This window comes from Somniosus microcephalus, chromosome 25 (assembly GCF_052327205.1).
Source record: "Somniosus microcephalus isolate GS21.2 chromosome 25, FLI_Smic_1.0, whole genome shotgun sequence".
Lineage (NCBI taxonomy): Eukaryota > Metazoa > Chordata > Chondrichthyes > Squaliformes > Somniosidae > Somniosus > Somniosus microcephalus.
In genome coordinates, this window is record NC_141011.1 from 36,929,270 (window position 1) to 37,071,803 (window position 142,534).

A 142,534-nucleotide genomic window follows, 5' to 3' on the forward strand; every position below is an offset into this window, starting at 1 on the left:
AAAAAAACAATTAGGAAGGCAAAGAGGAACTAAGAAATTAAATTATCATGGAACATAAAACAAATTGGAAAATATTTTACAGGCACATCAATAAAAAAAAGGAAGGTTGGGATGGGAATAGGGCCATTAAGGGATAATACCACAGGTAACGATAGAGAGATGGCAGAAATATTAAATAATTATTTTGCTTCAGTATTTACCAGGGAGATAAAACAGGTGGACATGACACTGGATGATGAGATTAGTAATGAGATAAGTGCATTTAAAATAAAAAAGAGGGGATATATTAAATAAACTAATCAAACTCAAAGGATAAAACCCCTGGTCTGGATGGATTGCATCCACACATTTTTAAAGAATCTAGGGAAGAGATAGCAGAGGCATTGCTACACATATTTAATAATTTGTTAGAAAAAGGTGTAGTGCCAGAGGACTAGTGGATAGCTAATGTAATACCTATATTTAAGAAGGGGAATAGAACATGTCCAGGGAATTATAGACCAGTCAGCTTAACATCGGTGGTAGGAAAAATAATGGAATCCCTACTACGTGCGTGGATTCTTTAGCGCAGTCAAGACCATCTATGGCCCAAGCACCCAAGGCCCTTCCCCACTGCGGGCCAAGAACGGAGAGGTACTCATCAAGGACAGGGAAGCAGTCAGTGCCCGCTGGAAGGAGCACTTCGAAGATCTCCTTAACCACGACTCTGTCTTCGACACGAGTGTCCTCAACGCCATCCCACAGCATAGCATACTACCCGCCACCATCTCAGCACAACCCCAGCCCGGCATGAGGTTGAAAAGGCCATCCAACAACTGAAGAACAACAAGGCCTCAGGAGCAGATGGAATCCCCGCCGAGGCACTAAAGCATGGCGGAGAAGCACTACTGGCGCGAATTCATGAAATCGTTTCTCTTATCTGGAAGGAGAGCATGCCAGGGGATCTCAGAGAAGCCATAATTGTGACCATCTTCAAGAAAGGTGACAAGTCCGATTGCGGTAATTACAGAGGAGTTTCCCTGCTATCTGCCACAGGAAAAGTCATCGCAAGAATCCTCCTCAATTGCCTTCTCCCAGTGGCCGAAGAGCTCCTCCCAGAGTCGCAATGCGGATTCCACCCACTAAGGGGCACAATGGACATGATCTTCACCGCACGTCAATTACAAGAGAAATGCAGGGAACAGCACCAACCGCTGTACATGGCCTTCTTTGATCTCACAAAGGCCTTCGACACTGTCAACCGTGAGGGATTATGGAGTGTCCTCCTCAAATTCGGCTGCCCTCAAAAGTTTGTCACTATCCTCCGCCTGCTTCACGACGATATGCAAGCCGTGATCCTGACCAACGGTTCCACCACAGACCCAATTCACGTACGAACCGGGGTCAAGCAAGGCTGTGTCATCGCACCAACGCTCTTCTCAATCTTCCTTGCTGCAATGCTCCATCTCACCCTCAGTAAGCTCCCCACTGGAGTGGAGCTAATTTACAGAACAAACGGGAAACCGTTCAACCTCCGTCGCCTCCAGTCCAGATCCAAGGTCGTCCCATCCTCTGTCGTCGAATTACAGTATGCAGACGATGCTTGCGTCTGCACTCACTCGGAGGTCCAACTCCAAACCATCATAAATACCTTCACCGAAGCATACGAGAGCATGGGCCTTACACTAAACATCCGTAAGACAAAGGTCCTCTACCAACCTGCCCCCGCCACACAGTGCTGCCCCCCGATTATCAAAATCCACGACAAGGCCTTGGACAACGTGGACCACTTTCCATACCTTGGGAGCCTACTGTCAACAAGGGCAGACGTCAACGACGAAGACAAAGTCCAACAGCGCCTTGTGTGCCAGTGCAGCCTTCGGTCGCCTGAGGAAGAGAGTGTTTGAAGACCAGGACCTCAAACCCGGCACTAAGCTCATGGTCTACAGGGCAGCAGTGATACCTGCCCTGCTGTATGCCTCAGAGACATGGACCATGTACAGCAGGCACCTCAAAGCACTGGGGAGGTACCACCAACACTGCCTCCGCAAGATCCTGCAAAACCATTGGCAGGATAGGCGCACCAACGTCAGTGTTCTTGCTCAGGCCAGCATCCGCAGCATCGAAGCTCTGACCACGCTCAATCAGCTCTGATGGACGGGTCACATTGTCCGCATGCCCGATACGAGACTCCCAAAACAAGCGCTCTATTCGGTGCTCCGGCACGGCAAGAGAGCCCCAGGTGGGCAGAGGAAACGCTTCAAGGACACCCTCAAAGACTCCTTGAAAAAGTGCAACATCCCCACCGACACCTAGGAATCCCTGGCCTAAGACCACACAAAGTGGAGGAGAAGCATCCAGGAAGGCGCCGAACACCTCGAGTCTCTTCGCCGGGAGCAAGCGGAAACCAAGCGCAGGCAGCACATGTCAACCCAAGCACCCCACCCAACCGCTCCTTCAACCACCATCTGCCCCACCTGTGACAGAGACTGTAGGTCCCGCATTGGACTCATCAGTCACCTGCGAACTCATTTTTAATGTGGAAGCAAGTCATCCTCGGTTCCGAGGGACTGCCTGAGAGTGAAGAGGTAGCTAACGTAATACCTATATCTAAGAAGGAGAATAGAACATGTCCAGGGAATTATAGACCAGTCAGCTTAACATCAGTGGTAGGAAAAATAATGGAATCCCTACTATAGTCGAAAATAGGAGAACATCTAGAAAACAAAAACGTGTGTGTTTGAATAGTCAGCATGGAATTCAAAAGGGAAAGTCTTGCTTGACCAACCTCCTTAAATTTTTTGAAGAGGTAACAGAGTAGACAAGGGTAATGCAGTAGATGTAATTTTTCTAGATTTTCAAAAGGCCTTCGATAAGGTATCCCATAATAGACTGATGAACAAGGTCAGAGAATGTGGTGTCAGGGGACAAGTAGCAGAATGGATAGCTAGCTGGCTTCAGGACAGAAAGCAGAGAGTGGGAGTAAAGGGTAGTTATTCACAGTGGCAGAAGGTGGGTAGTGATGTTCCACAAGGATCAGTGCTGGGACCACTGCTGTTCACAACTTACATTAACGATTTAGACTTTGGAATCAAAAATACAATTTCTAAATTTGCGGACGACACCAAACTTCAAAATTTCTGCAACAAATTATAGGAGGACATTAATAAACTTGCAGAATAGGCATATACAGTAATTGGCAAATGAAGTTCAACACAGATAAGAGAGTATTACATTTTGGTAGGTCATTTATTACTTGGAGGGTGCGAGTCTAGGTGGGGTAGAGGAACAAAGGGATCTAGGAGTACAAATACACAAATCACAAAGTTGTGACACAGGTTAGCAAGGCCATAAAAAAAGCAAACCAAGCACTGGGGTTTATTTCTAGAGGGATAGAATTGAAAAGTAGGGAAGTTATGCTAAACCTGTATCGAACCTTGGTTAGACCACACTTGGAGTACTGCATACAGTCTGGTCGCCATATTATAAAAAGGATATAGAGGCACTGGAGAGGGTGCAGAGAAGATTTACAAGGATGATACCAGAAATGCAAGGGTATACATATCAGAAAAAGATGAACAGGCTGGGTCTCTCTTCTCTTGAAAACAGGCCGAGGGGTGACCTAATAGAGGTCTAAAAAATTATGAAAGGTTTTGATCGAGTGGACACAGCGAATGTTTCCACTTGTGATGAAGAGCATAACTAGAGGCCATCAATATAAGATAGTCACCAAGAAATCCAATAGGGAATTCAGAGGAAACTTCTTTACCCAAAGAGTGGTGAGAATGTGGAACTCGCTACCACAGGGAGTGGTTGAAGCGAATAGTATAGATCCATTTAAGGGGAGGCTAGACAAGCACATGAGGGAGAAGGGAATAGAGGGTTATGCTGATAGAGTTAGATGAGGAAAGACAGGAGGAGGCTGGAGTGGAGCATAAACGCCGGCATGGACTGGTTGGGCCAAATGGCCTGTTTGTGCCGTATATCCGATGTAATGGCAGCCCAGAAGGTGCTCACTCATCTGCTCTCACAGCTATCAAAATAAAACTTTTAAATCAGGCCTGTATAAGTATTAACACACACTAGGTTCATTTACTCTGCAAAGAAGCAATAACATTCTGATGCACATTTACCCACTGCGATGTTGTCACTGGGTTTTCAGCGAAGCGTACAGTGGGTGTGCAAAACTTTTGTTTAGTGTCCACTCGAACTGAGAAAAATACCTGAAGTACAATTTCAGATTTTTGTCCATCTACGTAAAGCATTTTGAGCAACATAAAGGGTGAAGTTATAGGTCGATGTCTATTGCTAGTGATTGTAGAGGTGGGAGCAATGAGGTGATGAGTGAATAATTTCACAGAAATAGGTCTCACGTTAAGCTGCATTGACTCGAGTACAATTTTTTCGCTAAATTATAGCAATTACTTCTGTTGGAGCAATTTGCTAAATGCATTCAGTGACGTTACCCCGCAGCAATTAGATGTTTCGAATTCTGCTTTTCATTCATCTCCGCTGTCTTGACATGCTCAATTACGGATAGCAGCCATTGTCTGAATTAGCGGTCATGTTGCACAGTACAATAACACAATTACTGCAAGCTAATCACAAAATCCCTGGCATTAGCGAGTAAGTAACTCGATCCAGTCCTACAACCTTCCCCGCGAACACTCCCACAGACTCGGATCTTTTATGCATGTTCCCCTCCCCTCACCCCACCTTTGGCAGCTATGCCTTCGCTCCCTAAACCCCTCCAACCTCCTCCTTAAAATTCACAAAATCTTACAGCACAGGAGGAGGCCATTCACCCCATCATGTCTGTGCTGGCTCTTCGGTAGAGCTGTCCAATTAGTCCCACTCCCCTGTTCTTTCCCCATAGCCCTGCAAATTTTTCCCACTTCTTTGCCCAAGCTATTGGTCACCCCTCCGAAAATCAGCATCTTTGGCTGGGCATCCATTTTGTCTGATTATGAAGCACCAAGGCATTTTTCTTCATTAAAGGCACTAAAAAGCAAGTTGTTGATGATGGCCCAAAATGGGAGTACCAATACACACGATATTGGGATAGTGATCAATATTCATTGGGTAGCTACTTTCACATTGATTGGCCCAGGGAAAGGGGAGTCGTGAAAGAGACAAGAAAAATTGAGATGAGAATCAGACAACTTCAAGATGACAGATGGTACTTTGATGCAGAATTTCTCTTTAATTTAAAAGATATGGACTGGTAAATTCCAAAAGGAAACCTTAATATGCAAATTTCGATGAAATCTCCACACACATGGATATGCACTGACCCTGCTCATGGTAGCTCAGGGCCGGGCTTAGATTCAGGATCAAAAAACATATCTATGTTGCTACAAAAACTAGAAAATGCTGGAAAGCACAGTGAGGCAGTCAGCATGTGAAAGAGGAAAAAAAAAAAAGACAGCTTAGTATTTCAGGTAAGCCCCTGTTTTATTTCAGATTTCCAGCATTTGCAGTTTTTCTTTTCATATTTAAGTAGGTAATGTTTTCCCCTTCTCTCTCCCTCAACGGTGCAGAGGTAATCAAATTGTACTCAATAGAATGTGGTCACTTTTTTGTGTACATTTTTCAAGGTGAGAGATGTCAGTGCTGGGTAATGGGACACTTTCAGGCACCCAGCGTTAGCATTAGGTAGTCCCAAGTCAGGTACAGCACGGGTTAGATAGAGTAAAGCTCCCTCTACACTGTCCCAACAATGTGCCTCAGCTCCAACCTCAGAAGGGCACCATCTTTTGCACCAATATGACCACTCCCCGGCTCACTTCTCTTGTGAGAATGCCAATTCATCCAAAATTAGAGACAGATTGCAGAATGGGCCCATGCCCAGTAGGAATTGGGTTGAGACGGCACCCGTAGAGGAAACTTCCATCCCGTCAGCCTGGCTGGATGTGTAACCAGGACCCAGAGGGGAATTTTTTTAAACAGAGAGCAATGTAAAATATCACTAATGTTAGCATCTTCCTGAATAAAATGTAACAAGTTTTTGGCCCAGATAAAATAAAAAGCAGTTCTATAGACCATGATTATCCCGTGTTTACAGTAAGAGACTGATAATTATGGAATTTACCTTTCCTGATACAGTATGTTGGTATATTGCAATACTGCGGCATCCCTACACAGTATAAAGCAGCCCTCCATGTACTTTCTTTTTGGTCAAAAACGGACAGTCTTTACGTGAAGTACCAAGTCTATAACGAATGGCTTTGTCAAAGTAATAGCTGGAGCGAGTGGCCTCTACAATTCGCACTGCGTTTCCAGTTCCCGCTATCCACAACACAACGCCCCTGTGCAGCACCGCACTCTTGCTCTAACAGACTGAAGCTAGCTAACCTATTCAACAGCAACAGCCGTGGAATTCTTTTCAAGGCTGAAATCAAACAATATTCAGGTGCTAAGGATTAAACGGCAGCCCGTGTATTCGAGGCCCGTTTTGATTGTGCATTTCTCTCTTCCCGTCTCTTCCCACTTCACGGCTCTATTTTGGCGCCTTGGATGAAGGGAAGCCGCGTTGGAATACGTTTCTTGTACTGCTGATAGTCTTCGCCGAAAAACTGGATCAAAGTCAACTCTTCTTCCTCGATGCGTTCACGGAAGAAACGCCATGAAGCCAGCGTGTATCCTACGATGCAAATGGGGTTACACAAAATTACCTGAAAGAAAAAAAGAGGCAACGATTAGCTCATTACCTGGGTGATGGCTGTTAACAGTTTCATCTACCAGTGCACTTGGATTGTGTAGCAGGGGAAAGAAAAAAAAGATACAACTGCATTCCAATTGTACCACACTGCAATAGTTTGTGCTGGAACCAGTACCAGTCACAGCCCCGGTGGAAGTGGAGTTTAGAGAGCAGGATGTCCTGGGAGCTTGTCCGAACCCCACCCCCACACTTCGTTTAATGTGCTAATCAGCCTTGAGGAAACCAATCCTGTGAATCCAGACCACAGCTCCCCCCCACCCCCCTCCAATTTTCATTGGGTGGGAGAACCCTTTCAGATCCTGGAACCCAATCACCTTTTATGGCACTTACAGATTGGTACCAGGGCTCCAGGAGTGTAGCACTGATACGCGTGACCTTCCAACGCTGCTCTCCCTTTTCACTCTACGTGTTGGAGGCCAATGGAAAGAGGCTTGTTTTCCTGTGCCTCAAACTTCAGCTCTCTGTCCCCATGAAAAGTGGGTCTAGATTTCAGAAGCATGGACCCACCTTGTCTGTATTACATAGTGCGACATCGGCATCACGAGTAGGAGACCGCCTATTTCCACCTCCGTAACATCGCCCATCTCTGCCCTTGCCTCAGCTCATCCGCTTCTGAAACGCTCATCCATGCCTTTGTTACCTCTAGACTTGACTATTCCAACGCACGCCTGGCTGGCCTCCCACATTCTACCCTACGTAAACTTGAGGTCATCCAAAACTCGGCTGCCCGTGTCCTAACTCGCACCAAGTCCCATTCGCCCATCACACCTGCACTCGCTGACTTACATTGGCTGCCGGTTAAGGAATGCCTCGATTTCAAAATTCTCATCCTTGTTTTCAAATCCCTCCATGGCCTCGCCCCTCCCTATCTCTGTAATTTCCTTCAGCCCCACAACCCCCCTCCACCCAGAGATATCTGCGCTCCTCTAATTCTGCCCTCTTGAGCATCCCTGATTATAAATCGCTCAACCATTGGTGGCTGTGCCTTCTGTTGCCTAGGCCCTAAGCTCTGGAATTCCCTGCCTAAACCTCTCCGTCTCTCTACCTCTCTTTCCTCCTTTAAAACGCTCCTTAAAATCTACCTCTTTGACCAAGCTTTTGGCCACCTGCCCCAATTTCTCCTTGTGTGGCTCGGTGTCAAATTTTTTGTCTTTTAATACTCCTGTGCAGCGCCTTTGGACGTTTTACTACATTAAAGATGCTATATAAATACAAGTTGTAGTTGTAGTAGATAACCTGTTTTAGTGATGTTGATTGAGGGATAAATATTGGCCAGGACACCGGGGAGAACTTCCCCTGCTCTTCTTCGAAATAGTGACCGCGGGATCTTTTACGTCCACCCGAGGGGGCAGACGGGGCCTCGGTTTAACGTTTCATCCGAAAGATGGCACCTTCCGACAGCACTCCCTCAGTACTGCACTAGAGTGTCAGCCTAGATTTTTTTTTTCTGCTCACGCCTCTGGAGTGGGACTTGAACCCACAACCTTCTGTCTCAGAGGCGAGGGTGCAGAAGCCAATGATGAACCTACCTGAGTGCCGATACTCCAGTAAAACCAGCCCACGTAGGAGGGGTGCCTGGACCAGGAGTAGACTCCAGAGGTGACAAGCCTGTGTGTCTCGGCCTTCTCGTTCTGTACGATATGATTGAAGTTTGACCCGGCGGTCAGCATGGCCGCCTTGCGCAGCGACTCCCCGACCAGGACCATCAACAAACCGAAGAAACTGAGCCACGTGATTTGCTTCATGTCTGCAAGTGAACAGCAAAGCGATTTATTTTTCTCCATTATTGAAACAGAAAAAATGCTGGAAAACACTCAGCAGGTCAGGCAGCCTCTGTAGAGAGAAGAACAGAAGTTAACGTTTCAGGTTGATGACCTTTCATCAGAACTGGAAGAGAATAACAGTTTTTAAGCAAGTACAGAGCCAGTGAAAAAGTGAGGGGGCATGGTGGGTAGTGAAGGGAAGAACAAAAGGGAAGGTCTGTGATAGGGCAGAGGGCAGGAGTGATTAAATGACAAAAGGGATGTAACATGTTCCCCAGCAGATCCAGTATCTTCAGTTCTGATGAAAGGTCATCGACCTGAAAAGTTAACTCTCTCTTTCTCTCTCTCCACTGCCTGACCTGCTGAGTATTTCCAGCATTTTCTGCTTTTATTTCAGATTTCCAGCATCCGCAGTATTTTGCTTTTACTTTTTTCAATTTCCAATTTGTGCTGATTTAGTCGATGTCAGCCATCAGGATTTGGGGAGTGGGTGGGGGGAAAGAGACGAGCCAGGACTCCCATTCCTGATCAATATCCAGTGGCTCTTGCTGGAAAATGCACGTGTATGGATGTCAGACTGGGCTTAGCTGTGATCTCCACCCCTACCCAGTGCATCGTCTATCGACACTAGGCTTACAGATTCACAGATGAAGAAAGGCTACACAGGCGAGGTCTCAGTTTGCCGTGAAACTGTACCCAGCAAAAGTCAACACCCCTCTGGAGAAAAGGGGGAGGAAATGGAGGCGAAGAAAGCAATTTGGGAAAAAACACAAGCAGCTGGGCGACAGTGTGCCTCATGCTGTCCTTGCGGCTGCAGAAGTCGGTGGTGGGCGAGACTGTGGTCTACAGCAAAAGGGTTTCACGTCTGCTGTACTCTGCCCAACTTTCCAAAGACAGACAATAAGGCTCCCGTCAGATGTTGTGGTCAAGTGAGGGGACATCCCCACAGCCATCTCCCATTTTACTCAGACAACTCAACTGAGATGAACAAGCGCGCCACTCCCCCCTCCCCGATGTGAATGCTTTATTCAGGCCCGAGTCCAAACCAACTACTCAAAATTTGGAGTCCAGCTCTTAAATGTCACAGCTACTGAGCTATGCTGGCCATTCCTTTCAGCGAGGGGTGACTTCATTCAGCACCACTTATTATTCAGGTCTTCGTTGATGAACATACATTAGTGAGGTATCAAGACAGTCAGGAGATCCAACAAGGAATGTGCCAAGAGTGGAGATTCTGGGCGCTCACTGGCTATGATTTTACAAACTGAATACTCAGGGGGCATGCTGGGATCTACAGGGTAAAAATAAATATTCCGAAAACCTGTAACAGCAACAAAATTTAGAAGTTCCTCAAATTGCTTTGAATGAGAAACCAGGGGGCAATCGAACCAGTTACCTAATCATGTGCCCCTTTTGCTGGAGTGGATGAAGAGTCCGACTGAGTTGCAGGATTGCTCTATCTTGACCAACTCTCCAAAGATGCACTCAATGGCATGGAACAGAGCTATACAAAGCAGGAAGGTCCCAGGTTGGGTTCATGCTCCAGGAGTTAGCTGATCTCAGTCGCGGCAACAGTTGGAGCATTACAAATAAGCCACATTGCCCTGGGCTAGAGAGGCAAAAATAAAAATTACCAATGTCCGATCACTACCATGAAGTGAATGTTACACAAGGACAAGATTGGGCTTTGGTCTGCACGGTCAAATCATTAACACTCAGTCAAATTGCAATGATTTTGGGATGTAGCAATTTTGTCTCAATGCATCACACCAGCAGAGTGTAAATCTGGGCGTATACTACAAACCACACCAGGTTTAGAATGGGCAGGGAGAGTTCAGTACTGATCTTTGTGCCACTCCTCAAACATGCCACCACACCCTGTAAATCCGAAAACAAAACAATGCCACAACTCGCTCACTCACCTGGAAAGAGAAGCTTCTCGATCGTAAATTCCACCCAGGATGACATGGCTGCTAGCTTGTACTCCACACTATGGTTTAACAGGAAGGAGTCCAGAGAGAGGGACCTGGGATTGATAACCGCAGTCACCAGGTATTCCGAATAATGGAAAAAACTCAGAGAGCACAAGTACCTATGGAAGAAGAAACAGAAACTTGCAGTATTGCTCTGAAATGCAAGAGCACTTTGTGCCAACTACAAAACAGAAGAGTCATCACAGGGAGTCGAGTCACTGCCTGCGGCTAGCAGTCAGAGGGGGAAAGTACTGGGATGAGAATTACTCTTCAAATGTTACATTTCTATAATCTGCATTCACTGGGTGCCAGGAAATCAATCGCAATGTCTGAGTGTATTGCTCCCTTTTTTATTTTTTGCAGCTTGTGGCAGATGGTTGTTGAAAAAAAATATATAACACAAGAGTATTTTGGGAGAGTCGCCCTAAAGTCACTGGTCACAAATGTGTATCTCTTTAAAGTATATATTAGTGAATCTTCCAGGACATTGCTCACAGAACAAAATGACAGGTGGACCCGGGAGGGCTGAACAGCAGGCATTGAGAGAATCGACTTTTGAACCAGTGAACAAAATCTTTGAACATGAGGTAGCAATCAACAAGGAAAGTTTATTCTGCCCATCAAGCCTTTCTCCTGCACACCACCTGCAATCTACCAACAGTTAGCTTACCAGCCAAAATGTTGCCATGACGATCCTCCAAAGCTCAGTATTAAACCACAGCCACAAACGAAGCCGAGGAAACAGGCCCTCACAGCAACCTAGGGGCATAGATTAAAAGTCGGGAAATACATTTGAGAAACGGCCTTAACAAGTGGTTCAAGAGCAGCTGCACATAACTAGAACAGTTTAACAAAAATGCCATGGCTGAGAAAAGGGACGTGATCCACTGAGTTGATCCCACGAGTACTCCAGCTCGCCCAACACGTGCACTCGCATTTTTGAACTCCCAGAATATCTGACTACTTGCCTTACCTGCTGCATTACTCCAAACAGCTTGAGCAGAGAGCACACCGGGGAGGGGGCCAGAACATGCTTTGTTGCCTCCCAGGGGCCAAGGTAAGAGATAATCTCGGAAAGACTAGAAAAGATTATGGAAGGGGAGGGGCAGCAGCCAGTGGGAGCCAACGACACAGGAAAGGAAAAGCCTGCAATTCTGCAAAAGGAGTTTAGGAGATTAGAAAGCAGTTTAAGAGCAGGACTTCAAGGGTGGTAATCTCCAGGTTATGTTCCCCGCCACGTGCTGGAATAGGGAAGGATCGGAAGATTAGGGAGCTCAACACGGGGGTAAAGGGTGGTGTCAGGAGGAGGGTTTCCAATTTATGGGATATTGGCATCAGTTCTGGGGAAGATGGGAGCAATTCCATAGGATGGGCTACATTTGAACAGGAATGCAGCTGAACTGGGAAATGGATAAACAGAGAAACCAAAAGTCATTTAAACTAGGAAGGAAGTGAAAGGGGGAAAACATATCAGGTTATACTATTTTTAGGAGGGACAGAATAGATACAAAAGGAGGAGAGAGAATATTGGTGAAGGAGGGACAGGCTGTAGAACGGTGGCATAGTGGTAATGTCACTGGGCTAGTAATCCAGGGGCCTGGACTAATGATCCAGAGACACGAGTTCAAATCCCACCACGGCAGCTGGGGAATTTAAATTCAGTTAATTAAATAAATCTGGAATAAAAAGTTAGTATCAGAATGATGACCATGATTGTCGTAAAAACCCATCTGGTTCAATAATGTCCTTTAGGGAAGGAAATCTGCCGTCCTTACCCAGTCTGGGCTATGTGTGACTCCAGACCCACTGCAATGTGGTTAACTCTTAACTGCCCTCTGAAATGGCCTCTCAGTTGGACACGACAACAGCACTCCCAGCCCAATCAACCCTGCAAAGTCCTCCTCACCAACATCTGGGGACTTGTGCCAAAATTGGCAGAGCTGTCCCACAGACTAGTCAAGCAACAGCCTGACTTAGTCATACTCAGAATCGTACCTTTCAGCCAATGCCCCAAACTCCTCCATCACCATCCCTGGGTATGTCCTCTCCCACCAGCAGGACAGACCCACCAGGGGTGGCAGCACAGTGGTATACAGTCGGGAAGGAGTGGCCCTGGGAGTCCTCAACATTGACTCCGGGACCCCATGAAGTCTCATGGTTTCAGGTCAAGCATGGGCAAGGAAACCTCCTGCTGATTACCACCGACCACCCTCAGCTGATGAGAGTAGCAAGGGCACAGAATGTACTCTGGGTGGGGGACTTCAATGTCCATCATAAAGAGTGGCTCGGTAGCACCACTACTGACCCAGCTGGCCGAGTCCTGAAGGACACAGCTGCCAGACTGGGCCTGCGACAGGTGGCGAGGGAACCAACACGAGGGGAAAAACCTACTTGATCTCGTCCTCACCAATCTACCTGTCGCAGATGCATCTGTCCATGACAGTATTGGTAGCAGTGGCCATCGCACAGTCATTGTGGAGACGAAATCCCGTCTTCACACTGAGGACACCCTTTATCGTGTTGTGTGGCACTATCACCATGCTAAATGAGACAGATTCAAAACAGATCAAAATAGCTCAAAACTGGGCATTCTTGAGGCACTGTGGGCCATCAGCAGCAGCAGAATTGTATTCCACCACAATGTGTAACCTCATGGCCCGGCATATCTCTCACTACCATTACCATCAAGCCTGGGGACCAACCCTGGTTCAATAGGAGTGTAGAAGAGCATGCCAGGAGCAGCACCAGGCGTACCTAAAAATGCGGTGACAACCTGGGGAAGCTGCAACACAGGACTACATGCATGCTAAAAAGCAGAAGCAGCATGCTATAGACAGGGCTAAGCGATCCCACAATCAACAGATCAAATCAAAGCTCTGCAGTCCTGCCACATCCAGTCATGAATGGTGGTGGACCATTAAACAACTAACGGGAGGAGGCGGCTCCATGAATATCCCCATCCTCAATGATGTTGGAGCCCAGCACGTGAGTGCAAAAGACAAGGCTGAAGTGTTTGCTACCATCTTCAGCCGGAAGTGCCGAGTGGATGATCCATATCGGCCTACTTCTGAGGTCCCCACCATCACAGAAGCCAGTCTTCAGCCAATTCGATTCACTCCACGTGATATCAAGAAATGGCTGAGCACACTGGATACAGCAAAGGCTATAGGTCCGACAACATCCCGGCTATCGTGCTTAAGACTTGCACTCCAGAACTAGCCGCGTCGCTAGCCAAGCTGTTCCAGTACAGCTACAACACTGGCATCTATCCGACAATGTGGAAAACTGCCCAGGTATGTTCTGTCCACTAAAAGCAGGACAAATCCAATCCGGCCAATTACCGCCCCATCAGTCTACTCTCAATCATCAGCAAAGCGATGGAAGGTGTCGTCGACAGTGCTATCAAGCGGCACTTACTCACCAATAACCTGCTCACTGATGCCCAGTTTGGGTTCCGCCAAGACCACTTGGCTCCCGACCTCATTACAGCCTTGGTCCAAACATGGACAAATGAGCTGAATTCTAGAGGTGAAGTGAGAGCGACTGCCCATGACATCAAGGCAGCATTTCACCGAGTATGGTATCAAGGAGCCCTAGTAAAACTGGTCAATGGGAATCTGGGGGAAAACGTTCCACTGGCTGGAGTCATACCTAGCACAAACGAAGATGGTTCTGGTGGTTGAAGGTCAATCATCACAGCCCCAGGACATCGCTGCAGGAGTTCCTCAGGGCAGTGTCCTAGGCCCAACCATCTTCAGCTCCTTCATTAATGACCTTCCCTCCAACATAAGGTCAGAAATGGGGATGTTCGCTGATGACGGCAGTGTTCAGTGCCATTCACAACTCCTCAGATAATGAAGCAGTCCATGCCCACATGCAACAAGACCTGGACAACATTCAGGCTTGCGCTGATAAGTGGCAGGTAACATTCGCGCCACAGAAGAGCCAGGCAATGACTAGCTCCAACAAGCGAGAGTCTAACCACTGCCCCATGACATTCAACGGCATTACCATCGCCGAACCCCCCACTATCAACATCCTGGGGGTTACCATTGACCAGAAACTTAACTGGACCAACCACATAAATACTGTGGCAACAAGAGCAGGTCAGAGGCTACGTATTCGGCAGTGCATGTCTCACCTTCTGACTCCCCAAAGCCTTTCCACAATCGACAAGGCACAAGTAAGGAGTGTGATGGAATACTCTCCACTTGCCTGGATGAGTGCAGCTCCAACAACACTCAGGAAGCTTGATACCACCCAGGACAGAGCAGCCCGAAAGAGATAAGGAAAGCAAGGAGGGAAAATTAGGAGAATCTTAAAAAAAAAATTAAACAGTAAAGTATTCTACAAATATATCAGTGAAAAGAGAAGTGTTAAATCTGAGGTGGGGCCCCCCCAGAGAGGAGAGTGAGTTAGTAGAGGATAAACTGAAATTGGCAGCAAGACTTAACAAGTACCGACATAGGCCAGTTGGGTCAAATGGTCTGTTTCCGTTCTGTAATTTCTATGTACTTCTGTGTAAAAATAGGAAGACATGAAAAATTGGGACGGTTTTGTTAGAACAAATGATATTACAGGGTGATTTGATAAAGGTGTTTAAAATATTGAAAGGATGTGACAGAGTTGATAGAAACAGACTGTTCCAGTGATTGAGGGGTCTAGAATCAGATTATACGCAAGAAATTTAGGACAAGAAGCAGGAGAAGCTTATTTCTTTAAAAACACATGGTTGTCAGGCTTTGGAATGCACTCAGAGTTAATGACTGAAGCAGAGACCAGGTCAACATTTAAAAACAAGTTGATAAGTAATTGATGATAAAGAGGATAAAGGAATGTGGAAATAAGGCAGACACATAGGATTAAGACAACCATGGAACAGTTGAGCTGAATGGTGTGTTTCTGTGTTGTAATGTGTTTGTAATTTATCACTTTTAAGTAGGTAGTTTTTTTTCAAAGATCTATTTTAAATTTACATTTCATAAATTTAAACTTATTTTATTCTATTGACCTGATTTACCTTGCAGTAGTATATTCTAGATTAACTTTATACTATTCAGTATTTTACATGCCTCTGAGAGATCCCCTTAACCACCTTTAACTAGATAAACCTCTGCTGAGCTAATCCCAACATCAGGAGCAGAGTAAATCTCACTGGGGTACGATTCTACAGACACCATTTACCCTCTAGTACCTCACTCAAGTGAGCAAGTTTGCCAGGGGAAGAATATTGGCCATGACACCTGCTGCTCTTCTGAGTAGTGCCATGGGATTTTATGATCCATGGCAGTCAGTACCCTCAGTTTAATGTCTCACCCCAAAGGGCAACACCTCTGTCAATGCAACAACAACTTGCATTTATTTAGCACCTTTAATGTAGTAAAACATCCAAAGGCACTTCACAGGAGTTCTATCAAACAAAATTTGACATTAAGTCACATAAGGAGATATTTGGGATAGTGACCAAAAACTTGGTCAAAGAGGTAGGTTTTAAGGAGTGTCTTAAAGGAGGACAGAGAAGTAGATAGGCTTAGGGAGCAGCACTCCCTTCAGTACTAGACTGGTACAAAGAGGATAGGGATAATGTTATCCTGGGAGGAAAGAGAAATTACCCGCACCAGATAACTGAGCAGTTTGAGCGTGCTATTCAACTGTAAGAGGCAGCACGCCCAGCCTCCCCCACCCCTGTCCTTACTCGCACCATTCACCAAGGGGCGCTGCATAGCAACTGGGGCGAGAACAGCAGCCGATTTTCCCTCTTCTCGCCCCGCCCCGACCCGCCCCCTGGGCCTGAGGCCAACTAACTCAGCAAAGACCGGGGATCCCCCCTCAACCGTCAGCTCCTCCCTTCCGCTGGCCTCACCTGGTAATGGAGGCCGCGGTACAGCAGCAGTAACAGCACGTTAATCACGGCCAGGTAGGTGGCGATCAGTGCGCGGCTGATGAAGCCGGACTGGGACCCACCGAGCCCCGGCACCAAGGTGACCGACACCCCGAGCGCGAAACAGCCGGCGCTGAGGCGGCCCTCAGCAACCAGCCGGCCGCCCGCCATCTCCGCGCCAACCTATCGCGAGAAGGGTGCTAGAACTCGCGAGAGTTCCCGGAACTCCCCAAACACCGCGAGACTTATTGGCCCAAGAGCTGGTCGCCCCGCGCAGCCGCAGAGCACTGGCAGTGAGTGCTCGGTATTGGCAGCACCATAATGCACACAGATTTATTCTTTTCTTATTATTGTGGTCAATGGATTTACTTTGTAATTGATGAGTTGTATAAGTACTGTTGTACTTGAATAAAGAATTAAAAAAACAGTAAATGTGAAAAAAAAATAATGCACACTGCGGTTGCAGCCCCTGTTCCATTACTTAAAGGGACTGCTCCTTGATTTTTGGTTGCACTTCAGTCCCATGCTCCTGATCTTCAGTCACCCAGTGCAGAGAGCAGGTCACAGAAATCACAGAAACCCCACAGTGCAGATAGAGGCCATTTCAGCCCATCGAGCCTGCACTGACATATCCCACCCGATCCCCGTAACCCCTACATATCCCACTCTATCCCCATAACCCCACGTATTTAATCCCCCTAACACTAAGGGTCAATTTTATCATAGCCAATCAACCTAACCTTCACATCTTTGGACTGTGGGAGAAAACCAGAGCACCCGGAGGAAACCCATGGAGAATGTGCAAACTCCACACAGACAGTCACCCGAGGCCAGATTTGAACCCAGGTCCCTGGCACTGTGAGGCAACAGTGCTAACCACTATGCCACCATGTCTCCCTTTTATCATAGCCAATTTCGGAGGACCTCCTTGTGGGACTGCTCCTGGGCTTTGCCAAAGTGGCCATTAACAGGTCCAGGCAGCGGGCGGTCGAAGGGGTCATCTGGCCCGATTGCCTGCCTCTCTTCCGCGGCTATGTTCACGCCCGGGTGGCCCTGGAGATGGAGCACGCGGTGTCTGCCGGCACACTTGAGGCCTTCCGAGACCGGTGGGTGCCGCGGGGACTGGAGTGCATTGTCACCCTGGCAAACCGAATTTTAGTTTAATTTATCAAGGTTTATTTAAAGTTTTAAGTTACAGTTAATTTACAGGTAATTTGGTTCAATAAAAAGAGGACCATAATGCACACTGGACCCCATTGGGGAGCACTGGGCACTGTTAAAAGAGGTGGCTACAGAGAGCATGAGAAAGATGTGATTGCACTAGAGAGGATACAGAGGGGATTTACGAGGATGTTGTCAGGACTGGAGAATTTTTAGTTATTGGAAAAGAATGGATCGGCTGGGGTTTTCTTAAAACAGAGGAGGCTGAGGGGAGATTTAATTGAGGTGTATAAAATTATGAGGGGCCTAGATAGAGTGGATAAGAAGGACCTACTTCCCTTAGCAGAAAGGTCAATAACCAGGGGGGATAGATTTAAAGTAATTGGTAGAAGGATTAGAGGGGAGTTGAGGAGAACCTTTTCACCCAGAGGGTGGTGGGGGTCTGGAATTCACTGCCTGAAAGGGTGGTAAAGGCAGAAACCCTCGTCGCATTTAAAAAGTACTTGGATATGCACTTGAAGTGTCGTAACCTACAAGCTACGGACCAAGAGCTGGAAAGTGGGATTAGGCTGGATAGCTCTTTTTTGACCGGCGCAGACACGATGGGCCGCATGGCCTCCTTCTGTGCCGTAATGATTCTATAGCGGATGCATTGGTTTTGATCTTCCAGAATTCCCTAGATTCTAGAATGGTCCCCGTGGATTGGAAAGTAGCAAACGTAACCCCGCTATTCAAGAACGGAGGGAGAGAGAAAACAGGGATTTACAGTCCAGTTAGCCTGACATCAGTAGTAGGGAAAATGCTATTATTAGGGATGTGGTAACAGGGCACTTAGAAAATCATATGATTGGGCAGAGTCAACACAGATTTATGAAAGGGAAATGGAGTTTGACAAATCCATTAGCGTTTTTTGAGGTTGTAATTAGCAGAATAGATAAAGGAGAACCAGTGGATGTGGTGTATTTGGACTTTCAAAAAGCATTCGATAAGGTGCCACACAAGAGGTTATTACACAAAATTGGGGCTCATGGGATTGTGGGTAATTAGCATGGATTGAGGATTGGTTATCGGACAGAGTAGGAATAAATAGGTCATTTTTGGATTGGCAGGTTGTAACTAGTGGGGTATCGCAAGGATCAGTGCTTGGGCCTCAGCTAATTACAATTTATATCAATGACTTAGATGAGGGGACTGAGTGTACTCTTTTGTTTGGGTACGTAAACAAATTATCTGTAAATTAACAAAACTTTAAATGAAACTTAACAAATCAAATTAAAATTATGTTGTCCGGGTTGATGATGCACTCCAGTCCCCCGCGGCACCCACCGGTCGCGGAAGTACTCAAGCGTGCCGGTGGACACTGCGTGCTCCATCTCCAGGGCCACCCGGGCGCGAACGTGGCCGCGGAAGAGAGGCAGGCAATCGGGCCGACCGACCCCCTCGACCGCCCGCCTGAGTGTACTCTTTTGTTTGGGTACGTAAACAAATTATCTGTAAATTAACAAAACTTTAAATGAAACTTAACAAATCAAATTAAAATTATGTTGTCCGGGTTGATGATGCACTCCAGTCCCCCCGGCACCCACCGGTCGCGGAAGTACTCAAGCGTGCCGGCGGACACCGCGTGCTCCATCTCCAGGGCCACCCGGGTGCGAACATGGCCGCGGAAGAGAGGCAGGCAATCGGGCCGACCGACCCCCTCGACCGCCCGCCTGAGTATAATGTATCCAAGTTTGCTGATGATACAAGGATGCAAATAGGTTACAAAGGGATATTGACAGGTTAAGTGAATGGGCAAGAACATGGCAGATGGAATATAATGTGGAGAATGTGAAGTTATCCATTTTGGTAGGAAAAATATAAAAGAATATTTTTTAAATGGTGAGAGACTGAGAAATGTTGGTATTTAGAGGGACCTGGGTGTCCTTGTGCACGAATCACAGAAAGTTAACATGCAAGTACAGAAAGCAATTAGGAAAGCAAATGGTATGTTAGCCTTTATTACAAAGGGATTGGAGTATAACAGTAAAGAAGTCTTACTGCAATTATATAGGGCCTTGGTGAGACCACACCTGGAGTATTGTGTACAGTTTTGGTTTCCATACCCAAGGAAGGATATACTTGCCTTAGAGGGAGAGCAACAAAGGTTCACTAGACTGATTCCTGGGATGAGGGGATTGTCCTATGAGAAGAGATTGAGTAGACTAGGCCTATATTCCCTAGAGTTTAGAAGAATGAAAGGTGATCTCATTGAAACATATAAAATTCTGAGAGGGCTCGATAGGGTAGATGCTGGGAGGATGTTTCCCCTAGCTGGGGAGCCTAGAACCAAGGGTCACAGTCTCAGAATAAGAGGTCGGCCATTTAGGTCTGAGATGAGGAGAAATTTCTTCACTCAGTGAATCTTTGGAATTATCTACCCCAGAGGGTTGTGAATGCTCAGCTGTTGAGTATATTCAAGACAGAGCTTGATAGATATTTGGATACTAAGGGATTTGGGGATAGTGCAGGGATGTGGAGTTCAGGTAGAAGATCAGCCATAATCTTATTGAATGGTGGAGTAGGCTTGAAGGGCTGAATGGCCTACTCCTGCTCCTATTTCTTATGTTCTTATGGCCACATCAACTTGTGCTGCAACTTTTAGTTGTTTATGTATCAGTATTCCTAGATATCTTTGCTCCTCTGCCCCATTTAGTTTCTTACCTTCCAAAGAATAAGGGGCTTCTTTATTCCTTCTACCAAGATGAACAACCTCACACTTCGCTATACTGAATTTGCCTTTTATCTGTCCACTCTGCAAGCCTGTATTTTGGTGCAGTCCTCCACATTATTAGCTATACCCCACCATTTGGTATCATCTGCAAATTCTGACACCAAACCTGCAATTTCTGAGTCCAAATCATTTATGTTTATGGTGAACAATAGTTGTCCCAGCACAGATCGTTGCGGGATATCACTTACCACTTTCTGCCAGTCTGAGAAACGTCTCTTAAATCCTACCCTTGTGCAGGAAAACATCAAAAGTGTTCAACATTAAGCAGGAAACGAAACAGTGGGCGCAGAGCATAAGGGAAAAGTTGAAAGGGTTAGGGTTAGGGTAGCAGTTTCAAAGCACAAGTGAAAAGAAGCATTATGAGTGAGTTCTTATAGTAAGAGAAAAGTGGAAGGAACTGGTAAGGGAGCTCCAGAGGCAGTTGAATCCTCTAAGGGCTGAATGAGTTACCGCCAGTAGTGGAAGGGAGTCAGTGCAAAACAAGAAGCCCAATGTTAGACAGCTCTAGGTGTCAGCTGTGGCTCAGTGGGTAGCACTCTTGCATCTAAGTCAGGAGGTCGGGAGCTAAAGTCCCACTCCAGGACTTAAGCACATAATCTAGGCTTTAAAAAAAAATTGTTTATTGGATCTGGGCATCGCTGGCAAGGCCAGCATTTATTGCCCATCCCTAATTGCCCTTGAGAAGGTGGTGGTGAGCCGCCTTCTTGAACCGCTGCAGTCCGTTGGTGAAGGTGCACCCACAGTGCTGTTAAGGTGGAAGTTCCAGGATTTTGACCCAGCGACGATGAAGGATCGGCGATATACTTCTAAGTCCGGATGGTGTGTGAATTGGAGGGGAACTTGGAGGTGGTGGTGTTCCCATGCGCCTGCTGCCCTTGTCTTTCTAGGTGGAAGAGGTCGCGGGTTTCAGAGGTGCTGCCGAAGAAGCCTTGGCGAGTTGCTGCAGTACATCTTGTAGATAGTACACACTGCAGCCACAGTACGCCGATGGTGGAGAGAGTGAATGTTTAAGGTGGTGGATGAGGTGCCAATCAAGCGGGCTGCTTTGTCCTGGGTGGTGTCGGGCTTCTTGAGTGTTGTTGGAGCTGCACTCATCCAGGCAAGTGTAGAGTATTCCATCACACTCCTTACTTGTGCCTTGTAGATGGTGGAAAGGCTTTGGGGAGTCAGGAGGTGAGACACTCATCGCAGAATACCTAGCCTCTGACATGCTCTTGTTGCCACAGTATTTATGTGGCTGGTCCTGTTAAGTTTCTGGTTGATGGTGACTCCCAGGATGTTGATGGTGGGGGATTCGGCGATGGTAATGTTGTTGAATGTCAATGGGAGGTGGTTAGACTCTCACTAGTTGGAGATAGTCATTGCCTGGCACTTCTGTGGCGTGAATGTTACCTGCTTCATTATCTGAGGAGTTGTGAATGGTGCTGAACACTGTGCAGTCATCAGCGAACATCCCCATTTCTGACCTTATGTTGGAGGGAAGGTCATTGATGAAGCAGCTGAAGATGGTTCGGCCTAGGACACTGCCCTGAGGAACTCCTGCAGCGATGTCCTGGGGCTGTGATGATTGACCTTCAATCACCACAACCATCTTCCTTTGTGCTAGGTATGACTCCAGCCAGTGGAACGTTTTCCCCCGGATTTCCATTGACTTCAGTTTTACTAGGGTTCCTTGATGCCATACTTGGTGATATGCTGCCTTGATGTCATGGGCAGTTGAAGAGCAAAAAGGGTATGATCACTCTATTGGGGGTATTCTACAGACCTCCAAATAGTGAGAGGGAGGTAGAGGAGCAAATCTGCAGGGAAATCGCAGAGATAAGCAAGAGTTTAGAGTGGTGATATTGGGGGACTTTAATTACCCAAATATCGATTGGGACAATGCTAGGGTAAAGGGAAAGGAGGGGGAGGAATTTCTGAAATGTGTTCAGGAGAATTTCCTTGACCAGTATGTTCTTGGCCCAACTAGGAAGGAGGCATTGCTGGATCTGGTGCTGGGAAATGAGGTGGGCCAGGTCGACCAAGTGTCTGTGGGAGAACACTTGGGTATAAGTGATCAACGTATCATAAGATTTAGATTAGCAATGGGGAGGAGCAAGGAACAATCTAGAGTGGAACTTCTAAACTGGAATAGGGCTAACTTCAATGGGATGTGAAAGGAACTAGCCAGAGTAAAATGGAACCAAAGACTGACAGGAAACACTGTAATGGTACAATAGGAGATCTTTAAGGAGGAGGTGTTCCAAGTACAGGCTAGGTACATTCCAACAAGAGGGAAGGGTAAGGGAACCAAACCAAGGGCTCCTTGGATGACGAGGGAGATAGAGAAGGTGATGAAACAAAAAAAGAGGATGTATGATGAATGTCAGGTGAATTCTTCAAGGGAGAACCAGACCAAATACAATAAGTTGAGAGGGGAAGTGAAGAGGAAAATAAGATTGGCAAAGAGAGAATATGAGAGTAGAATGGCGGTTAACAAAAAAAGGAACCCAAAAATCTTCTACCGGCATGTAAACAGTAAGTGGATAGTAAGGCGGGGTGGGGCCTATTGAGGACAAAGAAGGTGATATATGCTTAGAGGCGCAAGGCAAGGCTAGAATACTCAATGAGTACTTTGTATTGGTGTTTACTAAGGAGGTGGATGCTGAAAAAATATCAGTAGAAGTGGAAAATGTAGAAGGAATGGAAGGTGTGAAAATTGATCGACAGGATGTACTAGAAAGGCTGGGTATGCTTAGAGTGGATAAGTCGCCTGGTCCAGATGGCTTGCATCCCAGGTTGCTAAGGGAATTGGGGGAGGAGATAGCAGAAGTGCTTGCCATAATTTTCCAATCATCCCTAGATGCGGGGGAGGTGCCTGATGATTGGAAAGTGACAAATGTGACACCATTGTTCAAGAAAGGGTGTACTCTTTTTGTTGGGTGATTAACCAATTAGTCTGTGAATTAATAAAACTTTAAATAAACGGTAACAAATTAAATTAAAATTTGATTGGCCATGGTGATGGTGCACTCCAGTCTCTGCGGCGCCCACCGGTCGCGGAAGGCCTCCAGTGTGCCGGCGGACACCGCATGCTCCATCTCCAGGGCCACCCGGGCACGAACATGGCCGTAGAAGAGAGGCAGGCAATCGGGCCAAACGCCCCCTTGACCGCCCGCTGCCTGGACCAGTTAATGGCCTTTTTGGCCAGGCCCAGGAGCAGTCCTACGAGGAGGTCCTCCGATCTGCCCGCTCTCCTCCACACCGGGTGACCAAAGATCAGGAGCGTGGGATTGAAGTGCAGCCAAAAATTGAGGAGTAGCCCCTTCAAATAATGAAAGAGGGGCTGCAACCTCTCACATTCAGTGTATACATGGAACACGGACTCCTCCAGGTCGCAGAAAAGGCAGGCAAGAAAGGGTGTAAGGACAATCCTAGTAACTACAGGCCGGTCAGTTTAACATCAGTGGTGGGTAAAGTTTTAGAAACAATAATCAAGGAAAAAATTAACGGACACTTGGAGAGGTTTAAGCTAATTAAGGAGAGCCAACACGGTTTTGTAAAAGGCAGATCATGTTTGACTAATCTAATTGAATTTTTTGATAAAGTAACAGGGAGGATTGATGAAGGGAATGCAAGGGATGTTGTCTACATGGATTTTCGGAAGGCGTTTGACAAAGTACCACATAGAAGGCTGGTTAACAAAATTGAGGCTCATAGAATAGGTGGATCAGTGGCAGCTTGGATAAGGAATTGGCTTAAGGACAGAAAACAGCGAGTTGTGGTAAATGGCTGTTTTTCAGACTGGAGGATGGTAGACAGTGGTGTTCCCCAAGGGTCAGTGCTGGGGCCACTGCTTTTTTTTGATTTGATATATATATAAAAATGACCTGGATATTGGAATACAGAGTAGAATATCTAAATTTGCCAATGACATGATGGGATTTGAACTCGCATCGATCCAGATCATTAGCCCAGGCCTCTATATTACTAGCCCAGTGACATTACCACTATGCTACCGTTCCCACACCAATGCAGTATTGAGGAAGTGCTGCCTTTTGGATGAGACATTAAACAAAGGCCCCATCTGCTCTCTCGAGTGGACGTAAATGATCCCATGGCACTGTGGCGTTCTCCCTGGTGTCCTGGCCAATATTTATCCATTAACCAACATCACCAAAAAAGATTATCTGGTTATTATCACATTGCTGTTTGTGGGACCTTGGTGTGCACAAATTGGCTGCACATTACAACAATGAGTACACTTTAAAAGTACTTCATTGGCTGAAAAGCACTTTGGGATGTCCTGCGGCTGTAAAGGTGCCGTATAAATGCAAATTATTTCTTCCTTTACTGTACTGGAGAATAATGTTTGCTAATTCACATAAAGTGCTGGGTTTGCAATGTCTGGGGAGAATATTGAGGAGCGAGATGGTTTTTTTACCTTTATGTGTTAGCATAATTATGGTGGCTCTAAAGGGTATTGAGGAAGACCATCTCTCTCTAGTAGTTGATTGAAGAGCCGTGGGCTTGTTAGCTCTTTCATTGTGTGAGATGATCATCTTCATGGGGAGAAATAAGGACTTTTCTGAATTGCCATATTACTGCTCAGAAGCCTAGTAATATTGCTTTGGTGTGTAAACCCCAGTTTGGTGTGAGTTGAGCCCCAGTCAATTCCGGTTTTCACTCCCCAATTTAACCAGCTGACTATTGCATGGAGCCACAAAAATGGTTACCTAGAGGCAAACCCATTGCTAACGCATCCAAGTATTGTGTTGAATTTCTGATGGAGAAGCATCAGTGCGCTGCATTTGCACACCAAAAGAAGAGATTAGCACTTCCTTGGTAAAGTTGTGATAACCTGGCCCATGTCCATCGTCTCCATGGTTACAAACTGAATCAAGATGGCGGCCGAGAGTCTCGGGGAGACGGCACGTGACCAGCGTGCAAATCTCGGCCGCCATTTTGAGATGCTGCCGCGCACCGTGACCGCCGGAGGCCGCGCTTCAGCAGACCGGTGGAGAAAGCGCGAAAGGCAGGCAGCTAGCCGGAGGCGGGGAAACCTTGGAAGGAGGCAGGGGAACGTACAGAGGAAGCGGGAGTCAGACGGTGGAGGAGGAGGGCGAACCCGCCCTAGCAGCGGTCAGAGGACTACAACTCCCGGCGCGGCGCTCTGGCACATGCGCAGTGTGCGGCGGACCGTACGCCGCGCATGCTCAGTTTCAAAGTTTCTCTTGACAGCTGCTTAGAAGGTTTAAAGCAATTTTACTGAAGACTTAAATCTGAGAACATCATTCACATCACATTCATCTCCTGTGGCAGTCAGGAAACAGTTGCCTCCAGGTAAGAAAGCCTAAAATGCATCGTCTAAAAGATAAATGCATCCTTTTTACCATCAGTCAGCAGCCCTCCTGCTTGTAACCTCTGCTGCTTTGGGAAGGTTTATTCAGTAATGGAGGGAAATGGGTCTTTAACACCCCCCCCCCCCTTTCTTCAAAAGGGTCTGTCACTGACTGTATACATGTTGTGCTATGCTGAGCGTCCTAACTGCTCACTGACATGTTTTGTACAGATTTCTGATTAAAATTATTTTGGCCTAAATAGGCCTTTTTTTTAAAACAGTGGGACTTGGTGAGTTACGGAAAAAACAAGTACTAAGTGGCACAGGATGTAAAGTGGCACAGGATGTAAAGTATGTGTGCCTGAATAACAAGTGAATTACACAGAGCCAAATTGTAATTCATGTATACATGTCTTCACCCCACAATGCCCTGATTTTCTATCCGTGTAGCTAAATTGAGACAGTATAATAGTTTATTCTGTAGGTTACTTAAAGGGGAAGGTTGCCGAATCCTCTGTGATATCGAACTCCAGTGCAGTCATATTGTTGGTTATTCTCAGATGCCTGTATCCTATTTCCCCACCTCTCCTGCCCTTGATCAACTACACTGGCTTTGTGTCCCCCAATACATTGAAATTAAAATCTTTGCCCTCATCTTCAAATCTCTCCAGGGCCTTGCCACGCCCTATCCCTGCAGTCTTATTCACCCTTGTATCTCCTCCTGAGCCCTTATGTTCTCCTTTTGTACTTCACGGTGTACTTCAGGGCAGCACGGTGGCATAGTGGTTAGCACTGTTGCCTCACAGCACCAGAGACCCGGGTTCGAATCCGGCCTCGGGCGACTGTCTGTGTGGAGTTTGCACATTTTCCCTGTGTTTGCGTGGGTTTTCTCCGGGTGCTCCGGTTTCCTCCCACAGTCCAAAGATGTGCGGGTTAGGTTGATTGGCTATGATAAATTGACCCTTAGTGTTAGGGGGATTAAATACGTGGGGTTACAGGGATCGGGTGGGACATGTGTTGGTGTAGGGGTTACGGGGATCGGGTGGGATATGTGTCAGTGCAGGCTCGATGGGCCGAAATGGCCTCTATCTGCACTGTGGGGTTTCTGTGATTCTGCCCAGCCACATTTGTCCTGCTCTCTGGAACTCCATCCCTAAACCTTTTTGCTTCTTCTCTTCTCTCTCCATTAAAAACCATTTGATCACCTCTCCTAACTCTCCCTCCTCAGCTCAGAGTCTGATCCTTTATATATTTTGTTCTTCCTTTTCTGTGAAGCACTTTAGGAGGTTTTCTACATTAAAGACTATATAAATGTTGTAGTTTAATGCAAGACAAAAGAAAAAATACCAGTGATATTAATTCTGGCTAAAAATGGTTGTGGAGCTAGTCTCTCAAATCAGTTGGTAAAAACAACATTGATGCACTATACAGACCAAAAGCTGCCAGGATCGAGCCCCTTGACTGTGATGAGTCAGCAGATCGCAGCCAGCATGCAGTAAGGATGCTAGAATTGGGCTCTGTGCTAGGGAGTGGGAAAATCAGTCAGCAATTCCCGCTGGTGATAACTGCTGCTGGAAAGCCCATGTTTATCGAGTCATACAGCACAGAAAGAGGCCCTTCGGCCCATCGTGTCCACGCCAGCCATCAAGCCCTGTCTATTCTAATCCCATTTTCCAGCACTTGGTCCGTAGCATTGTATGCTATGGCGTTTCAAGTGCTCGTCTAAATGCTTCCTGAATGTTGTGAGGGTTCCTGCCTCTACCACCCTTTCAGGCAGTGAGTTCTAGATTCCAACCACCCTCTGGGTGAAAAAGTTTTTCCTCAAATCCCCTCTAAACCTCCTGCCCCTTATCTTGAAACTATGCCCCCTGGTTATTGACCCCTCTACTAAGGGGAAAAATTCCTTTCTATCTATGCTCCTCATAATTTTGTACACCTCAATCAGGTACCCCTTCTGCCTTCTCTGCTCTAAGGAAAACAACCCCAGCCTGTCCAGTCTCTCTTCATAGCTGAAGCGCTCCAGCCCAGGTAACATCCTGGTGAATCTCCTCTGCACCCTCTCCAATGCAACCTTTCTATAGTGTGGCGACCAGAACTGCACACAGTATTCCAGCTGTGACCTAACTAACGTTTTGTACAGCTCCATCATAACCTCCCTGCTCTTATATTCTATGCCTCGGCTAATGAAGTTTGTGGATGTCGGGTGAGAATTGGACTGGGCTCGGTTGTGACAACTCCCATAGCAAAATAGCCGCCGGACACTTCCTGTCTAGGGTCACACATTAAGAATTGGCAATTGGACGAGGTACTGGAAGTCAGCTGGAATTGTACTGAAGCACGAGTTAGCACCGTTAGTGGAGGAACAGGAAAGAAGGGTTGTGGTTTGCTTATATTAGAGCTGCAGTTCAGGTTTAAAGTTGCCATACAAAATGTTATTGAGTAAGAACTCTCTGGCAGTGAAGTAGTGATAACCCCAGGAATCAGAAGGATGTCGGTTTGACTCCCTCTCTTCATCCATTCTGGTATCAGTCATTGGGAGGGGGATTACACATGGGCACATGGTGGGCTAGTTTCGTAGTAGCATTGACACAGCTTGGGAGGGATCACTCATCTTCCCCCTTGGCTCAATTCCCAGCACCCAGACCTTTTTACAGTCCAAGTACTGTTTGAAGGGGGGCTTGGAGTTCTCCAAGTGCTCTGGCCAATGTTCCTCCCTCAACCAACACCACCAAAAACAAGACTAACTGGTTATTCATTGGATATTGCTGGCACAGAACGGGCACCACATTTGCCTACGTAACACTCGCTGTAGTCTGCAAAGTAATTTGATGCGTGAAGCACTTAGAGATGTTTTGATGGAACAGGGTGCTGTATGGAAATATAAGCAAGAGCAAGCCTCGAGAGATACTTAAAAATAGTTCTGGTTCTAGCGTACGATTCTGACCTGTTCCTTTATGTCCACTGTGCTAAATAGGCAAATCCTGGAAATTTAATTATAAGCTGTTGAGGACAGAAGTAATTACTCGTAAGTTTTAGGCTCCTGGTCGATACCCGTTTTCTTTGTCATATTTAAAAAGATTATAACATTCTAGAATTTTACAGCCCCAGAGAGGTCTATTGGGCCTGTGCTGCCTCTCTGAAAGAGCTATCCACCTAGTCCCATTCAAATATTTTTCTTTTTCAAATAATTAGCCACTGCCCTTTTAAAAGCTATAATGGATTCTGCTTCCAGCACTGCTTCTGGTCGGGCATTCCAGATCCTAAATTCTCCTGACTACTCCTTGTTGTTTTGGTGATGATTTTAACATTTTTGCTCTCTAGATTTTGTGTATCTGTACACCACATTTTTTTATAGATAGAGAAATGCAAGTGGTAGGAATAACTCTTAGCACCTGAATTTTGTGCAGTTGCTAGATCAGTATGTTATACTTTGTCAACCCATTTTGTTTTTAAAGTTAAACCCTGTGTGGGAAAATATGCATGTACACCCACAGAAACTTTGAACAGACAGAATTGAATCCTGTAATAACCTATGGTGTTTTTAATCCTGAATTCATTGCGTCACTATCAGTAATTACAGTTCATGGACTGCTGAGTCATGATATCACGCAGCAATGTGTGGGAGAGCGGGGAATCTAGACTCTTGGGATTTTAGCAGCTAAGTACTTGGTGTGGCACATTGGAATCTGTAGAGATGAGACTAAAAGAAACTGTTATAAATTATGTCTTGTGCATAACTGCAGTAACCAGTGCTACTGGTTTGAGTGCAACTAACAATGCATTATGGAGTTCTCAAGAAAGAAAGACTTGCATTTATATAGCACCTTTCAAGACCTCAGGACGTCCCAAAGCACTTTACAGCCAATGAAGTACTTTTGAAGTGTTGTCTCTGTTGTAATGTAGGAAACATGGCAGCTAACTTGCGCACAGCAAGGTCCCACAAACAGCAATGTGATCATGATCAGATAATCTGTTTTATTGTGGTTGAGGGATAAATATTGGCCAGGGAGAAATCCCCCCTGCTCTTCGCGGGATCTTTTACGCCCACCCGAGAGGGCAGATGGGGCCTCAGAAAGACGGCACATCCGACAGTACTGCACTGGAGTTTCAGCGGACTTGAACCCACAACCTTCTGACTCAAAGGTAAGGGTGCTACCCACTGAGCCACAGCAGACACCAAGGGAGTAAAACCAAAGGCAGTGCCGAGGAAAGCTGCGTTTGTTATAGTCAGCTCCATTTAAGTTCATAGCTGATCCAAGCAGAGAATCTCATTGGATCAGACCTCTTCCCATTCACTCCCACAACGCAGAATCCCAATGGACTAAACCCTTTTCCATTCACTCCAATTGCATATAGTCCCAATGGACCAAACCCATTGTATAGAACCCAATGGACCAAAGTCATTCCCATTCACTCCTACCCTTTCCCAATTACTGAGTTCTGAGCTAATCATAAACTGTTCTCCAGTTATCTGGAGCTTAACGTTCAGCTTCTGAATTTTGGAAGTCTATTGCTATATTGCCCTCAGTTGTACAGTGTGGTAATTGGTGTAAAGTAGCTTTGTGCACAGGGTTGTCTGTTCTTGTTTAGGGCGTGTCACTGATCAAATGATTCAATGATTGTGGGACAAAGAATTACATTTATCTGCAATTAATTGAAATCCTTACTTTTGTGTTTATCGGTATCCTTTGGTGTATAATATCTCGTCTTTTTAAAAAAAACACAGTAAAAGGAATTTTTCCTGTTTGAAACTGAAGATGGGCATTATGACATTGCTGAAATGAACTACCACTGTAATTTAACCATGTTAGAAATAGAAAACAGTAAAATCTCTCACTTACTTAAAGTGGGCACAGGATGGGTGGACTAGGAAATGGCTTAAAGGACATGCTGTGGCATTATGGCTGTGGTTCTGAGCCTAGAGCCATGACGTACTGATGGGACAGTGTAGAGGGAGCTTTACTCTGTATCGAACTCGTGCTGTACCTGTCCTGGGAGTGTTTGATGGGACAGTGTAGAGGGAGCTTTACTCTGTATCTAACCCATGCTGTATCTGCCCTGGGAGTGTTTGATGGGACAGTGTAGAGGGAGCTTTACTCTGTATCTAACCCCTGCTGTACCTGCCCTGGGAGTGTTTGATGGGACAGTGTAGAGGGAGCTTTACTCTGTATCTAACCCATGCTGTATCTGCCCTGGGAGTGTTTGATGGGACAGTGTAGAGGGAGCTTTACTCTGTATCTAACCCCTGCTGTACCTGCCCTGGGAGTGTTTGATGGGACAGTGTAGAGGGAGCTTTACTCTGTATCTAACCCATGCTGTATCTGCCCTGGGAGTGTTTGATGGGACAGTGTAGAGGGAGCTTTACTCTGTATCTAACCCCTGCTGTATCTGCCCTGGGAGTGTTGGATGGGACAGTGTAGGGGGAGCTTTAGTCTGTATCTAACCCGTGCTGTACCTGCCCTGGGAGTGTTTGATGGGACAGTGTTAAGCAGATTACTTGTTGCGGAATAATGCCTCCGTTAATGTTTTTTAGATATGGAAGATCATTTTTCCGAACACAGCAAGAAAATTCTTCACGCTTTGAACAAACAACGGGAAGATGGTAAATTTTGTGATGTTACTCTGAACCTGGGCGGCCATTGTTTAAATGCGCACCGCAGTATCCTGGCGTGTTGTAGTAATTTCTTCCACAATATCTATGGAGCTGGCACATCCGCTGAAGTCAACCTTCCTGATGGTTGCACTAGTGTCTTGGGCCTTCTGTTTGACTTTATATACACCGGTGAGCTTCAGTTGACCCAAACTAATGTCTCCAAGGTGCTGAGCGCAGCGGAGGAACTTTCAATCCCTGACGCTATTCAGGCTTGTCGACATTACCAGCAGAAATTCGTAGACAATGCAAGAAGGAGTAAGGGAACCCTGTGCAGCCAACCAGCAGCTGAAGATGGACCTGCGAAGGTACCAACAGACACTGTAACACAGGCAGGAGAAGTTGGAGCTCTCGAGAGACAAATCACAAAGTATGAGTTCAGACATCTTGGCAGAAGGAGCAACAGACACACCCAGAAACAAAAACTCAACTTGCTGACTGAGAAACAAAAAGATAAAATAAGATCCATTGCTATTCAGAAAAGGTCTAGAGAATCCTTGACGTCCCACGGAAGCCAAAGTTCCAAACAAGCTGAGAAAGCCAAGGAAGGTGACCCAGGAGACAGCAGTGAGGAGAACAGTCACGGGAGCACCAATGGGAACAGCAACCCTGCATTGGACATGGGCATCATCAAAGTGGAGGAGGAAGAGGATGAGGAAGATATGAACGACCGAGGCGAAACGGATCATGACTACATTCCATCCAGGCACATTTGTAAGAAACGGAGAAAGGCTGGCATGCTGGGCGACGCCACACCGGGGCTGGATAGACAGAAGCTCAAGGCCTCAGACCCGGCAAACCGACAGAGCGAACCCGTAGAGTGTCTGACTTGTCATAAGAAGTTTCTCAGCAAGTATTACCTCAAAGTTCACAACAGGTAAACCCGGTGCTTCCAGATACACCGTTTAATTGCTGAAGTCAATGGAGATGTTGTTGTGTCCTGTCAGTGTGATGTGGAGAATGATGGAAACCCAGCAGCAATTGCAGCCAGTCACCTCATCACACTGACTTCATTATTCATGAGAGCAAAGGGTGAGTGATTTATCAGCATCAAGGATGAGATTGCTGGCCTGAAATCCCCCCCCCCCCCCCCCCCCCCCAAGTATCCATTAAAATAAAATGAATACTGTGGTGGTGGGAACACTTTTTGTTCTGTTTGTGTCTGGGGGGAATGTTGGCCAGGGCACTCCATACAACTGGTACGGGGGACATCCTGACTGATTAACAGTTTGGGGGGGGGGGGGGTAATCAGTCCTGTTTGGTTTGAGCAGCAATCTGCACTTAATCACCAGGAAGTTTGTTATATATTTAAAATTGGTCAAATTGTGCGGTACCAGTAGAACTGGGGTTACTGCACCTTGATCTCCCCCCTCCCACCACCTCCCAGGAATTAAGTGGCAAAACTGCATTTTTTTTTCCATACTCTGGCCAATATTCCAATTTTCTTAGTAGAATATTTGTACCAAATCTTGTGATTTACTCCTGAAAGTAGTGATATTTGGGGCAAGGGCAGCTCGTGAGTTTTGACACCTCAACACTGTTCAGGGGAGTTTCAAGACGTCCACAGCAGAGAACATTTAAACAGCCTCTGCGCTTCTTGTACCCCCTGGACTTGCAACACCCTCTCTTCATATTCATGGTGAATAAAAATCAATAGCAGTTCAAATGAAAATATGATAATTGTGGGAGGGGGGAGGGAGTAGTTTAAATCTAAAGTGTTTTGCAGGGTCTGAGAAAATATGCAAAAGAATATGTGGTCACCGACAGCCTCTTGGACCCGCTCACTCGGATGATGTATCCCACAGGTCCATCTATTAGACTCGTTCATCATCCCCCCTGTGACTGGACGCTGATCCCAGTACACACAGGTTTTGTCATTCAGAGCTCATCGAAACGGCATCTCACAGAAGTCCCAACACGGCGGTTTCCTGCTGAGTCTGCAGTTTGCCTTTAGGAACAAAACATTCTGTAACTTTGTAGAATCATAAGAGCTCAGAAGGAGGCCATTCGGCCCATCATGCCTGTGCCAGCTCTTTGAAATCGCTCTCCAATTAGTCCCACTCCCTCTTTTTTCCCCATAGTCCTGCAAATCTTTCCTTTTCAAGTATTTATCCAATTCCATTTTGAAAGTTACTATTGAATCTGCCTCCACCGCCCTTTCAGGCAGCGCATTCCCGATCATCATAACTCGCTGCGTAAATTTATTTCCCCCTCGTGTCGCCTCTGGTTCTTTTGCCAATCACCTTAAATCTGTGTCCTCTGGTTACCACTAGAAACAGTTTCTCCTTATTCACTCTACAAAACCCTTCAAGATTTTGAACACCTCTAACAAATTTCCTCTTAACCTTTTCTGCTCTAAGGAAGGTTTTCTGGGGAAAGTACTTTAAATTTAAAAGCTGTTTCTGCTTGCTGTTGTTAGTAACATTTCTCCTTTAATCACTTAATGAAAGTTCAAATTCTATCTGCCTGTTGTATAAACACAGCATCCAGTGGGGCAAGCAGTGCAATACATTGCTATACTCACTCATGAACTGATTTATTTTGTCACATATTTCTGACTTGAGAATGAACCCCGATTATTTCACAGTTCCCTCTGTTCCCAAGACGATCACACGACCATCACTTCTCCAGTAGCACCTCCCAAACCCGTGACCTCCACCAACCAGAAGGACAAGGGCAGCCGGTGCATGGGAACACCACCACCTCCAAGTTTCCCCCCCCCCCCAAAATTCACACACCAATCGGACTTGGACATATATCGCCGTTACTTCATGGTGGCTGGGTCAAAGTCCTGGAACTCCCTCCCTAACAGCACTGTGGGAGTACCTTCACCACACGGACTAGAGCGGTTCAAGAAGGCAGCTCACCACCACCTTCTCGAGGGCAACTTGGGATGGGCAATAAATGCTGGCCTTGCCAGCGACACCCACATCCCATGAATGAATAAAAAATAAAAAAATAGAATAGAATAGTACAGCACGGAAGGAGGCCATTCGGCCCATCGAGTCAGGGTCGGCTCTTTCGAAGAGCAATCCAGTTAGCCCCGCTCTTTCCCATATCCCTGCAATTTTTTCTCCTTCAAGTATATATGGCAATGGTAGGTTGTTTGACCCATCTTAGCTAATCCACCCAGAAAGACCCTAAAATCTCCCCCCTCCCACCTCCCAACTGTTCCTTAAATTCTTCCAAGGTTTTGCCTCCAGTCTATTTCATGTGTTGATTGCTGTGTGTGAAGAACTTCATGTTGTCAGTCCCAAGTTTGCCTTTCACCAGTTTAAACCTGTGTCCACTCGTCCTACTCTCGCGGTTTAGTTTGAAGTATAATTCTGGATCAATCTTTTCTGCCTTGTTTACTATCTTATCTACTTCTCGATCTCAACTGAAGAGCTCAAGTATCTTTCCTCACAACTCGGACCTCTGATGCTGGGAATCAGTCTCGCGGTTCTCTACACTATTTCCTGGGCTTAAATGTGACCAGAACTGCACATAGTTCTTAAACTGTTCCTCCCTTTCCCCTCTTCCCCCCAACCCCCCCCCCCCCCCCCCCTCCATAAATGCTGAATATCTAAAATAAAAACAGAACTTGCTGGAAATACGGAGCAGATCAGTTGGCAAATGAAAGAGGAAAAAAAGTTAATGGTTCGGAGGGAGAGCTTTTATTGGAACACCCAAAACATTAATCTGTCTTTAAGTTGCTGACTAACCTGCTTGTGCATTTTCTGTTTGTGCCTCTGATGCTGAGACATCCTTTATTTAATGTCGAGGTAAAGCTTGTACAAACGAACGTGTTCCTAACGTGATTGTTTTGCCTTCAGGAGACACACGGGAGAGAAACCGTTTAAATGCAGCAAGTGTGGAAAGTGTTACTTCAGGAAAGAAAACCTGCTTAAACACGAGGCCAGGAACTGCATGACCAGGACGGGCGTGGTACGGAAACTAGCTTTCTAAACACCTTTTTTAAAAATTTGTGTTTTTTTTGGGTGAACTTGTGTTAATCAAATTAAGGGTGTCAGTGCTGGCAAGTTTCAACATTAACCTATTCCTGGCACCAATTTCACCTTGAAGTTCTGCTTCTATTTCCTGTTTTGCTAGTTTGCTTGAATTATGTGGGCCTGGAAAGTGCTGTACTTAGTGCTGTTGCCTCAATGGTGGATGAATCCTAAATCAGAACACACAGATCTGTTATTATTATAGGAACAGGATTCAGCCCCTCGAGCCTGCTCTGCCATTCAGTGAGATCATGGCTGATCTGCGACCTAACTCCATATACCCGCCTTTGGCCCATATCCCTTAATAGCTTTGGTTAACAGAAAGCTATCAATCTCAGATTTAAAATTAACAATTGATCTAGCATTGCCATTTGCAGAAGAGCGTTCCAAACTTCTACCACCCTTTGTGTGTAGAAGTGTTTCCTAATTTCACTCCTGAAAGGTCTGGCTCTAATTTTCAGATTATGCCCCCTAGTCCTAGAATCCCCAACCAGCAAAAATAGTTTCTCTCTATCTACCCTATCTGTTTCCCCTTAATATCTTGAAAACTTTGATCAGATCACACCTTAACCTTCTAAATTCCAGGGAATACAATCCTAATTTGTGTAATCTCTCGTAACTTAACCCTTGGAGACTGGGTATCATTCTGGTAAATCTACGCTGCACTCCCTCCAAGGTGTTATCCTTCCTAAGGTGTGGTGCCCAGAACTGCTCACAGGACTCCAGGTGTGGTCTAACCAGGGGTTTGTATAGTTGCAGCATAACTTCTACCCCCTTGTATTCTAGCCCTCTAGATATAAAGGCCAGCAACCCATTAGACTTTTTGATTATTTTCTGTACCTGTTCATGACATTTTAATGATCTATGTACTTGGACCCCCAGGATCTTTGGACCTCCACTGTTTTTAGCCGTCCGCCATTTAGAAAGTACCCTGTTCTATCCTTTTTTGGTCCAAAGTGGATGACCTCACATTTGTCTACATTGAAATCCATTTGCTACAGTTTTGCCCATTCACTTAATCTATCGATATCCCTTTGTAATTTTGTGCTTTCATCTACACTGCCTATAATGCCGCCTATCTTTGTGTCATTGGCAAATTTGGATATATGACTTTCGATGCCATCAACTAAGTCGTTAATAAATACTGTGAATAGTTGAGGCCCCAGCACAGATCCCTGCAGGACACCACTAGTCACCACCTGCCAACTTGAGTACCTACCCATTATCCCTACTGCCTGTCTCCTGTCACTCAGCCAATTTCCTAACCAGGTCAATAATTTGCTCTCAATTCCGTGGGCTTCTACCTTAATTAACAATCCCTTATGTGGGACTTTATCAAATGCCTTCTGGAAGTCCATATAAATAACATGCAAAGACATTCCCCTGTCCATTACTTTAGTCACCGCCTCAAAAAATTTAAATCATGTTTGTCAGGCATGACCTACCTTTCACAAATCCATGCTGGCTCTCTCTGATCAACTGAAAATGTTTAAGGTCTTCAGTTACCCTATCCTTAATTATAGACTCTAGCAATTTCCCGACAGCAGATTGGCTAATTCAATTCCCTGGTTTCCCCCTCACCATTTTTAAATAGTGGAGTGACAGGTGCAATTTTCCAATCTAAAGGAACGGTTCCTGAATCGAGAGAACTTTGGAAGATTATAGTTAGGGCATCTGCAATGTGCTCAGCTACTTCCTTTAAAACCCTGGGATGGGAACCATCTGGTCCTGGGGATTTATCACTCTTTAGTGCCATTATTTTCTTCATTACTGTTATTTTACTTGCATTAATTTTATTGAGTCCCTGTCCCTGATTCAGTATTAGTTTCCTTGGGATTTCTCGCATGCTATCCTCTTCCTCTATTGTAAATACTAATGCAAAGTAATTATTCAACATGTCCGCCATTTCCTTATTATCATTGATCATATCACCACTTTCAGTTTTTGAGGGGCTAACATTGCTCCTGACTACCCTCTTTTTCTTGATATAATTGTAAAAAAAATGTTGATTTTCATACTCCCTTTTGTAGCTCTTACTGTCTGTTTTGTGACCCTTTGCTGTTCTTTGTATCTTTCCCATTCACCAGGATCTGTGCTATTTTTTGCATTTTTGTATGCTTTTTCTTTTAGTTTGATGCTGTCCCTTACCGCTTTAGTCGTCCATGGCTGGTTTTTTCGGCAAGTAGAGTATAAACTAGTTCTGTATCACCTTAAATTCTTTTTTGAACATCTCCCACTGATCTTCTGTCGTTTTACCCATTAACAGATTTGCCCAGTTTACTGTGGACAGTCTCTGTCTCATCCCTTTGAAGTCGGCTGTACCCAAATCTAGAATCCCAGTAGCTGTTTCGCGTTTCTCCCTTTCAAACGCTACGTTCAACTCAATCATGTTATGATCGCTATTGGATAAATGTTCACGCACAGTTAGGCTGTTAACTAAATCTGGCTTATTACTCATTACTAAATTTAATATGGCATGCCCCGTTGTTGCCTCTAGGACATAATGTTGTAGAAAACTATCTGGACACGCTCAAGAAATTCACTACCTATCTGACAGGTGTTAGTCTGCTTTTCCCAATCTATATGAAAGTTAAAATCCCCCATTAAAACCACTCTGCTTTTGCTACATGCTTGTCTAATCTCTGCATTTATACAATCTAGCATTTCACAGCTGCTACCAGGGGGCCTATACACAACTCCCATTACAGTCTTAAATCTTTTCCTATTTCTTAATTGTACCCATAAAGTCTCCACTGCCTGCTTACCTCTCGTTATATCTTCTCTTGTCATTGAAGTGATTTCATCCTTAATCATGAAGGCTACTCCTCCCCCTCTGCCATTTTCCCTATCTTTCCCATAGACCTTATAACCTGGTATATTTAGTTCCCAGTCCTGACCGTCTCAGTAATGGCTACCATGTCATGCCCTCCGGTTTGAATTTGCGCCTGCAGTTCATTCAGTTTATTCCTTATCTCCGTGGGTTTGTATAAAGAACGTTTATTTGGGCCACACACCCGAGCCTGTCCTGCGGCTCTAATGTTTTCCTCACTTGTTTCCTATTTCTCTCACCTGGTTTAATCACTTTACATCTTTTAGTTTTCCCTCTACATATAGTGCCTAAAGCACAATTTCTGATTGTTACTTGAGATACGGGCAAATTAATGGGAACAGGATTTAAGAAAAAGAAAGCTTGCATTTATAGAGTGCCTTTTACAATCTCAGGACGTCCCAAAACGCTTTACAATGAAGTACTTTTTGAAGTGTAGTCACTGTTGTAATATAAGAAATGTGGCAGCCAATTTCAGCACAGCAAGATCCCAGAAACAGGAATGAGATAGTGACCAGATGATCGTTGGTTGAGGAATAAATATTGGCCTGGACACCGGGGAGATATCCCCTGCTCTTGGGATCTTTTATGTCCACCTGAGAGGGCAGACGGGACCTTGGTTTAAAGTTTGATTTGAAAAACCAGTGCAGCACTGGAGTGTAAGCCTAGATTCTGAGCTCCAGTCTCTGGAGTGGGGGTTGAACCCACGATGTTCTTACTCGGAGGCGAGATTGCTACCCACTGAGCCACGGCTGACGCCTGCTTAAACTTTAAAAAATGGCCGCTGAGGCACCATTGTATGTGTCTGTGCAGCAGGTCTTGGCTGGGCCGTAATAGCTGTGATATCTTAGTGTGCCTAGGAAATCAGCTTGCTCATTTGTTCTGTCGTCACTGACACCACTAGCCCTCTTTCCCCATACGTACTGATTTCAAAATCCTTATCCTTGTTTGCTACATTACAACAGTGACTACACTTCAAAAAGTACTACTTTAGCTTAAAAAGTGCTTTGGGACGTTCTGAGGTTGTAAAAGGTGCTACTGTAAATAAATGCAAGCCTTTTTTTTTCCATAAAGCTATTTATGACCTTGTCTCTCCCTCCTCCAGCCCTACATCCCAGCTCATTCTCAAGTCTTCAGACGGTGGCAGCCTGTGTAGTACCTCCCTGCTCCAGCCTGTGTAGTACCTCCCTGCTCCAGCCTGTGTAGTACCTCCCTGCTCCAGCCTGTGTAGTACCTCCCTGCTCGTCCATCAGTAGTGGAGTCATCACTGCCTGGGCCTCTCTCTCTCGGAACTTTCTCCCCGAGCCCCTCTTGCATTGCTACTGTCCTCCCACCTTCAAAAAGCTCCTCAAAACCTGGTGCTTTGGACTGTACCTCCCATCATCTCTCCCAACTCTTCACTGTTGCTTGATGTCCATGCTGTCCTGTGTGAAGAGGGGGCATTTTATTCTGTTAAGAGGTGCTGCAAATAAATGCATGTTGTCAGCACAATGAGAATCGGCCTTTTGTCCTACTAAGCCGCTTCCCTCTGAAGACTGGTGTAATTCTGACCGTAGTTTTAAATGCTTTTTTTCCACAGATTTACACTTGTCCTGAGTGTAACGAGACGTTTAAAGGACGGATCGAGCTGAGGAACCACCTGGTATCTCACACCGGCGAGATGCCCTTCAAGGTAGGTCCGGTGGCACTGTCCGATTTGCACTGAGTAAACTGATCTCAGCTGGGGTTAGCATTTTGTAGCTACAATTGGCCTCCGCACCCATGGGCTAGGGAGGGGTGGGATGGAAATGAGCTGGGGCTCCCATTGCTAGTGGCTATCCAGCGTTCTTTGTGGAGGCATTGACTGTGAACTGGGTGTCAAGGCTCAGTAAGAAGGTGTGGCTGGTGCCTGTTGAACCAGAGAGCAGCAAAAGCCAACACCCTGAGAATGAAGGAGGCGAGAAAATGGGAAATTGAATTATAGAACACAGGCGGAGACCATTCAGCCCATCGTGCCTGTGCCGGCTCTTTGAAAGAGCGATCCAGTTAGTCTCACGCCCCCCGCTCTTTCCCCACAGCCCTGCAATTTTTACTTTTCAAGAATTTATCCAATTCCCTTTTGAAAATTATTATTGAATCTGCTTCCACCGCCCTTTCAGACAGTGCATTCCAGATCATCATAACTCGCTGCGTAAAAAAATGTTTTCTCATATCGCCTCTGATTCTTTTGTCAATCACCTTAAATCTGTGTCCTCTGGTTACCGACCCTTCTGCCACTGGAAACAGTTTCCCCTGATTTACTCTATCAAAACCCTTCAAGATTTTGAACATCTCTATCAAATCTCCTGTTGACTATCTCTGCTCTAAGGAGAACAAACCCGGCTTCTCCAGTTTCTCCACGTAACTGAAGTCCCTCATCTCTGGTACCATTCTAGTAAATCTCCTCTGCACCCTCTCCAAGGTCTGGACATCCTTCCTAAAGTGTGGTTCCCAGAATTGGCCATAATACTCCAGCTGGGGCCTAACCATAGTTTTATAAAGGTTTTGGCATACTGAAAGATGATGCAAAGTCCAAAAAATAATGGGGTAAAATGTTGAATAAGTGCAGACAATCGATGTAGGTGTAATCCATGAGCAGTACACCATACGTACAGGAGGTGTACAGTGTGTATATCTGAGGTGCCAGATGTGGTAAAAGCATCTGCTTTAATGCCAACAAAACTCGCTGTGCCGCAAATATCAATGTGTCATCGAACAGCAACAAGCACAGAGAGAGCACTGACCTCGCATTGTCTTACCTGCAGAAATTGTGCTTTTGTTCCCGCTCGCCCCTTCCCAATTCTGTTGATTCTCTGTTTTAATCCTTTCAGTGCCCCTCATGTCCTCAGCAGTTCATGCAGAAGAAAGACCTGCAGACTCACATGATCAAATCGCATGGAGCCCCAAAACCCCACCCGGTGAGTAACTAACGCAAGTCGTAATATAATATGCTCCCATCTGAAAACCCTACAGACAGGAGTCCAGTGATGGATATGTAGCCAAACCTGTAACCGCTACATCCCATAGATACCCAGCGTGAGTCACCGTCTCCTGCTCGGTGTCTGAAACCGTAACCCAGTGAGAGTCAGTGTCTGAAACCGTAACCCAGTGAGTCACCGTCTCCCGCTCGGTGTCTGAAACCGTAACCCAGTGAGAGTCACCGTCTCCTGCTCGGTGTCTGAAACCGTAACCCAGTGAGAGTCAGTGTCTCCCGCTCGGTGTCTGAAACCGTAACCGAGAGTCACCGTCTCCCGCTCGGTGTCTGAAACCGTAACCCAGTGAGAGTCACCGTCTCCTGCTCGGTGTCTGAAACCGTAACCCAGTGAGAGTCACCGTCTCCTGCTCGGTGTCTGAAACCGTAACCCTGAGAGTCACCGTCTCCCGCTCGGTGTCTGAAACCGTAACCCTGAGAGTCACCGTCTCCCGCTCGGTGTCTGAAACCGTAACCCAGTGAGAGTCAGTGTCTGAAACCGTAACCCTGAGAGTCACCGTCTCCCGCTCGGTGTCTGAAACCGTAACCCAGTGAGAGTCACCGTCTCCCGCTCGGTGTCTGAAACCGTAACCCAGTGAGAGTCACCGTCTCCCGCTCGGTGTCTGAAACCGTAACCCAGTGAGAGTCACCGTCTCCCGCTCGGTGTCTGAAACCATAACCCAGTGAGAGTCACCGTCTCCCGCTCGGTGTCTGAAACCGTAACCCAGTGAGAGTCACCGTCTCCTGCTCGGTGTCTGAAACCGTAACCCAGTGAGAGTCACCGTCTCCTGCTCGGTGTCTGAAACCGTAACCCTGAGAGTCACCGTCTCCCGCTCGGTGTCTGAAACTGTAACCGAGAGTCACCGTCTCCCGCTCGGTGTCTGAAACCGTAACCCAGTGAGAGTCACCGTCTCCCGCTCGGTGTCTGAAACCATAACCCTGAGAGTCACCGTCTCCCGCTCGGTGTCTGAAACCGTAACCCTGAGAGTCACTGTCGCCTGCTCGGTGTCTGAAACCATAACCCTGAGAGTCACCGTCTCCTGCTCGGTGTCTAAAACCGTAACCGAGAGTCACCGTCTCCCGCTCGGTGTCTGAAACCATAACCCAGTGAGAGTCACCGTCTCCCGCTCGGTGTCTGAAACCGTAACCCTGAGAGTCACTGTCGCCTGCTCGGTGTCTGAAACCATAACCCTGAGAGTCACCGTCTCCCGCTCGGTGTCTAAAACCGTAACCCAGTGAGAGTCACCGTCTCCCGCTCGGTGTCTGAAACCATAACCCAGTGAGAGTCACCGTCTCCTGCTCGGTGTCTGAAACCATAACCCTGAGAGTCACCGTCTCCTGCTCGGTGTCTGAAACCGTAACCGAGAGTCACCGCCTCCCGCTCGGTGTCTGAAACCGTAACCTAGTGAGAGTCACCGTCTCCTGCTCAGTGTCTGAAACCGTAACCCTGAGAGTCACCGCCTCCCGCTCGGTGTCTGAAACCGTAACCCTGAGAGTCACCGTCTCCTGCTCGGTGTCTGAAACCGTAACCGAGAGTCACCGCCTCCCGCTCGGTGTCTGAAACCGTAACCGAGAGTCACCGCCTCCTGCTCGGTGTCTGAAACCGTAACCCAGTGAGAGTCACCAGCTTCCAGGACAAGCGACAAGGCAAAAAGATGGATTAGAAAACCATTAACATGTAGCGTGTCTCTTGTTTGTAGTGTTCTGCTTGCTCCAAATGTTTCCTCTCCCGCAACGACCTGCACCTGCACGAGTTGTCCAAACACCAGGGGGAGAAGCTCTTTGTGTGCGAGGAGTGCGGTCACAGGGCTTCCACTCGCCATGGCCTGCAGATGCATATAAAATCCAAGCACAGGTACAGTACAAACGCAAACATTCTCCTTTATGTATTGAGGCAGTAACAAAAGGGGAGGGTGTTTGTAGGTGAGGTTAGCACAGCTCTTTGTTTTGGCAACAGTTAAAATGGAATGGGGGGAAATCGAGTTCTGTAATCTACATATGTCGAAATGAATGATTTGCCTTTAACTGTAGGTTCAATCTGAACTGTCGCCCAGAATAAACTACCGGAAAAAATTACTTCATTAATTCTAGATCATTTGATTCCTTTACAATCAATAGCTGCGAGAAGGAGGATGAGGGTTATAGAGATTCATGTGGCAGTTATGAAGAGAGTACAGAGATCTTAGATGGGGCTGGGGATGTCCAGGATTGGATTAGTTGTGGATGGATTGTGGCAGGAGAGAGTTTGATGGACAGAATGGCCTTTTCCCATTGCAAGCTTTCTTACACTGAATTGATATTGGTTGCTGGGTGTTCATCAAATAGGCTTAGGCAAGTTGTGACGGAATTGAATTGTGTTTTTAAATCAAAAGATGCACCAGTGTACACCTAATTCGCTCGCCCACCCACTCGCCCGCTCAGCTGCCAACTCACCCGGCCGCCCACTAACTCGTTCACTCACCCGGCCCGCCCACAATGTTCGTTCGCTCGCCTGCTCACCCGCCTGCCCGCTCGCTTGCCTGACCGCTTGTTCACTTCCCCCGCCCACTTGTTCTCCCATCAACTCACTCACTCACTCACCCCCAGATCGGGTAGCTGACTGAGCCTATCAATTTCGCACACACGGCCTGGGAAGCACATGCTGTCTGCTCCGCTGCACCCACATTGTTGGGACCTCTGCTGCATGTGACGGAGAATAATGGATAAGAAGAAGCAAGCACCAAAACCCACTGGTCAGCAGGTTCAGGCCATGTCTCAGCTCCTCAATTAGATATTTTCAACAGTATTCCTTTTTTATTAAATGATATTTGGGAATTTCCAGGGACTGTTATTTTCAGTTCCTGTTTGGCCAATTGGTGCCATGGTGAAGGGCAGTGTCAGGGACACTATCGCTGACATGACATCGCAATCATTAAATTCTGACAGTTACTGCAGAATTGACAGAATGTAGTTTAAAAAAATGTAATTAAAAATAGTTTATATATTGCAATATGTAACATGATGATTTAAGATAATTGGCAAAAGAACCAGAAGGGAGATGAGGAGAAATCTTTTTACGCAGCGAGTTGATGTGATCCGGAATGCGCTGCCTGAAAGGGCGGTGGAAGCAGATTCAATAGTAACTTTCAAAAGGGAGTTGGATAAATACCTGCAAAGGTAAAATTTGCTGGGCTATGGGGAAATTGGATCGCTCTTTTAAAGAGCTGGCACCGACGCGATGGGCCGAATGGCCACCTTCTGTGCTGTATCATTCTATGAATTGTCAGTGGTGGAATTGAAGTGCACTGCTCCTTCATTTCATCTTCCCAAACAGAGGATCATTCCCCCCTTGCCTTCTCCTAGGCTTCTCCCATTCCCTGCCCTTCCCTATGCTGTTGTACAGCTTGTGTATATCTCCGTGTTTGCTGCTATGTGACTAAGTACTGCAACAGATATTTGAGAGATGGATGAGTGTCCAGGACCCCAGACTGCGTACAGTAACTATTTAGATAGTGTATCTCGCCAGTAACAAGCCTTGCGATACTTATTTGGTGTTGGGCACAATATACCTTAAAAAAAAACTTGCATTTTAATAGCGCTTTTCACAAGCTCAGGATGTTCCAAAGTGCTTTACAGCCAATGAAGTACTTATTGAAGTGTAGTCACTGTTGTATTGTAGGAAACGCAGCAGCCAATTTGCACACAGCAAGCTCCCACAAACAGCAATGTGATGATGATCAGATAATCTGCTTTAGTGATGTTGGTTCAGATTGGAGAGAAAATGGTATTGAAATGTAATGGGAGGAAAGGAAGTGACATTCACTTTGTTTTTGCACCCCGCTGTTGTAGGAACGAGCGGCCATATATTTGTGAATTCTGCGACCGTGGGTTCACTCAGAAGGGGAATCTGAACGTCCATCGGCGGACACACACGGGCGAGAAACCATTCCAGTGCCATTTGTGTGGGAAAACTTTCAGGATCCAAGGTGAGCATCTGCCTCCATGGGTCAGGGGGAGCTTGGCTCGGACTTGCGCGCAGCTCCTGTTCCCTGAGTGTTTACAGTTCCCTCTCTAACGGAGGAACCCGCACAAAGTGCTTCCTGTGATGGTTCAATTGGCACATATATCACCCGGTGCTGCACTAAGGCCATACAGACCAGCCGGTCCCAGGCCTGTGCTCAGTTGGATGGTGTCTCAGCCTAGCCTTGGGGTGCTGCAGTTGACTAATGCTCCTGGATTGAGGGAGGAGGAACATCAGCCAGGGCTTCTGCTCCCAATAGTTATACAGTGACCCACTGCTGATGCAGATTAGGCTGGGCTATGATGCCCTCCGTAGTAAAATAACCTACATTAGCCGGGATCAGTAAAAGTGACCATGAAGCTGTCGGAATGTCCTTAAAAACCCAACGGGTTCACTAATGTCCTTTTTGGGAAGGAAAATTGCCGTCCTTACCCGGTCTGGGCCTATACGTGACTCCAGTCCCACACCAACGTAGTTGACTCTTGACTGCCCTCTGAAGTGGCTCAAACTGCTACATACAGTGGTTCAAGGTGAAGCCCCACCACCACCTTCTCGGGGCAACTAGGAATGGGCAATAATTGCCAGCCTTGCCAACGATGCCCACATCCTGAGAACGGAGGAGAAAATAAATTAGCAGCTTAATTATGGTGCGGCAGGATGGAGGGGGGAATTTACTAATCTTGTCAGGCGGTTGTCAGAAGGTGAGGGTTTTGCCAAAAGAGAGAAGAGAAGCTCGAGGGGTTTGATCTGATTGTCCAGGTACAGAGCAGCATCAATGGAAGCCCGGGTGAAGTAGGAAACACTTGGCCAAGGAACAGTGGGTAACGTTGGGGGTGGAAGGGCTGCTGGTGGGGGCGAAGCATGAAATAACATTACATCTTCAGCCGCGTTCTGTAACTTACTAAGATTCGGGTTTCGTAACGCCACGTCTGATCTTTGCACCAGCGAGTCTGGACAAACACAACAGGACTCACACGGGTGAGCGGCCATTCAGCTGTGAGATCTGCAGCCAGAGGTTTACAGAGAGGGGTCCCCTCCATCGTCACATGGCCAGCAAGCACCAGGAGGGGCGGCCGCACTACTGCAACATCTGTAGCAAGACCTTTAAAGGTAATGTCTGGTGCGTAGCACGTGAAGACACTGTTTTCCTTCCACCATCCTTTCCTAATAAGCTCTAGTCTTGCCCTGATGACTTACTCCATGAGTGGGAACACAGACTGGCTGGCATTAATACTGCCACACTAAGGTTAAATTTGCAAAACTGGGCGTCTAGTTGTTTTCCTACCTTTTCCTCCCTGTGGTTCCGCCACCTTGTTGAATTCCCCTCTTTACTAATTCTGCTGAAACATGTCTCTACAGAGTGTCAGCCTTTGGTGCCCTGCACTTGGTGTCAGTGGCCATGGGTTAGGGATAGAAGGGGAAGGAGAGCAGCAGCAGGGCTAGAGCTCCTGGTGGCTGCCCCAGTGATTCTTGCTGGAACCTGCTGGTGTGGATGTTGTATGAGGACACTACTGGGGATCAGCTATGGAAGCCCCTCCCTGGCCACCCTGTAACTGAACAGCCTCTCACTCAGGACGATAGCAAAATACTGCGGATGCTGGAAATCCGAAATAACAACAGAAAATGCTGGAAAAACTCAGCAGGCCAGGCAACATCCGTGGAGAGAGAAACAGAGTCAATGTTTCAGGCCGAAACCCTTCGTCAGGACTGAAAAAACACAGGAAATGAAACTGATTAAAAGGCCAGTTTGGAGGCTGGGAAATGGGGATGAAAGAACAAAGAGAAGTGAAGAGACATTAAGAGGTATTCAAAACCAGATGAGATGGTGATAGGACTCGTAAAGAGACAAAAGACGGCTCTCGATGAGGTGTGAAATGCGCTGGCAGAGTGAGAGACAGCTGCCACGTGGGAGAGAGGAAAAAAAGGGGGGGGGGGGGGGAGAGGACGGACCAAAACAAAGGTGTGGATAAAAAATATATAAAAATGTAATGGGGGCCGAGGTTATGATCTGAAGTTGTTGAACTCGATATCGAGTCCGGAAGGCAAAGAATAGCCTCTCGCTTCCAAAAATGGCTGAGGTACAGAAGGGTTGCCTGTACCAGCCAGAGTCAACCCATTCAGGAAAGGAGGGGAGACAGTTTGCGGAACGTGGAGAGAGATGGTGGGAAGGTTGATCTTAATGCGGAAAGAGAGAAACGCAGTGGGTGGGTCAGCGTTGTTGCTCCGTTTATCTAATAAATGTTCTTTTTCTTCGTTCCAGCCATTGATCAGTTGCGTGTTCATGTCGGGAGGCACAAAGGGGTGCGGAAATTCGAGTGCAGTGAATGTGGCTATAAATTCACTCGACAGGTGAGACCCTCCGTCTACTGATGTAGGAATTTCATGTGTTTTGTAAAATCCAGTGTCGTTCAAATAATCCTGCTGGTTTCTCCCAATGTTAAAATAACCTGGCGAGGTTGTTGAGGTAATGAGGGGAGGAGCCAAACACCACCAATCAAAGGAAGCCACCAACAGCAATAATAATGAGTTGCCACAAGGAGTGGTTGAGGCGAATAGCTTAGATGCATTTAAAGGGAAGCTCGATAAGCACATTAGGGAGAAACAAATAGAAGGATATGTTGATCGGGTGGGATGAAAAGGGGTGGGAGGAGGCTCCCGTGGAGCACAAACACCAGCATGGACCAGTTGGTATGTTTCTGTGCTGTACATTCTATGTAGTGAGCCCACATTTGACCTCGGGACCTTCCCAACGGGGAGTAGCTGAGCAGTGACCTTAAAAGGACAGGCCATTAAAAGTATTGCAGATCCCAGACCACCCGTAGGGAATGCCACAGGAGAATGTCTGCTCTGAAATCAAAAATAGAAAATGCAAGAGCCACACAGGAGTACAGGCAGCATCACCGAGAAAAGAGGGTCATTTCAGTTGAGTCCATTTGTCTGAACTCTTCTGGTTTTTATCACTGGTTCTGGGATTTCCTTGTTGAGAAGACTGAAGCCATTGTCTCCGGTCCCCACCACAAACGCCGTTCCCTGGCCACAGATTCATCCCTCGCCCTGGCCACCCATCGTTCGCAACCTTTTGTTCAAATCCCTCCACCACCCCGCCCGAGATCTCTGCGCCTCCAATTCTGGCCTCTTGTTCACCCCGATTTCCTTCGTCTCAGCATTGGTGCCCGTGTCTTCAGCTGCCTAGTCCCTAAGCTCTGAATTCTCTCCCTAAACCTTTCTGCCTTTAAGGCGATCCTTAAAACCTACATTACCCGTCCAAATATCTCCTTATGTTAGGATGACCATACGTTCCTGTTTTCCGGGGACAATCCCCAGATGAGGGTCTGTATTCCCGGGCAAGTCCCCGGTTCAGGAAACTCGTCCCCGAAGACGAGCGGGTTCAAATCAGAAGCCATGTGACCCCGAGCTGCCCTGTGACAGGTCAGTAAAGTGGGCGGGGTGGGTTCTGATTGGTGGGAGGGTTGTCAATTTCCTGTTTTCAATCAGGGAAGGGGGGGGGGGACGCAAAGGGACTTTAATTTATGCAGAGATTGCGCTCTGCAGTACGCACGCTCCACCCCCCTCCAAGAATCCCTGGAGAGTCCTGCGAAATTCAGTTGAAGAGAAATCGGCCCCAGAGCCAAAATGTCCAAGTAACGGGGGTCGCTGATAACCGGACGAATGAGCAGTGGCTGGAGCCGGGCTGTGTGGATGGCCCGGGAGCCGGATCGGAGCATGCTAAGTGACCTCGGATTGTGTAGGTGAGTGTCGTGCTGGGAGGAGAGGGAGGAGCCGGTCGGTGATTGCAGCCGGCAGATGCTGCAATCAGGCAGATTTCTGGTGCTGCTTTTTACAGATTCAGTTTGCATCAAAATAACTTTTGTCTTGCAACCTACATTTTCCATCCTGGCTACTTTGCTGTGCTCCCACCCTCTCTCCCCAGATTCGGTTTAGAAAATGTCACCCTACCGTGTGTGGCTGTGTCAAGTTTTGTTTGATAACACTCCTGTGAACCAGCTTGGGATGTTTTACTACGTTAAAGGCACTATATAAATACAAGTTGCAGTTGGCGCTCTGCTCAGTACCGACGTGTTTTGCTCCAATGCAGGCTCACCTCAGGCGACACATGGACATCCACGGGCGAGTAGAAAACTACAGTCCCCGCCAGCGAAGACTCCGCAACCTGGTCATCACCGACGAGAAAGAGGGAGACGCTGATGCAGCTCCACAGATGGCTGACCCGCCAGACAAGGCCCCTCCCCCTGCGGCCGCAAATGAACTGACCAATCAGAGTACAGAAACCCCAGAAGACTCCGCTCATAGGCTCATAGACAATGGGAACTATCAATCGGAAGAGAGCATGGAGCAGTCAGTTGGTGTGACGGACATGTTTGTCGAAGAGATCACCATCGTCAAGATATAAAAGAGCCAATTTGCTTGACCGTGGGAGCGGAGGGGGCAGAATCTTATTAAACAAATAATTGACTGTTAAAAAATGTAAAATAAAATTGATGAGTTTCTAAACATTCGCTGACCAACAGCATCTTCTGTGTGCTTTGCTAACGAGCCAAACTGGTTCAATCTCAGCTTGCAGTCAGCAATCTCCTCCTTTCAACTCCCTCCAAGACTTGGGCATATAGTCCAGGCTGACACTCTAGTAGAGGGGGTGCTGCACTGGTGGAAGAGCCATTCTTCGGATGAGACTCTTAACAGAGGCCCCTGTCTGGTGCTCACGTGGATTTTGAAGATCCTCTCTCCCTATTCGAAGAGGAGCAGGGAGTTCTCGCTGGTCCTGCCCAAAATCTCTCGCTCAACCAACATCATCAAAAATAGACCAACTGGCCATTGACCTCTGCGCGGGATATTGCTGTGCAAAAACAAATTGTGTTTTTAAAAACTGCCTTGCATATCCTCAGGATATTCTAAAGCACTTTATAGCCAAGGAAGTACTTTTGAAGTGTAGTCACTGTTGTAATGTAGGGAAACGCGGCAGCCAATTTGTGCACAACAAGATCCCACAAACAGCAATGCGATGACCCAATAGTGTGTCGGTTGAGGTATAAATGTTGGCCAGGACACTGGGAAAATGAAAAAGGGGGTGCTGTCGTTAGCTTTCCCCAACATAATGCAAAGCATATGTCCCCTGACTTGCAGCCAGCACCACCGCTTTCCCTTAATGGCCTCGCCTTCCCCATATCTAACTTCCTCTGGCCCTACAACTCTCTACCCAGACTCTCACTCCAGCTTCTTATGCCTTCCACCTGCCTTTCGCCCTGCCATTAGCAGTCAGGCCTTCAGCTGCCTGGGTCCCACGCTCTGGAATTCTCTCCCTAAACTTCAAGTTTTTGGTCACTCCTAATATCGCTTCTCCTCATACCCCTGTGCTGTATAAATGCAAGTTATCTTAACTGCAGCATGGGTGACAGCTTGAGATTCAGCTGCTTTCTCCCTGAATGAGAGGATGTCTCAATCATCTAATATTGCTCCGTATGTGGACATTGGGTGTCGCTACCATCTAGTGGTTACATGCTTGACCTGCAAAACAATAGTGCAGGAAGACATGCATGAATGAGAATTAGAAATAAACAGAAAATGCTGGAAACACTCTGTGCGTCAGGCAGCATCTGTGGAGTGAGAAATAGTTAATGTTTCAGGTAGATGACCTTTCATCAGAACTGCAAGAAGTTAGTGAAAATCCATCAGAAAAAGGGCAGAACTTCAAGGTGGGTATTCCTGGAAGAGAAGTGGCAGTGAATGAAACACAAACAAAAGCAAAGTACTGTGGATTCTGGAAATCTGATATAAAAACAGAAAATGCTGGATACACACAGTGGGTTTATCCACTACGGATTTAGGAGCCTTCAAAATACAGTTAAATACTCGAGTGGTAAAGTAAGGAAATTGGAAACAGGAGTAGGCCATTCAGCCCCTCGAGCCTGCTCCACCATTGAATGAGATCATAGCTGAGCTGTGATCTAACTCCATATACCAGCCTTTGGCCCATATCCCTGAATACCTTTGGTTAACAGAAAGCCATCAATCTCCGATTTAAAATTAAACAATTGATCTAACATCAGTTGCTGTTTGCAGAAGAGAGTTCCAAACTTCTACCACCCTTTTTGTGTAGAAGTGTCTCCTAATTTCACTCCTGAAAGGTCTGGCTCTAATTTTTAAGACACTGCCGCCCTAGTCCTAGATTCCCCAACCACCGGAAATAATTTCTCTCTCTCTACCCTCTCTGTTCCTTTTAATGTTAAAACTTCAATCAGATCACCCCATAACCTTCTAAATTCTAGGGAATACAACCCTCGTTTGTGTAATCTCTTGTAATTTAACCCTTGAAGGGCTTGGAGTTTTAGTGGAGCTGAGTGGCCGTGTTCCTGACTTAAGTTATTCATCCGATAAATTCCAGAGTGTTTTAATGAAGGGTTGTATGTTTAAAGGGACACTATATCGAGAGCATTTCTGGTCAGAATAAATACTGTGCCGTCAAACTGTGGGGGAAAAAACGCACAATTTTCTCCATTTCCCCATCTCAGTTCTACGGGCAACACCCGACCTCTAGTGCCTCAATCAAGATTCCATTCTTCAGCTTTGAGCCTGGAAGATGAGTGACAGCAGTCATGGGTCATTGCAGCCCAAGCCTATTCCTGTCCTCACTGCCTTTTAAATAAATGCAGCTGGGTTTCTGGATAGGGAACAGGAACCCTGGCTGCTTTATTTTTTCCTCCTAAAGAGCCCATGGCACTATTCAAAGAAGAGCAAGGAATGATCCATGTGTAGCGAGCAACATTCTTCACATCCATGGGTTAACTGGTCATTGCTGGCAATGGGATTTTGCACAGGGCAAAATGGCTGCTGCTTTTAGCAACCTAAAAAAAGTCACTGCACTAGCTGAGAAACAAGAACTATTAGAAGGAAAGTCTAAATGCAAGTATTTATTTACTTTACCAAATGAATTGTACTTTATTTTTAATATCTCGATTGGGAATGGTGTTGGAGCTGCTCCATATTTGTTTCACATTCACACTTGGAAAAAGGAGGTTTTTGCCCCCACACAACTGGATTAAAGAAACACAGACTCCATGTTAAGTCAACATTGAACTATTATGACTTTAAAATAAATAAGCCCAATCCTTCAGAGTAAACACATTTTATTTTAGTGGAATTTTTGTGTTGTACTACTTCTCAATGTAAACTACAGTGTGCGTGTACACAATAAGTCACAACACTTAAAGAATAAAAGACACAACATTGAAGATAAAACCAGGAAGTGCTTGAAATTCACAGCATCTGAAAGAGAAAACCACTTGTCTCACCTTAAAGGTAAATGTATCAATTCTCTCTTTCAGGTGTTCATTTCTAGTTTCGATATAAGAAAAAGTCAATATTCTAAGTCTGATTCAGATTTAAAAATTTTTTTTTTTTTTTTTTAAACTGCCCCTCCTCCCAACAACCGAGAGTTGATCCAAATTGAGCTGAGCTCGATAGACCAGCAAGAAGCACCGGTTCCATCCCTGCTCTGCATTAAGCTCACCTCAGCCACCGGGGCTGCTGGGATTGGCCTCAGTGCCCCAGACTAAGGAGGAGGGAGAAAGAAAATTAAAGTAAGCGAGGGCCCCTGCTCCAGATTGCATTTGCTGGGCGAGGACAGCCCTGCCCCAAGCTCCAACCCCAGCCGCAATCAAATAACCTGCATGAGGAATGGTCGAGGAGGGGCAAGGGATCAACCAGTGCCTCAAACCGTACCCCGGCAAGAGGCAATGGTGCTTTCAGGAGAGAAGGGGTGAAAAGAGAGAAAAGACCAAAACTCCTGCTACACATTTAATGTGTTTCCGAACAAAATACTTCAAACAATTGGACTTCTAATACTGTCAGCAGCAAATAATTATATAAATTTGTTTCAGGTTGTATTCAAGTTACCACGGAACAGACATCAGCAACACCTACTTTCAGAATCCAAAAGAACTGCAAATGAAACCTCTCTTTTGGTGGCACATTCTGAATTAGCGACGCTGGAATATTTAATTGCACCCCCGTCGCTACTTCCACTGCTTTATAAATAAAAATATACATAACTGCCTCTCCCATCCCTTCTGTCCCAATCACTAATGGAGAAGGCAGGTGAGCTACGCTGGAGCAAACCTTTAGCTGGTACAGTGTTACAAGGAAACAGAGAAACTCCCTTCCAACCCTGGGTTGTGGTTGTGTTTTGTTTCAACACCAGGGTGAAGTACGGAGGGTTACAAGCCGGTTACTGCTGGGGAGGATGGGCGGAGCAATTTGAGGTGAATTAAAAAAAGATGCCCCACGAGATTAAAGTGCACCAGAAACCAACTCGCCCTCCAGGGCAGTGACACCCCAATTCTACAGTCCCAAACAAGCGGTTCCCCGCTGCACAGATTTTCTCACTTGGTATCAGGAGATTTTATCGAATTAGATCCCGCTTTAACAGAATGCAACAGCCAGTACCTTCAAAGGGCTGTTCACGAGGCCTGTTTGGAGCTCATCCTTGCCAACTCTTGTACGGGCCAAGCAGTCCTTCTAACTGGATCTCAGATCACTTTTCCTTTGCGTAAACAGTAACACTGGATTATATCAAGGGTCTTCATTAAAAGCCGGTAAAACAGCTCGCTGCGCGTTCAACATCACTCTATGCCAATCCACTCATAGAAAACTCAAAAACAGTAAAAAAAAAAGTTAGTCTCCACGTGGCTGTGACTAAATGCACAGTTCAAATAGTTCTGAACTAAACATGAAAAAATAATCAATTCCTGGACTCGCCATCCCCTCGCAGTGAAGGTTCCAGAGCCTGCTCCATGGTCAGGCACTGGCAGTTTGTGCTCTTTAATCGTTGTTGCCATATTGGAAGTTTCTTCCCCCGCCCAGGAGCCCCCACCCCCTCTCCTTGCTGGGTTACAGTTCCATTGGTGCCAAGAGCCCATTCTTCAAGCGCGAGTCTCGTGTCCTGGCCAATATTTATCCCTCAACCAACAACATCACTAGAACAGATTATCTGGTCATTATCACATTGCTGTTTGTGGGATCTTGCTGTGCACAGATTGGCAACCGCATTTCCTACATTACAACAGTGACTACACTTTAAAAGTACTTCATTGGCAAGTGCTTTAGGACATCCGGAGGTCAAAAAGGCACTATATAAATGCAAGTCCTTCTTTTTAGATAGTGAATGGCAGAAGGCTATTCGATTAGTGGGGGTATCAGGCAGGAGATAGAATTTGGCACCCTCCTGGTTTCTGCTGCTCGGGTCCACCCAACTGAACCATCATTGGCCACTCCGACAGGCCATTTTCAAAAGCCAGCAAGAGCTACAGTGCTTGCAAGCAAATAAATATCAACAAGGGCCTTTATGGTAGTTGGAGGGACAGGTCAAATCCAAATGGATCTGAAACTTGGCTGCCTCCAATTTCCACCCACCCCAGGTGGGTTTTGTTTTTAAAAAGGTAATGGCCTACAGTGTAACCTCACTGTAGCACACACCTTCATTGAAGATGCCCAGCACCTGGTACTGTGTTGTACACGGATTGGCACATTTTTAAATAGCATCTGCAATATCATGTTACATTCTTGTAATATCTGTAGCCTTTTACATTTATAGAATAGTACAGCACAGAAGGTGCCCACTTGGCCCATCATGCCTGTGCTGGCTTTTTGAAAGAGCTCTCCAATTAGTCCCACTCCCTGCTCTTTCCCCATAGCCCTGCAAATAGTTCCTTTTCAAGTAGTTCTGCCTCTGCACTGTATCGTCTGCCCCAGAGTTTAAAAAACCCCCAATATTATCTGATGTATTAAGAAAAATACCTGGACAGGAGAGCAACACAAATCAGAGCCCTCAGGGGGTCTGCGGATGTTTGTGGTCTGCTCAAGCTTTGGTCTCAAGGTTTAGGATATTGTGCCCACCCCACCCCTTCTATTGATCGAGACTCACATCTTTATCATATAAAGCAGAAAGAGGGCATCACATCACCTCACCATCTATCAGATGGGACACTAAACCAAGGCTACCTCTGCCTGTGCAGGTAGATGTTAAAGGTCCTGTAACAGTACTTAAAGAGCAGGGAGTTCTCCTGGTGTCCTGTCCTCCCCAATATTCCTCCCTCAAACATTACCACTGCAGCCAGTCATGAAGTGTGATGCTGTTCGTGGGTTCTTGCTGTGCACAGAATGGCTGCCTCATTTTCAAACATCGTTGCACTTCAAAAGTAAATTGACTGCAAGTGAAGCGTTTCTGCGATGTGATCGGGCGCTATATAAAGGCAAGTCTTTCTTTCTTAACCAATGCTTTGTAGCAAGCATCAGTGGGTGAGGAGTCCAAGGGAGAAGACAAAGCTTTTACATCTCCTCACTTAACAGAATCGGTCATCAACAGATACAGTGAAACCTGCAAGTCTAAACACAGCCGGCAGCCAATGAAAGCAGCCAATGACAGAGCCCAGCCAATATTAGCAATGCAAGACAAAACCCAATCCAACTGGGAGCAGCGACTGCTTATGGTGGCCACTTAATCCAACAAGGACAATTTTTGAATCAAGAATAAATTGGGAAAGGCCATTATCCAGTTGACACATGCCAGCTCACTGTTAGATGGTGAGCTTTTTGAAGTGGGTTAGAAACCAACTGGTTTTAGACAGAATCAGAGCAGGTTTCACTGTACAGGTTTCAGCCTTCGGTCCAATCCGGTCAGTGCAATAGGCGGAGGTTCTCGTTGTGAAGGTGCCTCCGATACCGGGCTAGATTCAGGACGTTTATTTCGTTGTTATGATTGTCATTCACGGTCCCTTCGAAGGTAACCCGGGCGGTGGGCATGAACTGCCGGAAGATGCTGACGGTCCCGTGCCAGAAGGTGGGCTGTGGGAGACGCCCCACAATGCTCCAGGCGCCAGTCTGAATGTCGAAGCTCTCGATTATGTCGGATAGTTCAAACGTGTTATCGTAGCCACCAGAAACGACCAGCTTCCCCCCCAGAGCAGCCGCACTGCCCCCAACATGGACCTGGAGTGTAGAAAAAAGCAAGATTGAACATTAGAGTCGGCACAGGGAAGCATCCTACACTGCGCAAGGATTGGTGGGAGGGAGATATGGAGCCACACCGCCTCACACACGGCACCGTGATTCTCATCCTGGTTTTCAAATCCCTCCAAGGCCTCGCCCCTCCCCATCTCTAAACTCCAGCCCACCCAGTCCCTCCTCCACCCCGCCCTCTCTCCTCCACCCCGCCCCACCCTCTCTCCTCCGCCCCTCCCTCCCCTCCCCAGCTCCCACTACGTTCCGGGACCCCTTGGTTGGGTCCGGAACTAACGCACAAGCTTGTCAGGTTCTACACTTAAAAACCCGACATCATCAAAGCACTTGTCAGCTGGTCACAATCCCTTCGTTGTACACCCCCACCTCCCCGCCCCTCTGTACCTGATTCATGGGCGGGATTTTGTCCCATTCGTTCTTTGTTGGGTTATAGACATCGATCTCTGAAGAGTCGTCCCTGTGGAGAGGGGAAAAGAGACGGGGTTTAATTATCAGCCCAGACCCCACCAGTCCATAACCAGGAGCAGAATATCGACAGAATGTTTATCCACAAATAGACACCCCACATAAAACTCTCCAACACAAACTGGCTCTTGTACACTATTTTGTTCTATTCCCACCAGAGAAAAGAAGATCTTGCATTTCTAATAGCGCCTTTCACAACCTCGGGACGTTCCAAAGCACCTCTACAACCAATGAGCTACTTTTGAAGTGAAGTCACTGTTGTAATGTTGGGAATCGAGACAGTCAATTTGCACACAGCAAGATCCCAGAAACAGCAATGAGATAATTGACCAGATAATCCGTTTTTAGTGATGTTCATTGAGGGATAAATATTGGCCAGGACACCAGAGACGCACATGATTCTGTGGCATGAAGACGAATCTCCTGGCTGCAATTTAATCTCTCTCCTCTCTCTCTCTCTCTCTCGGGCAGTCCCTCGGAACCGAGGAGGACTTGCTTCCACATTAAAAATGAGTTTGCAGGTGACTGATGAGTCCAATGCGGGACCTACAGTCTCTGTCACAGGTGGGGCAGACGGTGGTTGAAGGGGCAGGTGGGTGGGGTGCCTGGGTTGACGTGCACTCCTTCCACTGTTCGCACTTGGCTTCCGCTTGCTCCCGGCGAAGAGACTCGAGGTGTTCGGCGCCTTCCCGGATGCTTCTCCTCCACTTTGTGCGGTCTTGGGCCAGGGATTCCCAGGTGTCGGTGGGGATGTTACACTTTTCCAAGGAGGCTTTGAGGGTGTCCTTGATGCGTTTCCTCTGCCCACTTGGGGCTCTCTTGCCGCAGCGGAGCTCAGAGTAGAGCGCTTGTTTTGGGAGTCTCGTATCGGGCATGCGGACGATGTGGCCCGTCCATCGGAGCTGATCGAGCGTGGTCAAAGCTTCGATGTTGGCCTGAGCGAGAACACCGACGTTGGTGGGCCAAATCTTATTCACAGACCCGAGATCCAGTGTCACCTACATAATGCTAACCACAGGTAATGAAGTTAAAAATCAAACATGTCAGCAGGTGCGGAAACATTACGTCTTCATATAAAGTTGCTGGGAGTTGATGAGAGTCACTGAGGAGTAATTTTTGGAATAGTTTGAATGAGTCCTATTTTTTCGCTTAAAGGGACACCAATCAGGAGCTGCTCTCCAGCTCGGTCACTATGGTTCTAGGTTAGTTAATCTCTGCCGAGGTGGTGTTAATGATGCTGCAATTGGACTCTGTCTCGGAGATCAGGGAAACACGGATCCCACTGCTGGCGAACCCCCCACCCCAGTCTGCGTGTGGACATCAGGCTCAGGCTAGTCTGTAATTCCCCCTCCCCTCCGATCCAATAACCCATTGACACTCTGTTTGGGCTCACACACAGACAGCGGATACTTGGGTGAAGTAGCGGCGCTTGTGGAACTGAAGCCAAGCAAGAAGTCAGCGCCTTCGGGAGAGGAGGGGAGAAAAACTGGCAAAAATATAAAGTTGCTCTGAATCGGAATTCACGCAGTAAACAACACGATTAGATAACAGACAGTCGCTGCTGATGCCTGAAAACAAACTCCTCCGTCCCTGTGTAACTCAGGCCCACTTGTTTACTCGGTTAGTGCCTGGCTGTGTGCCTGACAGCAGCAGGTGTGGCAGCTCCTTCTCCCTTCCACTGGGTGACCAGAGAGGAGGGCAGACGAGAAGTTTTTTCACACAGCGAGTTGTTGTGATCTGGAATGCGCTGCCTGAAAGGGCGGTGGAAGCAGATTCAATAGTAACTTTCAAAAGGGAATTGGATAAATACTTGAAAAAGGAAAAATTTGCAGGGCTAAAGAGCAGAGGGAGTGTGACTAATTGGATAGCACTTTCAGGGAGCCGGCACAGGCACGAGGGGCCGAATGGCCTCCTTCTGTGCTGTACGATTCTATGAAACAGGCACAGCTGTTGCATGTTAAAAAAAGAAACAGGTAACAGAGAGGTCAAGGGCTGTTTGACTACTGACGAAAATGCCACCAAACATTGAAGCCAACCAATTTTTTTAATTTTTTTTTTTTTAATTCGTTTATGGGATCTGGGCGTCACTGGCAAGGCCAGCATTTATTGCCCATCCCTAGTTGCCCTCGAGAAGGTGGTGGTGAGCCGCCTTCTTGAACCGCTGCAGTCCGTGTGGTGATGGTACTCCCACAGTGCTGTTAGGGAGGGAGTTTCAGGATTTTGACCCAGCGACGATGGAGGAACGGCGATATACTTCCAAGTCAGGATGGTGCGTGACTTGGAGGGGAACTTGGAGGAGGTGGTGGTGTTCCCATGCAGCTGCTGCCCTTGTCCTTCTAGGTGGTAGAGGTCACGGGTTTGGGAGGTGCTGCCGAAGAAGCCTTGGCGAGTTGCTGCAGTGTATCTTGTAGATGGTACACACTGCAGCCACGGTACGCCGGTGGTGGAGGGAGTGAATGTTTAAGGTGGTGGATGGGGTGCCAATCAAGCGGGCTGCTTTGTCCTCGATGGTGTCGAGCTTCTTGAGTGTAGTTGGAGCTGCACTCATCCAGGCAAGTGGAGAGTATTCCATCACACTCCTTAATTGTGCCTTGTAGATGGTGGAAAGGCTTTGGGGAGTCAGAATGTGAGACACTCACCTCAGAATACCCAGCCTCTGACCTGCTTTTGTTGCCACAGTATTTATGTGGCTGGTCCAGTTAAGTATCTGGTCAATGGTGACCCCCAGGATGTTGATGGTGGGGGATTCGGCAATGGTAATGCCATTGAATGTCAAGGGGAGGTGGTTAGACTCTCGCTTGTTGGAGATAGTCATTGCCTGGCACTTCTGTGGCACGAATGTTACCTGCCACTTATCAGCCCAAGCCTGAATGTCGTCCAGGTCTTGTTGCATGCGGGCATGGACTGCTTCATTATTTGAGGAGTTGTGAATGGCGCTGAACACTGCAGTCATCAGTGAACATCCCCATTTCTGACCTTATGATGAAGCAGCTGAAGGTGGTTGGGCCTAGGACACTGCCCTGAGGAACTCCTGCAGTGATGTCCTGGGGCTGTAATGATTGACCTTCAACCACCATAACCATCTTCCTTTGTGCTAGGTATGACTCCATCCAGTGGAGTTCTCCTCCCTCCCCCCCCCCCCCCGCCGCCGATTCCCGTTGACTTCAGTTTTACTAGGGCTCCTTGATGCCACACTCGGTCAAATGCTGCCTTGATGTCATGGGCAGTCACTCTCTCTTCACATCTGGAATTCAGCTCCTTTATCCAAGTTTGGACCAAGGCTGTAATGAGGTCAGGAGCCGAGTAGTCTTGGCGGAACTCAAACTGGGCATCAGTGAGCAGGTTTTTGGTGAGTAAGTGCCACTTGATAGCTCTGTCGATGACATCTTTCATCACTTTGCCGATGATTGAGAGTAGACTGATGGGGCGGTAATTGGCCGGATTGGATTTGTCCTGCTTTTTGTGGACAGGACATACCTGGGCAGTTTTCCACATTGTCGGATAGATGCCAGTGTTGTAGCTGTACTGGAATAGCTTGGCTAGAGGTGTGGCTAGTTCTGAAGCACAAGTCTTCAGCATGACAGCCAAGATGTTGTTGGGGTCCATAGCCTTTGCTGTATGCAGTGCGCTCAGCCGTTTCTTGATATCACGTGGAGTGAATCGAATTGGCTGAAGACTGGCTTCTGTGATGGTGGGGACCTCAGGAGTAGGCCGATATGGATCATCCACTCGGCATTTCTGGCTGAAGATGGTTGCAATTGCTTCAGCCTTGTCTTTTGCACTCTCGTGCTGGGCTCCCCCATCATTGAGGATGGGAATATTCATGGAGCCTCCTCCTCCTGTTAGTTGTTTAATTGTCCACCACCATTTATGACTGGAAATGACAGGACTGCAGAGCTTTGATCTGATCCGCTGATTGTGGGATCACTTAGCCCTGTCTATAGCATGCTGCTTTCGCTTTTTAGCATGCATGTAGTCCTGTGTTGCAGCTTCCCCAGGTTGGCACCTCATTTTTAGGTACGCCTGGTGCTGCTCTTCTGCACTCCTTATTGAACCAGGGTTGGTCCCCTGGCTTGATGGTAATGGTAGAGTGAGGGATATGCCGGGCCATGAGGTTACAGATTGTGGTGGAATACAATTCTGCTGCTGCTGATGGCCCACAGCGCCTCATGGATGCCTAGTTTTTAGTTGCTAGATCTGTTCTGAATCTATCCCATTTAGCACGGTGGTAGTGCCACACAACACAATGGAGGGTGTCCTCAGTGTGAAGACGGGACTTTGTCTCCACAATGACTGTGCGGTGGTCACTGCTACCAATACAGATGCATCTGCGACAGGTAGATTGGTGAGGATGAGATCAAGTAGGGTTTTCCCTCGTGTTGGTTCTCTCACCACCTGTCGCAGGCCCAGACTGGCAGTTATGTCCTTCAGGACTCGGCCAGCTCGGTCAGTAGTGGTGCTACCGAGCCACTCTTGGTGATGGACAGATAACGTTTAAATCCCTGTCCCCCATTAACTCCCAGATATCTCGCGTTGCTGGTACGAACAGATCTTGGTGTTCCGATTTAGAATTTATCCACCAATTCCAAGTGGTTAAAATCAGGAAGGGTTTAGGCCGAGTAAATAAAGAGAAACTGCTTCCAATGGCTGAAGGGTCGGTAACGAGAGGGCCCAGATTGAAGGTGATTGGCAAAAGAACCAGGGGCGACAGGAGGATAAACTTTACACAACGACTGGTTAGGATTTGGAAAGCGCGGCCTGATAGGGCAGTGGAAACAGATTCAATAGTAGCCTTCAAAAGGGAATTGGATAAATACTTGAAGGAGAAAAAGTTGCAGAGATATGGGGAGAGAGCGGGGGAGTGGGACTAACTGGATTGCTCTTTGAAAGAGCCGGCGCAGACTCGATGGGCCGAATGGCCTCTCTCTGTGTTGTACTATTCTATGATTCTATTACAACAGTAACGACACTTCAAAAAGTACTTCATTGGCTGTAAACGCTTTGGGGCGCCCTGAGGTAATGAAAGGCGCTATATAAATGCAAGTTCTTTCTTTTCACTAATGAGGAGACAATCCCAAGAATAGCCCTTCCCAAACCTCCAGGCCAATTAAACTTAAACAAACCAGTTGATCGACAGAGGAGCAAATGCAAAGGAATTTCTTGGCCTTCTTGGGACAGGTTGGGGGCCCTCGAGGGACAGGGGCTGTAGTTTGGACACCCCTTGCTCTGGTGATGAGTGACCACTTCAGGAAAGTTCTGGAAGGCGGCTGCTGGGATTGGGCCGGAAGATGTGGAACAGACAGCAGGAACGACGCGGTAAACTTCGCAGCCCACCTTCCGTGGAGGTTTGCTGGGAGGTTCTCGATTACAATACGTGGCCCAGCCATTAGAAAGTCATCTGTTGCTGTTGAATAATGAAAGAAACTTGCCTCCTATCCAACATCACCCCCCCGGACTTAAAGCCATAGGAGCCAAAATCACATCATCTTCCACACCTCGTAGAATCTTACAGCACAGAAGGAGGCCATTCGGCCCATCGTGCCTGTGCCTCTCACTGAAACAAGAAATCTAGAATGACTTCAAGTCACTTAGGGGAGTCTGGAAATGAGCCCGAGGGCAGTGAGACAACATTCTCCTTAATCCAGAGTCAATCTAGTCACATCCACGTACATCCGCTGAAACTATCGGGCAGAGGGAAGCTGAACCACATGTGTGTGTGGGGGTGCGCGGGGGTGAGGGGAGGGGTGCGCGGGGGAGGGGGGGGGAAAGAGAGGGGAGGGGTGCACACATGCATGGAAGATGGGGGACAAATAGAATCGGGTTGTGTGATGCCACCACAGTTGCATAGCCTGAAACTCACCAGTGAAGCACGGACAGCAGGGCGAGGTCCAGGTGTGTAGATGGCGCCTGTGGAGATGGACTGCAGCATCAGGGGAGAGGGGAAACCACACCAACAAAAGTTCTTGGCGCTCCGGTTTATGGACACCCCCTTTATTGAAGGCCGACCCCTTACCACGTGACGTAACCCGTTTAAACTCACCGCACAAAGTATATCAATCCATTGAGAGTCACCGTCTTCGGCACAAATGACCACGGAGGCAAGGAGCCGCACACCACGACACCCCAGGAGTCAGTCTCAGGGTCATAGCACTGAATCGCCATTGACTCTTTGCCAGCGAGAGACCCGATGGCGTAGAGCCTGCCCCGGCAGGCCGTACTTGAGCAGTTGTCCATGGGGAATGGCATGGGTTGCAGGGCCTCCCAGCTGTCGATGGTGTGATCATAGCGCTCCAGGCTGTTTTGGGCGATGATGTAGATGTGCCCCTTGAGCACCACAGAGCTGTGGTACTCGCGAGCCTGCAGCATGGGCGAGACCTCGGTCCACTCGTTCACGCTGGAATTGTAACGCCACACGCAGTCGTACAGCGACGTCCCATCAGAGCCGCCTGTTAAACAAAAACAGACACAATGAAGACCCGACACTTCCTGACCGTTCCTCTCCCCTCCCGCAACCAGGCAGCCATTCTTCACGTGTCAGCCGTGGCTCAGTGGGTGGCACTCTCGCCTCGGTTGGGGGTTCAACTCCCCACTTCAGAGACTTGAACACCAACAATACCAGTGCAGTACTGAGGGAGTGCTGCACTGTCAGGGGTGCCGTCTTTCGGATGCGACGTTAAACCGAGGCCCCGTCTGCCCTCAGGTGGATGTAAAAGATCCCACGGCACTATTTCAAAGAAGAGCATGGGAGTTCTCCCCGGTGTCCTGGCCAATATTTCCCCCCTCAATCAACATCAATAAAAGAGATTATCTGGTCATTATCACATTGTTGTTTGTGGAAGCTTGCTGTGTGCAAATTTCCTACATTACAACAGTGACTACACTTCAAAACTACAAAAGTATTTCATTGGCTGTAAAGCACTTTGGGACTGTGAAAGGCGCTACAGAAATGCAAGACTTTCTTTCATGTGGGCCTAGACAGGCTATCCTGCTGTGGGAGCATCACAGCCAGACTAATGCACTTGCCATAGCGGTTTACAGCACAGAAAGGGGCCACTCTACCCATCGTGTCTGTGCTGGTTAGAGAAATCCAAACCTAATCCCACTGTCCCGTAGAGCTCTGTGTCTTCCTCTGCTTCAAATATTTATCTCATTTTCCCTTAAAAGATGCAGTGGTCTCTGCTCCAACCATTCCCTGGGGCAAAGCATTTCACGTCCCAACAACCCTGTGTGTGAAGAAAGTTTTCCTAAATTCTATCTTCCGTCTCAGTACCAATTTTAATTCGTTGACCCTCATCACTGACTCCCTGACCAGAGAAAATAGTCTTTCCCCATTCACTCTATAAAACCTCTTAAATCTCTTGGCCTTCTCTGCTCCAGTGGAACCAGTCCCGGTATCTCAAGTCTCGCCTCAGAACGATAGTTCTCCATCCCTGGCATCACCCTGGTGAATCGAAGCTCGATACCTTTAATGGGGCCCCTGAAACCACTCACAGTGCTGCCCCCCCCCCCCCCTTCCTTCTGTGTCCGCCCCTGGAAAACACTCTCCCCCAACTCTCTTACAACTGCACTTCTGAAATCCCAACTGTCCAGACTTTGGCCCTCCATTCACCACGACATTTCTGCAGCTACCGATCTGCTCAATCACACTCTCACCACCACCATTGATGCCCTAGTCCCTATTAAAACAATTACTCTCTCTCACCATGGCCGTATCCCCTGGTACAGCCCTGGTGTTTGCTCCCTTAAGTCCAAGGGATGCAGACTTGAATGGATATGGTGGACAACTGGTTTAGCCATTCACCGCCAGATCTGACTGGACCACATAAAGCATTATAGAGTCCTGCTCTCGTCTGCCAAAACTGCTCACTATTCCTGAATCATCCTGGAATGCAAAGATAAACCCCAGCTTCTATTCTCCACTGCTAATCATCTTCTTAAACCCCTCTTCTCTGTCTTCTCCACCCTCACCTCCGACAACAAGTGTGAGGAGCTCATGGACTTCTTTGTCTCTAAGATTGAGACCATCTGTTCAGCTGTCTTTGCCACTTCCCTTCCTTCCCCTAGCCCACCAGGCCAAACTTCCTCTAAGGTTCCCCCCTGCCCTAGCCCTGAACTCACATCTTTCTCCAGTTTCTCTCTGATCTCCCCTCATGACCTCTCCGCGCTTATCTTGTCCATGAGACCCACTTCCTGCTCCCTCGGCCCTATTCCCACCAAATTGCTGACCACCCAACTTCCTTTTCTGGCTCCAATGTTAGCTGACATTGTTAACAGTTCTCTCTCCCCCTCAAATCTGCAGTCATCACCCCTCTCCTCAAAAAAGCAACCCTTGACCCCTCCGTCCTTGCACTCTACCACCCCATCTCCAACGTCCTTGAACGTGTTGTCGCCTCCCAAATCCGTGCCCATCTTTCCCGCAATTCCATGTTTGAATCCCTCCAATCAGGTTTCCGCCCCTGCCACAGTACCGAAACTGCTCTCATCAAGGTCACTAATGACATCCTTTGACTGTGACAAAGGTAAACTATCCCTCCTCGTCCTTCTTGACTTGTCTGCAGCCTTTGACACGGTTGAACACTCCATTCTTCTCCAACGCCTCTCCACCGTCATCCAGCTGGGTGGAACTTCACTCGCCTGGTTCCAGTCTTATCTATCTAATCGTAACCAGAGAATCACCTGCAACGGCTTCTCTTCCCATTCCCACATCGTTGCCTCTGGTGTCCCCCAAGAATCTATCCTTGGCCCCCCTCCTATTTCTCATCTACATGTTGCCACTTGGCGACATCATCTGAAAACAGCATCAGTTTCCACATGTACGCTGACGACACCCAGCTCTACCTCACTACCTCTTCTCTCGACCCCTCCACGGTGTCTAAATTGTCAGACTGCTTGTCCGACATCCAGTTCTGGATGAGCAGAAATTTAAATATTGGGAAGACCGAAGCCATTGTTTCCGGTCCCCGCCACAAACTCCGTTCCCTAGCCACTGGCTCCATCGCTCTCCCCAACATCTGTCTGAGGCTGAACCACACTGTTCCCGAGGGGGGCGTGCGGTCTGTGTGGGCTCGAACTCAGTGGAAAGTTCACGACCTCCGAGGGATCGAAACAAGTTTAAAGAGAGGCCGGCAAGTTAAAGAGGCCAGTGCTGCTCTGACCGGCTCCAGCAACATGACACATTCAGCCTCCGACATTCGCCCTGCTCCTCTGGGAGCGCCGATCCCCCAGGCGGGGTCTGTTTACCGGTGCGGAGCTGCCTCCCCAGCCCGGGGAAGCTGAGGCCGAGTGCGGACACTGACACACGCCAGGGACAGTGTCCCGGGGAGCCGGGACTGAAAGAGTCCCAGGCTGGGATTGACAGCCAGCGAGTCCCCAGCACACTGTGTGCGGGGGCACGGAGAGATCTCCAACTCTCAGAAATCTATATTGCAAAGATCATTTACATCACGCCTCACCACAAGCTGCTAATTAAAAATAAATTGTACAAATATAAGATTCCACGCAGTAAAAATAGCCGCATGCCCTGCCCATGTCGGCACGATGTGTATGTGGAGCAAGGGCAGAAATAGCAGGACAGCATTTCCCAGCAATGTTGCTGTGAGTGTGTATGGACAGTTATACTCCCGGCTGCGCACTGCAATGGCGTACTTAAATGCACATGCAGAGTTCTGCCAAACTATCAGTTATTCATACAGCAAAGACTTGCATTTATATAGCGCCTTTCACGGCCTGAGGACGTCCCAAAGTGTTTTACAGCCAATGAAGTATTTTTGAAGTGTAGTCACTGTTGTAATGTGGGAAACACGGCAGCCTATTTGCGCACAGCAAGCTCCCACAAACAGCAATGTGATAATGACCAGATAATCCTTTTTAAAATTTTTTTTAAAGTGATTTGGATTGAGAGATACATATTGACCAGGACACCAGGGAGAACTCCCCTGCTCTTCTTTGAAATAGTGTTGTGGGATCTTTTACATCCACCTGAGAGAGCAGACGGGGCCTCGGTTTAATGTCTCATCCGAAAAACGGCACCTCCGACAGCGCAGCACTCCTTCAGCACTGCACTGGAGTGTCAGCCTAGATTTATGTGCTCAAGTCTCTGGAGTGGGACTTGAACCCACGACCTTCTGACTCAGAGGCGAGGGTGCTGACACTTACTGACACATATACCTGGAAAGTTTATTTTAATGTTAGCTCGTCACCCATGTTGGATTAGCTGTCTTTCTAGAAGCTTCTGAAAACGAGCTCAAGTCCACCTCTGAAGTGGTCTCACACTGAACAACCGAATGCAAACTAATGCGTGGTTTGGTTTTGGTTGTACCACAGACTTGTGCGGCTGTGAAGCTAAAACAATCTCTCGGGAGGAGCGGTTTAACTGCCCAGAGGATGGGCAATAAGTGCCGGCCTTGCCAGCGACACCCACGTTCTTAGCCTTAACTTAAAAAAAGTCTACACCAGCTTTTGTTTCAGATGTCTGGTGTTCACAGTTGTGTTTATTTCACCGGGTCTGTGAAGTTTAGCCGCAAGTCTCTGTTGAGGTGACTGACTTGCGTATCGGCCGTGGCTCAGTGGGTACCGCTCTCGCCTCCGAGTCAGAAGGTCGTGGGTTCAAGTCCCGCTCCAGAGACTCGAGCACATAATCCAGGCTGACACTCCCAGCACCGCCCTGAGGGAGGGGCCGTTTTTCGGATGAGATGTTAAACCGAGGCCCCCGTCTGTCCTCTCAGGTGGACGTGAAAGATTCCACAGCACTATTGTAAGAAGAGTAGGGGAGTTCTCCCTTGATGTGCGGTGATCTACTGCCACTTTCTTCTTATTTACTCTATCAAATCCCTTCATAAATTTTGAACATCTCTATTAAATCTCCCCTTAAACTTCTCTGCTCCAAGGAGAACACCCTGCAGCTTCTCTAGTCTTGCCACATAAAAGTCTCTCATCCCAAGGGGGCACAATCTTAAAATTAGAGCTCGGCCAATCAGGAGTGAAATCAGGAAGCACTTTTTCCACACAAAGGGTAACAGAAATCTGGAACTCGCTCCCACAAAAGGCTGTGGATACCGAGGGTTGACTGAAGTCTTCAAGACGGGGAAAGAGCAGGAGAGTGGGACTAATTGGATAGCTCTTTCAAAGAGCCGGCACAGGCAAGATAGGCCGAATGGCCTCCTCCTGTACTGTAAGATTGTCCGAGATGGATTTTTGTTGGGTTAGGGGTGTCAAGGGACTTGGATCAAAGACTGGGCTTGAGGTACAGAGCAGCCATCATCTAATTGAATAGATGAGCAGGCCTGAGGGGCTGAATGGGCCTACCCCCGTTCCCATGGGAACAGGGACCAGATTAAAGTACTTCAACTGGTGGCGAGGCCCTTTGGGACGCCCCTGGGCTCTGTGTAAATTCCTTTCACTTGCCTGTTACGTAGATGTCGTTGCCGAAGGCCGTGATGCTGTAGCCGCCAGCCAAGTGGTCGGGGAACTCGGCAAGGTAGCGCCACTGGCCACTCTGCGGGTTGAAGCAATCCACCGTCACTAGCTCATCACAGTCCTTGTCGCAGCCGCCCACCACCACCAGGATCTCGGCCAGGCCGGTGGAAGACCGAGCCCGCATCCTCTCACACGGGTAGTCGTGACGGTCGTACTCGGACGACTGGAAGGCCCGGGCCTGGTGGATGAGCTTGAGGCAGGCTGGCGAGTAGTAGACCAGGGGGTCGCTCTCCACGTAGGCCAGCAGGTAGAAGCGGCGGATGAAGGGCAGCCGCACGTGCTCGAAGAGCTCAGGCCAGAAGCGCAGCCGGCGTTTGAGGTCGGCTTTGACCCAGCGCAGGGCCAGCTGGTAGGCAGTCTCTTCCTTGTCGACATGCAGCCGGTCGTCGGACAGATACTCGAGCAGCCGGCGCTGAGGCAGGGCCTCGAACTCCTTCTCCTCCGACAACTCGACAATGTGGCGCAGGATGAAGCGCTTGGCGTTCTCCGCCAGGCCCCGGCAGGCATAGGCCTCGGCGAACTCCTGGATCTCCAGGCAGTTGGCCACGTCCAGCTGGCGCTCCAGGTAGGCGCAGCAGGCCTCTTTGACCGAGTGGAACTGGAAGAGGTCAGCGGCCCGAGCCAGAGGCTCCACGTTGCCCTGGGTGACGGTCACCCGGCCAGTGTAGGAGAAATCCAGCAGCAGATCCAAGATGTCGGCCTTCACCCCGTGCAGCTCCACCCGCTCGGCATAGCTCTCCTTTAGCCGGCCGGCAAACATAGCCTTGAAGTAGTGGCTAGCAGCTGCCAGCACAGTGCGGTGACACGGAAAATCCCGGCCATCCGCTGAAAGAGTCATGTCGAAGAACTTTCGCTCCACCCGCAGCTCGTTGATACCTTGCAGGATGTTGTGGGCGTGATTGGGGTCGAAGAAAGGCAACACCGAGGCCTGGGTTAGCATACTAGGCCTTTCCATCCTTCTCACCGCTGGAGATCAAACCATCTGCAATCAGAGAGAGAGAGAGGGCGAGAGTTTATTACAGGAGCGACTGGGTCCTCCAGCAGCTTTATAACCGATACCCAGTCATGTGGCAGGTTATATTTACCAGCAACTGGGTCAGGTGGAGCCTGTAAATTATCCTGACATCACTTGCCTTCAGTGGATTAAAACTTGGCTGGTTGCAGCCTCTCAACAACCCAATACGCCCAGCTCAGTCACACAGACACGGTCACAGTACAAGCTCGTGTCCTTTCTTTCCTCGCCTCCTTCCCGTTTGTTTTTGGTGGTGTTGCTTGAAGGAGGAATGTCAGCCAGGACAGCAGGAGAACTCGAATAGAGTCACGACATTGTTTGAAGTCCACTGAAACAAGCAAACGGGGCCTCGGATTAAACGCACATCCCGAAAGACGGCATCTCCAACAACGCAGCGCTCCCTTAGTACTGCACCGGAGTGTTAGCCTGGATTATGTGCTCAAGTCTTGGAGTGGAGCTTGAACACACAACCTTCTAACCCAGAAAGGAGTGTTACCACAGAGCAACGTTAACAGCATAGACCCGTAGACATTTACAGCACAGGAGGCGGCCATTCAGCCCAACAAGTCTCTCTCCCCATAGCTCTGTATCATCCTCTACACCAAACATTTATCCAATTTTCAATTAAAAGATAACATAAGAACATAAGACGTAGGAGCAGGAGGAGGTCATTTGGCCCCTCGAGCCTGCCCCGCCATTCAATAAGATCATGGCTGATCTGATCTTGGCCTCAACTCCACTTCCCTGCCCGCTCCCCATAACCCTCGACTCCCTTATCGTTCAAAAATCTGTCTTATCTCCACCTTAAATATATTCAATGACCCAACCTCCACAGCTCTCTGGGGAAGAGAATTCCAAAGATTCACGACCCTTAGAGAAGAAATTCCTCCTCATTTCCGATTTAAAAGGGTGCCCTTTATTCTGAAATTATGCCCCTAGTTCTAGATTCGCCCACGAGGGGAAACATCCTCTCTGCATCTACCCTATCAAGCCCCTTCAGAATCTTATATGTTTCAATAAGATCCCCTCTAATTCTTCTAAACTCCAATGAGTATAGGCCCAACCTGCTCAACCTTTCTTTATAAGACAACCCCTTCATCTCCGGAATCAACCTCGTGAACCTTCTCTGAACTGCCTCCAATGTAAGTACTGTATATCCTTCCTTAAATAAGGAGACCAAAACTGTACGCACTACTCCAGGTGTGGTCTCACCAACGCCCTGTACAGTTGTAACAGGACTTCCCTACTTTTATACTCCATTCCCTTTGCAATAAAGGCCAACACTCCTTGATGCAACTCTACTCCTTGAAAAAAGGCTGAGGGGTGACCTAATAAAGGTCTTTAAAATCATGAAAGGTTTTGATAAGAGTGGATAGAGAGAGAATGTTTCCACTTGTGGGGAAGAGCATAACTAGAGGCCAATATAAGATAGTCACCAAGAAATCAAATATGGAATTCAGAAGAAACATCTTCACCCAAAGAGTGGTGAGAATGTGGAACTCGCTACCACAGGGAGTGGTTGAAGCGAATAGTATAGATGTGTTTAAGGGGAGGCTGGACAAGCATACGAGGGAGAAGGGAATAGAGGGTTACGCTGATTGATTTAGGAGGAGGAAAGACGGGAGGAGGCTCGAGTGGAGCATAAACGCCGGCATTGACTGGTTGGGCCGAATGGCCTGTTTGTGCCGTATATCCTATGGAATGTATATCCTATGGAATGTATATCCTATGGAATGTGCTTCCTAGGACATAAGAACATAAGAAATAGGAGCAGGAGTAGGCCAATCGGCCCCTCGAGCCTGCCCTGCCATTCAACAAGATCATGGCTGATCTGATCCTAACCGCCAATCCACTATCACAGAACCATCTCCTGAATCTAACAGAATTAGACACACGAAATAGGAGCAGGATCAGTCTACAGCCCCTGGGCCCGCTCCGCTACCCACAGGGCTATGTCCGATCCGAACCTAGACTCATGTCCAAATTCCTGCCCGCTCCCCATAACCCTTAATTCCCTTTACTTCTAGGAAACTGTCTATTTCTGTTTTAAATTTATGTAATGATGTAGCTTCTACAGCTTTTTGGGGCAGCATATTCCATGGACCTACCACCCTCTGAGTGAAGTAGTTCCTCCTCATCTCAGTTTTGAAAGAGCAGCCCCTTATTCTAAGACTATGCCCCCTAGTTCTAGTTTCACCCATCATCGGGAACATCCTCCCCGCATCCACCCGATCCAACCCCTTCACAATCTTATATGTTTCAATAAGATCGCCTCTCATTCTTCTGAACTCCAATGAGTAGAGTCCCAATCTACTCAACCTCTCCTCATATGTCCATCCCCTCATCCCCGGGATTAACCGAGTGAACCTTCTTTGTACTGACTCGAGAGCAAGTATGTCTTTTCTTAAGTATGGACACCAAAACTGTATGCAGTATTCCAGGTGCGGTCTCACCAATACCTTGTACAACTGAAGCAATACCTCCCTATTTTTATATTCTATCCCCCTAGCAATGAAAGCCAACATTCCATTGGCCTTCTTAATCACTTGCTGCACCTGCATACTAACCTTTTGAGTTTCGTGCACCAGGACCCCCAGATCCCTTTGTACTTCAGTACTTTCCAGTTTCTTGCCATTAAGATAATAACTTGCTCTACGATTTTTCCTGCCAAAGTGCATAACCTCACACTTTCCAGTATTGTATTCCATCTGCCAAATCTCTGCCCACTTACTTAGCCTGTCTATGTCCCCTTGCAGGTTTTTTATGTCCTCCTCACTCACTACTTTCCCTCCCATCTTAGTATCATCTGCAAACTTTGATATGTTACACTCGGTCCCCTCCTCCAAATCGTTCATATAGATTGTAAAGAGTTGGGGACCCAGCACTGACCCCTGCAGAACACCACTAGTTACTGATTGCCAGTCTGAGAATGAACCATTTATCCCAACTCTCTGCCTTCTGTTAGATAGCCAATCCTCTATCCATGCCAGAATATTACCCCCAATCCTGTGATTTTTTATCTTAAGCAATAATCTTTTGTGTGGCACCTTGTCAAATGCCTTTTGGAAGTCTAAATACACTACGTCCACTGGTTCCCCTTTATCCACCCTATATGTTACTTCCTCAAAGAACTCCAGCAAATTTGTCAAACATGACTTCCCCTTCATAAAACCATGCTGACTTTGTCCTATTAAATTATGATTGTCCAAATGTCCTGTTACTGTCTCCTTAATAATGGACTCCAAAATTTTACCTACCACAGATGTTAGGCTAACCGGTCTATAGTTTCCAGCCTTCTGTCTACTGCCCTTTTTAAATAAGGGTGTTACATTAGCAGTTTTCCAGTCTGCCAGGACCTTTGCCGAGTCCAGGGAGTTTTGGAAAATTATTACCAATGCATCCACAATCCCTACCGCCACTTCCAACAAGACCCTAGGATGTAAGCCATCAGGTCCAGGTGATTTATCCGCCTTGAGTCCCATTATTTTACCGAGTACCACTTCCTTAGTGATTTTGATCGTGTTTAGCTCCTCCCCCTCCTTTAGCCCCCTGTTTGTCCAGTGTTGGGATATTCTTAGTGTCCTCTACTGTAAAGACTGATATAAAATATTCAGTGTTTTTGCCATCTCCATATTTCCCACCATTAATTTCCCGTTTGTGGCAAAGCAATCCATGCTTCTGTGTAAAGAATATTTTCCTAACTTCTCTCCTCACTCTCTTAAAGGGTTGATTTTAAATCATCACTCACTCCCCAGCTAGAGGAAATACGATTCACCCTAACACAACCCTTCAGAATGCTGAACTCCTCGATTAAATCACCTCTTAGCCTTCGCTTTTCCAGTGGAAATAACCCCCGTCTTGCAAGTCTCCCCTCATCACTATAGTTTCCCAGCCCTGGCATCATCTTGGGGAATATGTTCTGTACGCTCTCTATAGCCTCAACGTTCATTTTATTATGGGGGTGCTCAGAACTACACTCCGCACGCTAACCGTGAGCACTGTATAAATTTATCAGTAACAGCAGGTGAAATATTGGACCGTTGGTGCTCAAAGTAAATTTTCCGATCAAACATTTCATTCTTTAACAGACACCTGCAAGCATTTAGCTGGATCCTCCTATTCTACGAGTTTCCTATCTCAGCTGGGTTGCACCGAGTAGGCAAGTGCAGACCTGGTACTTCCCCACCAGGGGGCAGAAAGTGTTCGACAGCAATGGATCTCCAGCCAAGGGAGAGAGAGCGAGAGACAGCCCAAATAGAGAATGGTCTGGAAATTAAACTGTGCAAGAACAGTGGACCAGTCCTTGTGTTATTTTATCACACAGTAGAAATTCTAGGCCAACAAGAAATGATTTTGTTTATTTATTAAGTATACTAACATCGTAAAACAATAACTCTACAGCATTGTAGCTCTGAGCCCTACATATTAAACTATTCAAGTTTCTATCCCTGTTCTGTACTAAATTAGCTGATCTGGGCCAGGACAACAGTGGGCGGGAGGGGAGGTACAATTGGTCTCAACACCCGTGAGCCATGGAGAGTAAATTAAAAAAAAATCAGCCAGGATTGCTGCATCTGATCACTATCCAGTGACACCCCCACCCCCTGTTGAAAAGTGCCTGTGGGGACCATGGTCGTGGATAGGATCGAACAATGGTCTGCCCCCCCACAGTCGAATAGTTTAGGCTCACGCATGATGAATGGTCTCTTGTGTGAGGGGCTAAGTGGTGACTGGTATCATGGAACTGTACCCCCAGCAAGACCTTCAGGAAGTGGAGGAGAAAATGGCAAGAAAAGTAAAACAGACTTGTCATTTTGCCAAATATGAAACCTGGATCCTTCAGTAAACAAGCTGGCAGCTTTTGTCCCCATTTTAAATGGCTTCTGAACTCATTCAGATCCTACCCCTGGCAACAAACATAGTAAAGCTCATTGACAGGGCATTGGATTAGGATTTGCTCACAGCCATATATACACACACACACAGACACAGACACACAAGTGGAAGGGCAGATATCCAGTCACAGCACACTGACCTCAGCCATGAGTCACTCTGGTGTCACCAGGAATGTGGCTTCATAGAGAAAAGCTGAGATTTTTTTAAATCACTAATTCTCAAGGCTATAAACAAACCTAACGACTCGCCACAGAACCAACTTGTACTAACAGCTCGTTTCACAGAAACTTAATCAGACATAATTTGACACCGCACCACATAAGGAGATATTAGGACAGATGACTGAAGCCTTAGTCAGAAGTAGATTTTAAGGAGTGCCTTAAAAGGAGGAGGAGTGAGAAGTAGAGAGGCGGAGAGGTTCAGGGAGGGAATTCCAGAGCTCAGGGCCCAGGCAGCTGAAGGCACTGGTGGGGTGAATGAAATCGGGGATGCACAAGAGGCCAGAACTGGAGGAGTGCAGAGATCTCGGAGGGTTGTAGGGCCGGAGGAGGTTACAGAGATAGGGAGGGGCAGGGCCATGGAGGGATTTGACTACAAGCTCAGTGGGTAAATACACCACCCTGTGTGGGGCAGAGTCGTGCAGATCCTTTATTTGGTTGCTGGTTGGTGCGGAGTTAGCCCATCTTACCCTGGGCAGCAGTTGAGATGCTACAATTGGTCGGAATGCCCCTAAGCTGGGGGGGGGGGGGGGGGGGATTAAGTTGGTCATCCAGGGTTCCTTCTCCTAATCATTTCCAGTGACTCAACTTTAGCAGAGGATGTGATGACGCTCACCCGTGAAGCCCTCCAGTAATCTGCAGACACTCGCCGGCAAGAATAAACAAATTACATTTATATTGTACTTTTCAGATCCTCAGGACGTCCTAAAGCATTTACAGCCAATGACATACTTTTGAAGTGTAGTCACTGTTGCAATGAGGTACCAGAGGGCTGAGATAACCCCAGCATAAGTCGGTGCATTCAGGTCTGAAAGAGAAATAAAATTGACAAAAAAAAAATCCCACACATCCAGCACAAGTTAGATGCTAAACCAGGCTGGTGGGAGTGTAGTGGAATTCCAAGTGATGGTTCCAACCTTGACTCCTTATCATGTATCCTAGTGATTTAAATGCCACAATAATGCTGTGGACTGACTCGTGTGTCACTATAACAATAATAGAATGGGCACTGAGGGTTATTTAAGGAGGGGGGCCCAACAAAAGTAGAGGGAATGAGGCAGAGAGAAAGAAATTATTTAAGGCAATCGGTTGTTTTTTATCCGATTTTAATCACTCCACCATTGGTGGCCGTGCCTTCAGCCACCTAGGCCCCAAGTTCTGGAATTCCCTCCCTGAACCTCTCCGTCTCTCTCCTCCTTTAAGTCGCTCCTTAAAACTCTTTGACCAAGCTTTTGGTCACCCAGCCTAATATTTCTTTATGTGGCTCAGTGTCAGATTTTGTTTGATAACGCTCCTGTGAAGCGCCTTGGGACGTTTATACTACTTTAAAGGCGGTATATAAATGCAAATTGTTGTTGTCTCCGAGCTACCTAAGTTTTATATAAAAAGCACAAGTAGAGTCAAAATATCCGCACTATATTGCTTTTATTCCCGATCAGCAGAAAATGTTCCTCAGAAATCTTCTATTATGGCTACCATGCAAATTCTTGTCGCTAGGCGGCGCCACAACAAAATAACACCGCCGGCATACGTTGTAGTACCGCATGCCAACCGCTGGGTGGCGCCTTGCACCAAGGATGGCTACAGCGCCATCTATTGGCGGAAGTCGAGCACTACATCAATATAGAACTGCATTACAGTGCCTCTTAGTGGCAACATTCCGGTACTACAGCAATGACTGCACTGCAAGAGGATTTTCTGCTGGGTTTAAAAAAAAGTCACAAGATTACAAAATAAATACAGAGAAGAAAGCTATTCAGTTCATTCTACCTCATCCATCCAGAAAGACCTTACAATCTCCCCCAATCGCACCACATCAAACGGTTTGCTGTTTGTGGGACCTTGCTTTACGCAAATTGGTTGCTACGTTTCCTACAACAGTGGCTATGCTTCAAAAGTATTTCATTGGTTGTAAAGCACTTTGGGACATCCTGAGGTCGTGAAAGGCGCTATACAAATGCAAGTTCTTTCTTTTATAAATGATTCCAGTACTTTTGCCGTGGCTACTATACGTGTCCATTCCAAGTGCGGATCATTCTTTGTAAAGAAAAACTTCCTGACATCAGTTCTGAATTTGCCGTTTACTAGTTTGTCCCCTTGTCCAGTCACAGTGTTCCACATCCACCCGTCTGTGGTATTTTTCAGTTCATGTACCTCTATGAGGTTCCCTCTTACTCATCCCCTTTCAGGTCTATAAAGCTCGTCCCACAGCAGAAGAGGTGATGTCTAAAGCTTTGCTGCTGGTATCCTACACAAACTGCAGACAATTGCCTACAGAGAGTGAGATGCAGTTGGAGACACATTGTTGGGAAAGAGCAAGGGTTGCACAAAACACAGAAACTGCCTGGGCTAATCCAAGGTGAACCAGTGTTGTTAGTTGGCTTCCAACTTCCTAGTTCCAAACCATTAGTTTAGGGTCGAAAGGAACAATGGCGCAGTGAAAGCTCCTTCACTGTATTCTCCAGTATATCTAAGGGCCATTGTAAGTGGGACAAACCCGGGTCTGACAGATCGCAGCGAGCTGGTGCACACCAAAAAAATCTCCAATCTCCAGTTCAGGAACGCGAGGTTTGTCCATTTCATTGTGTTCTATACAAATGGGGTCTGCACCCCAAGTGCTAAACACCCAATAGGTTCCAGAATTTAAATTTTCTTAATTTGCTCTCGGGATGTGAGCGTAGCTCGTCAGCTCGGCATTTGTTGCCCAGGAAGGTTTGATACAATTGTGTGTACTAGGCCACTTCAGACAAACCACATTGGTGTGGGACTGGAAACAAATATAGGCCAGACCAGGTAAGGACAACAGATTTCCTAAGGGACATTATTAGTGAACCAGTTGAGTTTTTACATCAATCCTATAGCTACATGGTCACATTTAATGATACCAATGTTTAATTTCCAGATGTTCAAAACAGATTCCAAATTCTCATACTGCCGTGGTGGGAGTTGAACTCATGTTCTCTGGATTCTAGTCCAAAACTCTGGATTACTAGTCCAGTAATATAAAATCGCTACACTACCTTACCGTACCACTGCAATTCCTGATCTCAGGTGTGACACTGTGGAGAGACGAAGGAAAACATCACTTTAGTTCCCCCATTCTCAACCTTGATGCATCTTCTGAGGGTGTGTAGGGGCACGGAGACAGAAATAACAAATAAAGAGGAAAAGCAGCAGCTCAGTCGGTATCTGTGAAGGGGACATACTCAAGATCTCATAACTTGTTTTTTTCTCCTTCCAGATGCTGTGTCTCATGCCAGCATCTTCTGTTTTTAATAACAGGGCTGGTGTCAGCTTGGCTTAGTGGGCCGCACTCTCACCTCTGGGTCAGCAGGCCGTGGGTTTGACAACCCCTGCCTCACAACCTGGGCTCACAGCCCACTGCGATACTGAGGGAGTGCTGAACTGTCAGAGGTGCTGTCCTTCAGATGGGACGTTAAACCAAGGCCCCTGTCTGTCTTTTGAGGTGGATGTTGAAGGTCCCCTGGCTGTTTGGAGAACAGGCCTTCTCCCAGTACCAACATTCCTCCCGCAATCACCATCACAACAGGTTAGACGTTCATTGCTGTTGGTGGGATTACATAGGATATATGGCACAAACAGGCCATTCGGCCCAACCAGTCCATGCCGGCGTTTATGCTCCACTTGAGCCTCCTCCCGTCTTTCCTCTTCTAAATCTATCAGCATAACCCTCTATTCCCTTCTCCCTCGTATGCTTGTCCAGCCTCCCCTTAAATGTATCTATACTATTCGCTTCAACCACTCCCTGTGGTAGCGAGTTCCACATTCTCACCACTCTTTGGGTAAAGAAGTTTCCTCTGAATTCCCTATTGGATTTCTTGGTGACTATATTATATTGATGGCCTCTAGTTATGCTCTTCCCCACAAGTGGAAACATTCTCTGTGTCCACTCTATCGAAACCTTTCATAATTTAAAGACCTCTATTAGGTCACCCCTCAGCCTTCTTTTTTCAAGAGAAAAGAGACCCAGCCTGTTCATCCTTTCCTGACATGTATACCCTCGCATTTCTGGTATCATCCTTGTAAATCTTCTCTGCACCCTCTCCAGTGCCTCTATATCCTTTTTATAATATGGAGACCAGAACTGTACACAGTAACTCCAAGTGTGGTCTAACCAAGGTTCGATACAGGTTTAGCATAACTTCCCGACTTTTCAATTCTATCCCTCCAGAAATAAACCCTAGTGCTTGGTTTGCTTTTCTATGGCCTTGTTAACCTGTGGTGCTACTTTTAGTGATTTGTGTATTTGTACTCCGAGATCCCTTTGTTCCTCTACCCCACCTAGACTCGCACCCTCCAAGTGATAAGTGACCTCCCTATTCTTCCTACCAAAATGTAATAGTTCACATTTATCTGTGCTGAACTTCATTTGCCAATTATATGCCCATTCTGCAAGTTTATTAATGTCCTCCTGTAATTTGTTGCAGTCCCCCTCAGTATTGACTATCCCCCAATTTGGTGTCATCTGCAAATTTAGAAATTGTGTTTTTGATTCCAAAGTCTAAATCATTAATGGCCCAGTAATTCCTCTCCCAACGCGCGAGTACGGATGGGGTACTCACGCGTGTGCCCGGAGGAATTGCCGGTTTTCAGCATGCACAGCGCATGCGGGGAAAACCGGCATTTCCTCTCCTCTGACCCAAGGGGTTAAGAGGCTGAACGCGTGCGCGCAGGAGGCTGAACGCGTGCGCGCAGGAGTCTGCGCGTGCAACTTGGATTTCCTTTATTTTTAGAGAGTTGCGCATGTGTAAAGGCCTCCGGTTTTTACGCATTGAAAAACCACACGTAAGTACTTAGTTTTACAGGTAAGTGGTCTATTAATACAATTTATAAAAAAAATTTCCACAGGTTTATTATTTTTAAAGAATTTACAGTAAGGCAAGTTTAGTTTTAGCCCTGATTTTTTATATAATAATTTTTTTCAAATTTTAAAATTATTGTTTAAAATAGTTTTTTAGTTATTTATGGCTCATTTAAGTAGTGCAATGTTTTTTTAAATTTTCTTTCAACTTTAAGTAGTGTTTTGGGGCCAGGAGTTTTCATGAGTTTGACAGCTCTTACTCTCAAACTCATGAATGAACTTTTGCAACCTCCCATTGGTTGCCCTGTGCTCACGTGATCCCAGCCGGCTCATCGCACTAAGTACGCTGCTGGGTCACGCATGCACAGCGCGGCAGGACCTCAAGCGGGCCAGTGAGAGGAAATGCAATGCGGGCCAGGATTCAAATGTCAGCGCGCCGGGTAAGTGCACATCGGGGGCTTGCACGCGCGGCAAGCTCCCGATCCTAATTTCAGGGCCAATGTAAATTGTGAACATCAGTGTTCCCCGCACTGATCCTTGTGGAACACCACTACCCACCTCCTGCCACTACCCTTTACTCCTACTCTCTGCTTTCTGTCCTGAAGCCAGCCAGCTATCCATTCTGCTACTTGTCCCCTGACTCCGCATTCTCTGACCTTGTTCATCAGTCTATCATGGGGTACCTTATCGAAGGCCTTTTGAAAATCCAGATAAATGACATCTACTGCATTACCCTTGTCTTGGCACAGATCGGACGTTTACAAGTCACCACGCTCCAGAAAGCCAGGAAGTAATTAATTGTGTGAAACGTCGAGATATATTTCAATGGCGCTGTATAAATGCGGGCATGGAGTTTCCACTCGGAGTGCAATCAGCAGAATGCGCTGGACACGGCACCAGTGCTGCCAAGGTGAAGTTACACTCAAGGTTCTGCGCAAACTCTCTAGCCTAAACCCAAACGTAAAATCTCCCGCGCATCAGTGCAATCGATCGTAATCAATTCGCGACTGGAACAGGGCAATCCTCCAACATCACAAGGGAGTGGGGTGGCCAGGAAATGAGCCATTCTTCAACTGACTGATTTAATGCTCCTGGTCTTACTTTTTAAATTGGCTTCAATTGGCTGCTTTGATCTGCCCGTGGTACACAATACCCGTGATCAACAGTCAATTGAAGTCACACAGGTACACCCTGCTCTGCCGTAATTGACTGAATTTAGACCAATTTAAACTGAATTTAGACCAATTTAAACTGAATTTAAAAGTAATCCCAGCAGCAGCAAGAGAAACACAACAGGCAGCCAGGCTTCAATTGGCCAATAGCAAAATACTGCAGATGCTGGAAATCGAAAATAACAACAGAAAATGCTGAAAAAACTCAGCAGGCCAGGCAACATCCGTGGAGAGAAATTAGAGTCGACGTTTCGGGTGGACCCTTTTTCACTGCAGGTACAGGTGATTAACGCTGGAGTCATGTGACCACGGGTACCTGCGCGCCCGAGAATCTGGACACAATGTGATGAACACCCCCAAACGGGCATAATCGGCAGAAACTCGTCACTGTGACCTGGGAACGTGGACAGTTTTGCGGGCGGGGAATGCTTCGGCTGAATGGACATTTGTACTGGCATAAAGGATTGCAGATACTCCAGTGTAAAATGTTTATGGGCGTAACTCATCTATGCTTAAAATTCCACTGCTATCTAGGCAGAAATCACTCGGACACTCGATGCGGTGAAGTATTTCCCTCCTATTTTCACGTGTTGTGCGGGTGCAGCTGCACCAGGCTGTGTCCTGATGGTTGGCAGGCGGCAGCGTCCGATAGGGATACTGCAACTGGATTTGTATGAATATCGTTCCCATTCTCCGAGTCAATAGAAGACACTAGTTACATGGTCATTAACCCAAACCTTTCAATCACAAAATAACAGGCCTCCTGCCCGCCTCACCCAGCCCAAGACACTCCATTAATGGCAAACTTACAAAAGGGCCCTGAATACCAGCACAAAAAAAACCAACGAGATCACAGCCTATTGCTAGGAGACTGGTCTACAATCCAGACAGAGAATTCACTGCACTACATGGTGTCAGTCACAGACAGACTGGTCTCAGTGCGAAACTTAAACCAGTCTCTCCTCAGCTCCACAATTCTTTATGGCCAGTGCCCCTCTGATCTTTCTCTCTTCTTCCTAATTCCCATATACTCGATCCTACACACTTCCCTTCTCCCAGTATCCTTACTGTATTGAAATCAGGACACCTTGCACCCTGTCCTACCCTAACTCATTCTTTCCTGGGACTTCAGAACTATCGAGCTCCTCACTTCCCTCAGTCATCCATCCCTCTTACAATCCATAGGCTTTAAAAACCCAAACTTGGCATCGCATAGTCACTACTCAATTTACCGCACCTTCATTCCCAGCTTGGTGCTGTCCTGGGCCATGAGCCTTGACCTAGGTTTCTCAATATTAAAAACAGGTTCCCGAGTGATCCAAGATACGAGCCCGTGTTCCATGTGCAGGGAACCACGGGACAGATTTCGGGGAAAAGCACCAGCACGAATGGGGAAACAACTGCGAATGCACAACCATTTAAAACCAGAATTGTGACTTACAAAGTTTCTGGCTGTGAACAGCCCTCGCTGTCAAGAGGAAGCTTTATACAGACAAGCAATGTAAAAAAAAACCCACCACATCACTGGTCTGCACAGGTAATCCGAGCACTCAGCCCACACAGGACATGACAGCTCCTGACATCCAGTGTCCCAGCAGAGGCAATTTACACTCATCACACCACTCTCCTGCCCAAAGCTGATGCTGCAACACACATCATGTCAGCACTTTACTCTGCATTGAAAACGCGCCTATGAAGCGACTTGGGACGCTTTACTACATTAAAGGTGCTATATAAATGCAAGTTGTTGTTGTTGCTGCATTTCCACAGGTGCAAATGGGGCAAAATAAACTGACAAATACTCCAACACCAATGCACAAGTCCCTTGTCGACTCCCTTTAGGTTTGTGTGCGAGAGACTTCCCCGATACTCGGCCGGTTCAGGTAGCGAGTGTTGCCAAACAGACGAGGACGGTCCCGGCCTATGCTGCGTTAGCTGACCTCAGCAGAGACAGTACAGCACTCCCGGGGTAGGGGGGGTAAATCAGACAGGGCTCCTGCTCACTCCGCAGTGACCCGCGCTGGAAAGTGTGTGTATGGGTCAGCCGTGGCTCAGTGGGTAGCACACTCGCCTCTGAGTCAGAAGGTTGCGGGTTCAAGTCCCACTCCAGGGACTTGTGCACATTAAGCTAGGCTGACACTCCAGTGCAGCATTGAGGGAGTGCTGCACTGTCAGAGGTGCCATCTTTCAGATGAGACGTTAAACCAAGGTCCCGTCTGCTCTCTCAGGTGGACGAAAAAGATCCCATGGCACTATTTTGAAAAAGAGCAGGGGCGTTCTCCCCAGTGTCCTGGCCAATATTTATCTCTCAACCAACATAACAAAAATAGATTATCTGGTCATTATCACATTGCTGTTTGTGGGACCTTGCTGTGTGCAAATTGGCTGCCGCATTTCCCTACATTACAACAGTGACTGCACTTCAAAAGTACTTCATTGGCTGTAAAGCGCTTTGAGACATCCAGTGGTTGTGAATGGCGCTATAGAAATGCAAGTCTTTCTTTTTTTTTATTGGGTGAGGATAAGAGGAGGCTCAGCTAATCCCCCCACCTCCACACCCCATAGAAGAGCCTGCTCATGCTCGCTGCCTAGGCTCACGCTCGCTGCCTAGGCTCACGCTCGCTGCCTAGGCTCACGCTCGCTGCCTAGGCTCACGCTCGCTGCCTAGGCTCACGCTCGCTGCCTAGGCTCATGCTCGCTGTCTAACCAATAACTGAAATCATACCACAGTGTCACAGATATACAGCAACACAGATAGATATACACAGTTACACACACACAGATAAATATACAGTTACACACACACACACACACAGATAGATATACAGTCACACACACACACAGCTAGATATACAGTTACACACACACAGATAGATATAGTTACACACACACAGATAGATATACAGTCACACACACACACAGCTAGATATACACAGTTACACACACACACAGAGATAAATATACAGTTACACACACACACACAGATAGATATACACAGTTACACACACAGAGATAGATATACAGTTACACAAACACACAGATAGATATACAGTTACACACACACAGAGATATACAGTTACACACACACACAGATAGATATACAGTTACACAGAGATAAATATAGTTACACACACACAGATAGATATACAGTTACACACAGATAGATATACAGTTACACACAGAGATAGATATACAGTTACACACACACACAGATAGATATACATAGTTACACAGAGATAGATATACAGTTACACACACAGATAGATATACAGTTACACACACACAGAGATAGATATACAGTTACACACACAGAGATAGATATACAGTTACACACACACACACACAGATATACACAGTAACACACACACAGGTATACACAGATAAACAGGCAGATGAACACATAGCATGTTATTATATATGTAGAGAGAAGTATTATACACAACGTGTGTTACATGGTACTAATTGATCCCCATGGTGTTGCTTACATGTAGTCTGGGGTGAGGCTGTTAACTTGTCCTGTCTCTTTAAGGACACTGCTCCAAACAGGCCTATCCAGGGAATTGTAGGTATAATGGAGTGCTGAGGTCAATCAGAGGGCAGTTGTAACTCCTTATAAATTTCAGGCTCCAGACTAACTTAAAAAAAAAAAAGTCGTTTTACATCAGTACCAGTCAGATGCGTGTTGGACACTGGGCACAAGACTAAATGAGAGGTCACACATTAGAATAACTCAGTAACTCATGGCAATTGGAAATTAAACCCGTCTGCCCACTTGATCCCTGGTCTAACATTGTAATCTCATTGAATACAGTGTTGGTTGGCGAGGAGTCTGCTGGGGTTTTTCCATCCCTATTTTCTCTCTTTTCCTCCTGAAGTTGCCAAGGAATACAGGAACTTGCAGCTCCCCAAAGTGGTCATTCAACAATTGTGAGCCTGGATAGTCAGATTTTAATCACCCCACCATTGGCGGCCGTGTCTTCAGCTGCCTCGGCCCATAGCTCTTGAATTCTCTTCCTAAACCTCTCCGCCTCCTTTAAAACACTCCTTAGAACCTACCTCTGTGACCACCTCTCCTAATATCTCCTGATGTGGCTCGGTGTCAATTTTTGTCTGAAAACGCTCCTGTGAAGCGCCTTGGGACGTTTTACTACGTTAAAAGGTGCTATATAAATGCAAGTTGTTGTTGGTGTGTTGGGAGGATATTTGGCCACAAGTGGCATCACAGCCAAATCCTCAATCCTGTCCTCACCCAATGCCCAGCAGTGCACCTCCCAACAGAGTCACTCGATAGCCATCGGGTGCAGAAATGCTGACTGATTTTTCTGTTCCTCAGACCAAGGGTGCCGAGGCCAATTATTGCTCACTCCCCCCTCCCCTCCCCCACCCAGCACTACTGCCCCAGCGGAGAGCACCTAACGCAGCACAGACAGAACCCGGAATCGTCTGGTCTTCTTTAAGATTCATTCTGGTAATATGGGTATCACAGGCAAGGCCAGAATTTGTTGCCCGCCCTTTGAGAAGGTGGTGATGGGGGGTTTCTTCTTCAACTGCTGGAGTATGGCTCAGTACCAAATCCCCATGGTACACTCACCCACCGTGCCATCAGTGAAACTGACAGCTTGTACGTTTCATTAAACAACCAACGGTGAAGGTCACTAACCCAAGGGAAAATAAACTAGCTGTTTGCATTCTGATTGACTGGAGTTTAGTGTGGGTCCATCATTATAAAATTAACAGCATATTTCCTTTGATTTGCATAACACGCACCATCTGGAATGAGAGAGGGACAAGGACCAGGCTCAGAATTGCAAACATATTCACTGAGTTTTCACTCCCCGCCCTTACCAAAAACAGGTTTTGCTGCTTAAGGGGTGTCCAGTTATTACCACTTGAAGCATTTCTTTTTACACCTGTGCTAATAGATGGACTGGAGGCAGCGACAGCGCTGCATCGCCACTCAGACCGAGCACACATTAACTCCTTGTTGCAGGAAGGATGTGTGCACAGGGATGCAATGCAGCTCGAGGTAGATCGTTAAATATTTACAATGTACATTAGCTGATCTCCCGTGGCATTGCTCACAGGGATGTCGGAGGCCTGGTGGTGACCTGGCCTGTCCCATTAAGGCGAATACTCTAGACAGTCAAATCCAGGGAACGGTAGCAACTTATAAACTGCTTAGGGGCTACTTGTCGTAGCCGATGTGGTTGTCCGCTCCGGCTGCCTGCCTCTCCTGTGGTTACGTTTGCGCCCGGGTGTTCCTGGAGATGAAGCACGCGGTATCCACTGGTACGTTTCAGTCCTCCCATGACCAGTGGGCACCGTAGGGACTGAAGTGTGTCATGGACACTGTAAATAATATGATTTAATTTGACAAGTTTCCTTTGTTTTATTTATAATTTGGGTTTTTATATGTCCCTTTAAGGGTGCACTTTTTGTTAATTTGATTTTGATAGGCGACACAGTGTCCTCCTCACCAACCAATCAGAAGAGTAGCGGGCACTTGTAACCGTGGGAATTTCAGGCTCCAGGTAAATGACTGGCTTTCAGTTTCTTTTTACATTATTAAAAAGAGGATTGTTTTTGCAAAACACAATACATTATTCTGCTGCTAAAATATAAAATATAAGGCAGCAAAGGTTTACAATGTTATGTAAACACTGGGTGAGTTTATATATATGTCAGTTAAGAGACTGCAGACATTGTGGTTCCAGTTTTTCTGTTGCTGGGAGAGTTTCTCTGTACATTACAAATGAGTGCCTTTGTTGCTTCAAATGTCCCACTCCCAAAATGTGACAGAAATGTGTATTAGACACTGAATGATAACCATTTGAAATACACACTTATGTAAGGTATTTAATTATAATATTGCACTGAAAGATTACCCAATTAACACATATAAACAGGCGAAAGTCCTCAATGAAAATGGCAGCATTCCTGTTTATCTTCATAATGAATGAGCCACTAATGAACTCATGAAATATGCGATTATCAACAACCACAATTAAACCATAGGTGGTCACTGCCCAGGAGGCCATTCAGCCTGTCGTTTCTGTGCTGGCTCTTCGCTACAGCAATCCAAAACTAATCCCACTCTCAACCCATAGCCCCGTATCTGCCTCTGCTTCAAACACTTATCTAGTTATTATCCATTAACAGCAACACTGCATTTATTTGGCGTCTTCAATGCCAAAAAGTGCTTCAATGGTGGCCGCATCAAAAATTCAAAGTATTCCATGCTCCACCAACCCTCTATGTAAAGAAAGTTCTCCCCATTGCTCTCCTCACTCTCTAAACTGATGGATGTTGTGTATAAACCACCCCAACTCCTCGATTAAATTCCAGCCTATAACTCACTCCCGGGTATCTGTTATTCTATATATAAACCACCCGAACCCCGCGATTAGATTCCAGCCTGTAACTCACTCCCGGGTATCTGTTATTCTATATATAAACCACCCGAACCCCGCGATTAAATTCCAGCCTGTAACTCACTCCCGGGTATCTGTTATTCTATATATAAACCACCCGAACCCCGCGATTAGATTCCAGCCTGTAACTCACTCCCGGGTATCTGTTATTCTACATATAAACCACCCGAACCCCTCGATTAGATTCCAGCCTGTAACTCACTCCCGGGTATCTGTTATTCTACATATAAACCACCCGAACCCCGCGATTAGATTCCAGCCTGTAACTCACTCCCGGGTATCTGTAATTCTATATATAAACCAGCCGAACCCCTCGATTAAATTCCATGTAATTCTCGAACAACGGTGAAAATAATGGTGAAAAATAAAATGACTATGATTAATTGAAATTAGCAAAACACTATCGAGTTACACAGTTAAAAACAGGCTGCACGGAGCGCTGTAACGTTTAACTACAAGTGTCTACTTTCATAAAGCTCTGGTTAAATGAAAGCCAAAAATAGTCCGTCCCTGATGTACAGAGAGTGAATGAGAGAGAGTGACTGGTGGTGACGTGGGCCCCACAGGCTGGAAACACCCTGTCCCCGTCTCCCCGACACGTGCAAATCGTAGATCCACAATAAAGGGCTGGAGACACGGCGAGGAGATGAACCGCCCCCGTTACACGTAGTGAAAACCTTTGTCATTGCAAAAGGCGCGACTCCCAGCCCTTTAGGAAAATAAATAAACACCTAGACCGATCCCTTGTATATTAAATAACAGGAGAGGGTTGGGCTGAGGACAAATGTAGCAGGAAGATATATAAAAATTCCCCGATTAACCCTCGGCTACCTGCAACGCCGGAGGGTGGATTGGCGAGATTGAAGAGACGATGGGACTGACACGGGTCTGTTTCCTGGCGCTGGGATCTCTCTCTGCTCCGCTCCCACCCCCACCCACTGGAACAAGGAGGGAGGGAGGGAGACAGACTCCGGAGAAAGGAAATAGGGAACTGGGAGCAGAATCAGCTGCACTTACCGGGAATCTACTCACGACAGCCGCCCCGCCGACTTCCCCATCACCCACCGTGCACTTCAGAAGTGAATTTGGAGATAAGGGTAAAAAAAAACTTCTTGCAAATTCCTGCTTGCAACTATTTCTGGGGGTTGGGCTGGACACCAACACACCCAGAGGGAGAGGGGGGGGAGAAAAACACTGGATTTATCTCAAACTATTAGTTAGACATTAATAATAAACAGGATTGCATTTACAGGATGGATAAATATGTATTTTACTCATTATATGTATGTGAAAGTGAAGTTGTGTTTTTTTAAATGACTGTTTTAAGAGGATTAATTTGACGATTCCCCCCATAGGCTGCGAGGCTGATGGAAGGAGCCTCATTTACATGAAGATTAAGGGTTGCCATCAGGATTTTGTTACATTGTATCATTCGGGCAGAGGAAGGGTATCAATTTATTTTTAATTATTATTTTTCTTTCTCGGAAACCGATTAAATTCTGGAGGGATACCGTTATAGCCAAGCCTCGAATGTGGGAGAAGCTTTTTTACAAAATGACAAATCGCATCGCCAGGGAATCTTTCCAAGGTGGGCTCCGGATTCTGGCTTTTTTTTCTCGCTTCCTTTTAAATGCTACGTTTAAACCATTCGCAACTTTCTTCCTCTCCCTTCCTTCCTTCGGAGTAGCTTTAATTCGGAGCAATTGCTGGCAAAGATCAGACTTAGTGGACGTGTAGTTTATTTGGGGATTTGTTTTTTTTAAATTAATTTGAGGCGCGTTCGGCGTCTATTTCGTGTTAATTTCTCCAACCGAGACAGAGAGGGAGAAATGGCAACATCGATCCGGAGTATCAGTAGCCAGTTTATTATTTTAATCGTCTGAAAACACTTTTTCTTGTGTTTAAATCGGGAGGTTTGTGGTGTAACATCCCTCCCTTCTCCCAACACTTCACGCCAGTCTGGTCTCGTTGCTCCTGACTGTAAACGATCAGTCTTTCGAAATATGCACAAAAGCTCCCAAACCGATTACATTCCCGTTCAGTATCGAGGCGGACGTTATACATTTGGGAATAAAACTGGAGAGAAGGAAGGAAGGATGGGGGAATTCGGTTAACTTTTAAGTTTTGACCGGTCTCCTCCTTCCCCATGGCGATCTCTCCCAACACCCTGAACTCCAGCCCTCGGGAGCATTTCTCTCTCTCTCTCACCTCAAATCTCTTCAGGGGAGGGGTAGACTCATTAATTTTCTTTTTATTCTTTTAGAGATGGATTCTGCATCGTCTTCAACTTTCGACTCCGAGGTAAGATAATTCTACAATATATGATTTAAAAAGGTGTGAACGGCAGGGGGAGAAACAGACGGTTCTGGGATCTCCCTGTGGTTGGGATTTAGATTTTTTTAAATCCCTCTTTAAATGATCGATTTCAGTCGACAGTCGGATCGATTTCATAACCAAAGGTTTCTGATTATAGTACAGTACCTTGCGCCATCTTGTTGATTTATTTATATATATATAATTTTAAAAAACCCTTTATTAATCGGAGCAGATAGGTTGGCATTAATGTGTCTCCCAACGCTTCCCTGTGCTTCTATCTGAAGTTAGAGATTTATTGTTGAGGGAGGGGAACATTTCCCTTTTAAATCGGCGCTGTCCTTTTTTTTAATTCCCTCCCCTCCAAGTGTCTGCTGTCTGTCTGTTCCTCCGAGATCGCCAATCCCTGTGTGTGTGTTTTTTTAAATAATGAATATTCGCCATCTTGCCTCTCTGACCCGTCCCTTTTCCTACCCTTCCCTCCCTTTTAAAATAATAATCTTATTTTCCGAGTTAATCGTCCCGCACATCCTGAGACCACCCCTTTTCCCCCTCAGCCCTGGGCTCCAATCCCCCACCTCAAGTCATTTTACAAATGTCACAATGTTCCTACTTTTTAAATTAAAAAAAAAAAATCCTTCTCCGTTCGGATGTGTATCCGGAGGCGGCCTCTTAATTTATGGTCAAATGAAAAGGTTTACTGGCAGTACAATTGTATTAAATATACAAGGATAAATCAGCCCCTTTGTTAAAGGATGTGTTTGTACAGTCACTCGGAGCTGTATGGTGGGGAGAGGGACCCCCCTCCTGTTGGTTTGTGGATTCCCTGTGTGAGACATATATTTTTTATATATATATGTATGTATTATAACTCCGAGTGTTAACAGTAAGCAGGTCAACATTGGGGAAGTGTTAAGAGTGAGCTTTATATGATCGAAGAGAGCGACTGCCACAGCAGCCCTGTTTCATTCTGTGGAGCTGTATTTACTGTTAAGACGGAGATGTATATCGAAATAGGTGACATTTTTCAATTGGACCAAATGAGCGAGTCTCACTTGAAGTGAGCGGGAGTTGGCAGATCTAGCGAACAGCTGAACTATCGGGGTTTAGATGGCAGAGGTCAACTGTTCCGTCTCGTTTATCTTCAGGATTTTCCAGACTAGAATTATCCCCTGTACCCCCCCCCCCCCCATCGCTTTAGCATTAATCTACAGCAGTTCATTACACACCCCAAGGGGATACAATGTGATGCTGTGATAGTGTAGAGTTCAATAATTCTGGCGACTGGGTACCTGAGGTTTAATTGGGCTCTCGCTTCCTGATCTCCCCAGGTGTAGCTCCCCACACAGTGCCAGGGTAAATCAGAGGGACAGGGAGGGTTCAGGCAGCTAGCTGTTGCATGCCTCCTCTAGATAGGAATCACACTGTGACTGACCTTTTTAATATACAATGACTTTTTTGTTGTGTTTATGTAGTTCAGTAACATTTCACAAACACAGATGACATGAATGATTGTCCAATTAGTATATTGTGAGATGCTGACTGAAGGAGGAAAGTTGCCCAGATCTCTGCAAAACTTGTGCTATATAAATTCCTACCGAGCACTGTGACTATAAACAGGTTCTTCCCACCTGTGTTCCAGTGTCAGTGGTAATAGGGCAAAAATCGCACTTTAATCTTGTGAAATAAACTTGTGAGATTCACCGCTTAAATTGCTCTCCCACCATCAGTGACAGGCCTGTACCCACCTGTACTGTACCGCAGTGTTATACAGAGACAGACCTGTACCCACCAGTACTGTACCGCAGTGTTATACAGTGACTGACCTGTACCCACCAGTACTGTACCCCAGTGTTATACAGTGACAGACCTGTACCCACCAGTACTGTACCCCAGTGTTATACAGTGACAGACCTGTACCCACCAGTACTGTACCGCAGTGTTATACAGTGACTGACCTGTACACACCAGTACTGTACCCCTGTGTTATACAGAGACAGACCTGTACCCACCAGTACTGTACCGCAGTGTTATACAGTGACTGACCTGTACCCACCAGTACTGTACCCCAGTGTTATACAGTGACAAACCTGTACCCACCAGTACTGTACCGCAGTGTTATACAGTGACTGGCCTGCACCCACCAGTACTGTACCGCAGTGTTATACAGTGACCGACCTGTACCCACCAGGACTGTACCCCAGTGTTATACAGTGACAGACCTGTACCCACCAGTACTGTACCCAGTGTATACAGAGACAGACCTGTAACCCGGTGTTAGTGACAGATCTGTACCCACCAGTACTGTACCCCAGTGTTATATAGTGACAGACGTGTACCCCAGGGTTATACAGTGACAGACCTGTACCCACCAGTACTGTACCCAGTGTTATACAGAGACAGACCTGTAACCCGGTGTTAGTGACAGACCTGTACCCACCAGTACTGTACCCCAGTGTTATACAGTGACAGACCTGTACCCACCAGAACTGTACTTCAGTGATACACAGTGACCGACCTGTACCCACCAGGACTGTACCCCAGTGTTATACAGTGACAGACCTGTACCCACCAGTACTGGACCCCAGTGTTATACAGTGACAGAGCTGTACCCACCAGTACTGTACCCCAGTGTTACAGTGATCGACCTGTACCCACCAGTACTGGACCCCAGTGTTAGTTTGCTGAAAAACAGTGTGAAAATTTCACCCACTGTTCACATCAGTGAAATCTTGGGAATAACACAAAGCAAGAACCCTGCATCCCCCTCAGTCACACAATCCCTGTAAACCATTATTACTTTACCCTTTAAATTAGGTAATGGCAGAAACTGTAGCTGACTGTTGGCCAGCTGATTTTAAACCGGTGTTTGTGTTGTTGCTGAAGATTTGAAATATTAGTGAGAAAGGAAGAAAGCAGACGGGGGAATTACGGCCAAGTTAGGGGATTCTATAGTAAGGGGAACAGATAGGCGTTTCTGTGGCCGTAGACATGAATCCAGGATGGTTTGTTGCCTCCCTGGTGCCAGGGTCAAGGATGTCACTGAGCGGCTGCAGGGCATTCTGGAGGGGGAGGGCGAACAGCCAGAGGTCGTGGTCCACATTGGTACCAACGACATAGGTAAAAAGAGGGATGAGGTCCTGCAGCAAGAATTTAGGGAGCTAGGTAGAAGATTAAAGAGCAGGACCTCAAAGGTTGTAATCTCTGGATTACTCCTGGTGCCACGTGCTAGTGAGTATAGGAATAGGAAGATAGAACAGATGAATGCGTGGCTAAAGGGATGGTGCAGGAGGGAGGGCTTTAGTTTCCTGGATCACTGGGTCTGCTTCTGGGAAAGGTGGGACTTGTACAAGTCGGACGGTTTACACCTGAACCAGAGGGGGACCAATATCCTTGCGGGGAGGTTTGTTAGCACTGTTGGGGGTGGGGGGGGGGGGGGGGGTTTAAACTAACTTGGCGGGGGATGGGATACAGAGTGGAGCTATAGTAGGGGGTGATTTACAGCCAAATACGGAGGAAAAAACAAGTCAGCTGGGAAGGCAGAGCAAATATGTGAAGGCAAAAGGGAATATGGCAAGGCTGGAAGGCATTTATTTTAATGCAAGGAGACTTGCAAATAAGGTGGATGAACTGAAGTTGTTGTTGAACACATGGGAGTACGATATTGTTGCTATCACGGAGACATGGTTGGGGGAGGGTCAGGACTGGCAGCTCAATATTCCGGGGTATAGAATCTTCAGGCGAGACAGAGGGGGGTGTAAAAGAGGAGGGGCTGTTGCAATATTAATTAAGGAGTCAATTACTGCTGTAAGGAGGGATGATATATTAGCGGGTTCCTCTAATGAGGCCATATGGGTAGAACTTAAAAACAAAAAGGGGGCAAGCACTTTGCTGGGAGTGTACTATAGGCCCCCAAACAGTCAGGGGAAGATAGAGGAACAGATATGTAGGCAAATCTCGGCGAAGTGCGAAAATAATAGGGTAATAATAGTGGGGGATTTCAACTTCCCCAATATTAATTGGGATAGTCAGAGTGTGAAATGCTTAGAGGGTGCAGAATTCTTAAAGTGCATCCAGGAGAGCTTTTTGAGCCAACATGTAGAAAGTCCTACAAGAGAGGGGGCGGTACTGGACCTAATTCTAGGGAATGTAGCCGGGCAAGTGGTGGAAGTGTCAGTAGGAGAGCATTTTGGCAACAGTGACCATAATTCGGTGAGATTTAAGGTGGTCATGGAAAAAGACAAAGACGGCCCGGAAATAAGGGTTCTAAATTGGGGGAAGGCCGATTTTTAAAATGATAAGGCAGGATCTGGCCAAAGTGGACTGGAAGCAGCTACTTATAGGAAAATCCACATCAAAGCAGTGGGAGACTTTCAGAAGGGAACTAGAGAGAGTACAACGCCAACATGTTCCCGTAAAGGTCAAGGGTGGGACCAACAAGCAAAGGGAACCTTGGATGACAAGGGATATACAAAAATGCATTAGGAAAAAAAAGGGGGCTTTTGGCAGTTACAAAAGACTAAAGATGGAGGAAGCCCTAGAGGAGTATAAAAAGTGCAGGGGCATACTTAAAAAAGAAATTAGGAGGGCGAGGAGGGGCCATGAAATAACACTGGCGAGCAAAATAAAGGAAAATCCTAAGATGTTTTATAAGTATATTAAGGGCAAGAGGATAACCAGGGAAAGGGTAGGGCCCATTAGGGACCAAAGTGGCAATCTGTGTGTAGAGCCAGATGATGTAGGCGGGGTTTTAAATGAATTTTTTGCATCTGTGTTCACTATGGAGAAAGACGATGTAGACATAGAAATCGGGCAAGGGGACTGTGATATACTTGAACATATTAGCATCGAGAGGGAGGAGGTACTAGCGGTTTTAGCAGGCCAAAAAGTGGATAAATCCCCAGGCCCGGACGAGATGTATCCCAGGCTGCTGTGTGAGGCAAAGGAGGAGATTGCAGGGGCTCTGACACAAATTTTCAGAACCTCTCTGGCCACAGGGGATGTGCCAGAGGACTGGAGAACAGCTAACGTAGTACCATTATTCAAGAAGGGTAGCAGGGATAAACCAGGGAATTACAGGCCAGTGAGCCTAACATCTGTGGTAGGGAAATTATTGGAAAAAATTCTGAGGGACAAAATTAGTCTCCACTTGGAGAGGCAAGGATTAATCGGGGATAGTCAGCATGGCTTTGTCAAGGGTAAATCATGTCTGACCAATCTGATTGAATTTTTCGAGGGGGTGACTAGGTGTGTGGATGAGGGAAATGCTGTGGATGTGGTTTACATGGACTTCAGTAAAGCTTTTGACAAAGTCCCGCATAGGAGACTGGTCAAGAAGGTAAGAGCCCATGGGATCCAGGGTGCCTTGGCACATTGGATCCTAAACTGGCTGAGTGGCAGGAGGCAGAGGGTGATGGTCGAAGGTTGCTTTTGTGACTGGAAGCCTGTGTCCAGTGGGGTACCTCAGGGATCGGTGCTGGGTCCCTTGCTGTTTGTGATCTACATAAATGATTTGGATGAGAATGTAAAAGGTATGATCAGTAAGTTTGCAGATGACACGAAAATTGGTGGGGTGGTAAATTGCGAGGAGGAAAGCCTCAGGCTACAGGACGATATAAACGGGTTGGTCAGATGGGCGGAAAAGTGGCAAATGGAATTTAACCCTGAAAAGTGCGAGGTGATGCATTTTGGACGGACAAATAAGGCAAGGGAATACACAATGAGTGGTAGGACCCTAGGAAGTAGAGGGTCAGAGGGACCTTGGTGTACATGTACATAGATCCCTGAAGGCAGCGGAACAGGTAGATAAGGTGGTTAAAAAGGCATATGGGATACTTGCCTTCATTAGCCGAGGCATAGAATATAAGAGCAGGGAGGTTATGATGGAGCTGTACAAAACGCTGGTAAGGCCACAGCTGGAGTACTGTGCGCAGTTCTGGTCGCCTCACTATAGGAAGGATGTGATTGCTTTGGAGAGGGTGCAGAGAAGATTCACCAGGATGTTACCTGGGTTGGAGCGCCTCTGCTATGAAGAAAGACTAAACAGGCTGGGGTTGTTTTCCTTGGAGCAAAGAAGGCTGAGGGGGGACCTGATTGAGGTGTACAAAATGATGAGGGGCATAGATAGGGTAGATAGAGAGGAACTTTTCCCCTTAGTAGGGGGGTCAATAACAAGGGGGCATAGATTCAAGGTAAGGGGCAGGAGGTTTAGAGGGGATTTGAGGAGGAACTTTTTCACCCAGAGGGTGGTTGGAGTCTGGAACTCACTGCCTGAGAGGGTGGTAGAGGCAGGAACCCTCACAACATTCAAGAAGCATTTGGATGAGCACTTGAAATGCCATTGCATACAAGGCTATGGACCAAATGCTGGAAAATGGGATTAGATTGGACAGGGCTTGATGGATGGCGCAGACACGATGGGCCGAAGGGCCTCTTTCTGTGCTGTATAACTCTATAACTCTATGACTCTAAGTTAACATGCGCGTGACTACTAGTGCACAGCCAGAGTGCAACCAGCTAGTGTGTACTGCTTGCCCAGATTCATTGCTAACCTTCTTGTCTCTCTCTCCTCTCCCTTCTCCCCAGGATTACACCCCCGCAGATAAGAGGTGCAGGACGGTTGAAGATTTTAACAAATTCTGTACTTTTGTCTTGGTTTACGCTGGGTACATCCCCTACCCTCAAGAAGTGAGTTGAACTGTTCTTGTTTCAAACCCCACGGCCCCCAATCTTTTATTCTTTGTCATCTTGCGATCTGACAAAGTAACAGCCTTTCCTGCTCAGCAGATTGTTGGAAAAGGCGCACTGGTAATATTGATCGTGTCACCAATTTGAATCCCAATAATGGTGAAAGGCTGCACCCACTAGCTCGGTGAGTTTATCCAGTGAGTAACTGAGCCGCGCTGACCTGGAAGGTCCCAGGTTTGATTGGTGATCTGGAATGCGCTGCCTGAAAGGGCGGTGGAAGCAGATTCAATAGTAACTTTCAAAAGGGAATTGTATAAATACTTGAAGGGGAAACATTTGCAGGGCTATGGGGAAAGATCAGGGACTAATGGATAGCTCTTTCAAAGAGCCGGCACAGGCACGATGGGCCAAATGGCCTCCTCCTGTGCCGTATGATTCTATTATCTGTGCTGAGTTAGCTGATCTCAAGTGGGATGGCGATAGGGGCAGAACAGTTGGCCTCAGTGCCCCTAAGGAGGGGAGAATTCAGCCAGGGTCCCTGCTCCTGATCACCATCCTACCGGAAGGTAACTCTGTGTGCGCACTTCAGATGAGGACAAGACGGGCCTGGCTGTGATCCCATTCAGCCGTCCACCGCTCACCATCTGGGTTCACACGTGACAGGGGCCACTTGATTGAGATACCAGAGTGCAGTTGGTATCTAGGAACCTGTACCCCAGCATGAGTCCGTGCCTACTGGGGAGGAAAGGAGGGGGGATAAAAGGCATGAGAAGCAATGGTGTGCGCATCCCCTTTAAGTGAGAAGCAGTGGTGTGCGCTTCCCCTTTAAGTGAGAAGCAGTGATGTGCGCATCCCCTTTAAGTGAGAAGCAGTGGTGTGTGCTTCCCCTTTAAGTGAGAAGCAGTGGTGTGCGCTTCCCCTTTAAGTGAGAAGCAGTGGTGTGCGTGTCCCCTTTAAGTGAGAAGCAGTGGTGTGCGTGTCCCCTTTAAGTGAGAAGCAGTGGTGTGCGTGTCCCCTTTAAGTGAGAAGCAGTGGTGTGCGCTTCCCCTTTAAGTGAGAAGCAGTGGTGTGCGTGTCCCCTTTAAGTGAGAAGCAGTGGTGTGCGTGTCCCCTTTAAGTGAGAAGCAGTGGTGTGTGCTTCTCCTTTAAGTGTCCTCATCAGCATCTTTAAACGCTAGTATAACAAATTGTAACAAAACCCTTACGATTTTGTTACAGATGAACAAAAGATTGAAGCTTTGTACATGGTGCACAAGGGGAGAGCGGATGTGGAGCGGGTGGAGGGGAGAGGATTCTGTGGTTGTTGCCAGGTGAAAATGAACTTTGGAGGCAATGAACTGGGTCAGGCAGGAGCTGCAAGTGTCGGCAGCAGAGACACTTACCGTACCCAGAGGCACATCTCTGTAACAATATCAAAATGGGGGAGGACGGTGGGCTTTTAAAAGAGCATCATTGCTCTTGAAATTAACGGGCTGACTCCCCACCTCCCCCCTGGTTTGTCGACATGTGGTACAATAATGTCGCAAAAAGAGCTTTGAACGCCGGACTTTTCTGTTCATAGAATCAGCAGCGACCTCTCTTCAATCAGCTGATGGGCTCAAATTGGAGACCTGTCCCTCCCCTCCCCGCCATCACTCGCACACACTGAGCGAATAGTTGAGTGTATCTGTTTTTTATTTCAGTCCCATTTATGGGTAGAACTCTTTGTTTTCCTGTTGATGCTGTGGCATTCCGAGCATGTCGCTTGGAATGTGCCAATTCCCAAAGAATACCAGGGACTGTCGGCCAAACCAGCCTTCTCTTTCATTCTGGAGCTGAGCTGTGTCTGGAAGTTCCATGTGTGAGGTGCTGATTCCCATGGATTTTGCTGGCCGTCAGCGCCCACTGGCTGAGGCTCTGTTGGGGGCGGGCAGACATATTAAAAAAAGAACTTGCATTTATATAGCGCCTTTCACGACCTCTGGATGCCCCAAAGTGCTTTACACCACCGTTGTAATGTAGGAAACGCGGCAGCCGATTTGCGCACAGCAAGGTCCCACAAGAAATGAAATAATTACCAAATAATCTGTTATTTTAGTGATGTTGGTTGAGGGATAAATATTGGCCCAGGACACCAGGGAGAACTCCCCTGCTCTTCTTCGAAATAGTGCCGTGGGATCTTTTACATCCAACTGAGAGGGCAGACGAGGCCTCAGTTGAAAGACGGCACCTCTGACAGTGCAGCACTCCCTCAGTACTGCACTAGATTGTCAGCCTAGATTATGTGTTCAAGTCTCTGGAGTGGCACTTGAACCCACGACCTTCTGACTCAGAGGCAAGAGTGCTGCCCACTGAGCCACGGCTGACTCCTCATTATTCTGTGACGTGAAGTGAAACCGTACGGCCGTTTATCAATCTGTTGTCTTTCTCCTTTTCAGGAGGTGCCTCTGCGAACCAGCTCCAGCCCTCCCAACAGCACAGGCAGCACCGCAGAGAGCGATCCCTGGGACCTTCGCTACAGTGACCTCCCGCTCTCTGTCCCCCGCACGGATAAAGGCAGGAAAACCTTCACAGGCTTCAAACGGGCCAAACCGTACTCGTTCCTGAAGCATCACAAATCGGGTGGCTTCCTGCTGCCTGCCTTCAACCGCAGGAAGCCTGACAAGGTGAAAAGGAGGCGTGGGGTGAGGACTAAGGAGGGTGGCCTGAGGATAGAAGAACCGCGGATGGAGGAGACGGTCAAGCAGGAGTCGCCTGACCCCGCCGCAGGGACCAACCCAGACTTTACTGACTATGAAGCAGAGGATATGGCACCAGCCCCTGCTGCTCCGGAGCCCCCCCCCTTGGAGCCCCCCCCCTTGGAGCCCCCCCCCTTGGAGCCCCTCGCCCAGGCGCCCCTCGCCCAGGCGCCCCTCGCCCAGGATCCCCTCGCCCAGGATCCCCTCGCCCAGGATCCCCTCGCCCCGGAGCCCCTCGCTCTGGAGCCCCTTGCCAAGGAGCCCTTCGCCCCAGAGCCCCTCGCCCCGGAGCCCCTCGCCAAGGAGCTCTTTGCCCCGGAGCCCCTCGCCAAGGAGCTCTTTGCCCCGGAGCCCCTCGCCCCGGAACCCCTCGCCCCGGCTCCCCTCGCCCAGGAGCCCCTCGCCCCGGCACCCCTCACGACCTCTTCAAGCACAGGCCAGGACAGTTCTTTTCTGCCGGTCACTGCGGCAGTCATGATGAATGAGACGATAAAATGCGAGAAAGTAGAGCGACAGAGGACCGTTTTCCGCCAGGGGAAGCAGGTTGTGTTCAGGGATGTGGACACGACCGGGAATGATGAGGACATCATGGTGGATTCTGGTAAGTGAGTATTCGGCATGCCGAATAATTGTTTACCACTAACCGCCGTGGTTAGACGTTTGTCTGTAACACAGACCCGATGTGGGCTCCCCCCCCCCCCCCCCCCACCCCGGGCCGTGTCACTTGGTAAATTTGCTTTCCTGTGTGGGACTGAGTTGTGCGGACAAGAAAAGTTCCAGGCTTGATGTGTGGTGTGTGCTGGGTTCGCTGTTCTCAGCTGAGACAACAAAAGGGCCGCCACTAGTGACTGACCTGTAACCATCAATACTAGTAACGGACTGTAATGAGCATGACTAGTGACAGACTGTAATGGACTGGACTAGTGACAGACCTGTAACCACCAGGACTAATGGCAGATGGCAGCCTCCAGGACTGGCGGAGGGGCCGGTGACCTCCAGGACTGGCGGAGGGGCCGGTGACCTCCAGGACTGGCGGAGGGGCCGGTGACCTCCAGGACTGGCGGAGGGGCCGGTGACCTCCAGGACTGGCGGAGGGGCCGGTGACCTCCAGGACTGGCGGAGGGGCCGGTGACCTCCAGGACTGGCGGAGGGGCCGGTGACCTCCAGGACTTGACCCGAGTGTCTGGAATCTATGATTGTATCTTTCACAGTTCAAGCAGACATTGTATGAAAATATAACACACCTACAATTAACTGAAATGCTGGTGACAACACTCACTTCCTTGCACACATGCCTGTTCACTATTGTCTTGGGCCCAGGACAATCTCCCTGTGTCAAACACTTTCCGATCACAAACACAGCCTAGTGTGGGATAAACTGCTCACTGCTGCTTAGTGTACACCTCACAGTGAATTAAAGAATGACTCTTCTAATATCTAAGGATAAATACACACTAGGTTTGTATTCCCTTCACGGACAGACATGTCCAAGACTATTTCCCTTTTCTTCCCTTGCTCTTGTTGAAGTGCTGACTGTTGCTGGGGTTTGATTCTACTGCTGCCAGGCAGCCTCCAGTACCTCCTGCCCATCGCCATTTCTTCATGTGTGAGTCTAGACAGTGAGTGCCACCTGGCAGCAGCTGAGTGATGATCCCCTACCTAGTCCAGGGGTACTGAGGCCAATTTTAGCTGCAAACTCAACACCGACGAGGGAACCTGAGACCGTCCTGATTTGTGTGGCTCAGTACCATACTTTATGGTGCATTTACACGCCAAGCCAATTCCTCACTGACAATAGATTATCGGGCAATCAGGGGCGGCTATGCAGGGGTCCTTTCCAGCTCCCTAATGTTAAAGGGATTATAATCGTGTTCTAGATTGAGAAATCCAAAATGTTTCATAGACTAGGCTTGTATTCCCTCGAGTGTAGGAGATTAAGGGGTGATTTAATTGAGGTGTTTAAGATGATTAAATAATTTGATAGGGTAGATAGAGGGAAACTATTTCCTCTGGTGGGGGGCGTCCAGAACAAGGGGGCACAACCTTAAAGTTAGAGCCAGGCCGTTCAGGGGTGATGTCCGGAAGCAGTTCTTCACACAAAGGGTGGTGGAAATCTGGAACTCTCTCCCCCAAAAAGCAGTTGAGGCTGGGGGTCAACTGAAAATTTCAAAACTGAGCTTGATGGATTTTTGTTGGGCAAGGGTATTCATGTTCCAGAACCAAGGTAAGTTAATGGAGTTAAGATACAGATCAACCATGATCTAATTGAATGGTGGAACAGGCTCAAGGGGCTGAATGGTCTCCACCCTGTTACTATGTCTTCTCTCTCTGTGATATGACTTTGGTTAATCTCAACCCAGTTCCAAGTGAGCACAACTCCACAGCAGAGAAGTGTCAATCTTCCTCAGAAAGGCTGCAGATTGGCTGAATGGTCAAACAAGGGGTAGTCTTCTGAACTTGGGACTGAGAAATGTCAATGCCCTTGGACACTGGTTAATGTACAATTTTAAAATGAAGTGGGGCCTCTATTGACACTGCAGAGGAGCACCAAGCTTTGCCTTGTCCACGTGCTGTTGTCTAACTGTCCGTCATTTGATCTAAACCTTTCTTGCACTTCGCCAACCACCTGCTTCCCTGTAAAATTTGGAATCGGCTGGTTCCAAAAGTACAAGAAACTGTTCCCTCCTCTCCTGAAGGCCAGACTCCTGTTGGGTACAATTCCAAAGGCCCTGGCCACCCTCCAGTACTTCGCCCAAGTGCCGATTCGTCATGCGTGAGCCCCACACAGTGCGTGTCAGTTGTGGCTCTGAGTCAGAAGGTTGTGGGTCCAAGTCCCACTCCAGAGACTTGAGCACAAAATCTAGGCTGACACTCCGGTGCAGTACTGAGGGAGTGCTGCCCTGTCGGAGGGGCCGTCTTTCAGATGAGATGTTAAACCGAGGCCCCGTCTGCCCTCTTGGGTGGACTTAAAAGATCCCATGGCACTATTTCAAAGAATAGCAGGGGAGTTCTCTCCTGTGTCCTGGCCAACATTTATCCCTCAACCAACATCACTAAAGCAGATTATCTGGTTATTATCTCACTGCTGTTTGTGGGAGCTTGCTGTGTACAAATTGGCTGCCGCGTTTCCAACATTACAACAGTGATTCCACTTCAAAAGTACTTCATTGGCTGTGAAGCGCTTTGGGACGTCCTGATCTTGTGAAAGGCGCTATAGAAATGCAAGTTTTTGTTGATCTGATTTGTGATAATTAACTTTTGGACCTTCTGCTCTGAACAGATGACGATTCCTGGGACCTGGTGACGTGTTACTGCATGAAGCCGTTTGCCGGCCGGCCGATGATCGAGTGCAACGAGTGTGGTACCTGGATCCACCTGTCCTGTGCCAAAATCCGCAAGTCTAACGTCCCGGAGGTGTACGTCTGCCAAAGGTGCCGAGACTCCAAATACGACATCCGGCGATCGAACCGATCCCGGACCGGCTGCAGGAAGCACTTCCTCGACTGAAGTGTCCGAGTCTTTCTTTCTTTCTTGGTTTTGTTTTATTTCGGGGAGAGAAAGGAGAACTCTGAAATGACAACGGGGGCAACAACAAAAGCATTTAAAACAAAATAGACTGATGATGCACTTGTTTGGAGAGTTCCGCCCATTCGCGCAGGAATCGTCTGCTTTTCTGACTCTGTCCCTCCCTTCACCTTTACAGCCTCCAGCTCAAAGTCCAAGAGATCAGGACAGGTTAAGTCAATGTTTTTGTCTCGGCTAAACCAGCACAAGGGAGATGCTGGGGTGGGGGCGACCTCGCTGACTACTATAAACCACATTTCCTTCCCCCTCTCTCCTTTCCTTTCCCTTGGCTCTTACCCCCGGGTCTGAAAGGCCTGAATCCACAAAACCCCCCAGGGAAGACAGTAATGGCCGTGTCAGGTCCCTCATTCCCATCTTCCTTTCTGTGCAAACCCTACAATGCTTGCTACGAAAGGAGCCCCAATCGGACAAAAGGGGCCCTGTGCAATAGACAAAGGTTTCAAGCACTGTAACATTATCAAAAGAAAGGGTAAGGGGGAAATAAATAATAAATATCTAGTGGCCTGGCATTTAACAGCATGCAATAAAACCAGATACTGCTGGAACTACACCTCAGTTCTGTCAATATCTGTGAGTCAGTAAAGGTAAGTTAATGTTTCGAGAGTTCTGACCAAGGGTACACACCTGAGACCTTAACCCGCCTTCTCTCTTTATGGTGCTGACTGACCTGTGTATTTCCAGCATTTTCTGATTTTTATTTCAGATTTCCAGCATTCGCAGTTCTAATATGACAATATTTACAAGAGTAATTAATGCCATTTTTTTTTTAGAATTAATAATTTGGCCCCCTCTGCACTTTAAAAAAAAAAAAAAACCCAACCAGCTCCAAATATTCTTTCCACGAACTACAGGAAGCTAGTGGACGAAGGGTTAAAACCCTGCTTTTTTTTTGGCGGGGGAAGTGCCGTAACATTCTGGGTTAATTCGCTGGGTTTTGGCTGATGTCATTAAAAGGTTTGGAATAGGCAAAGCAATTTATTTAGAATTTTTTTTTTTTTAGAATATTTCTCTTTTTGAGGAAGCCTTTTACAATTTTTATGCCTGAAATTCAGTATTTAAAACCAAACTTCAAATGTCCTGCAGCTAGAAGAAGGAAAGGAAACCCCAAAGAGCCAGGACTACGGTTTTTAAATGATCAGTTAATTAACTCCCGGCCTTTTCTGTGCACCTGAGCAGCTGTTATACGAGCTGCAAGGGGCGGCGATGACAAACTCAACATTAAATCTCTGGCCTTGTATCAACTGTTAAAAGATCTGGACAGAGAAACCTGTTTAAAAAGGCAGCGATCCAGATTCTCTGCAAAAAAAAATGAATTCCTACCCGTTACTTTTTTCAGTCTTTTGAGGTCCTTACTTGGCACCATGTGGAATAAATTCAGGACAGTAATGTGAAAGCCTGGACTGAAAAGTTGCCTGAGGGGGGGGGAAGGGGATCACCATCTCCTTTCAGTGTCCCCTCTGCCCACTTCTATTCCTTACTCTGCACCTCCCGATACATGAAGATATTGTGCACATGTTGAGAGTGAGGAACACGGTTATGGTTCCCAAGATGTTGGCGCATCCATTCAGTAGACCTCTGTGGTGGTTTTAAATGTTCAGTGGCGATGTGGCTTCATTTGGGCAACCTCTGGGAGTCATCAGACCCGGTTTGTTTTGAAGGAATCCTGTAACTCTTTTCCTCCCTTCTCTCTCCTGAAGGCAGTGAATGCATGCTGAGCACCTGTAACCAGCCCTCTGGCACCTTGTCCAAGGTCTGTGTGGCTCGGTCACAGCTTGTAACTGAGCACTGGGGAGCCTGCTGTACTTTGTTTAAATGGATGCAGACACTACTGTTTTGTGCACTATTAGTCTACAGTCTTCACCATTTTGACCCCTTACAGAAAAGCGGTGGGGTGGGAAGGTCAGGGGTGAAGGAGGGGGCGTTCTTCTTGTCCACTCTTCCCTCATTGTATATTGTAAAATATATACTGCCATAAAAATATTGCTAGTGTATTTTTACTCTCAAATGTCTTATCCTACGGCTATTTGCCAAGTTGGGTCTCCTCAACTCGATGCCTCCAGTGAAGTCATTGACGGGAAAGAGCTCTGGGTTGGCTCCACTGATTTTTATCGGAGCCAATCAAAGTGCACCGTGCTTTTGCCCATGATTGTAGAATAGGTGGGGGCCAGTACATGGGATAAGAAGCCTCCCCCTCCCCAATCAGGTTTTCTTTCCCCTTTAACCAACGTTCCAGGTTACCTCAAAGCAGCGATTATTTTTTCCCCCTTCTGTAACAATTGGCTTTGAGAGCCGATGGGTTGGAGACTTAGTGAGCACTTAAAGATGTTTGACAATCAACCCCCATCCCCACCATACACAAGGAGTTAATTTGCCTCTTCCAGTCACCCACATTCAAATAATAGAAATTTAATTTTGCTATAAAAGTATGATTTTCCCCCCCCCCAACTGTTTTGCCTCTACCAACAGTATGTGATCTGGTGGTCTCCCTCTTGGCAATAAAAAGTACCCCCCTCAAACTTTCCTTCCCATATGGAGAGAGGGTAGAAGAGAGACAGGCTGAGGTTCTGGGGTGGGAAGGCAATCTTTGTACAGCAGCCTCTCCTCATGGCTTGGATGGAAAGTTACCATCAGAAATCAGCCGGGGGGGGGGGGGGGGGAGGGGAATGCACTGTCAAGGCTCAGATGTGAAGAATAACTGGCAAGGCCAGCAAGTGGAAGGTGACTGCTCCTTGTGGAACTGCCCGAGAGTCAACACCTTCAGGAGAGGAGAAAATCCTTAGCCAACACCTCTAGTCAATCTAAACTCCACAAGGGCTATGGATATCTATTGTACTGAAAACAATAATTAAAACATTGGTATAATCTGGTCTTTATTACATGATCAAAACCTCTACTGTATCCTTTTGGAAAAAAAACTTTTTTGACCTTTTTCCCTCTTTAACTTATTTTATTGAAAATGAGGAGGAATTTTCTTTTACAAAGCAGCATTGTGACATTGCAAGCACCGGTGGTGCTCCTGCTCCCGATGGGAATATCTGCGTTAGATTTTCATGCACGTGTAACACGTCTCTGACTCTGGGACCGTCTGCCATGATGTTGCCGGGAATGTTGGACTGTGTCCTCGGAAGAATCGTCAAAGCGGAACAAAGAAAACCTTGTTTCTGTGAAACTTTGTACATGTATATCGGAAGTTATTTTGTAAATAAAGATTTAACTATTGGTATTTTAATTGATAAACTTTTTTTCCCCTTATCTTCCACACCATACGAAGAATATAAAAGCAATGGAAAAAGTACAGAATGGGCTGATCTAGAGTAAAGTCCCCATTAAGACTCCAGGTCAGGTACGGAACAGTTAGACATAGAATACACTTAGTCAGCTCCAACCTCAGAACAATTCCCCTACTGCAGCACTGTGATATTTTCATAACCTACACGGCCATGATTGAATAATTTGGATGGTTTATATTCAGATTAATGCCTGGATGTTGATGGGGCGAAAATCAGGCAGAATTGCCACTCCTCATTGCTACCCAGTGACCCATGTTAGTGGGTGCATACATGTGGGCAGTAGGACAAGGTTGCTCTTGGCTGTGATGCCCCTGTGCTCATAGCCCACCAACACCCATAGCCTGATTCATAGATTGGCCAGAGTGCTTTACAGAGCAGTGGAAAAAATGGACACCCAACAGAAAGGAAACAACAGAGAATGCAGTCGGCAGGGCTGATGAAGCAACTGAAGAAAAAGTAGTAGACTGTCATTAGTTTGGCTCAATTGGTGGGACTCTTGCTTGCATCAGAAGGTTGTGGGATCAAGTGCCATTCCAGCACATAATCTAAGCTGACGCATCGGAGCAGAGGGAGTGCTGCATTGTCGGAGAGGCTGTATTTCGGATGAGACGTTAAACTGAAGCTCTGTCTGTTCAGGTGGACTTTAAAGTGCCCATTTAATTCTATCATAGAAGAGCAGGGGAGTTCTCTCCAGTGTCCTGGCCACCATTTATCCCTCAACACACATCGCCAAAATAGATGAACTGTTAATTTATCTCATTACAGTATGTGGAACCTTGCTGTACACTAATCAGCCACCAATACAACTGTGCCTGCACATCGAAAAACAATTCATTGGCACTTTGGGATGTCCTGAAGACATGAAAGGTGCTATTTAAATGCAAGTCTGTTCTTTTGAAAGCAGGAAGGACAGTTCCAGAGGGTGGGGGCATGGAATGTGAAAGAGCAAAGGACATAGGAAACGAGTAGAACTGGTTCTGTGGGTGGTGTCAAGTAGGGATGTAAGGTTGAAGGAGGAAGGGTGGGTCAAAACCATGGAGATATTTAAAGGTAAGGACAAAGACCTTGAATTTTAAATTGTTGGGGCACGGGGAGCCAGTGACAGCCTGGGGTGATGGAAGACAAGGTAAACAAATGGGCACTGGCATTCTCAATGAGTTGCAGTTTGTGGAAGGTAGAAGTAGGACTAAGGGAGCAGTAGAGAAACCCAATATAAAAACAGAAAATGCTGGAAATACTCAGCTAGTCGGGCAGCATCTGTGGAGAGAGAAGCAGAGGTAACGTTCCATGTCAATGACCTTTTGTCAGAACTGGAAAAAGTTAGCAGTGGTTACAATCTGAAATTGTTAAACTCAATGTTAGGTCCGGAAGGTTGTAAAGTGCCTGATCAAAAGATGAGGAGCTGTTCCTCGAGCTTCCGTTGAGCTTCATTGGAACAGTGTAGGAGGCTGGGGGCGGAGAATTAAAATGGCACGCGACCGGAAGCTTGGGGTCACGCTTGTGGACTGAGCGATGGTGTTCAGCAAAGCGGTTACCCAATCTGCGTTTGGTCTTCCCAATGTAGAGGAGGCGGCATCGTGAGTGTTAGATCCGTGATTCTGAGAGTATGATGTTTTTCAATAACCACACGGATGCTGTAACTTAACAATCAACAGGTATTTACTGGAGTAGGGTAGTCTCAAGACTGGGGTACAGAGGCATGCTCAAGGCTTATATACAGGTGTGGTCACTGCCGGTACTACAGTATACAGGAGCTGTAAAAGTAGTTCTCTCTTAAAGGTACATACACTACAATTCCTCCCCTTTTAGATTAGTAGTACCCATAATATTCAAATAACAATTAACACTTTAACATGTACATTAAACAACAATAGTCCATTTATAGATTCAGTCTTTGGGGCAGCTTCCTGATCCTTTCGGGATAGCGCCTTTCCTGAGGTTCTTGTTCTTGGTGCGGAGGCGATTCTGGCCCCTTTTCATCGGTTAGTTCATCGGGTTCCACTGCTACTGGTTCGGAGGTAGATGCTACCGGTATGTCGGGTTCATCCCCAGGTACGCAAGACATGGGGTTGACTCATTCCTGTGACGCTAAGATCTGATCAACGTGGCATCTCACAATGTTCTCCCCGACATCCACTGTGTACATTAATGGCCCCTGCCTTGTGCATATCGTTCCGGGTTGCCATTTCTCTGTTCGGTAGTCACGGGCCAAGACTGGTTGTCCTACGTTGAAGCTCCTTGTCGGCTTCTCATTGATGTGCTGGAATTGTTTATCCTCAACATTTCTTCGCACATTTGGTCTGAGCAAGTCCAGACGAGATCTCAACCTTCGGTTAAAGAACATCATGGCCGGGGTCTGGTTGGTAACTGCATGTGTCGCGTTTCGGTAGGCTAATAAGAAATTGTCCACCTTATGCTGTAGTGGAATTTCATCGTTGCACATGGCCTTTATCGCCTTCTTAAAGGTTTGTACGAACCTCTCAGCCAATCCATTTGTGGCTGGATGATACGGGGCGGATGTGTAATGCCTTACCCCATTCCTTCTCATAAATTTTCGAAACTCTTCGGACACAAACTGTGGTCCATTATCAGAGCAAATCTGCTCTGGCAAGCCATTTCTGGCAAATATGGTCCGTAGGACTGCAATCGTTTTCTCTGTAGTGGTTGAGGACATTTTTATCACCTCAGGCCACTTCGAATGAGCATCCACTGCTATTAAGAACATTGAGTCCATGAATGGACCAGCGAAATCAATATGCACCCGTTGCCATGGAGAGGAGGGCCACTCCCATGGGTGTAGAGGGGCCTGTGGTGGTGCATTTTGGACCTTCTGGCATCCTGAGCAGCTCTTGGTTAGGTCTTCAATTTGTTGATCGATTCCCGGCCACCACACATAAGTCCTAGCAAGGCTTTTCATTTTCACTCCCCCCAGATGACCTTCATGTAGCTCATTTAACACTCTCTCCCTTAACTTGGGTGGAATCACCACTCTGGATCCACACATCACTGTCCCCTGGCATACTGACAGCTGTTCTCTTCTGGATGAGAATGCTGGCAACAGTGAGTCGCCATGTGTTGGCCATCCCCTCACCGTCAAATCATATACCCGAGGCAGCGTCGGATCATTGCGGGTCTCCTTCTCTATATCCGCGTTCGTTACTGGCAATCGTTCAATTATTGACGAATAAAATATCTCGATAGGGGCCACTGCTGGTGCTTCCTCCACAGTAGGCAGTGGCAGGCGCGATAGCCCATCAGCGTTTCCATGCTGTTTCGTGCCTTTATATTCTATTTCATATTGATTCGCCCCTAGAAACAGGGACCATCTTTGTAACTGTTGTGCAGTCATCACTGGAACGCCCTTCTTAGGATTAAAGATGGAGACAAGTGGTTGGTGGTCAGTCAGCAAGGTGAACTTCTGCCCATGCAGATAGTGGTTGAATTTTTTTACTCCCCATACTAGGCTGAGGGCCTCCCTGTCAATCTGGGCGTAGTTGCGCTCGGCTGAGGTTAGTGACCGAGACGCAAAGGCTACTGGCCTCTCCAACCCGTCTGGGAATTTGTGCGTGATGGACCTTCAATAACCACAAAACTAGAAGTTATAGACTTAAACAAGTTGGCTTTTAATCACTAAGATCAGAGCTAACATCTCAACACGCCGACTGGTTCACAGGAATGAGTCATACAGATCCTGGGATCTTTATGTAAGAGAAGTCAGGGGCGGAGCCAAGAGCCAAGACCTGGAACCTCCCAGGTTAGTCAGGAAAGAGGAAGTGAAACTATACACAGTGGGGGAGGGTAATATACATGAGTGCAAAACGAATACAGGATCAAGACAAACAGATTTCACCCCTTCTATAGATTTAGTCCATCGGGGTGATGTTTCTTAAAAGTTGGTATAAGTGAGTCTGTCAGGAGGTTTTGCAGTTCTCAGTGATCGGCGCAAAGCCGGTTGGGGTGCCTCTAGGGGAGTGGATTCTGGTTCCTCCGCTGTGTCTTCCAGGTTATCTGCAGTGTCCTCCAGGTTAAAGTTGGGTATTGATACCTCTGGGCGTCCTGTCTCTTTGTAGTGTAGGTCTTCATCGGGTAGTCTCCCATCGTTTTCTCCGCTCCCCGAGGGAGCGAGGTCTTTTATGGAAACAGTGTCCTCTCGCCCGTCAGAGTATTCGATATAGGCGTACTGAGGGTTTGCATGGAGGAGCTGTACCTTTTCCACAAGGGGGTCCGTTTTATGGCCTCTCACGTGCTTCCGCAATAGTACTGTCCCCGGAGACGTCAGCCACGTGGGTAGAGATATGCCCGAGGTGGATTTCCGGGGGAAAACGAACATCTTTTCGTGAGGGGTAGCGTTAGTGGCAGTACATAACAGAGACCTTATGGAGTGGAGCACGTCTGGGAGGACTTCCTGCCAGCGGGAGGTTGGAAGGCCTTTTGACTTTAAGGCTAACGTGACAGCCTTCCAAACAGTAGCATTCTCCCTTTCCACTTGCCCATTGGTTGTAGCTAGTGGTTCTGCTAGTGGCTATCCCCTTCGAGAGCAAGAACTGGCACAGCTCGTCACTCATGAATGACGTCCCCCTATCGCTGTGTATGTAGTTCGGCATGCCAAACATGCAGAATAGATTACAGAGACACTTGATGACCATGGCACTGGTCATGTCTGGGCAGGGAATGGCGAAGGGGAAGCGGGAATATTCATCAATGATATTGAGGAAGTATACGTTATGGTCGGCAGAGGGAAGGGGTCCCTTGAAGTCCAGACTTAGGCGCTCGAATGGCCGTGTGGCTTTGATAAGGTGTGCACGGTCAGGCCTGTAGAAACGAGGCTTGCATTCCGCACAGATGCGGCAGGCTCTGGTCATTGCCCTGACCTCCTCGATGGAGTGGGGCAGATTGCGGGACTTTATAAAATGATATAGTCGGGTGACCCCTGGGTGACAGAGGTCGTTGTGGAGACCCTGTAATTTGTCCGTATGAATGCTGGCACACATTCCCCGTGATAGGGTGTCTGGGGGTTCATTAAGGGCTCCCGGCCTGTACATAATATCATAGTCGAACGTGGATAGTTCGATCCTCCACCTGAGTATTTTGTCATTCTTGATTTTCCCCCTTTGTTTGTTATTAAACATGAAAGCCACCGACCACTGGTCGGTGAGCAGGGTGAAACGTTTGCCGGCTAGGTAGTGTCTCCAGTGCCGCACTGCCTCCACTATAGCCTGTGCCTCCTTCTCGACAGAAGAGTGCCTGATTTCAGGTCCCTGAAGGGTTCGGGAGAAGAAGGCCACAGGTCTCCCAGCCTGATTGAGGGTCGCAGCTAAGGCAAAGTCTGACGCATCGCTTTCGACTTGAAAGGGAATGCATTCGTCCACTGCACACACTGCAGCCCTTTCAATGTCCTGTTTAATACTGGTGAAAGCCTCCCGAGCTTCAGCTGATAGTGGGAAGGACGTCGATTTAATGAGGGGTCGGGCCTTATCAGAGTAATTGGGCACCCATTGGACATAATATGAAAAAAATCCCAGGCACCTTTTTAAAGCTTTGGGATTGTGTGGCAGGGGCAGTTCCTTTAGGGGGCGTAATCGGTCAGGGTCCGGTCCAATTACCCCATCTTCCACCACACAGCTGAGGATACAGAGACGGGTTGTGTTGAAGACACATTTGTCTTCGTTGTAGGTTAGATTCAGCTTTAGGGCAGTTTTAAAAAATCTCGCAAGATTTAGATCGTGGTCTTGCTGGTTGTGCCCGCAGATAGTGACATTGTCCAGATAGGGGTAGGTAGCTTGTAGTTTATTCTCGTCAACCATGCGGTCCATCTCACGTTGGAAGACCGAGACCCTATTTGTTACCCCGAAGGGCACTCTGAGAAAATGGTAGAGGCGCCCGTTCGCCTCGAAGGCGGTGTATGGGCGGTCCTCCGTTCTAATGGGGAGCTGGTGATACGCGGATTTGAGGTCGATAGTCGAGAAGACTCGGTATTGCGCAATCTGGTTGACCACTTCTGATATGCGGGGTAAAGGGTAGGCGTCCAGCTGGGTATAAATATTAACAGTCTGGCTGTAGTCAATTACGATCCGTTTCTTTTCGCTATTTTTAACTATGACTACTTGGGCACGCCACGGGCTGGTACTGCATTCAATAATGCCTTCCCGCGGGAGTCTGTCCACTTCCGCCTTGATAAAGTGTCTGTCTTCCAGACTGTATCGTCTACTTTTGGTTGCTATGGGCCTACAGTTCGGAGCGAGATTAGCGAATAAAGAGGGCGGGCTGATTTTTAAGGTTGATAGGCCACAGACTGTGAGTGGCGGCTGGGACCCGCCATATGCTAGCGTGACACTTTCGTGGTGGCACTGGAAGTCCAGGCCCAAGATTACATTAACACAGAGTTCTGGCATCACGAGGAGTTTAAAATCCTTGTAGTCCGTGCCTTTTACAGTCAGTGTTACCACACAATAGCCCAAAATGTCCGAAGTGTGGGGCTTAGCAGCCATAGCAATTCTGCTCCGTGTAGGGGTTACCGTTAATGAGTGCCGCCGTACCAGGCTAGGGTGGATAAAACTCTCAGTACTCCCACAGTCAATTAAACATTTCATTAAATTCCCATTTACCTGTATGTCCATCATGGATTTTGTCAACGGGTGTGGCCTGGATTGATCCACCGTGATCGAAGCCACTGTTGGGCCCTGGGCGGCCGTTGAGTCGGGAAAAGATGGCGGATCCCAAGATGGCGGCCCGCACAGCGCGCACGAGGCGGTGACGGAGTTGGAAATCGGATTCCCCCTGCAGACTTTGCTAAAATGCCCCTTTTTCTTACATTTGAAGCATGTAGCGTCCTTCGCTGGGCATCGTTGTCTGGGGTGCTTGGCCTGGCCGCAGAAGTAGCATTTCGGGCCTTGAGACATTGCCGCTGTAGTAGGACTCCTGGGTGAACTTCTGTGTGGGGACTCCGGCGGCGTAGAGCTGGTCCGAGACCTGGATGGGGAAGATGGCTGATTCCAAGATGGCGGCCCCCTCGGCGCGCACGAGGCGGTGAGGGCCGCATGGCCGGAAGAATAAGAGTCAGAGTTTTTCTGGGCCACGTCCAGCGATCGCGCAGTGGCCACTGCCTTTTTTAAGTCCAGGACCTCCTTCTCCAGCAGTCTCTGCCGGATATAATTCGATTTGAGGCCCGTGATGAAGGAATCGCGGACCAATTCGTCAGAGTACGCGTTGGCCGTCACGGCCTTGCAGTTACAGTCCCGGACCAGGTCCTTTAGGCCCTGTAAGAAATCGTCCATTGATTCCTCTGGTCGCTGCCTGCGTGTAGCCAGCAGATGTCTGGCGTACACTTCGTTTACCGGCCTCTGGTATTGGGCCTTCAGGATAGTGATGGCCTCCGTGTAAGAGGTGGCGTCCCGGATGAACGAATAAATCCGATGACTTACGCGAGTAGTCAGTAGACTCAGTTTATCTACCTCGCTAGCGGATGAGACCCCCGCGAAGAGTTTGAAGCATTTGAGCCAGTGTCCAAATTGATTTGATGCTTCAGCAGAATGTGGATCCAAGTCCAGACGCTCTGGTTTTAGGAGTCGATCCATCCTAGTATTCTTTAGTGATTAAAATTGATGGGCCTTCAATAACCACAAAACTAGAAGTTATAGACTTAAACAAGTTGGCTTTTAATCACTAAGATCAGAGCTAACATCTCAACACGCCGACTGGTTCACAGGAATGAGTCATACAGATCCTGGGATCTTTATGTAAGAGAAGTCAGGGGCGGAGCCAAGAGCCAAGACCTGGAACCTCCCAGGTTAGTCGGGAAAGAGGAAGTGAAACTATACACAGTGGGGGAGGGTAATATACATGAGTGCAAAACGAATACAGGATCAAGACAAACAGATTTCATTACAGTGCGACAGCACCGCTCCAATACCATAGGGTGATGCATCACATGCCAAACGAATTGGTAGTGCTGGGTTGAAATGGGCCAACACCTCTTTTGATGTGATCAATTCTTTACACTTCTGGAAAGCTCGTCTACTTTTGTCATTCCACTTCCATGGTACCCCTGTTTGCAGTAGGGTGTTCAGTGGGTGTAATACCGTGGACAAATTTGGTAAGAACTTATGGTAGTAGTTTACCAGCCCGAGGAACGACCTCAGTTGTGACACATTTTCCGGTGCTGGAGCCTTGACTACTGCCTCAATCTTTTCAGGGGACTTATGTAACCCCTCTTCATTGATGACGTGGCCACAATACGAGATCTGCTTCTGGAAAAACTCGCACTTGTGGCGATTAGCTCGTAGCCCATATTCCTTTAATCTGGTGAGCACCTTCTCCAAGTTGGCGAGGTGATCACTGTCATTTTCGCCCGTGACCAGGATATCGTCCAAATAACACTGGGTCCCTGGAATCCCTTGCAGGACTTGATCCATCGCCCTTTGCCACCGATGCTACCCCGAACACCAGCCGGTTGTATTGATAGAGACCTTTATGAGTGTTAATCGTAAGGTATTGTTTCGAGGCTTCTTCTACCTCCATTTGCAAGTACACCTGGGCTAGATCAATTTTGGTGAAGCGTTTACCTCCAGATAGCGAGGCGAAAATATCCTCAATTCATGGAAGCGGATATTGTACCATGTGAAGGACTGGGTTCACTGTCACCTTAAAATCCCCACAGATGCGTATTACTCAACGACCTCTTCATTACAGGAACGATGGGTGTAGCCCACTCGCTCCAGTCTACTTTGGACAGTACTCCTGAACGTTCCAACCCTTCCAGCTCTGCTTCAACAGCTGGTCTGATCGCATAAGGCACTGCTCTGGCCTTAAGAAACTTTGGGCTTGCGTTTTCCTCTATTTTAATCATTGCTGTTATGCCTTTTAGTGTTCCGAGTCCCTCCTGGAACACTTCTTTTGCGTCAGTTAGCATTTTTGACAGTCATCCAGGTGTGACGTCGTCATCCTTTTTGGCCTCAACCTTCAGTGCCTGTATGGAATGCCAATCTAATTGTATCTTCCGGATCCATTCACGTCCTAGCAGTGGTGGTCCTCCATCTGGCAATACATATATGTCCATTTTAGGTATTTCCTGGCCTTTATATGTCACTTTCACCCTTATTTTTCCTTTGGGGTAGACTTTTTGCCCCGTGTATGTCTTCAAGACAATCTCTGTAGCTTTCAAGGGTATATGTGAAAATAGCCGCTTGTAGTCCCTTTGGTTTATGACTGTTAGGGCTGATCCTGTGTCCAATTCCATTTTCACTTGGACTCCGTCTATCTTGAGTGTAACCCAGATAGTCTGGTGATCCTCCATTTTGGTTACCTTATGTAGTTTCAGACAACCCAGCTCCTTGCTTCCGGAGTCTGTGTCACATTTCTGTTCGTCTGAACTACTGTCCATCACCTTGTGTACCTTTTTGTACTTCTCCTGTGGAGATTTCTTACTGTTGGTTTTCTTCCCAGACCTGCAGACTCTTGCTATGTGTCCTGCTTTTCCACACTGTCTGCACACTTGGTCCTTGAACCAACAATCCTTCTGGTCGTGTGTTGTTCTGCCGCAGCGATAGCACTTCCCTGTTCCATAGGACATTTCATTGGTGCCATATTCTTGCGGTCTCCGTTGTATCTTTGCAGCGCCCCTTGTGGCTGCTTCGTGTGATACTGCCATACTGAAAGCCTTGTCCAGCGTAAGATCCTTTTCTGATAGAAGCCGTTTCTGGGTTCCCTCACTTTGCAGCCCACACACAAACTTGTCCCTTAACGTATCTGCTAGTCCCACTCCAAACTGGCAGTGTTTCGCTATCTTGCGCAGTTCCGTTAAGTACTCAGCATTGCTTTCGTCTTTGTGTTGGTTCCTTTTATGGAACTTAAATCGTTCTGCTATCAGCAGCGGTGTGGGGTTTAAGTGGTCCTGTAGGATTTCTACTATGCTTTCGAGATTCTTGTTCACCAGCTTCTCTGGGGTTATTAGGTTTCGCAGTAACCCATAAGTTTTTGCACCCATGGAATTTAACAAAACCAGTGCTTTCCTAGCATCTGGCACTTCATTCGCCCTGCAGTACACCTCAATATGTTCCACATATGTCGCCCAATCTTCCACTTCATTGTCGAACGTAGAGATACTGCCACTCTTCGGCATCCCTGGGTGTGATTTAACTGTCAAATATGGCGTCTCCCGCGTTTCCCCTTCTTCTCCGCTGGCACAAAATGGCGTCTCCTGCGCTTTCCTTCCTTCCCGCGCTCGCACTTCTTCTCCGCTGCGGCTTCTAAAAATGGTGTCTCCCGCGCTCTTCCTTCTTCTCCGCGGCTCAATGGCGTCTCTCGCGCTCTCCCTTCTTCTCCCCGCAGACACTGTTCAGCCCTTGAGCCCTGGCTGTGCTCTGCGTGTTTTGTTTTTTTTCTTTCTGTGCGCCTTTCCCGTTTCCGCCGCTCGGTCCTGAACCCGGCTGCTGCTTTACCCTCTCTCCGTTTTGTTTTTCCTCGGCGCCGCTCGGTTTTCAAACCCCGGCTGCGCCCTGTGCGCTTCACCCTCTATCTTACCCCGTCGACGCTGCTCGGCTTTTTCTCCGCCGTCAGTCGGCTCCAGCCGCCGCTGTCCGGGAAGGGTCTGCGCTGTACGTGTCGTCAGTCTGTTGCTGATCGTCGTGGCTGGGGAACCAAGCTCGGCTCTCCACAGCCTCCCCTGCGATGTTCACTCTCTGCCGGACGACTGGGCGATTGCTCGTGGTCGACGCCCGTGCTTCTGGCCTCGACTTTCTTCCACCGCCCTCCGGAGCGAATCCTCGAAGGGAAATGCAGAGTTGTAGGTAGATTCGAATCGACACTCGTCGCCACTGTTAGATCCGTGATTCTGAGAGTATGATGTTTTTTAATAACCACACGGATGCTGTAACTTAACAATCAACAGGTATTTACTGGAGTAGGGTAGTCTCAAGACTGGGGTACAGAGGCATGCTCAAGGCTTATATACAGGTGTGGTCACTGCCGGTACTACAGTATACAGGAGCTGTAAAAGTAGTTCTCTCTTAAAGGTACATACACTACAGCGAGCAGCGAATACAGTATACTGAATTGAGAGAGAAAGCCAGCCTTGGATGGTGGGACAGATGGAGGTGAGGGCTGATGACAGAAATCAATGAACAGAAAAAAAAACTTCCAAGACAAAAAATGTGCCCAGCAAACTTACCCCCAACACCAGCCAAACAAACCATTGCACCTGCCACACTGCCTTGTGACGTCATCACGTACGGCCTAGACTCCGCCCTTCTACCGCGCGAATGCGTCATTGCGCAAATTCCTCCCCCCCCACCGAAAAATATCCCAGCAGCTTTTGCGGTAAAGGGCAGCCGCCTCTGAGATTTTTTTAATGTATATAATTAAATTTTCCTCCATAAGTTAAGCGTGCGAGGGGCCCGGCCCGGGTGGAATTTGGATTTTAAAATTCGCTATCCTAATGTATATCTATTTTCCGGTGGATTGATGTGTTGGAAGTGCCGCCAAGCAGCGGCGCCATTTTGTTGTGCGGGGTCGCAGCGGGCCGGGTGTTGCCGCTCGGCCGCCATTATTGTGGGGGGCAAAAGCGGGGCTGGGACATGCCCAAGTCGTGCGCTGCCTATAACTGTACCAACAGGTACAGCAGCAAGAACAAGGAGCTCACCTTCCACAGGTAAAATCAACCAGGGACCCAGAATATCAATAATATAATGTATATGCTGAGTCATTTTATTATAAATAATTCATCAATTAATGTGTAAAAATACTGTATAACTATCAACTGCACATCAGGGACAAGTAGCTCACCTGTCACAGGTAAATTAGCCAGGGACCCAAAATATCAATAATAATATACATACTGCACAGTCATTTTCTATAAATATTAAGAGATACTGTATTACGACCAACAACACATCAGGGACAATAACTCACCTGTCACAGGCAAATCAGCCAGGGACCCAGAATTCAATAATATAATGTATACACTGAGAGTGAACGTCATTTTATATAAGTAATCAATTAATGTGTACAAAAAACTTTATAACTACTACAGCACATCAGGGACAAGGAGCGCACCTTTCACAGGTAAATCAGCCAGGGGCCCCAAATAGTAATAATAATATAAAAAAAAAAAAATTATTCATTGATGGGATGTGGGCGTCGCTGGCTAGGCCTGCATTTAGTGCCCATCCCTAATTGCCCTTGAGAAGATGGTGGTGAGCCGCCTTCTTGAACCGCTGCAGTCCATATGGTGTAGGTACACCCACAATGCTGTTAGGAAGGGAGTTCCAGGATTTTGGCCCAGCGACAGTGAAGGAACGGCGATACAGGTCCAAGTCAGGATGGTGTGTGACTTGGAGGGGAACTTGTAGGTGGTGATGTTCCCATGCATCTGCTGCCCTTGTCCTTCTAAGTGGTAGAGGTCGCGGGTTTGGAAGGTGCTGTTGGAGGAGCTTTGGCGAGTTGCTGCAGTGCATCTTGTAGATGGTACACGCTGCAGCCACAGTGCGCCAGTGGTGGAGGGAGTGAATGTTGAAGGTGGTGGATGGAGTGCCAATCAAGCGGGCTGCTTTATCCTGAATGGTGTCGAGCTTCTTGAGTGTTGTTGGAGCTGCACTCATCCAGGCAAGTGGAGAGTATTCCATCACACTCCTGACTTGTGCCTTGTAGATGGTGGAAAGGCTTTGGGGAGTCAGGAGGTGAGACACTCGCCGCAGAATTCCCAACCTCTGGCCTGCTCTTGTAGCCACAGTATTTATATGGCTATATACTGAGAGTGAGCTGTCATTTTATATAATTAATAAATCAATTTTTTTAATGCAAGGTGTTGTTATGATCTGGAATGCACTGCCTGAAAGGGTGGTGGAAGCAGTTCAGTAGTAACTTTGAAAAGGAAATTGAATCTATACTCGATGAGAAATTTTCAGGGCTATGGGGAAAGAGCAGGAGAGTGGGACTAATTGGAGAGCTCTTTCAAAGAGCCGGCACAGGCACAATGGGCTGAATGGTCTCCTCCTGTGCTGTATGATTCTATGAATTAATGAGTGTAAATACTGTATAACTACCAACAGTACATCAGGGACAAGTAGCTCGCCTGTCACAGGTAACCGGTAGGGAGCAGCATCATTAGTATAGATACTGAGAGTGGGCAGCCAATTCTATAAATAACAAATCGATAAAAATACTGTATAACACATTAGAGATAAGGAGCCCACCTACCACAGGTCAGTCAGCCTATATATATTGAGAGTGAACAACAATTTATATAATTAATCAATTAATTTGTAAAAATAATGTATAACTACCGACAACACATCAGGAACTAGGAGGTAACCTTCCACAGGTAAGACAGCCAGGGGCCCAGAATAATACTGTAGATACCGAGAGTGAGCAGCGATTTATATATAAATAATTAATAATTAATATGAGTGACACCCCAGAAAATTATAAAAATAATATCTAGTGTAGTTACTGTAGAACATACCAACAGCTGTGAGACTAAGCAAGAACATCAACTTGTATTTATATACCACCTTTAACATAGTAAAATATCTCAAGGAGTTTCACAGGAGCGAGATCGTGGCAGAGGCAGTGCATAAGTGTGGATCGATGGTTGGTTGGTGGGAGAGGGGAGAGGGGGTAACTCAGGGTCCAGGTGGGGGAGGGGGAGGGGAGAGGGGGTAACTCAGGGTCCAGGTGGGGGAGGGGGAGGGGAGAGGGGGTAACTCAGGGTCCAGGTGGTGGTGGGGGAGGGGAGAGGGGGTAACTCAGGGTCCAGGTGGGGGAGGGGGAGGGGGAGGGGAGAGGGGGTAACTCAGGGTCCAGGTGGTGGAGGGGGAGGGGAGAGGGGGTAACTCAGCGTCCAGGTGGTGGAGGGGGAGGGGAGAGGGGGTAACTCGGGGTCCAGGTGGTGGAGGGGGAGGGGGTAACTCGGGGTCCAGGTGGTGGAGGGGGAGGGGAGAGGGGGTAACTCGGGGTCCAGGTGGTGGAGGGGGAGAGGGGGGTAACTCGGGGTCCAGGTGGTGGAGGGGGAGGGGAGAGGGGGTAACTCGGAGTCCAGGTGGGGGAGGGGAGAGGGGGTAACTCGGAGTCCAGGTGGGGGAGGGGAGAGGGGGTAACTCGGAGTCCAGGTGGTGGAGGGGGAGGGGAGAGGGGGTAACTCGGAGTCCAGGTGGGAGAGGGGAGAGGGGGTAACTCGGAGTCCAGGTGGGGGAGGGGAGAGGGGGTAACTCGGAGTCCAGGTGGGGGAGGGGGAGGGGAGAGGGGGTAACTCGGGGTCCAGGTGGGGGAGGGGAGAGGGGGTAACTCGGGGTCCAGGTGGTGGAGGGGGAGGGGAGAGGGGGTAACTCAGGGTCCAGGTGGTGGAGGGGGAGGGGAGAGGGGGTAACTCAGGGTCCAGGTGGTGGAGGGGGAGGGGAGAGGGGGGTAACTCGGGGTCCAGGTGGTGGAGGGGGAGGGGAGAGGGGGTAACTCGGGGTCCAGGTGGTGGAGGGGGAGGGGAGAGGGGGTAACTCGGGGTCCAGGTGGTGGAGGGGGAGGGGAGAGGGGGTAACTCGGGGTCCAGGTGGTGGAGGGGGAGGGGAGAGGGGGTAACTCGGGGTCCAGGTGGTGGAGGGGGTGGGGAGAGGGGGGTAACTCGGGGTCCAGGTGGTGGAGGGGGAGGGGAGAGGGGGTAACTCAGGGTCCAGGTGGTGGAGGGGGTGGGGAGAGGGGGGTAACTCAGGGTCCAGGTGGTGGAGGGGGAGGGGAGAGGGGGGTAACTCGGGGTCCAGGTGGTGGTGGGGTGAGGGATGGGGTAACTCGGGGTCTAGGTGGTGAGCGGAGGGATGGGGTAACTCGGGGTCCAGGTGGTGGAGGGGGAGGGATGGGGTTACTTGGGGTCCAGGTGGTGGCGAGTGGAGGGATGGGGTAACTCGGAGTCTCGATGATGGTGGGCTGAGGGTGAGACTTGCTGTTTAACGGGCGGACTGTTACTTTCCTTGATGCTCTTTCATTGTTGCGTAGGTTTCCCTTCAGCAAGCCGGACCTATTAACAGAGTGGATGAACAATGTAGGAAGAGCGGAATTCAAACCCAACCAGCACACCGTCATTTGCTCAGACCATTTCAAGCCAGAGTGTTTCAACACTTGGGGGAACCGAAAAAATCTGAAGCATAATACTGTGCCCACAGTCTTCCACTACCCAGATATTATGATGGTACAGTATGGCTGTAATTCTGGCCTCTTGCGCGTCCCCGATTTTAATCGCTGCACCATTGGTGGCCGTGCCTTCAGCTGCCTAGGCCCTAAACTCTGGAATTCCCTCCCTAAACCTCTCCGCCTCTCTACCTCCTCCTTTAAAACGTTGCTTAAAACCTACCTCATCACCTGTCCTAATATCTCCTTCTGTGGCTCAGTGTCAAATCTTGTTTGATAATCGCTCCTGTGAAGCACCTTGGGACATTTTACTACATCAAAGGTGTCGTATAAATTCAGGTTGTTGAAGTAACAGAATGTGAAGGGACTGGGTGGCGGCGGGGAATAGATACTTGCCTTTCACCTCTGGGACCTGAGTTATAATCTAATCTAGACTGTTTGGGTGAAAGCTTCTGCTGGCTGCAAAGGTCCTAAGGGAAATGAGGTTGGGTGTCTCAGCCCAGTTCCCAGGAGGCCCACTCTGAGGCTGTAGGATGGCTGGTGTGCAGAAAGGGGTGCACTACTGCGTTGGGGGCTGAGGCACATTATTGGGAGCAGAGGGGAGCTTCACTCTGCATTGGCTGTGCTAGTCTGCAGTGCTTGATCCTGTCGCTAGCTGCTCGATATGAGAGTTTTTTTCCCACTTGAATATCTCAACTTAATGCGCCGTGCGATGGTTGCACCTGTCTGGACTCCCACTCCTGATCACCGTTCAGTGACCTTTGTAAGAGTGTTGCACAAGGACAGGTTCTGGCTCGGCTAGGCTACGATGCCACCACAGTCGAATAACCTGCCTAAACTCACTATCGAGACTCTTCTGTGAAGAATGGGTGCTTGGGCGAGCTGCCGGCAGATTGTCGGTGCCTGTGGAACCCGTACCCCAGCCAATCATGACCTTTTACAAGATTTTGAATAAAAGATCTTTGTCCCTCCCTTCCCCTGTTTCTGAAGCCGTGGTCCAATGTTTGATCCGGTTTGTTATCCCAGCAGAGACATCGGGCAAGGAAAAAGTTGAAAATAACCCGCGATGTGATGAAGGCTGAAGTAACTGAGGAAAAGCCTGAGACAGTAGGTATTTCACTTCGTCGGAGCATTTCAAACCTTGGGGGACCAGAATACTCGCCCCAGTGGGGAAACTCAATACTCGGCCTGCCACAGTGGGTAGCACTCTCACCTCTGAGTCAGAAGATCATGGGTTTAAGTCCCACTCCAAAGACTTTATAACCCAGTCCGATGATCCAGTGCAGTACTGAGGGAGCACTGCGCCGTCGGAGGTGCCGTCTTTCAGATGCGATGTTAAACCGAGGCCTCGTCTGCTCTCTCAAGTGGACGTAAAAGATCCCGCAGCATGATTTTGAAGAAGAGCGGGGGAGTTCTCCCCGGTGTCCTGGCCAATATTTATCCCTCAACCAACATCACTAAAAACAGATGACCTGGTCATTATCACAGTGCTGTTTGTGGGAGCTTGCTGTGCGCAAATTGGCCTCCGCGTTTCCATCATTACAACAGTGACTACACTTCAAAAAGTACTTCATTGGCTGTTAAGTGCTTTGGGACATTGTGATGTTGTGAAAGGCGCTATAGAAATGCAAGTTATTTTTTTTTTACTCGTTTTAACTGGTGGGTGCCACGTGATTGAAGGCATGGGTTCCTGCTCCGGATTCTCCACGTGGTGAATTCCCTATCCCAGCTGTGCTGCTTTCGGGAGATTGCAAGCAAAAGCCACACAGGGCTCGCTGTCGTTCCTCCTTGTGCCGGGCACAGCTGCAGCCACGAGCCCAGGCCGCTCCGCTCTGTTTGCACTTGCATTCCTTTCTCATTAGTTTGCCTGTTTGAATCTTGTGGGTTGTTTTTACCTGTTGCCTCGTTGGTGGGTGAATCCTGTTCCAGCTGATAGCGGGCGGGTTCGTGTGAACACGATTTGCCCGTGATACGAGGCGGCTGGTATAACATGGTCGCGTTATTACAGTACTCTACTGTATAACAACAAAGTTTGTTCTTTGTAGTGACCTTTTGCCATAGTTACATAGAATTACATACTATTTACAGCACAGAAACAGGCCATTCGGCCCAACTGGTCTATGCCGGTGATTATGCTCCACACAAGCCTCCTCCCACCATTCTTCATCTCACCCTATCAGCATATCCTTCTATTCCTTTCTCCCTCATGTACTTTCCTAGCTTCCCCTTAAATGCACCTATGCTATTCGTGTGATTTTAGCACGTCCTATAATATCTATCCTCGGCAACCCACTGAATGAGTTTGCTCAATTAAAGTGGGAATTGTGTCAAATGTGAGGTTGCCTTTTGAATTCGTGCCCACTGAGAGATGGTTTAAGTCTATCAAACTAATTTCACTTTCGACAGCCAGAGGGAGGAAACTTTCCTTCCACGTATCTGGGCTAGATTTAAATACAGGTCCCAAGGATGCAAAAGCACTGTTGTTTCCAGCTCCACTCTGACCCGCAGCTTTCTTTAAACTGCAGTCAGTGCTTAGTACAAACTGTAAGTCCCATAACGTTTAGAGGGCATTAGAAGGCCTTAAGTACCCAAAAGATCATTGAAATTAATGAGATGTTCAACTAAAAGCGAAATACTGCGGATGCAGGAAATTGAAATAGAAACAGAAAATGCTGGAAATACTCAGCAGGTCAGGCAGCATCTGTGGAGAGAGAAACAGAGTTAACGTTTCAGGTCGATGACCCTTCGTCCTGAGGTATTGTTTACATATTTGCTGACTTATGTTTGTTCTTGCATTTCAGTGCACATTAACAAGGTGCAAACTAGTGAGTAAGCGCAGCTGTTTCTGCCCAAAATAAACGGAGCATTAAGGACACTAGAACCAGCAACTTTGATGTTGACGATAATGCAAATGGTTAATGTTAGCACTTTTGTCTGATATAAGTGACCACTCATGTTAAACATGGACGTTTAAAGTGATGGGGACTGTATATGCAAATTAACGGGGACATTGATGTAAACTTTATCTGTGACCCTCAATGTTCCATGGTCCCTAAGCAGCCCAAGAGAACAAAAAGCTTGGGTGCTCCTGGATTGAGGACATGATGTTTATACCACCTGAACCATCAGGGGGGAGGGTCACGCGTGTCTGCGGGGAGGGGGGTCACGCGTGTCTGCGAGGAGGGGGTGATGTGTGTCTGGGGGTTCACACGTGTCTGCGGGGAGGAGGGTCGCGCGTGTCTGCAGGGAGGGGGGCAAGCGTGTCTGTAGGGAGGGGGTCATGTGTCTGCGGGGAGGGGGGTTACGCGTGTCTGCGGGGAGGGGGTCATGTGTGTCTGGGGGTTCACACGTGTCTGCGGGGAGGAGGGTCGCGCGTGTCTGCGGGGAGGGGGTCATGTGTGTCTGGGGGGTCACACGTGTCTGCGGGGAGGGGGGTCATGCGTGTCTGCGCCTCTGACGTGCGTTTATTCTGTTAACTCAGTCTCTGTCGAGTCACCGCAAATTTCTGTTCCCTCAGGCGCCCGTGGTCACGCCGGGCGGAGAAGAGGAGAAGCTGCTGCAGGCGACTCCCGAGGAGGGCAGTGCCGCCGAGGGCAGCGCCGACCACACCTACGCTGCCACCAACCTGGGCATGATGAAGCGGAGGCTGCTTGCTGCCTTGGAGAAGAACGAGAAGCTGCGGAAACGGCTGAAGGTGAAGCAAGAGGAGATGCGGAGGATGGTGAAGAAGTGGCAAGCGGTCAAGGATGAGCTGGAGGACCTGAGAGCCAAGAGCCTGTCGGCAGCCAGCGAGCTGACCCTCACAGACATAACCCAACTGCAGGACTGTGTAAACTAAATCACTGATCGTTTGGAGAGCAAAGAGCTGGTGAGTGAGGCGGAACTGGCGGTGACAAGTTGCTGGGGCAAACAAACTGCTGCAAATGAAGTTTGAACAGTTTAAAGGGGGAAGGACAGACGGTCACTGTTAACCCGGAAGCGATGGCAGTGATGCGGATCGAGCTGGTCACGATACGACACGTCCCTCCCCTCCATGGTTGTAACCTGCCATGCCGCCTTGCTAGCCCCAGGACACTTCTCAGCAACCGAGTCGAAGGAATTCTAGCAGCGGACTGTCGCAGGTCTTCGTAAGTCGGGGAGTGTCCCATCGCTGGCGGCCAGCCCCGGATCACAAGTCTCTGACCTTTTGGACCGCACTGCCTGTCAATAAGAAGCCTTGACATTCAAACTGTGCCATGCTTGCGTACCAGAATCGGGTTTACTGTCTTGTGTATGAGATGCCTTGATGCCCAAACTGTGAACTCCTTTGCTTTTCTTTTGTATTAGCTCCCCAGTTCAAGACCTGCTGCAAGCACCTGTGCTGTTAATGTATCGCAGCAAATCTCTCGGGTACCAAGTGCTTGCAGTAGGGAAATCTGTACCTGATACATCAGGTCAAGTTACAGATCCCAGGCAGTTTAGTCGGGCCTATGTTTTTTAACTGCTGTCTACTGTACTGTTGCTGGTATCCGTCATGTTGGAACACGATTCAGATGCTGTCGAGTGTCATTTGGATTGAGCAGAATGATAGCTCTCCGTATCCTCCTTAATGCTGCCGAGAGGCCAATGGGCTGGACATCGGTCTTCTGCCTCTGGGACTTGAGTTCAAATCCAGCCCAGACTAAATAGGATGAGCGGCCCCTCTGTTTGCAGGCTGTAAGATTCCTGCAGCCTCAATCCAGCTTACCTTGGGCAGGGGGTCACAGCACAAAACTGCCCCTAACTCAGCACGAGCTGACACTAAGCTGGTACTTTTACTGGGAGAGGCCACCAGGGTGGCTATTGTGTGGAACGCATTTCACCGCTGCAGTTGGGGCAGTATACCGGGAGTTTTACTCTGCATTTAACCCATCTAACCCGAGAGTATTTGACGCTGACACCGGGTGCACGAAATGAGAAACGATTTCATTTCCCGACACTAAATAGCCCTCACCTTGAGTGCAGAAAGGCACATCCAAAAACGGTAATTAACAAAGAAAAAAGTTTAAATGAACTGATGGAATAAGCAGCTGCTTCAGTGAGTAAATGCAGTGTCTGGTGTGGCCCCGTGCTGGACAGACCAGCAGGTCGCAGGTTCGATTCCCAATCTAGTTTGGGGCTACAATTGGCCTCAGCACCCCGGGGGGTGGGGGGACAATTCCAACTCCGGATCACTGCCCAGTGACCCCTGCTGGAAAGTGCTTGAATATCAGGATCACACTCGGTGTGATTGAGTAGTGTGCTGGCGTTCACTGTCTAGGCAGACGGGGCAAGGTACCAGAGGGTAGCTGGTATCGATGGGACCACTCCCGGCTCGGGTTGGCACCTAGAGGAGATGTGGGAGGAGAAAATTGGTAAGGAAAATAAAACGGAACAAATGCCTTGAGGACTTTGAGGTCATTATTGTTAATCATCTGGAGTAGCTGAATCACTTGGTTATGGTTTCAGGCTGAAGTTGTAGCTCTCTCCCTCACTGTAATGTGGGTTAGGGGGAAGAGATGAGGATAGGGGCACCAACTCTGATTGGACATATTCCCAGAGGTTTCATCACAGGACCTCCCACCTCACTCAGTCCCGCCCCCACATTCCCGCCATTGGTCGCCCAACATGTCCATCCTCGCAGTGCCTCGCACCCCCACACTCCCGCCATTGGTCACCAGACACATCCATTCCCGTGACACCCCGCCCCCACACTCCCGCCATTGGTCGCCAGACACATCCATTCCCGTGACACCCCGCCCCCACACTCCCGCCATTGGTCACCAGACGCATCCATCCTCGTGCAGCCCTGGACACTGGAAGCAGCTATAATGGGAGCCCGTCAGGTGAGTGGATGGATGAGATCAATTGGGCTGTCTTTTCATGTATTTATCCAATTCCCTTTTGAAAGTTATTATTGAATCTGCTTCCATCGCCCTTTCAGGCAGTGTATTCCAGATCACCTAAAAATATCCTCAACTCCCCTCTGGTTCTTTTGCCAATTATCTTAAATCTGTGTCCTCTGGTTACTGACCCTCCTACCAGTGGAAACAGTTTCTCTTTATTTACTCTATCAAAAGCCTCATAATTTTGAACACCTCTATTAAATCTCGCCTCAACTTTCTCTGCTCTAAGGAGAACAATCTCAGCTTCCCTAGTCTCTCCACATAACTGAAGTCCCTCGTCCCTGGTACCATTCTAGTCAATCTCTTCTGCAGCCTCTCCAAATCATAGAGTCATACAGCACAGAAAGAGGCCCTTCGGCCCATCGTGTCCGTGCCGGCCATCAAGCCCTATCTATTTTAATCCCATTTTCCAGCACTTGGTCCATAGCCTTGTATGCTGTGGCGTTTCAAGTGCTCATCTAAATGCTTCTTGAATATTGTGAGGGTTCCTGCCTCTACCAACATTTCAGGCAGTGAGTTCCAGATTCCAACCACCCTCTGGGTGAAAAAGTTTTTCCTCAAACCCCCTCTAAATCTCCAGCCCCTTACCTTGAAACTATGCCCCCTGGTTATTGACCCCTCTACTAAAGGGAAAAGTTCCTTTCTATCTACCCCATCTGTGCCCCTCATACTTTTGTACACCTCAATCAGGTCCCCCCTCAGCCTTTTCTGCTCTAAGGAAAACAACCCCAGCCTGTCCAGTCTCTCTTCATAGCTGAAATGCTCCAGGCCCAGGTAACATCCTGGTGAATCTCCTCTGCACCCTCTCCAATGCAATCACATCCTTCCTATAGTGTGGTGACCAGAACTGCACACAGTATTCCAGCTGTGGCCTAACTAGCGTTTTGTACAGCTCCAACATAACCTCCCTGCTCTTATATTCTATGCCTCAGCTAATGAAGGCAAGTATCCCATATGCCTTCTTAACCACCTTATCTACCTGTCCTGCTGCCTTCAGGGATCTATGTACACGCACACCAAGGTCCCTCTGATCCTCTGCCCTACCTAGGGTCCTACCATTCATTGTGTATTCCCTTGCCTTGTTAGCCCAGCCCAGTGCAGTAAAGATGAGACCAGTACCAGTATAATCCCTGACCGGTGCCCAGTTCACTGATCTCGGTTGTGGCAGAAGTTAGATTTGAAAAAAAAACCTGCTCCCTGGTTAGGGAGAGAAAAAAGCAACCAGGCTCCCTGCTTCCTCATCACTGGGCAATGACCCCTTCTGGAAAACCTGCATGGGTGGAGGTCAGGTGAGAGCAGCATCAGGAAGGTGGAGGGAATCAAACTCCAAGCCCATCCTTGCTGACATCTACTTTCCACCACTTGGAAAAATGTGCAGGGCTATGGGAAAAGAGCAGGGGAAGTGGGACTAATTGGATAGCTCTACCAAAGAGTCGGCACAAGCATGATGGGCTGAATGGCCTCCTGTGCTGTATGATTCTATAATTTATTTACTGACAGACCTGTGATTAAATCTTTAATTGCTGCAATGAGTGAAATGTCTGTATCCAGTATAAGTGAAACATTCAAATCCAAATGAAGATGTATAATTCTAGTCCTGTTTTTCTGTTGATGAAATCATCCAAGGAAGTAAATATGGATCAGTGAAATAACATAACATTTGAAGAATTAACTCAATTTTGGCTATTCGCCACTGGAGGGTGCTGCTATCTTGCTGCAGATGTCAAACCGTACACCAGATGGCGCTGGATCACTATTTTCTCTCATATTTCGAGTGAGGCCATTGAGTGTCATTCGGACTGATAGCTCATTTTGGTTTAAAGAAAAGCAGCTTCATTTGATGTGCATGACTTAAATCCACACTGCTCCATATGTACAGTATTGGTCTTATTTAAGGAAGGATGTAAATGTGTTGGAAGCAGTTCAGAGAAGATTTACTAGACTAATACTTGGAATGGGCGGGTTGTCTTATGAGGAAAGGTTGGACAGGCTAGGCTTGTATCCGCTGGAGTTTAGGAGAGTACGAGGTGACTTGATTGAACCATATAAGATCCTGAGGGGCCTGGACAGGGTGGATGTGGAGAGGATGTTTCCTCTTGTGGGACAATCTAGAACTAGGGGTCACTTTAAAAATAAGGGGTCGCCCATTTAAGACAGAAATGAGAAATTTTTTCTCAGAGGGTCGTGAGTCTTTGGAACTCTTTTCCTCGGAGGGCGGTGGAAGCAGAGTCTGAATATTTTTAAGGCTGAGGTAGATAGATTCTTGATAAGCAAGGGGGTGAAAGGTTATCGGGGGTAGGCGGGAATGTGGAGTAATCAGATTAGCCATGATCTTATTGAATGGCGGAGCAGGCTCGAGGGGCCGAGTGGCCTACTCCTCCTAATTTGTATGTACGTATACTGCGGTTCAAATATAAAATGAAAGCAGGAAATGCACAGCAGGTCTGTCAGCGTGTGAAAGTGAGGAAAGATTCGTGAATGCCTGTAGTAGAGATATAGGAAGGAGCAAGAGGTTTTCAACAACCCACTCAAAAATAGTAAGAAAAAACTTTATTTATGTGGCGCCTTTCACACCCTCCGGACATCCTGAACATTTCACAGACAATAAATTATTTTGAAGTGTATTCACTCTTGGAATGTAGGCAAACGCCACAGCCAATTTGCACACAGCAAGATCCCACAAACAGCAATGACCATTAAACTCTTTTTGATGAAGTGGATTGATGGAGGAACCTTGGGCCGGAGAATTCCCCTGCTCGAATAGTGGCATGGGATCTTTCCCTACATTACAACAGTGACTACTCTTCAAAAGTGCTTCATTGGCTGTAAAGCGCTTTGGGATGTCCTGAGGTTGTGAAAGGCGCTATATAAATGCATATAAATTTCTTTCTAGATATTCTGATAATGGTTCAGGAGCAGGAATCCTGGTTGATTTTTGTTTCTTTTCCCTACTCCATTGGCATTGAGATCAGATAAACCTGCATCCAGACTGAGGCCAGGTAGCTCAGTACAGGCCAAGGACTGAAGCTGGGGACTCCCTGCTCCTTGGTGCTCAGTTCTACATGACACATCGTCACTGGGTCAAAATCCTGGAACTCCCTCCCTAACTGCACTGTGGGAGTACCTTCACCACACGGACTGCAGCGGTTCAAGAAGGCGGCTCACCACCACCTTCTCAAGGGAAACTAGGGATGGGCAATAAATGCTGGCCTTGCCAGCAACGCCCACATCCCATAAACGAATAAAAAAAAAGGGCTTTGATGACTGTGGCAGTCCAGGAGATCAATGCAGCTGCCAGCCAGACATCAGGGGGCAGGTATAAGAGCTGTTGTCACTACTGTACTGGCAACAGTTACTGCTTCCATAGGTGGAAGTCTTACAAAGCAGCCTTGTCTGCTCAGAAACTGCAGTTTCAACATAGCAGACGTGACTCCCGATCAAAACTGTGTTCCAGAATCGCACCCCTCTGTGCTTACATTTCGACATTCCATTCCACTATATTTCATTCCAGGGAGTGTACTTCCAGCAGAATGATCAGGGCCACAGAAGAGTCACGGGAAGGAAAGCATGGCAGAAATGGAGCTGGCCAGTTCTGGTGTGGAGTTCTGGCTGAGGGACACTGCCCCACTTCACTTGCCAGACCACCACCCAGAAATGATGGTTTTCATAAGGAAAGTCCAGGCCTTCGTGTCAGAGGAAGTTGTGATGAGTCCCCTGCTCAGGTCACACCTTGACTCCCTTGTGCAGTGCTGGTCACCGAGGCACCAGGGAGCTCCCGATGTGCTGGGATCAGTGCAGAGAAAAGCCACAAGGAGGATCACTGGTGTAGGAGAAAACAACATAGATTCAAATGTAGGAATGATGGCAAGAAATCATTCTTCACACAAAGACGGAGCAACACTTGATTCAAGGCGAGTCAAATGGCCTTGGTCATCCAGCAATATAATGAGGATGAGGACCATTCATAGATACGCATAACCCAACTGGTGGAGCAGTTGTAGGAGTGAAGAGGAGGCACTGTGCTGTTTGTGTTGCTTGTAATTCCCAACAGCTATCTCCTGGATTCTAAAAGACACGGTGCATTATCTGTAGCTGTGAAGTAGAAGGCAATGCTGCTGTCCATTGGCCCCATCGTACCTGTCTGCCATCCTTCCTTCAACTCCATGTTTGAATCTCTCTGATCAGGTTTCTGCCTCTGCCACAGCACTGAAAGAGTGTAGACCTGGGGTAGGGGGGGAAAAGATCAGCAAGGCCGGCTCCGGGGGAGATTTTGGCTTGAGGGGACATTGTGCGTCGGGGGGTGGGATTGGGGGAGGGTTAACAGATAATGGGGGGGATTCCAATTGTGGTGGGGGGGGGCGGCGGGAAGCAGGTTAGCTTGCTGGGCCGGGAGAAGCACTCCTGCTCCTCCTCGCCCCCAAGCAGTGCTGGAAAAGTACTTCCCTCTTCCACACAGCAGTCCTCGCCTCCCTTTAGCTGCCAGGTCTCCCGAGGCCCAGGAAACACCGGCCAACCAGGGTTAAACTGAAAACATCTGAGGCACGCAGCCTTACTAAAATATTTAAATGAGCGGCCCACCTCCTGGGAGCGGGCTGCTTGCTGCCCCAGTGCTGCCTCCGTTAAAACTGGAAATGGGCAGGTTAGGTTCGGGTTTGAGATTTTTAACATTTTTACATCCCACCCGACACAAACGCACCCATTTTTAGGGGTTACAATTCCCCGTAGAGTACAAAAGCAAGGAAGTTATGCTAAACCTTTATAAATTACTGGTTCGGCCTCAGCTGGAATATTGTGTCCAATTCTGGGCACCACTCTTTAGGAAGGATGTAAAGGCCTTCAAGAGGGTGCAGAAGAGATTTACCAGAATGATACCAGGGATGAGGGACCTCAGTTATGTGGAGAGACTGGAGAAGTTGGGGCTGTTCTCCTTAGAGCAGAGAAGGTTAAGAGGAGATTTGATAGAGGTGTTCAAAATCATGAACGGTTGTGAGAGAATAAATAAGGAGAACCTTTTTCCAGTGGAAGAAGGGTCGGTAACCAGAGGACACCGATTTAAGGTAAGTGGCGAAAGAACCAGAGGTGACATGTTGAAACATTTTTTTAACATGGCGAGTTGTTATGATCTGGAATGCACTGAAAGGGCGGTGAAAGCAGATTCAATAGTAACTTTCAAAAAAGAATTGGATAAATACATGAAGGGAAACAATTTACAGGGCTATGGAGAAAGTGCAGGGGAGAGGGACTAATTGATTAGTTCTACCAAAGAGCCGGCACAGGCCTTCTGTACTGTATCATTCTCAGAACTTACCAATTGGTTTAACTGTGGTACGATGCTAAATTCTGGGAAATGAGAGCGGGACAGTGAGAGTGTGGCCTGGCCGTAAGCAATATATTTAGAATATTACACAATCCTCCACAAGCTGCCTCGCCCCCCACCACCTGATTCCTCATCCGCTTTGAAGTGGAGTATTTGAAATAAACGCTCAACACCAGGTCTGCGTTCGAAGATTCAAGCTGTCTTTATTCGCACCGGTGGGGGGACAACCTGCTATCGGTCTAGCCAGGCTTCTCTCCGATGATACAAAGTTTTAAGCAGTCTTTTATACAAAATATAGGCACATAATTAGCCTCGTGCACGATCCATCTTAACAATTTGATTGGGTTTCGCTCCATGTGCACATTCACTGAATGGGTGCCTATGCCGCGTTACATTAAGGTACCACCTTTATTACCGGAAAAATATATGTCCGTTATCACCGCAAGCTGTTGTTGCAACTATGATCTTTTGTTCATGCCAGATGGGGTTTCACTGACGTACTTCCTACTCATTGTCCTGCCTTCCTGCCCCTCTAGGTCTCTTTACTTTTGGCTCAGATCATTCCAGAGCGCATTAATTTTTCCTGTTCCTTAGCTAAAGCTTTTGCCTTTCCCTTCCTCTGTACTCTTTTACATCCCGCACATGCCATTATGAGCAACATTATTACCAATAAACTGTGTACTTTTACTTTAAGACAGACTCGAGTGAATCTATTTTTCACCAACAAATTGGCGTAGTCGGCAGGATGCTCCGGAACTGAAAGACCGCCTGCACCAGTGAACCCGGACGAGAAGTCAAATTTTGACCGTCCAGAAATTGAGTCATCTGGGGAGGCGGAGGAACAGTGCCGTAGCATCACGAATCAAGTAAAAGTCTGCAAGAGGTAGGAAAACACAGTTGTATGGTGTGAATTATATGAAATAGGGAACACTGTGTTGCGATAAAAGTCGTGAAGGAATGAATGGTACTTGACTGATTGACACGGACAAGGAGGATACCTGTCTCATCGATCCTAGCCTGAGCCGGAATTAAGAGGGCAATTGGGCCCCACATGATGGCCAGGATTAAGTAGGTTGAGAGACTCAAAAGTATCCTAGGATTGTGAGGTCGAGGACTATATATGTGTCTGACTGTGTGAGAAGAGAACGTAGGAGAAAGGGTAAGAGTAGGTCCGAATTGAGATACAAACGCCAAAATTGTCTAACCAGAAATTGTTTCAGGAGTCGCAGACCAGCCCGAATAGAGGAACTCAGCCGAAGGTAAGTCTGAAGTTGGACTAGTTATGGCATCGGGGAAAGAAATAGAGTGGGGACCCCCTGGGTCTCTCTCTCTCTCTCTCTCTCGAGGTTCTATGCAGATGACCAGAAGGGTATGGTAGACAAGATGCGGAAGGACGGGTGGGGCCCGTTTCAGACGCCAGACGCTCAGAGGGAGTGGTGGGATAAACAGAAACAAAAAAGAGGCAAAAAGGCAGGAGTCACTTTGGTGAATCAATTGGTATCAATGATACAAAAGAATAGCGAATTGCGCTGTAGATTGATGAGGCATAGAGAAAGGATAGAAGTATTGGAACAGGAAAATGGGTTCCTGAAAAATGGAACACAATGGAAAGATGGATATAGGATGGACAGGTCAGGACTTTGGAATGAAATTAATGTGGGACTATGCGCCGCAGGAAGGGGGGTTGAGGAAAGGCCCCCACCTTACAACAAGGCGGAAGCCACTGCACCACTAGAGGACTCAGAAAGTGAGGACGACATTAAGACCGTTAAGGCGGCACCACTTAGGCGCACACAGAATGCCCAAAACCCTTTGACGTACAAGGCTTTCACGCCTGCTGAGAAACAGATGATTAATCAAGATTTAGGAGAGATGAAGGCGAGGACCCGGAACGTCTATTTCTGGCAGAAACTACAGGAACTCTACGAGATCCATGACATGCACGAGAGAGATATACATCAGTTGGAACGGGCTAAATGCCCCAGAGATAAGTGGGAACAAGTAGCTGACTTATATAAAAGTGGGGATTGGATACCTCAAATTAATGAAACCGAAGCCAATCGAAACACAGCTAGGAATAACTTTAAGAATGCGGTACAACTTGTAATGGAGGCAGCAACAGCCAACTGGGGATTGATCATGCAAATAAGGCAAAAGAAAGGTGAGAACGCAAACACCTATGGAGAACGGCTGTGGTATCAGTATCAAGAGTAATCAGGGCAAGATAATCCCCTGCGGGATGATGCCGTGTTTATAAAAATGTTTAAAGATGGGTTATCCGCAGAACATCAGAAAATATTGAAAATGGGTGTGGTGGTGGCCGACACGTATGACACAGCCGTAAGATGGGCTTGCCAGATAGATGGGAAGGATGACCAGCCGCATGAAAGACAGATAAAACAGGAACGGGTAGGCGCTGCTGGCACCCAGTCAGGACAGGCACCACAAAGGAAGAAAGGGGTCTGTTTTAACTGCGGGAAAATGGGACATATAGCTAAAGAATGTAGGGGCCCAAAACAGAACCTCCTCAGTTGTAATAACTGCGGAAAATTGGGCCATACCACTAACCTTTGTTGGACAAAACGGGAGACCCAAGTGAACACAACTACCCCAAGTACCCCAGGGGATTACCAACAGTTGCTCGACTTCCTAAAAGCACAGGGAACCAAATGACGGGCAGCGGCCCCCGTTAGGAGGGAGGCAGATGAGAACCGGGTCTATGTACCAGCATTGTTAGGGGGCCAACAGTGTGATATGTTAATAGATACCGGAGTGACAGTGTCTCTCACGAATCTACCATTACCCGTCACTAAACACAAAATGTATATAATAGGTCTGGGAGGAACCAAGATCCCAGCATATCGAAGTGAAGTGCAAACATTGGAAATAGCCGGGAAGTTACTACTGGCACAATTTTATGTATGTCCCAATAACGAAGGAACAATAATGGGCATTGATTTACTAAGAGAGTTTAACTTACTAGTGGATCCCGGACAGAGTAAGATAATTTGGCTTCTGCCGGATGGGAATAAGGCAAAAACAACCAAACCCTTGTCCCATTTGGCAAAGGTAGGGAGTGCCGGGGTATTGACCCAAGATTGGAACCAGGTGAAACAGCCATATAAGGTAATATGTGAAGCAGTAAAGGCAGTATGGGCAGAATCAAAACAAGACACGGGTTTGGCAAAAACGCCCCCTATAGTAGTACCTGGCCCAAGTCACAAACCACATAAACAGTATCCAATTAAGTCAGAGGCTCAGACAGCAATAGTTAAGATAATACATGATCTGGAAGAAAAAGGAATAGTTAGGGTTACAGAAAGTACTACTAATTCCCCAGTGTGGCCCGTCACAAAACCGGATGGGTCATTTCGATTAACTATTGACTACACGGAACTAAATAAGGTAACCCCAAAACTGCACCCAATAGTGGCTAGTCCCGCCACGATTCTCAACGGACTGAGCCCAGAACATAAGGTATTTACAGTTCTGGACATAGCAAACGGTTTCTGGTCCTTACCCTTGGACCCAGAATCGCAGGAAAAATTTGCTTTTACAATCGGGGATAAACAGTATACTTGGACCCGATTGCCTCAGGGGTTCCACAACAGTCTGGCAATATTTCACCGGGTGATGAGTTCTTTATTGGAGCCGATCGACCTCACCCCGTACCGGAGCACGGTACTCCAATACGTGGACGATCTGTTGATAGCGTCAGAGGACGAAGAGGGACATGCCGCAGCCCTGATCGTAATTTCACAGGCACTAGCGGAGATAGTAGCTTTAACAAAGGCGTTGGAATTGGCAAAGGGGAAAACAGCCAATATATATACAGATAGTAGATATGCCTTCGGAGTAGTACACGATTATATGACCGCTTGGGGGAGAAGGGGGTTTCTGACAGCTGGGGGGGATTCCATCAAACATGAGGAATGGATAAAGGCTCTCTTGGAAGCCGCAGAGGCTCCCTTACAAGCAGCCGTGGTAAAAATAAAGGCACACCAGAAGGTGGAAAGCCCAGAGCAAAAAGGGAATCAGGCTGCAGATTTAACAGCAAGACAAGCCCTTGAACAAGAACTAGTTGAGGAGAGACTGTCAAGCGTCCAGGTAGAACACATAGACATCAGTGAGTTGCACAAAGATGTCTCTGAAGGAGAAAGACAAGAGTGGCATCGTGCAGGGGGCAGACCAGATTCCGGGGGAATCTGGCGAAAGGATTGAAAGGTGGTGGCTCCGACATGTATCCGACATGTATCCGACAGATACTCCTGGAATTGCACCATGGGGATACCCACACAGGAAGGGGAGCAATGATTGAGTTATTAAGTAAAGAATGGTGGTGGCCAGGTTTGGGAAAGGACGCGGCAAAGTACTGTCAACGGTGCCTGAGGTGTGCACAGTATAACCCAGGGCAACCGATAAAGATACGATTAGCCCACCAACCCTGACCACGGGAGCCATGGGAAAATATACAGATAGACTTCACGGGTCCACTTCCCACTTCCAGGGGACGAAAATATTGTTTGGTAATCATAGATCAATTCACCAGATAGGTTGAGGCATTTGCGACTCGGGATTGTACAGCCACCACTGTAGCTAAAATCATGGCAGAAGAAGTAATTCCCAGATGGGGAGTGCCAGTACGGATCGATTCCGACCAAGGGACACATTTTACAGGAGCTGTAGTGAAAAAGATATGTGAATGGATGGGAATAAAACAAAAATTCCACACCCCTATCATCCCCAAAGTTCCGGGATGGTGGAAAGAATGAATCGAACTTTAAAACCAGCCCGAGCCAAGGCCCGAGGCGAAAGGCAACAACAATGGGTAGATGTGTTGCCAGCCGTATTAATGAAGTTGCGGGCAATCCCGAATCGAACGACGGGCTTATCCCCGTACGAATTAATGACGGGAAGGGCAATGCGGCTTCCCCATGGAATAATAACTGGTGGGGAAGAGGTAGGCCCACCTCAAGGACAAAATCCGTAGATATGTATTGGAATTAAGTGACCAGTTGAAAGAAATGAGGCAACAAACTCGGGATCGGCAGGAGGAAAAGGACAAAGATTTGGAGTTAACTGCGCTCCCGTACATTCCTCCGGCGGGGACTAAGGTAATGGTTAAAAATCTACCTGAGAAACCCGGATTTGCACCAAAGTGGTCAGGGCCATACCAAATTCTAATTAGTGGGGATACGTATGCTTGCATTGATATGAAGGGCATGGGACGATGGAAGCACTGGACGCAGTTGAAAGTCTATGACCCTTCATCAGCTCAGCAATGGCTACACCAGAACAGATACCCTTTACAGATAGCGAAAATATATCAGGCAATACAAAGAATGGGAATGGATGATAGTACGAACATTGGTATGGATAATATGTATTATCCTAATGGGATACACCTTGGGGTGCATCCTGAAGTACGTATGGGAACAATCCCGCCGACCCCAACTAGCCCCAAGGCGGGAGGAAGTCCAAACGGTTATGTTCGAGGACTTAAGCTAACGATGATATTTTATCCATCCCCACAGGAGAATAGAATCTACAAGCAACAAACAGTTAGGGTTGGCGATATAGCCTTTGGGAAGTTGTTAACATAAAGTGATAAGAATTGTTCGATGTTAATGCAAGCGTAATGCGTGCGTGATTTTCGGTTCTTGTTAAAAAAAAAGGGGACAACTGTTGTAATAATGGAAAAAGGGATACTGCTGTTATGTGCGTGTGTAGTGGGTGCCTGCCTAATTGTTATGATGAGACAGGTCCCCGGACCAGAGAATGATAACAAGCGACGTAGAGAACTGAAGGTGAATACCTTTTTGTATATGTCCCACAAATATGCTACGGAAAACAATAAGGAAGGAGGTTGCTGGGTATGTACCCAAATCCCTATCCACTCTAAAGGAGGGATTCCTCTTAGACCTGTCCCACTTAATCTGTCAGAAGTGGTAGAGTGGTATATATACCAGAATGGCACACGCCAATCCCCCAGGATGATAAGAGTTGCGTCTGTGGTAACAGACGGAAAGAGAGAGGCATCCTCTACTTTGTCATTTTACCCCATATCTGCAGAGCCCTGGGAAGCGGGGGGATATTATATGAATACCTTCGAAGGGTGGTACCAACCAGGGTACGACCGCTCCCAACAGCCTCTCTTCCTCACCCTCACCAAGGCCACAGGTATGGGAAGGCTACCGGGGACAATATGTTTAGTAAGGAATTTGACTGGCGGAATATTCGTAGGCACTAGTCGGTGCGCGTATAATTTTAAAGTAACTGGTACTGCTGACGGGTTTCCCCTTTATATGTCCTCTCAGTATTATGGTTGTACACTGGAAGTCCCATACGCCAACCAGACAGGTACTTTCAACTATTCCCTGGTATCTGCAGGGTTTGATGTTGATAAAACCACCTCGTACAATGGGACATACTTTATTTGTGGCCACAAGGCATACCCCTGGTTGCCATGGGGCTGGACAGGATCATGTTACCTGGCATATGTGGTGCCATACATTTATCACTTGTCCTCTCTAGTGAATCATTATCATTATCGATCCAAAAGAGCTATTACTGAAACAGAACGATTCTTCGCTATCCTATTCCCCGGGTATGGAACGGCCAGGGCAATAAAAGAAATTCGGCTTGTAGCCTCGATTCTTGAGGAAGTAGCCAATGATACGGCTGAGTCACTGAGTAAAATTAACACCGAGATGGTAGCAATACGCACAGTTGCCTTACAGAATAGAATGGCTCTAGATTATCTGCTAGCGGAGAAGGGTGGAACATGTGCCCTGATAGGATCTGAGTGTTGCACATACATTCGTGACAGTTCAGAAAATATAACTAATTTGGTCAAACATATTCGGAAGGAGGTGGGAAAACTTAGACAACCACCTGAATCGACTCTGTGGAATTGGACAACCGGGTGGTTGGGATCAATCGGACCCTCATTGTTACATGGATTGATGTTGGTCTTTATTATAATAATCCTAATGCACTGTGCATTCTTAGCGATAAAATGTTGTTGTGCCCATTTGGCAAAAGATGCTGTACCTGCCGCACCAGTCGGACAGGAGTATTGTAACGTTCGAGAGAGAGCTTTGTTTATTTCGGAGTACAAACAGTTAGATGGAAAATGCTTATGCGCAGGTAACGTTTGTATGAATATTTGTATAAGAAATGTCTTAGAGATAGAGTAGGGTTCAACCAGTGGTTATGGTATAAGGCACAAGAAGAAACAGATAAACAGATGAAGAAGGAAACACGAACAAAAGAAAAGGAGAAAATGGATATCAAAGAGGACATGTTTTCGACACATCAGATAAGAATGAAGGATCAAAATGGACAATAGCCAATAATGGCATAAAGGAATCATCAAGAGTGTCATAAACAATTGTGATCGTTGTTGGATTTCGTAAACGGATAACAAGGAGCTGCATGCCGCCATTTTTACCCTGGTACATTGGTTCCCAGGACAAATCAAGTTTTGATCAGGGACCAACAGGAGGGACTGTTAGGGTGAAAATTATATAGCTTAAAGCAGCAACATAAAAAGTTAAAGAATGTATTGTAAGAAGTGAACTTGTAAATAAGAAACAATGGCACAAGACAAAACAAACTCAGCTTAAGACGGGGCAGGAATTAACTGTTTGTGTCTGCTCCCATTAAAACCATTGTGCTTGACATTTATTGTTGAACAGTTATTGAATGTGGGAAACACTAAATATTTCACAATTATTCAGTGGTGCAGCCTTCTGCAAACTATTTGCTGGAAGCCCTTTGGATGTATTAATGTAATTCTACTATTCTATAATGCAAAGTAGATGAATCAAAATTGTGTGTATTGATGAGTTACAGTAATTGGTAGCTGCAAAACTGCCCATTTTGTAATTAACTATTAAAAACCGCCCAAAGTTCTTGAAGGTTACATATCATTCCTGTGAGGACAGGGGAGTTGTTGCTGGGGGAGTGTGATTGGTTGAAGACACCTGTTTGTAATATTTTGCTATAATGTATAAAAGAAGTTTCAATACCTTGTTGCTGGGGGAACGTGATTGGATGAGGACAAGAGAATTGTTGTTGGGGAAACATGATTGGGTGAACACATTTGTGTGTAATGTTTTGCCTGTATAAAAGAAGTTTTGATACCACTGAATGGTGAGAAGCTTATCACTAGACCACGGGGTCTATGGTTCTTCTCTCAGAACGTTCTGTTAATAAACTGTGTACTTTTACTTTAAGACAGACTCGAGTGAATCTATTTTTCACCAACACTGCTTATGTCAAAGGTGTTAACAGTTGCCACCCCCGCCTCATACCCTGCTCCTGCCATTTCTAGGACCCCCCCTCTTTTACCTATTTAATCGCCCTTGTGGTCCTGTTAATTGTTTCTTTAATAAATTCTCCCATAATCCTGTCATGTGTTTATCACTTTGCTATCCCGCTGATATTAAGGGCAATTTTAATCGTTCGGTGGGACACTCCAAAATATCCCACCTTTTTGGTTTGTTTCACAACCAGACCTCCTCGGGCTCCCTCCCATATTTTGGGACATGGCAGAGGGGATGGCGGGGTTGGCTTCTCATAGAGTCATTGGGCTGGATTTTCATTCAGGAGTCGGGTAGGAGGCGGGACGACAACTTTCGGGGTTGTAGTCCCGCCTCCATCGAGATGCGGCCAATCCACGCGATTTTAACTTGATTGACCTTGTTGAGCCCGCCCAGCGGGCACAGCAGGCCAATTAAGGGCCACCCGGCAACAGGTGATGTCACAGACTGAAATTTCATCTGTCAAGACGTTTTGACAGATGAAATATCAGTGTTTCACAGCTGTTTGAAGATGTCAAACACTGACAGTCTTACTTCTAACCTGAGTCCTTCTCCACAGACTCAGTTAGAAATCTCTCCTGCACAGAAAGCTGAAGGCTGTCACTTTTGACAGTTCGCAGCCATTCTGCTTTCTGTGCCGGTGAGATGAGAGACTCCCGAGACCTAAAGGAAGGAAGGCTGAAAAGGTAAGAAAAGGTAATTTAAACTTCTTTAATCACTTTAGACACACCAAACACACTTACCTTTGCACTCATGCACACATCAATCACCTGAACACCGACATCTCGACCCCTCCAAGTCCTTCAACCCGACGGCCCACCTCCTCTAATTTGGCGTGGTTTGGAGCCGTTGGGAATCCCACACTTCAACATCAAAAATAGGGATTAGGCTAAAAACTGTCTGTTAACTACCTGTTAATGGGCAGTTAATTGGCACTAATCCCTTCCCGCCTCGGGTAGGTGGGTCCCAGTGCGGGGCGGGTACCTGCCTCCTTTGAAACTGGCATGGAGGCGGGTTTGGGTGCGGGATGGGGTCGGGATCCCTGATTTCGGGATTTTAACCCCCCCACGCCTCTAATCCAGACTCCACGGCCCAATGAAAATCCTGCCCATAGAATTATACAGCACAGAAAGAGGCCCTTCGGCCCATCGTGTCTGTGCTGGCCATCAAGCCCTATCCTAATCCCATTTTCCAGCACTTGGTCCGCAGCCTTGTATGCTATGACGTTTCAAGTGCTCACCTAAATGCTTCTTGAATGTTGTGAGGGTTCCTGCCTCTACCATCCTTTCAGGCAGTGAGTTCCAGATTCCAACCACCCTCTGGGTGAAAATGTTTTTCCTCAAATCCCCTCTAAACCTCCAGCCCCTTACCTTGAAACTATGCCCCCTGGATATTGACCCCTCTACTAAGGGAAAAGTTCTTTTCTATCTACCCTATCTATGCCCCTCGTAATTTTGTACACCTCAATCAGGTCCCCCCTCAGCCTTCTCTGCTCTAAGGAAAACAACCCCAGCCTGTCCAGTCTCTCTTCATAGCTGAAATGCTCCAGGCCCAGGTAACGTCCTAGAGAATCTCCTCTGCACCCTCTCCAATGCAATCATATCCTTCCTATAGTGTGGTGACCAGAACTGCACACAGTATTCCAGCTGTGGCCAACTAGCGTTTTGTACAGCTCCATCATAACCTCCCTGCTCTTATATTCTATGCCTCGGCTAATGAAGGCAAGTATCCCATATGCCTTCTTAACCACCTTATCTACCTGTCCTGCTGCCTTCAGGGATCTATGTACATGCACACCAAGGTCCCTCTGATCCTCTGTCCTTCCTAGGGTCCTACCATTCATTGTGTATTCCCTTGCCTTGTTAGCCCAGCCCAGTGCAGTAAAGATGAGACCAGTACCAGTAAAATCCCTGACCGGTGCCCAGTTCACTGATCTCGGTTGTGGCAGAAGTTAGATTTGAAAAAAAAACCTGCTCCCTGGTTAGGGAGAGAAAAAAGCAACCAGGCTCCCTGCTTCCTCATCACTGGGCAATGACCCCTTCTGGAAAACCTGCATGGGTGGAGGTCAGGTGAGAGCAGCATCAGGAAGGTGGAGGGAATCAAACTCCAAGCCCATCCTTGCTGACATCTACTTTCCACCACTTGGAAAAATGTGCAGGGCTATGGGAAAAGAGCAGGGGAAGTGGGACTAATTGGATAGCTCTACCAAAGAGTCGGCACAAGCATGATGGGCTGAATGGCCTCCTGTGCTGTATGATTCTATAATTTATTTACTGACAGACCTGTGATTAAATCTTTAATTGCTGCAATGAGTGAAATGTCTGTATCCAGTATAAGTGAAACATTCAAATCCAAATGAAGATGTATAATTCTAGTCCTGTTTTTCTGTTGATGAAATCATCCAAGGAAGTAAATATGGATCAGTGAAATAACATAACATTTGAAGAATTAACTCAATTTTGGCTATTCGCCACTGGAGGGTGCTGCTATCTTGCTGCAGATGTCAAACTGTACACCAGATGGCGCTGGATCACTATTTTCTCTCAAAGTTCGAGTGAGGCCATTGAGTGTCATTCGGACTGATAGCTCATTTTGGTTTAAAGAAAAGCAGCTTCATTTGATGTGCATGACTTAAATCCACACTGCTCCATATGTACAGTATTGGTCTTCTTATTTAAGGAAGGATGTAAATGTGTTGGAAGCAGTTCAGAGAAGATTTACTAGACTAATACTTGGAAT

The 142,534-nt window shown here is 47.4% G+C and overlaps 5 protein-coding genes across 12 annotated transcripts; 3 read left to right on the forward strand and 2 right to left on the reverse strand.

Annotated features, from left to right (window-relative positions):
• Positions 1 to 3,209: 3,209 nt before the first annotated feature.
• On the reverse strand, positions 3,210 to 16,573 carry icmt (isoprenylcysteine carboxyl methyltransferase). 3 transcript variants are annotated; one of them, XM_085967226.1, is made up of 7 exons: positions 16,300 to 16,378; positions 14,897 to 14,953; positions 14,578 to 14,685; positions 11,107 to 11,195; positions 10,386 to 10,555; positions 8,230 to 8,447; positions 3,210 to 6,653 (listed from the first exon to the last, which is right to left on the reverse strand). In XM_085967226.1, exons 2-7 carry the CDS (start codon positions 14,900 to 14,902, stop codon positions 6,471 to 6,473), a joined length of 774 nt encoding a protein of 257 aa, XP_085823352.1. In that variant the 5' UTR covers positions 14,903 to 14,953; positions 16,300 to 16,378; the 3' UTR covers positions 3,210 to 6,470. The 3 variants fall into 3 exon arrangements, with proteins under 3 accessions (XP_085823352.1, XP_085823350.1, XP_085823351.1); XM_085967224.1 differs by lacking the exon at positions 14,897 to 14,953 and having other exon boundaries at positions 16,300 to 16,573; XM_085967225.1 differs by lacking the exons at positions 14,578 to 14,685; positions 14,897 to 14,953 and having other exon boundaries at positions 16,300 to 16,552.
• An 8,582-nt stretch (positions 16,574 to 25,155) lies between these two features.
• zbtb48 (zinc finger and BTB domain containing 48) lies at positions 25,156 to 49,538 on the forward strand. Of its 3 annotated transcripts, XM_085967228.1 has the most exons (11): positions 25,161 to 25,573; positions 29,561 to 29,714; positions 31,105 to 32,098; positions 35,037 to 35,148; positions 39,617 to 39,709; positions 40,887 to 40,973; positions 42,727 to 42,881; positions 44,855 to 44,991; positions 45,972 to 46,136; positions 47,287 to 47,375; positions 49,123 to 49,538. In XM_085967228.1, exons 3-11 carry the CDS (start codon positions 31,107 to 31,109, stop codon positions 49,435 to 49,437), a joined length of 2,145 nt encoding a protein of 714 aa, XP_085823354.1. In that variant the 5' UTR covers positions 25,161 to 25,573; positions 29,561 to 29,714; positions 31,105 to 31,106; the 3' UTR covers positions 49,438 to 49,538. The 3 variants fall into 3 exon arrangements, with proteins under 3 accessions (XP_085823355.1, XP_085823354.1, XP_085823353.1); XM_085967227.1 differs by lacking the exon at positions 29,561 to 29,714 and having other exon boundaries at positions 25,162 to 25,573; XM_085967229.1 differs by lacking the exons at positions 29,561 to 29,714; positions 45,972 to 46,136 and having other exon boundaries at positions 25,156 to 25,573.
• A 2,613-nt stretch (positions 49,539 to 52,151) lies between these two features.
• klhl21 (kelch-like family member 21) lies at positions 52,152 to 87,645 on the reverse strand. Of its 2 annotated transcripts, none has more exons than XM_085967231.1 (5): positions 87,566 to 87,645; positions 67,926 to 68,979; positions 62,563 to 62,968; positions 56,442 to 56,514; positions 52,152 to 56,027 (listed from the first exon to the last, which is right to left on the reverse strand). In XM_085967231.1, the coding sequence occupies exons 2-5, from the start codon at positions 68,950 to 68,952 to the stop codon at positions 55,716 to 55,718; spliced, it is 1,818 nt and encodes a 605-aa protein (XP_085823357.1). In that variant the 5' UTR covers positions 68,953 to 68,979; positions 87,566 to 87,645; the 3' UTR covers positions 52,152 to 55,715. The 2 variants fall into 2 exon arrangements, with proteins under 2 accessions (XP_085823357.1, XP_085823356.1); XM_085967230.1 differs by having other exon boundaries at positions 67,926 to 69,337; positions 87,566 to 87,642.
• A 22-nt stretch (positions 87,646 to 87,667) lies between these two features.
• phf13 (PHD finger protein 13) lies at positions 87,668 to 105,079 on the forward strand. The gene is made up of 5 exons (XM_085967232.1): positions 87,668 to 88,136; positions 88,812 to 88,849; positions 95,447 to 95,548; positions 97,966 to 98,866; positions 101,546 to 105,079. The coding sequence occupies exons 1-5, from the start codon at positions 88,079 to 88,081 to the stop codon at positions 101,770 to 101,772; spliced, it is 1,326 nt and encodes a 441-aa protein (XP_085823358.1). The 5' UTR covers positions 87,668 to 88,078; the 3' UTR covers positions 101,773 to 105,079.
• An 11,367-nt stretch (positions 105,080 to 116,446) lies between these two features.
• On the forward strand, positions 116,447 to 127,808 carry thap3 (THAP domain containing, apoptosis associated protein 3). Of its 3 annotated transcripts, none has more exons than XM_085967233.1 (4): positions 116,447 to 116,784; positions 120,117 to 120,309; positions 121,275 to 121,355; positions 123,766 to 127,808. In XM_085967233.1, the coding sequence occupies exons 1-4, from the start codon at positions 116,711 to 116,713 to the stop codon at positions 124,084 to 124,086; spliced, it is 669 nt and encodes a 222-aa protein (XP_085823359.1). In that variant the 5' UTR covers positions 116,447 to 116,710; the 3' UTR covers positions 124,087 to 127,808. The 3 variants fall into 3 exon arrangements, with proteins under 3 accessions (XP_085823359.1, XP_085823360.1, XP_085823361.1); XM_085967234.1 differs by having other exon boundaries at positions 121,278 to 121,355; XM_085967235.1 differs by lacking the exon at positions 121,275 to 121,355.
• The last annotated feature ends 14,726 nt before the right edge of the window (positions 127,809 to 142,534 follow it).

Coding starts and splice junctions, on each gene's coding strand:
- thap3 (XM_085967233.1), top strand. CDS start 116,711: ATGCCCAAGTCGTGCGCTGCCTATAACTGTACCAACAGGTACAGCAGC. Junction 116,785..120,116: donor AAGGAGCTCACCTTCCACAG/GTAAAATCAACC, acceptor ATTGTTGCGTAG/GTTTCCCTTCAGCAAGCCGG. Junction 120,310..121,274: donor ACTACCCAGATATTATGATG/GTACAGTATGGC, acceptor TTGTTATCCCAG/CAGAGACATCGGGCAAGGAA.
- icmt (XM_085967224.1), bottom strand. CDS start 16,488: ATGGCGGGCGGCCGGCTGGTTGCTGAGGGCCGCCTCAGCGCCGGCTGT. Junction 10,556..11,106: donor TCATGGCAACATTTTGGCTG/GTAAGCTAACTG, acceptor CTTCTTCCATAG/GTACTTGTGCTCTCTGAGTT. Junction 6,654..8,229: donor ACTGGAGTATCGGCACTCAG/GTAGGTTCATCA, acceptor TTTTTCTTTCAG/GTAATTTTGTGTAACCCCAT.
- klhl21 (XM_085967231.1), bottom strand. CDS start 68,952: ATGGAAAGGCCTAGTATGCTAACCCAGGCCTCGGTGTTGCCTTTCTTC. Junction 56,515..62,562: donor GGATTGATATACTTTGTGCG/GTGAGTTTAAAC, acceptor CCCTCTCCACAG/GGACGACTCTTCAGAGATCG. Junction 56,028..56,441: donor AAATCCCGCCCATGAATCAG/GTACAGAGGGGC, acceptor TCTACACTCCAG/GTCCATGTTGGGGGCAGTGC.
- zbtb48 (XM_085967228.1), top strand. CDS start 31,107: ATGGAAGATCATTTTTCCGAACACAGCAAGAAAATTCTTCACGCTTTG. Junction 44,992..45,971: donor GAAAACTTTCAGGATCCAAG/GTGAGCATCTGC, acceptor TCTTTGCACCAG/CGAGTCTGGACAAACACAAC. Junction 47,376..49,122: donor GCTATAAATTCACTCGACAG/GTGAGACCCTCC, acceptor GCTCCAATGCAG/GCTCACCTCAGGCGACACAT.
- phf13 (XM_085967232.1), top strand. CDS start 88,079: ATGTGGGAGAAGCTTTTTTACAAAATGACAAATCGCATCGCCAGGGAA. Junction 88,850..95,446: donor CTTCAACTTTCGACTCCGAG/GTAAGATAATTC, acceptor CCTTCTCCCCAG/GATTACACCCCCGCAGATAA. Junction 95,549..97,965: donor ACATCCCCTACCCTCAAGAA/GTGAGTTGAACT, acceptor TCTCCTTTTCAG/GAGGTGCCTCTGCGAACCAG.